Here is a 144,179-nt window from a genome sequence, read left to right on the forward strand (position 1 = left end):
CTAGCATTGGAGCATTTTGCTTTGCTGTTTGAAATTCTGCATAGCTAGGCAGTAATAGACAACTACTGTGAATGACCCCCAAAACAAGGATCCAGTGGCTGTCTGGTTTGCACTGTGGTGAAACCTGGTCTAGAAGCACTGTTGCCATCATTAGCACATTTGACAGGGAGATAATGCTGGGGAAGACTTTCCTCTCTCCTTGTGAGGAGTTTTGCTGTTATCCTCCAAGAGATTATGAATGGTCCAGTCTGTTAGTCTTTTAGTCCCTTCTGTGTCCTATGTTAAAGGGTATTTCCAGGGACCCCACAACTTCGGAAAGATGCTCTGTTCTCCTCTTTATAGGGAATGGAATGATTTTCCTTAATTGTTCCCAGTCAGTCCATCTCATTCTTCTTGGGGCTTCTGGATCTATTCCCTTGACAGCTTCTTGCCAGGCTGCTGTTTCTGAGAATGCTCCGCCTTCCTTGGGCTGTAGTCTTTTATTCCAACCACTGCTAATCAGTACATAGATAGCGGCAGAACATGAAGTAGCTGCTCAACACATTAACTCCCTGGTGGCTGGGTAAGTATGGGGCTTGAACACAGCATTCTGCTCCTCAAAGAATATGAAACTATGGAACTTCCTGTTTTCTTCTGGGTGGTCTCTCTGGAAAGGAAGCACTTTGGTAAAGACTAAAAGAAAACCTGATTTTAAGGAATTGCCTGAGGAATGTAAGTTCCCGTAGGAGAGAACAGAACACAGTTTCAGTCTCTAGTCTCAGCTATTGAGTTATTTCAGGGAGAAATTAGTTGACTACATGAATAAACATATATAGCATAATAGAGCAAAAATAGCAATCCTGCAAATGGCCATCCTTCATTCTGCATCATGTTTTTTCTTCTTTGTGCTTAACAGGAAAAGTTGAGCAAATCTCACAGGAGTGGCAGAGATTAGCTTCATCAGCTAGGGCATTTTCATGGAAAAGGTTTTAAGAAATGATCATGGAAAAGGATTTAGGAAATGCCTTATTTCCCAGGCAGGGATGTATGTAGCTGCGTGCTCTCCTCTATATTCCACTGGAACTAACCCATCCCAAATCCTAGAGCATCACCACAGTGGAGGAGGATCTTCAGCTACTTCACACTAGCATAGCTACATCAAGATTGATTCATGGCTGTTGAGGATAAGGGCCACGGTGCTTGGTAATCTGCATCTGACTTGGTTTATGCATTTAATTGTTATGAAGGCTTTTGGAAGCCATCCTTAGTTCCCTTAGGTATTTCAATGTGATCATGATTTTTTTTCCCCAGTGCAATTGTATATTCTCATGTTGTTTCTTTTCTGCTTGCCTTTTGGTTATCTAAGTGATCTAAAAGTTCCACTGCCAAGAAGAACAAGAAAGACGAGGCCTATTTTCCCCATTCTTTGATCTCTAATAAATTTGAGCCAGTAAATTATATCTGCTAGCAATTCTTGTGTGTATCATATCTCTCAGGAAACCACACTGAGACTTCTATAACAGTTTAAGGAGAAAAGTATGCTGAAATTAGCCTTACATTGTCTGTATTTGATCAGAGAATATATGGCCTAAAATTTATTTATATTTTAGTAAAAAAAATTCAGTGGCTTTTCAGATCCCAAAGCAAAAGAAAGATATAATAGAGAGAATAATCGGAAGAAAACATATGAGCTGGTTTTGTTGTCTCTGTGTGTGTGTATATGTTTATAGACAGAACCATCAAGGTGATGCTGATCCAGATTGACGTGTGGCTCTGTTAAGGAAGAAACCGAAGGCCTTCTTTCAATGAGGGGAAAAACAGACAAATTCCACAAAACCTGATACTGCGGGGGGAAGTCATTTTCAGGATACAGAGACTTTGGGGTGGTAATGTCTGGTGCTTAGGCAGGGTGAAAAACTTGCAAGGGATACTGCAGAAAGTCACATATAAATGCCTTTCTATATCTTTGGCCAGTTGTCTACAACTGACTTTGTAGCAATGTGTATATAGGGAAAATAAAAAGATTGGACCCTGGAGAGGATGCTCTGTTTGTGTGTATATATGTATTTATACACACACACGCATGCACGCTTACACATACGTACAGTTATCTACATACAACTGGACTGAGCACATACATGTTTATGAAAGAAAGTTTGCCTTATCAAAATGCTCGAACAATGTTGATGGAGATTGAGTGTCTTGGGCCAGGATTGGTAAAAGATGCCTAAAGAGCAATGAGAGTTGGATTTCAGAAGTGCCTGTATGTGGAATCCCCAAATTTTATTTGCCTACATATCTTGGTCATTTAAAAAAGTGCTGGGTACCTACATCTTTTGGGCTGTAGAAAATAACTGCATTTTTCCCCTGTCCCAGAAAATCTGCCATTGAATCCAGGTGCAATGAGTAGTAGAGGAGGCCTCGCAGTGTCCAGTACCTATGCTGGGATGTTTTGTTCTTCTTTGGGCTTAACACGAAAAGTTGAGCAACCCACACAGGAGTGACAGAGACCATCTGGCCACAACGCACTGTTGTGGTTGGTCTTGCCAACTCTTGGTGTGAATTAAGGAAAGGGAACCACTGTGTTGGCCCTGGAGCTGGAGGGTGGCACAAAAATGATACTGCAACAGCTACAACCTCTGTGAGCTTTCAGTTCCTTATCACCCTATTCGAGGAACTTGCTGTTTCTGCTTAACTTTAGGAGAAATAATCGTGTATATCTTGGCAACAGCTAAGACTTCCCCTGAGGTCTCAGTTATACAAGGCCCTGTTGCTTCATGCACAGCCTTGTGCTGGTGTTGGAGTGTTAGGGCTTGAGTATTCTCTAGGTTGCGGTCACTAGATGGCAACATGATCACACACAGAGGCAGGTTTCCTATTCCCTTCCTTGGAAGACGCACTCCCTGTGGACGGACTGAGAAGACCGGAAGACTGCATTCAACTTCCTTGATGCTTCGAAGCTTTCTAAGATGGCAGTCAGTGACTACAGCCTTATAGGACATGTGCTGTGTCAGACACAGCGTCTGCAAGTTACTTCATTTTGCCAAATTCTTACTGTGTTCGAAGGGTCCCATCATCTGCCTTTAGGGATTTGTAGTGAAAAGAAACTCAAGTCAAATAATTTTTTTCATGGTGGTTCTCAGCACAATATTGTTAAAACTTAATTTTCAACTTTCTGTTTAAATGTATGCATGTCTATGTGCACATGAGTGCATTTACACCACAATTTTTATCTTGTGCCCAGCTATTTAGAAGAGCAGTCCTTCTGGGCATCAAGACAAATAGGATTCAAGTCTTCCTGTAGGCTATTGATACTGCGTTGCCGAGTTCTAGCTTAGCTCAGTGGGAAGGTGGACAGCAACCCTGGCACATCTCATTTTCACTTGCAGGTCAGCATTTCTTCCAGAGTCGGGGCATCCTGTTTGCTGGAAGAGCTGCACAGTCTCAGATCCTGCTAAGTGAACATTATGGATTAGCAATGGCCATTGCTGATGGTGGAAATATGTAATCCACAGAGTGACACAAAACTGCCATCATGATTATGCAAAAGTTTCCATAACAACTAACAATTTTCATCTGCATTAGTCTTGTTCCCATCCTTCCCCAAGCAATGGGGTCAGAATATTTAACAACTGCAATGTTCAGTGATAATGAAATTAATACATTGAGGCTCCTAAAATAACTCATGTCTTTATGCAAGATTAGCATTATTCATTTGGCTGAAAGCATTGGTGCCTCTGTTTTAAGATGTGTCAGAGTATTTATCAATTTTTTTTGAGTACTACGTACCTCCTAAACACTTAGACGTGTCTCCACTTTCCAAAAGAATCATCAAGTGAATGAACATTCATTAGCTGTGTGTTTACAGTAAGTGCATCACAAAATATTGGCAGGGTCTGGACATTTGTGTGCCAGCTGACTTGGGAACCTTTGGTGGTTGAGTGTTTCAGAGTGATTGAGATTGATGGGAAATGATTTCAGGGGCAGGACTCCTGTCTGAGTCTGTTATCAGCTGTAGGAGAAATATCTTCCAAAGGTGAATTAGTCACTAAGTGCAGATAACTTCTCTGTGCTGATATCCTGCCATCAACCTGCAGTGTTTTTTAAAGAAAAATGTCATTCATATTGTGCAATGGAACACACTGTTTTCTCTCTGCTAAGTTGTTTGCCTGAGACGTTTCTGCAACTTCAGTGCAGACAAAAGACATACTTGGTTGCCTGGCCTTCAGTGGGTAGTGTAAGTACAAAACAGTTATTGCTCTCAAACTTAAGCAGATGTATTGTTCCAGGTATGTGAGAAATCTTACACTTAACAGGCCAACCTTTCTCTTACACAGCTGCACATTAGCTTCTCATTCAGCAAAGCACTTCTTTCTGCATCTAATTAAAAGCATCTGCATACATTCTCTTGAAATCATGTCCTTAAGCATTTGGTCCTTAAAGACCTGTGAAATTGAATCAGTTTGGTTGGGAGTAATTTTATATTGCAGATCATTTGTTTCATAGTTTACTGTGATGAGGTCACAAGAACCTGCTTAGGAGCTGAAGGGATCTGATGGAGGCAATATATCTGTTTTAATATGCTCCACCAGTGGGCCACAACGGAGAAAGGTCAGGAAAAAACAGCCACCTAAATGAAGACTCTGCTGCCTGAGCTAGTGGCAGTGAGTGAATTTCTGTTGTTTTTCCTGGTCACACCATTTTGAACTACTGATGTGCACAAACATGTCCTGGTGCACTGTCCCCAACCAACAGCATCATCTTCATGTGCAGCCTGACAGAAAGACCCTTTGCAGGGTATAGATCCCCAGCCATATCACTTGCTTACCTTCCAGCGATACATTCATCCTCAACTGACACTTACTTCTTCCACAGTGACTGTGAAACATGAGGGAGCATAAGGAGACATAAAGGCATGTGAAAATATAGTCTATCTTCCTGCTTCTAGGAGGATATCTTTAGGGTTGCTGCAATGGAGAATTCATTCAAGGACTATCTTCTCTTGCTTTCCTGAGCAGCATCCCATGTTTCACCCTGAAAATTGTTTCCTATGCCAGCCATTCTTTGGGAGGAAGAACTACCACCTGTAATACAGCTGCTGTAGTTAGTCAATGTGCTGTTATTGCCTGTTCAAGTTATTTGATCTTTTTTTCTGACATCTTCACTCTGAATCACCTTATTCTTGACTCCAGCTAACAATAATAGGAATTAGTAATGGAGAAATGAGCTCATTACCCCTCATACTTTCCTGTGCCTCCCAGGCACAATACTAACTTGGTAAATCAGTTGGAACCTTGTGCAGGAGGGCAGAGTTAAAACCTGAGCCAGAAGTCCCTATTTTTATTTTACTTTATTTAACATTTCATTATAGCCCTGTAGGGGTGTGTGCCTGATAGGAAGCGTAAATACACGGAGCCAGATTCTCCTTGGAGGGCTCAGTTCTGCACGAGGTGTTCAACAGCTGCATGACCACAATATCTGCCTGGAGTAATCCCACTGCAATAAATGGAATTACCTGGATGGTGTAAATAAGAGCAGATTCTAGCCCAGAGGCTACTTGCAGTTATTTTGATTTTTATTGCTGGCCAAGATACGAATCTTCTTTTTTTTTCCCCAATAGCCTGCCAATGAAATAGCACTGTTGTTATAGTTCTGATGTTTTCCTGTCTTAATTAATTGAAATTATTATTAACATTCAGTGGTCATCCAGACAATGCCAAGGTATTTGGGAAGCCTTTTTACCCATTTTAATTGTTGTCAGCGCTGTCCAAGGTATGCGCTATAAATGGGAAAAAGCGTGGTCTCTTTCGTATAAATCTCATACTGAAGAAGCTTGCCTGATGCTCCAAATAATAATAATAATAAAAAATCATGGCTATTTGTTTATATCATGTAAGGGTCTCAGAATTCATCATGTGTGCTGACCAGACCTCCTTTAAAAGGAAATAGTAATGCGTTGTCTGCATTTGCTAATGCATCTCTTTTTAGCTAGATTCAAAGCCTGAAAATGATTCTCAGCTGCAAGGATGTGTCTCTGTGACACGAACTCAATCTTTCTGGGTGTTGCATTTATTAGAGGAATTGCTCAGTAGACTGCAAGAATGACTGCAGGAGCTTTTCCAAAGTAACTTAGGGGAAAATCTTCAGTACATTCTGTATTTATTCAGAGAACACAAGTGAACACAGAAGAACATTTTATTTTGTCATTCTGTTGTGCTGTCAGGTACATGCAGTGTGAATGAGGAATATATGTATTTTAAAGCTGAATGTTCCAGAAGTATTTTACCATGGATAGTTTAAATTTTGCTCATGATTTTGGTGATATGAAAGCAAAGGAACATCCTGGCCCCAAATGGGCTTATTTCAGAAATGTGAACAGGAAGAAAACTGGGCCCTAGGTTTCAGCTAGCTGTTCTTAACCTGTACTTCAGTGTTTGCATGCTTATGTGTCTTTCCATTAAACTAGCAGGATGCTTCAAGGTAAGCTAAATTCAAAATGCTGAGGGGTTCTGTATTTTTTTGGTAAGTCTGCATTTCATGGGTAATAAGCTTTCCTCAGGCTTTCATTTTTGTCTGTGAAGGTGCTTCATCCAAAAGGGAGCCCTGCTAGTACTGTATGGAAATCAGCTTCACAGCTTGTCGGTGCTGGGCACTTCAGTCAGGCTTTTCGTGTGTGAGGAGCTGATCTGCTTATGGCCTATACAGCTACTCCTAACTTTCTGTGCTAACGTAAGAAAGGCACAGGTTTGGTGCTGCCAGTCAGCAAGGATGATGCTCAAGCTGCTTGCCTCGGTTTCCCCACTGGGGGCACAATTTCTTTGTCCTGCAGAGGCTTTGTGAAGTTGTTCAGTATTTGTAAAGCAGTGTGGGGAGGCACATGCCCACCCTCACCAGGCGTAGGAGCATTTAAAGGTGCTCAGTCTGCCTCGGAGTCCTATGCAGCATGAGGAGGCTGGGCTATAAAAAGATGCTCAGTTGGAGTGGAGTGGGAGAGCTGTGCCCTTGTGGGAAGGAGGGTTCTGGAGTATGGGCCCTGTGTTCGAAGTGCAGCAGGATCCTGAGGTTATGTCATCATTTAACCCCAGCCAGCAACCAGGCACCATGCAGCTACTTGCTCACTCCTCCCCCCTCCTAGTGGGATGGGGAGGAGAATAAAAAAAAAAGTAAAACTCATGGGTTGAGATAAGAACAATTTAATAACTAAAGTAAAATAAAATATAATGCTAACAATAATAATAATAGTAAAATATAATAATAATAATAATGAAAAGGATTATTTAAAAAACAAAAAGAAAGAAATAAAACCCAAGAAAAGACAAATGATGCACAATGCAATTGCTCACCACTTGCTGACCAATGCCTGAGCAGCGGTCCACGCCTCCCAGCCAACTCCCCCCAGTTTATCTACTGAGCATGATGTTCTATGATATGGAATATCCCTATGGCTAGTTCGGGTCAGCTGTCCTGGCTGGCCATGCTTCCTCCCAGCTTCTTGTGCACCTGCTTGCTGGCAGAGTACGGGAAACTGAAAAATGCTTAACTTAGGATAAGCGGTACTTAGCAACAACTAAAACATCAGTGTGTTATCAACATTATTCTCACACTAAATCCAAAACACACTGTACCAGCTACTAAGAAGAAAATTAACTCTATCCCAGCCAAAACCAGGACAGGTTACCAGGCAGCAGAAGCTGGTCTCTGAAGGGTGAGTGAGCTGTTGTTAACTCCACTGGCTGTGTTGGGAGCTGATGAGAATGGGCTTGGTGGTGGGCAGGGTGTGTGTGAGGAGGAAGCAGTGAGTGTTATCCCCGCAGGTGCTCCAGGTGAAGCTGTGGTGCTCCTTGAGCAGATGAAGCTATGTTCAGGATGTTGTCAGGGTTCTGTGAGTGGCTGTCTGGGTTGTGGGTTATACCTGGGCTATGGATGTGGGGTGTCCTGAGCTTGCTCTATGCAGAGACCTAGGGTGTGTTGGCTCAGATGCAGGAATAAGTGAGAATAGTTATATGTCTTTCAGGAGCAGCTTGATGCCAGAAGTGGTGGCATTGCTGTTAAGCAGCCCTTGAACAGTTAGCTGATAGATCTGGTGCCTCTAGAAGTGGGAGCACAGGCAGAGACAGCCTGCCCCTGTGTCAATGGGGCTGAAAGGTCTGATTCAGCATTGACTGTACTGGACCTGATCTATGTCTATGTACTGTCACTTTACTTGAGCTACTGTAGCCCCACTGGCACAGTGCATTGTCAATGGTTCCAGTAGCTGGCTTGGGACTGGTGCTGTTGTAGGGGTCAGGAGGCCTGATGGATCTGCACTGGATCTGTGTGGTCAGTTTGTCTGCTGTGTGCTCCCTGATGTACCCCTTATTTCTCATGTTATCTGGGATTCGCCATTGCTGGGTGTTTCTTAGGGGAGATATACTCATCCTTTGTTACTCTAGCTATGTAAATTTTATTGTATATTGCAATATGTAACTATAAAGATTACACAATCTTTCTTCCTACTTTAAAATAGTAACCCTCTACCATTAAGCTGCTTAGAAAAACCATAACTTTTCATGGCAGATCTTTTCCTAAAGAAACCGCAGTTATTTCTAAGACATGTTCTTTTAAAGTTGTCAAGATCTAGGGCAATATTAAATAAATACAAACAAATGTATACTGTATTTAATACTTGGGTGTCTGGTTGTATACTTAAGTAACCTTATGAAATATACATGTGGAAAGGCAAATTGACTTTGACATGTTAAACATGTTGGATAAAAGCTTATTGGGGGCTGTAAAGAGTTCTGGTAATAGCAGTGGGTAGTATTATGAATAATCAGTCTTGTTTCTAGATAGCAGCTTCATTGTTAGGCAGAATAAATGATTTTGCTCTGAAATTTAATACCGTTGCTGCACTTTCTTCATATGTCTCTCTATATATCTATATATATCTCACATTGATTGAAAGCTCTGATGAATTTTAGTTGATCCCCCCACATGGTAAAAATTTACAATGGTATGAAAGTTATGAGAGAACACTTTTACTTAAAGGAAAGGTCCGAATGATAAATTAATTAATTGACAGGCAGATGAAAATAAGTCTTCTGGTCATCTGAAAAATGATATGCTATAAACGCAACTGTAGTGGCTTTTAGCAAATGCCAAACTAATGTGAAAAAATGTCTTTGCGCTAACTTCTTGCAGCTCTACAAATACAGAATGCAGGCTCCAGCATTTTGCTTCCTCTTAGCTTAAGGATAGAATTTAATCCATCTAGAAAGAGGGTACCAGAGTTTGCAGTCCTTCTCTTGGTTTCCAGTGAAAGTTTAGGCTCTTGTCCTGCAATCCCACAGGAGCTTCCATGCTCTTGTGAACACACACAAAGTCATACATGCCTGTAGGAGACTCAGAAACCCATGAGTGCTTCTGTGTCATCCACTTCTTCCACTGCCTGTTGGTGGCAGTCACATTCTGGTCCCAGGCTCTGATTGCTTGAGCAAGGAAGGAATTTCCCAGATGTCATGACAAAGCTAGGAAAAGTAATTTAGCTTGCCTCTGTCACAAGTCCCAGCCTGTAACAGGAGTTGGGATGACTGAAGTCCATAGTCCATAGACCTGGAGATGGCAAAGCTGGAACAGCCTCAGGGAAGAAGGTTGGCAGACAGAAGGGAGGCAGGAAGGGGATTTATACTGCTGCCATTCCTGCCGCTAGCATTTTTTTAGAAGACAATGTTGTTTTACAGAAACCTTCTACCTCTGCCTTTCTTCCTGGAGACAGTATCCCACTCTTATTGCTCTGTATGATACTGTGATGCTGCCTCTACTATTGCTTTGTGCATATTTTTGATCATCTGCAGGTTTTTTTAACTCTTTGGACAGAAGGTGTTGAGAATATTGTCTCTTCCAGCTGAGAGGAAGAAGGTAGAAATTTCTTTCTTCCTTTCCATTATAACTCTTCCTTTCTTTCTGTCCACCAAGTTTCAAACATTTCTAGGTATTTTTTTTCTAGCTCCCCTCATGTCTGGTTTTTTGCCATCTGCAAACTCTGGCTTGTTTTTAATTCTATTTTTCTTATCATTTGAGGACAAGACTGGACACAACCAAAATTCCCTGTGGCATCCCCTGACACACATCCTCCCCACTCTCTGCTTGTAATCCTTTGTTTATTGTATTTCAGCCAATTCTCAATTAAAGATCATGTGACAGTGTTTATATTCAAACTGAATGCAATTAATAAGTGTCAAGACATCATGAAATGCTGTGTGAGTTGTGTGCTAAAAGACAAATGTTCTATATCTAGGCTTTTTCCTTCAGGCACTAATTAGATAATATATGTTTGAAAGGGTTGAATCTGTCAGTCAAGCCATAGCTCTGAAAATCCATGTTGAAATTCATATGGCAACACTCATCAAAACTCTTAAACATGTGCTTAAGTCCTTTCTGTGTTCAATCAAGTACATAAGCATGTGCTTAAGATTTGGGTCTCCAGGCAGACCCATTGAAATTAATGAGAGAAATGTTTTTCATCTCTATGCACCAGATCTCCATCTTGCTACCAGGAAAACTGAAGCCTTCATTTACCAAGAGCAGAGTCATTCTGAATCTGACACTTCAATAGATATTTAGTGCACTTATTTAAACCACTGGAGTTCTTTAAAATAATACTTAGGAATGAAGATTCTTTTCTCTCTTTTAGAAGTAGTTAAGCTCCTTTAGCGTGAGTAATAGGACTGATCTACAAACGCTTACCAGTGGCTCTGCTTCATATCCATGAATATTTGTGGGAGTCTTTTCCATTGGTCTCAAGTAGTTAATGGTGAGGTCTGTGTGGTGTCTACTAAAAGTACATGGCCTTTTGGATCTTATGAGCTGGAAAACAGGAAGCCCTGAGCAATAGTATGTCCTTTGTCACTCATACTTCTGACATTGCAAATTTGCAGAGGACTCCTTAATTCCCAGAAGTATTTGGGCACTTACCTGGGAGCAAAGTATCAAAGGACCTTTGGATGTTGCCTGTATTGCAAGCAAAGGGCAGCCTTGAGGCACTCAAGACCAAACCTATCATCTCCTCTAGGGGTAGTTAGGCTTGGTAGTGCACCTGGCCAAGACTACTGTGCTTGCTTAGATAGGCTGCCTCTGACACAGCTGTGTAGCTGGTGGGCAGTTTGGTGGCAGTGTCCAGAACATCCTGCACTTTTGTGGAGACTGCCCTTTCATTGTTCAGAGAAGAGCAATGGCTTCCTGGCTGTAACAGCTACAAACTGACTTACATGCTTTTCTTGGCCTGAAACGAATGTTTCTTTTCCTCCAAAAAACCTGCAGGCTAGAAACAGCCAGCACTTTTCTGGAAAAGAGTAATAAATACAATAGGTTAAAATAGGTAGAAATAAATTTATGTGTTCTAGATGGAAGAAATGGAAAAGGGAGCTTGACTGGGACAAAAGCTCAGGTTTCCAGTGAAGTCAACTAATCACAACTCTTGAAGACCAGCGGAGCTAGAAGTCCTGAGCAGTTCTGGGAACTGGTATTAAGAATACTGGTTTGAACATGGTGGCCCACATCTGGAACACCTGTAATTCTTTAAACTAAACTACTATTATAGGACAACTACTCTGAAATCTTAACTCCTGTTCTGCCAAGACTGACTTGCATGCTTCTCCAAACAGCAAAATTAATCCATTTAAAGGCAATTGGGCACTACTTGGCCAGCCAACACAGCCTTGACTACTATTAGAATGAAGCTGTAGGAATTTGCTTCTACTTTCCAGTAGTTCAGTATTTCTGCCAAAGGGTAGAGGGCACCAAAAATGTGTAACAGATAGAAATGAAAGCAAGTTCTAGATCCTCTTGCTAGTCCTTTCCAGGGACTGTCCGTATTGCCCCCAGGGTGCTGGCATTATAGTGCTGAAAGAATGGATGGTTTAAAGCCTGAGGGAGTGCAGGTTTGCATCCTGCAGAAGGCCTTTACTAAAACTCTGAGAGGAAAAGGTATTCATGTGCTACAGTGCTATGCTGTGACCAGATGGGAGTGAAAGTGCTCCATGAGAGTTCAGGAACCCATCAGTTGAGACGAAAATATGATTGTGAAACAGGAAGACAAAATCCAAAGCAACATTTCAGAATGAGATGACAGGGCTCAGTTAGTTTGGAGTGACCTTTAACATAATTAAGGGTAAACCAATTGTGATTGTTGGTGTAAAATCTAGTGGGTGAGTCCACATCTTGGTTCTTTGCCCCACTGCTGGCTGTTGTAGCCTGATATGAGGGAGTAGAGTTTGACCCAAGGCCTATGTTAGCCAAGGTAAGCCTTTCTGAGAGCTCTCAGCAGGGTCATTCCTGGCTTTGCAGTCTCTGCTACTGCCTCAGCATGCTCAGAAGAGATGTTGTTATGTTCAGTTGAGTGCTGTTAGCAGCAAGGCTGGAGGGCAAACTACCAACCCCCTTATGGCTGGGAAATAGGCAGTCAGTTGGCAAAGGCTCATGAATACGTGCAATTTTCAGCATTGGTTGAATCTGCACTGTTGGAGGCAGGCCCATCTCATGTGATGGTGAGTAACCCAATACGATTTTACTGGCAAGTGGTGACTCGATGCCAGCATTATGAATTACCCAGGGCAAAGCAAGGTCAAGTATTCGGGTAACACAAGTGTTCTTAAATAATCCATGGACCATGAGTAGCTTTTGTGATTTCTCACCTGCTTTCCCTCCCCCTTATTTTTCTGTTGTTTTCATACTTCGCACAAGATCTCCCAGCTTCCAGGCTTAGTTCTGGGAAACTAGAAACAGCCTTCTCTATCATGCACAAGTAGACTTGTCAGTGGAATGTCAAAATGGATCAGCAAGTTGTGTTCTCATCCTTCTTAATCACAAGAACCTACTGTATTTCACAGCTTTTCATTCTTGAACGTTTGTAGCCATCCTAACAGAAGGTACTATAATTAGCAAGCAACACATAGGTGGCTTCCTTTTTTTTTGGTGCAGCAGCAAATAATAAATGCAACCTAGTGTCTAAATCAGTACAACCTCCACCAAGAACAGGACACATGCAAGGAAACCCAGCCAAGTGGCATCATTCCTGAAGCAACCATGTTGCAACAAGTTGCACCTTACTTAATCTATCCCATTGGGCCAACTCTTTTGTTCTGAGGAGATGGCATGTTCTTGCATTCAGTTGTTGACCTGGCTGACTTTTATCAAACAGCTTCTCTTCAGACTCTGGAATGAACTCTATTCAAATCACTTGAAATCAATTTACTGTCAAGATAAGTGAAAAATAACTATGTTAATAAACGCATGGGGGATGTGAGGTGATCATCTTAAGGTCTGGATAAAATTCTGTCCATGCTTAGTTGCTGAGCTGAAGTTTTGTGGATGTCCTCACTCCTGAAAGGAGGGAAGGCATGTTGACATAATGCCTGACAGGAGGCATTTTGGAGGCCACCATTCTGTCCAAAACACACTGTGAAAGTTTATGGGTTCAGGGCCTAAGGCTTGATCTGACAAGGTGGACTGAATGTTGAGGCAATGCATACAAAGAAGAAATCCTTCTTCCATATCCCCACACTGAATTTCAAGATCAGTTGTAAGGTTAATCCTATGGGCCTTATGTTTTCCTATTGCAAAACCTCTGCTCCATGGTGGTCTACCTTGGTCTCCAGAGCCCTCCCGTATCTTCACATTCTTCTCTCAACATGTGTTTGGGCTAATTCCATCATTAAGCAAAAATCAGGATTTGGGCAGAGTGAAAGACTGTAAAATCATCTGTGGGAACATGGGGTGAAATGACAGCCAGAGAGATGCTTCCACTGCCTTCATGTTTTTTTTTTTTAATAATGTGTTGTTCAGCCTTTATAGAGTTCATCAGACCTAAAAGCAGTTACTGAGTTCTAAGAAGGAAATGTTGTTTTTTGTTGAATTGTAATGGGAAATGGAGCTGCTGTACAGCCTAGGAAGGGGAGCTGGGGCAGGTAGAGAAAGAGGGGTAACGTCTTAATTTGAATAATTTCTTGGAATCCTTTCTATTCCACAGGGAATAATGGAAAGTGTGAAACTTTCATCTGTTCCTTATATGAGTTAAGGACTTACCATGCTTATTCTTCCTGTTTCTCTTCATCTTCTTCCCCTTCCTCCCTCCCTTTCCTTCTGTGCTATCACATGAGTCAGAGTGGGTGTATCACATGTAATTAGTCCAGATTGCTGTTCATGTTGGAACAGCTACCTTGCAGAACTATCTTTCATCAAGAAAAATCTGTCAACTGAACGACCTGCAGCAGATAGCTGGGTGACCTATTCCACTTGAGAGACTACTGTGCAGTTTGATGCTTGTTGGATTAGGAAGTGTGACCACAGTAATTAGCAGGAAGTTTCTGGATCTGGATGCAGCACGTTAAATGCAGGCTGGCCCTTAGAAAAACCTGACCTTGGAAAATGAGAGTGGGCAGGCTGGGCTGGGGTGCAGAGGTGAGACAGGCAGGAGTGGATGTGAGAGAGATGGATTTGATGTCGCAGAGCTTGTCACAGGCTAAGGCTGGGCATGCTTTTTTCAGAGGCTGCAAAAAGAATTGCTTGCAGCTCTATGAGAGAGAAGGGTATGAGTTAAAACAGATTGACTTTCCTCCTCCAGCACACACGTGCTCCTTAAATACCAGGGGAGTACAAAGGGAGCAAGTCTTTAAAAAAAGATTTGTTCTATAGACTGCAAAGATGTGCGATTACTAGCAGTCACACAATTTATGGGAGGCAAATGTGCATGTGGGGCTTTTATGAAGTGCAAGTAAAGCAAAAAGATAGAGGGAAGGAAAAGGCATGCTCTCCAAATGCCCGTCTTTTCTATCAACAAATGTTGCCTTAGAGGCAAAAGCTTGGGTGTTTCTTTTTCCCTTGGTGTTCTGTGTGCTTGTATTAGTCACACCCATTTATTTTTGGCATAATTCACGCACTATTTGAAACTTGGCAAGAGTAGGGATGTTATGGCCAACAGTCAGTCTTGCTTCAGGAGTTTCTATGAATATGAATGCCTAAAGTTCACATAAGCTTACTCTGTTGCTATAGGAACAGATTTGTTGTGAAGTCCTTGTATTTTAAAGGCTAGATTCTGTAAATTAACTTCATCTTCAGTAGGATGTGTGATGCTAGTGATTTCTACATGTATTGTTTTCAGTGAAGTTGCAAATGTTAGGAGAATGGATAAATTTGAGGATTTGATGAAATTAGATTTAATCACAAACAATTCTAGCACTTAAGATCAAAGTAAACTAGTTTTATGTCCCATCAGGAGAGGGGCTGAGTGCCCTCAACTCTAGCAGGGTTCAGAAGGAGTTGAAGGTTCTGAGTAACACAGCTCAAGATGCTGCAGAATGGTGCCTTACACATAAACAGTGCAGACCCTGCAGAGCATCCAGCACCTACAGGGATGTGTTCAGTTGTAAAACAACAGGATAGGAAGTGTCTGATAGAAACAGAATATTCAAAATCTGCTAGACTTATTTTTTTTCTTTAAGGGAAATATTAAAATATGTTTTTGTTTTTCTGCTTGCTCAGGGATGTTTGAGTCTCAGTTGACAATGAGCCCTGTCCAGGCAAACCTCTGCACTGAAGTCCATATGTTCTGTGTGGAAACAGGGGTCATTGCAGGTTCAGGGTCTTACTGCCTTTTCGTGAAGGGCCATCAAATACACATAATAAACTAACTTGGGAGTGGAGAGGAAGTAGGAGCTATTTTTTTTTCTTCCTGCTGTTTTCTTTCAGTTGGACTAATCATGGTGTAATGTAACTGTAATCGGTTAACAACACCCTCAACCTCCCGCCGCCCCCCCCATGCAAATGAGCTTTCAGATAGATGAGATCCTTTTTAAAAACATAGCAGAGCCTGATTTCCAGTTTGTCTATAAGACCCTGGGCCTCTCAGTGCTTGCAATTGTTGAAGTAAATGGAACCCCATGCAGTGTGCAAAGCTAAACCTGTGTTTGAGCCTTTGCAGGATCCAGGTCCAGAAACAGCTCACACCAAGAATCTAAAAAGGGAAATGAACGCCAAATTAATGGCTTTTCTTATTCTTTGACTTGGGTGCCTCTGGTATTTCAAGGGCTTAGAGGTTTATGGGATGCTGGGTCATTCCCATTCTGCTAACGGGAGTGTAAGAGAGAAGGGGCAAGTCCCTGCGGGCCAAATGACCTTTTAGCAGTAGCTTAAGGGGATAGTTCTCTTTATGGAAGTGGGCTGACTTGCAAAACTGTATTTTTATACAAAGCTGTTTTCGGTTAGACCAGTACATAAAAGTATCTGAAACACAAAACTTTGATTTTGTGGTTGCAGTCTTTAAATATTTATAAATGACCAAGATCCTTTTAAGATTCGTTTTGCCTTTACTTAAAAACTGCTCCCCCAATTCCTGTCAGGTTTCACTTTTTATGCTGATTTTGCAGTCAGGGATAAAGTAAAGATGTGAGATTTTGGGGTGGGAAAAAAGAGGGTGCTGGGGGCAAGAGGATAGACTTAAGAGTCTCTGAAAACTTTTTTTTTTTAAATGTATCTTTGCTGGAGGTTTTGCAATAACCATGTACAATAAGGAGTGTGCAATCTTGCAGAAGCAATTATCTGATTTCCCTTTTAGAGTACAAAGTAAACCTATTGGCATATTCAACAATAGTCCAAATTACCAGTGACATTTTTTTCATTGCTATAGTCTAAAATAGGATGGTGGTTTGGAATAATCTTGTCTTTTGTAAGGATTGCTGCTTTTCTTATAGTAAAGGGTGGACATGAACTACATTTTAAGGGCAGTCAGAAGCTGTCTAACTACAAGATAGGCACCTGATAACTAAAGAAATATATGAATGAAGCAGAGTATGTGCATTTCCTAATTCATACAAAGAAAGACTGTTGAACAGTTTCACAGGGCACATTTGGAGCTAGAAAGGGAAATGATAGATGAATCAGAGTCACTGCTGGTGGTTTTGCTTGCCATCTCTGAGATCAGTGAATATGCATGTCTATACTGCAGAGCCACAGTGTGGTGCAGAGCTCAGAGCTGGCCTTAGGTACACACAACTTGCTGGAGCCACCCTAGGACTCTCCTCCTTTCCTTCTGTCCATCTACCTGCATCTAGTTAAGCTATGACCCATCAGCTGACACAGGCATACCTCCTGGGCTTAGCAAGTATCAGGTTCACTGGCCACTGCCTGTGGGGACAGTTCTTCTGTACTAGGTCCATACTGCTTTGTTACATCTTTCCCATGGAAAGATGTTTCCCTCCTTTTCCATTCACGTGCAGTGAATCTGTTCAGGAGACTGATCTGTCTGAAACTTAATCACTTCTTTTTTCTCTGTTTTGTGTAGGTTATTTTCAGCTGTGCTGGCTCCTTAAATGGGCCCACGTTGTATGACCTCTAATAACAGTGCAAGGAAGGAGACTGGATTATGTGACTTGTGTTACAGAGGTGAAGATGGGATCAAAACAGGCTCGAGCTTGAGCTACTGTAGAACCTTACCCTCAGGCTTGGATGCTTGAAAAGGGAGAGAACTTAGAAAAGGAAGGGTAGGGTTGCAAATAGAGTTGAGTTCTTCATGTAAAGGCATGGGGAATTTAAGTCATCGGGTAGAGAGACAGCCCACACATTGCTGGGGTCTTGGCTCAAGACAGGTAGGTTATGTTTTAGAAGCGGGAGGGGGTAGTGAGGGTTTGGGAGGGCAACCTTGTTTCAGGCCGGCTCTGGCTGAGTTACTGAGCTGGCTTCTCCTTAAAGTTAGATTAGCTTGCACAGAGACCTGAAGTATCATAGCAAGTATGCTTTGACACCCAACCTGTCTAAGTCACAGTTCCCAGCCAGAAATGTCCCTCAGAGTGCCAGAGAGATGGATAAAATGAAAGGATTTCAGCGTTGTTCTTTTTTAAGTGGTGTCCAATTGCTGTGTTCTTGGTGCACAAACAAAGTTGGAGGTCAAGATGAGTCTAATATAGAAGGTCTTGCACAAGGCTGTCTTTAGTCTGCTTGGTGTGTGGCTACCAGCCTCTGGGGGCAGGTAGAAGACAGGTACTGAAACTTGGAGAGGCATCCCAAGGCATCCTTTGCAGCTCTTACTGCTCGTGTGAGTTGGCTGAGAGCTATACCTCACTGTGCTTCCAGAGCAGGACCATTTGCTGCTTTTAGGCAGTACCAGAGAAGATTAGCAGTTCAGCCCTTTGCTGGGACAGGCTGTTCCACATTATGTTGTGTCCGTTAGGTTTCCACACAGACAGAGAAACTGTTGGCTTTCCGAGGTGCAGATCTTGGCTTTCCCTTGAAATGTCTTGATAGGCAGCCTGACTACATGCACTCAAAGATGGGGGGTGGCATATGAGACTTCTGGCTCCCTTAAAGGAAACAAATGCAATGAGGTTTCAGTATAATGACAAATTACTATCAGGATCAGGAGGTAGGTAATGCTCTGCATATTATAATGTGGTGTAAGTAGCTCTACTGGCTCCTATCTCTGGCTTATTTTGACATTTTCTGGCAAAGGAACACTGTGATTCCCCCGTCCTTCTTCCCCTTCCCCATTATTTGCTTTGTGTGTTTATTTGGCAAATTGGAGCAAGTGTGGAAGCTTGGAAGGTTGTTTTGCCCGAAGCTTGGCTTTCTAATAAACAGCTGGCCCCAGCTCCAGGTCCATATAGTTTGTTCTGGACACTTGAAGGAAATGCATACTTTGCAAGTGGTCCATTGAATGTCACTGTGATGCTCTGCAGAAATTCAGCTGTAATGAGGTTTGTCAGGTTGCAAACAAGATGAACAGAAAGCAGTTTGGAATTGTCAAATTTTTTCTTTCTTTCCAGTTTGGGATGCTGAGATCAACTCTTACTCTAACTTAATTTCTTAAGCACAGAGGTATCTTGTCCTCACTCACTCCTTGGATGACCAGGGAAATAATATCAGTTTAAGTGGCTTGCTAGATTTAGCTTATTGGTTTCTTTCTTTTTTTGGGGGACAGAGAAAGCTCCATGGAAAAATACTGCTGGCTCACCTGTTTTTGGATATGCTATGTCTGTAAAGAATGGTATTACACAGGACTTGCCGTCACTGGACTTCTAGTGTTATCCCTCATTATACCTAATTATCCTCTGGGAGAGAGGTGAAAAGGCTTCACTAAGGTTTTGCAAAAAAAAAAAAAGTAGCTGAGCAGTAAGAGGTACTGGATCCCCTTGTGCTGCTGTCCTACTCACTGAGCAAGATGAAGCAGCAGTATAAGGAGTAACTGAAAAGAAGTGGTGATCGAGAGCAAATGGACTGCAAACACAATGCCGTAATTAGTGAGACAAGTTTTTTTTCACATGACTGTTATTGCTAATGAGAAGAGTTATTTTTCTCCACTTCTTGAATTGTAAGTTTTAAGGGGGAGTAGAAGCAGCTAAAAAGTACTAATCAATGAGCAAAGGGAGAGAGATGTTGTCTCTTTTAGGTGGTACAGGCTTGTTTTGTTTCTGGGTTCAGACTTCCTGAATCAAATTCGGGGCTGATACAGCCGGGGCATAAGAGGCATGAAAACAAAAACAGAGCCAGCAACTGAAGTAGCACAGGGCAGGAACCAGTTACCCATACTTGGCCTCTAAACACTGCAGGGAGGTGGCTGCAGGAGTTGTGGGGCAGGGAGTGTGACCTCTGGAGATTCCAGGTAGAGCTACTGCTACTCTCAGTTAAGAAAGGTGCTATCCCACATGTGCCTTTCCAAGGTAGGTAGTTACGCTGGCTGAAGGAGTCTCTCCTCTTAGCTTCCCATCAATTTAATACCTGTGGGCCCAATGATAGGGGTCTAATTCCTTTCCTTCCCTTCCCATCTGCTGTCTGAACTGTATGCGTGGTCACTGCCTGAACTGATAAGTCCAAACAAGCCCACTTAACTTAAGTAGTCTTCACTGTTCAGTTAAGTGATAACAAGCCTTGCTCTTTTAACTTGCATCAGTTTTACTAGGACTTGCTGCTGGTTTATTTAGCCTGACTTGTTTAGACCAGAATTTAACAGTTGCATGACCTGCCCACTCTTACTGTCTTTTAGCAGAGGTGGAAGGGTGGGCAGTGACTGAGGTGGGTCCTCTGTGACCAGAAGAGAATATATGAAAGCAGTGGAAGTTACATTGCTCTTCCTAAAGTGTCGGCATTAAGGGCGTGTATGGATTTACTTTTTTTAGTTTACAAAATAAATACCACATCTAAAATAATTAAATCAGGAAAAAGAGTGCCAATCAGTTTTGGGAATAATATATTTAATCATGTTGTCTGACCTGTGGTAAATAGGCATGCACAAGCACTTAGTCCCTGAGCTGGTAATGTACTTTGAACATAGCTAAGTTCTGCTGTTGAAAGTTAAGCTAATACCCCCCCCCACCTTAGACCCTGCGTCCATGTGTGGGCAATTACCAGAGCTCAGAGCTCAGCTGATGCTCAATGTCTTGAAAGTGTGTCTGATGCCTGAAACTCTCTCATCATATGAAAATTGGGAAAAATCTGTGGCAGGCAAGCTGCCTTTTTGCTGTGCTTAATAGCAGACCTCAATCCTAATGGATACGGGTTGGTATCACTGGAGTATGGAGATAGTATGCTACATCCCTTGGAAGTTCCATTTACTGCCCTCCTGGAAGCATGGGGAACTGTGGCCATGAATAACATCTAGTCCATGGTGCATTTTGCAGAGCAAGGGTACATTTCTTCTTGTCCTTGTTGCAAGGAGACAAGAGTTCCTGGTGACTACCCTCCCCCAGCCTAACCAATAATAGAAACCTGTTTCTAACTTAAAAAGACTGCTGGAAGATTTTCTGTCATGGGATTTCAATTTTTCCATTTGCCCAAGAGCAGGATCCCTCCAAATTCTTCACTGGTGAAACCTGAGCCACAATATGAGCAGGGAACTGTAATCACTTGGAAATCTGACTCTGGAGAAGTCCATCTTGACCAGTAGACCTGGTAAGGAGTGGCCTGTGTTGTCATATTCTGCAGACAACTTTATAAAATAGCACTTAAAATTCTTTACAACCTCAAGAGCACTTTGCAAGCATCAACTAATCCTGGTAGTGACCCCCCCTGTTGTGAGATACTAAAATAAGTGGTATAGTTCTCAACTTAAAACTAAGATGACCTTAATGTAGTTAAGTGGGTTAACCCCAGGCCACCCAATGCATATACAAACCTTGGCTCCTGCCTCTGTATTTGACCACACCCTTAAAGCTGGCATTTCAGCCTGCAGCTTGGAGCATGTAAGTACGGCAGGTGAGGGACCATGACTGCAGGGAAAGTCAAAGCACTGCAGGGGCCATTTTGCAATACAAAAAGAGTCACAGTCCCATTAAATACCACTGTGTCCTGGTTAGGTCACAGAAAGCAAAGGTCTCCAGCCAAGCCTGTGTTCATGACTAACTGCTTTGAAGAAGTAAAAACTCACTGTATCCTGCTATACAATAAGCCTCCAGCTGGACTCTACGTAGGTAAATGCTATTCCACATCAGCCCAGAAATTTGGGCTCAGTATGGATTCAGTTCTTTCCCCATAGAAGCCAGATGAAATGAAATCTCTGGCTTCAGGTTGGCTCAAGGTCTGTGTCTTTTGGGGCTGAATCACAGCTTCAGTCATTAGAAAAACTCTTTTTGAATGAAGTGTTTCAGTGACACCATCTCTTTCTTGGAATCAGTGTAAAAATATAAACCAAACCAACTTCGACTCCTGATTCTGGTTGCATTTTTTTCCCCCAGAGGATGGAGGAATCTGGGCACATCAGCTGTCTGGCCTGGAAGCAACTGGCAATGTTTCAAATACATGGACATCTTTCCAGTTTTCGAAGAAGCTGTGTGTGGGTTGGAAAGAGAGCTGACTGCCTCCAACTGACAGATGAGCTTTGGAAATTCTGCCCTTGTTTTTAGATATTTTCAAATATTTGGAGAACAATATTAAAATTAATGACTGACAAAATGATGATTACACTTTCCAATATTTCCATGGTTGCACAATAAGGACAGCACATGAAGAGAGAGCTGAGAGTTACATTATCATTGTAGGAGCAGCAAAAGTGTCAACATTGATTTAAGAACAAAATCACACAGACGATTTTATTTGTTCCTGATCCTCCTCTGTGATACTTGTCTGTTTACACAGCGTTACCCAGACTGACATTTCCTATGTGTGTGTCCAAATTAGTTTAATTTAAAATTGCAATGCATATTGAAGACAGAGAATTACAGCTCATATGCAGTAATCTTCCAGAAATTCACCATTGCTAGTGATTAGCTTTTATTAACACCACTAACAACTGAATTCAAACAGAATGTTATTTCAGATCACATTAAACTGATGATGAGTGCAACATTTCTATTGTTTGGAGGTGACACAGATCCACTGGAAAAATGATTCCCTGCGAGGTACAGATGGATTTTTCAGCAAATCAGAACACAAAATGTGTTTGTTTTAGGCTCTATATTCTAGACCAAGAAAATACCCTGAACTGTGTCACATTGTCTTTTAAAAAGGTATGTTTCCAAAATCAGGGGGGAAAAGTATTCTGGATAATAAATAAATCCTTTCAGCTTCAAAGAGTCCACTGTGGTAAGGATGAATGAAAACACAGAGTTTAGGAATATGAGGAAAGTGGTTTAAGTAACAAGACTGAATAGCAAAGCCCATCAAAGCCATTAAGGCATAAACCAACAGATTTTAAAAAGTGAGAGTTGAAGATTATTTAGCATGGTGTGGAGGCTTTGCAGAACCCATTTCAAATGAGGATGGAACAAAAGAATGAGCAATTGCAGCTTTAGGGGAGATTTATTTCAGTGGAAGGGAAAACACTTGCTCTCTGATACCAATTAACCAACAAGAGGACAGCGTCACAAGCCCCCGATATTAAAAATGTAAATCCCAAGCCCAAGGGTGCCTGAAATGCAGGTCATACAATTTGAGGAGAGAATGCATAAAGAGATAACGAGACTTGTATTCAGACCACATCGGCTGCCTGATTATCTCCTTGCCTTCTGCCTATTCTGCTAACTTACAATAGGAGAGTGTCAGGAGAGAGGAGCAGGAGGCTCCACGGGTGAACAGGATCACCTTGGGAAGTGGGCAGAAGTTGATCAACTGTATGCCACAAAGGTTAGCAAAACAGAAGATTAAAACCTGATATGGTCCTAGGAGGCAAACAGGTGAGGGAGAAGCAACATAAAGGAATTGTAGCACAGTTTTTGTACCCTACGACCCTGGGGCTTTGTGTGGGGCTTTAAAACAGTGGTTCCCAACAGAGGGCATGACAGGAGTCTTTCGGAGCCTCTTGGAGAGTTAGGTTGCATTTGCTTACTCTCACAAGGGGTCATGACCTCAGCTGAGACCACGATATCCAGAAGGAGGGTTTCAGGGTGTCATGAGCAGCATGGGAATCCCATTGCAGATGTGTAGTTTGCAATTCAAAAGACAGCATGAGCCAGATGGAGCACAAGGATTCTGGCTGGGAAACTTTGGACCAGCTGCTTGCCATGTTCAAGGGGGCTGTGGACTTGAGTGGGACAGCTAAGCTAAGCATCTTTATTACCACTGATGCAATTAGGGCCCACGTTGTCCCCCTGAGGATCTGCCTGAACTGAAAAGCTGGATCTGGAATCTCTCAGGCCTTGGGCTTGAGTCCAAGTGAGGCAACATGGGCTATTTTGATAATACCAGCTCATTTCCATGATGTCAGGGCAAGAGGTGAATGGTGATGGGTAGATGAGCTGAGGTTCTAGCATTAGGAGAATCATATCCTTATTGACCACAGGTTACCTGGGTTTAGTGTTAAAGGTAAAAGGCTTTTAATGTAGTTTCTGTGTAATTGCTGTGGTTGATAGTAACAATCTGATGCTAGAGGAGAAGGGACTATGTTGCAAACTCCAGAATATAGCCTCAAACACAAGACTGTACTGCTATAAAAGAACCTTGGATCATGGAAATGCTATTTTTTATGACCGTAGGTGTTTCTTCATTATATTAAGTAGACATGTTGCCACAAGACAGGGCTGCCTTTGATTTATGGTAAAGAGATTGTGATTGGAATTAAATGAAAATTCATAGGAAAATGAATCTAAATAAGAATAATTGAAGAGATTCATGGTTCATTTGCGCTTATATTCATCATGCCTATTGTCTGAAGAAATACACTTATTTAAAGCAAAATGACAGATTACAATTTACTAACTTTGCGTTCATGACATCACTGTATTGTCTATTCCATAATCAGAAATGTTAAGCCTGAGCAGTAATTTTTGCAAAATACTGTTGTAGAGTTATAAATGTCATTAAACAATAGACTGAGGTAGTGCCTTGTAACTTCAATCTCTGTACTAAAAAAACTACATGGAATAAAAGTATTCTATTTAAAACCAAAGCCTTGGCACTGTCTTTTCCATTGCTGTTATGTAGTAAGTTGTTTAATTTACATCTGTTTTCCACTTGTTTTAGACTCTCATCTATAACTTTTATTTCTTCTTTATGTTTTAAAAGTCATCTTCTCCAGTTCTAGTAGAACATAATTCAAAGGTCCACAGCCCTTCCTTGGGAAATGTTAGAAGTGGATTTACACTGCTGCTGGGCAGTCTGAAGTTTGTAAGAGCACAAGCTGTAGCGGAAGAGGAAGCAGATACTTTGGTTCAGAAAGCTTGGCTGATAAGACTTTGTTAGGTTGTAATAATTGCATTTACCTTTCAAAAAAGAATTGGATATTTTTGAAGACCCCATAGCAATTTAATTTCTAGGAACATAATTTTTGCTGCTTTTGGACTTTGAGCAGATTCTATTCTGTATTATAACATACCATGTAAAAGCTAACCAGAACTGGGATCTTCACTGTTTGAATCATACCTCTCCCCCATCGAAAGTAATGCTGTGCATTAGCAGTGTGCCTCAAGGACACTTTGACCATGGCGAAAACTGAAGCAGGGAGTTCAGTTAGCAGCTCAAGGAGGTTTGTTAGAGGAAAATCAGATACTTCAGTCCTGTTTCCTACATTCTCCCGAGAGTGATGGTGAGATGACAAAGCTTTGAGTGGCAGATCAAGTGTTCAATGATCTCCGTTTAAAGCTTGTAGTTTGCCTTTCTTTTCTGAAAGTGCTTCTCCTTTAGAAACTTTTGAAACGTTGTACATGCTGTTGAAAGCTTAGGCTATTCTCCATACTGGCCACTAGAGAGAGCAAGTGGCCAGGGTAATGCTTTGCTTAAGTACTGTAAAATGTTTCTGAATTGAAAAGAATACAGTCGCCCCCCGTCCCCCGGACCAATCTATCAAATGCCGTTAGATGCCCTGTCCATTTTTTACATCTTTTCTCTTTCTTAATACAGAGGTGTGGCTTGGAGGCTTGATCCCAAATAATTAAATCTTCCTATCTCACCCATCAAAGCTGAGCAATTGATACCAATACGTACTTTCCCCTCTGACGGAACAGTAAATTTCAGTTGTTGCAATGCTCTTAGTACAGCCCATTGTTCCTGTGGGCAGAGCTCACGTTAGATCTTAGCAGTTTTGCTGGAGAGATGTGAGGATTTTGCTAGTGGTCTGCAGTATTTCCTAAAACGTGGTAGAAGGAATGCCTACATTTCTGCCAGTGCTGAGGTAACACACATAGGTTTTTAAAGATTTCTGCAGTAGTTGCACTTGCTCATGTTATTACATATGTGATAAGCTTCTGTTGTTCACACTCAATACCGGACGAGGGTTAAAGGGGACTTCTTTCAGTAGGGCTAATACGCTTCAGAGGTGGACGTTCTTGTTCTTACTGACAGGCCGCTAATCAAGAAGATGAAGAAATGGGGTGAGAAGTTTAAGGGAAACCTTCACTCATTGAAATCTCAACCCAGACTTTAATATCCAGCTGGGATCTCTTCTTATCACAGAAACCACATTTTACAAATTATTTACCCTAGCAAATAACCAGGCCGGCATGTTAAGAATGGCTGTAGCGCCACACAAGAGTGGGCTGTGAAACAAAGGAACTTGCCAGTGCCTGAGATCCTGTCTCAAAATTGTAATTGCTTAGGGAAAGTGATTCTCTACTTCATAAAATGTTATGTACTGCAAAGTGAGTGACTCATCAATATGGGGATATTACCACTAACTCTTAATGCAACTCTCCCCTCTAAGGGCAGAAAAGCTGGGGCCTGATTCTGTTCCCATTAAAAATTATGGGAGTTTTGTAGATTATTTCAATGGAGACTGGATCAGACCTTGGTTATTTTTATGGGCTAAATGTCCTATGCATTCAGGGCGTATGCCATTACAAAGACTTATGTTTGTAATAAGAGACATATTGCTTTGGATATAAATACAGCCACGAGTATCAAATTAAAAAAAAAAATTTAAGCACATTGAGCCAAATTTTTCCCTGCTGTAACTCCAAAAACTTAATAGAATTACACCAGGGATAGCGTAGGAGTAGCATAGCAATATAAGTAATTGGTAATGGAATAAGCTTTTAATTGTCCTAATCTCACCCTTTGTCCCTCACTTCCAAATTTACTGATAGCAAATATGAGTATTCAGAAAACCAGCCACCCCAGTTGCTGTAAAGGGAATACACTGGTATGACTATGACTAATACAATGTGACATGACAGAAGACTCATTATGGGTCCTCATGCATGGGAAACCCAAAAATCAGTTGTTATTAAATATGTGCATATGTTTTAGGAGATTTTCCTGTCATGTGTTTTGCAGTGTCCCGCTTTATGACTTCCATTCCTACAGTCTCTGAGCAGCCCTGTTTGCCCTCACAAATACCCTTTGAAGTTCTGTGTTTCTCATTGTGCAAGTGAGGAGTTTAAGCACAAAGAAAGATGAGGATGGGATTCACAGAGGACCTCACCCTAAAGGTGTAAGTCCAGGGAGGAGAAGTCCCAAAGCTTACATGAGCTGCTGAGTGGAAAGTCTCTTAGAGCCCTTGTGCAGGAAAAGCAAGGCATGGAGATGTAGTAGAATCCAGGTCAGCTGAATATGGTCTGTGTAAGTCCAGGCAGAGAGCTGAGGGAACAGGGGGGACTGGTCCTACCTGATGTTTTACAGACTCCAGAGCACCGGTCTCCCAAGTCCAACAGTAAAACGGTCTCAAATATTTTGTCCTTAAACGTGAGCAGCCCATGGATTTGAGAATACAGGTGAGTCTCTGTTCATCTACTTCAATTCTGAACAGACCTCAGCATTGTCTGTGTGGAGGAATTGTTTTTAAAGCCAACTGCCTGTGTTTTTTGCTTATCTATAAAGACAGTTTGTGCCAGGAATTTAAAGCTATAAATACAGAAATGGTAAAATCCTCATGTGGGTCATAAAAGTTAAGGTGCAGAGGGCAGTTCTGAAATTTTAAAAAAGCCAGTCTGTCTTATTTTGAGGGCTCAGTGGAGTTTGAGTATGACATCAACTTTGTTAAGCTGCTGTCTCCTCTCCCTGGAGGAGAATGTTATGTCTCCATCCAGATACTGGCATATCCCTATATTTATGCCAGCTATGCCAGAGTTACAAATTTTTAGTCAAGCATGATGAGACATGACAGGGCACACTATTGAATAATAATGCCTGCCTAAGTGCATTTTCCATCTGCATTTAAATTGAATGCATTTGAAGTAAAGCAGCAATTCCAAAATATGTTTTTGTGTGTCTACAGCAATGGGTACCTCATTACTGTTTACATGTTATGCAGATTAAGGAACAAGGACCAAAAGTATTAATATTAGAAAAATACCTAACTGCTGCAGAAATCAGTGTTCAGCAGAAACTATGATAACTTTATATTTGGAGGGAATTTTTTCTTAGCGTTTTCCCTCCCTTCTTTATTTTTAAAGCATTTATATTATTTAAAATGGTTCTTTATATACTAGAGGTCTTTAGGAACCTGCAGGAGACGAAAGCCTGTAGCAGCCCTTCCGATGCTGACAGTTTAAACCTAAGAAGCTCTGACATTACTGGGAATCCTTTTGAAGTGGCTGCAGCTTGAGGAAAATCCAGCTGTTCCAGAAAAGGAGACTTTTCAATTAAACAACATCTTCCTTTCGATCAAAGATAGATTTTTAAAGACTTTTGAATTGGCTTTATGCTGTTGGTATTAAGCAAGGACTGGATTTCACCTCTTGCCTTTCAGGGCTGGAGAGCCGAGCCCCACTTGGGCTTTATGCCAGGTGGTTAGCAGACTGGAACCAGAGGGATGGGTTATTTCTTTTAATGGAGGAAAAGGAATTGGCAGCAGGAGTGAGCTTATTAAATTGTCTCGGTCTGCTTTTATTAATGCATTTGCAGAGTCGGCAGGTAGACTCACAACTGAGAGAATTTCACCAGCAAAACAGCCTGTTTCTAGCGTGGGCTCTCTCATGGTGTTTCCAAGCTCCTGACTGAGCTTAATGTTCCCTTCTTCCTGCCAGGTACAGAGGCCCTTTTATTTTCTGACCCCAAATTTGGTTTCTGTCTTCCAACTCACTTGCAGCTCCATGTGTGTTTTACTATGTTGCAAAACCATTAACGTTTCTACTGTAGGCAACTGAGCCAACTCCTCTCTTTACACATCCACTGTCTATTAAGGAACCATTTAAAAAGAGGTAGCGCACCTCTGAGCCACCTTTTTGTTGATATTTCCTTATCTGCCTTGAAGGTATCTGCATAAATGTTATCATAGAGCAGCATTGATATTGAGCTGTTTCTTCCTTGTAACCAAACGACAGAAAGATTTTTCCTTGCATTTTCTCCCTACTCCTTACCCCCTATTTTGCTTATACCCATTTGTCTCCTTCCTTTTCTGCTGTGATACTCTGTATTATATTTTCCACCAAGCCTCCGAAGGAGACAATACCAGCAGTCCTTTTCTTTAGCCTCTGTTCCAAAAAACAGAGTTCATGTGTAATATACAGCCAGAAAGGGAGGGTATATGAGAAAGATGGGTTGCCCGTACAGCTTAGGACATTGAAATTAATAAACATCTTTTTTCTTTGCTGTTGTCCCTCTCTGTGGTAGCTTGAGGGTATTTCACTTTGGATGTGCTATGCAATGTTTTAGAGGCTACTTGTTGAATTGGATGTAGTGAGATTTAACAGTGACTGAGTGAGTAGTAGTAGTGACTAAATGATGCATTGAGCTTGAGTACTGACATAGGGTACCAAAAAGGTCAGCTCTTTGTCTGAAGCCTCTTCTAACAGCAATGCATAACAGGATTTTCTGGGAAGATCAGATTCTGTTTCTCCTGTGCTTGGTGTTGGGCTTCTTATCTCTGTGTGTTCTCAGGGAGAGCTGATCCCACAAATGCTTTACAACTAAAGAATTGCTCCTGAACTGAATATGGAAGGTTGTTTCCTGCCAGAGGAACAGAGGAACAGGATCCTCCATCCCTTCTGCCTTGCAGACCTCTAAACCCAACAAAGGAGAAGCTATCACTTTACAAGCAGGTAAAGCGTCTTCCTTTTCAGACAGTGGCACAACCCATTGGGTCCTTTTTATAGCTGAATCTGGGCTACTGGCCCTTTTAATTTGCAATGAAGTTTACTGAACAGTTTGCGTAGGTACTGAGTTCCATCTCAAACTGAGACTTCAGCCTTGTTATTCTTTCACTTAGGTTTTTGGCAAGAAAGTTTGTCAGAAGACTGGTCATCTCAGAGAAGTTTGTTATGTGCCATGCATTTTTGACTTTTTGGTAGCTCCAATTTACTACAGAGTCTGGAGTGGGGAAAGCCAATCTGAATTTGCCTGGATCCACAGGAATGCTCATGGGGATGCTTATCTGCTGTGGTCCAAGATGGTACAAGCAGTTCCTTCAGCATTATGGATACTTCTGTAGTCTTATGGATAGTTTTGTGATCCTTGTATGACAGCCATCAATAAATCATCTCAGCTGCAGGGTTCTTGGGAGCCTTACATTAGCATGTATCCACCGTAGTTTCCCAATTGTCCTTTGTGTTTTGCCTTCCTTCCTATTGAATGACCATTTTCCTAGCCCTCACCTATGAGGACCTCACCTTCATAAGCTTTGGTTCCCACAAAGCAGGAGACACAGGAGAAAAAGATCTTGGGGAAATTCTGGAAAGTTACCTGTCCAGAACTGAGTCAGGGTCTTTTTGATTTGAGAAGGACTTTTTTCCTCCTGTTAGAGGGAGATCAGGATCTCAGTTTTACACCAGATCTCAGTTTGCACCGATGGAAGGATCTGGTAGCACTGCTGTATGCCCAGGGTACATCAGCAATGGATCAGGACAGTCCACAATGCTCTTGCAGAAATTAAGAATGCGCTGAATTAAGAAGGTACTTTAATCCCTGTTTTGCCTTAGCTGCAGACGTTGGCAGGATGGATTGTCAGTGCACAGTTGCTGATGATATTTATTGCATCTGACTGCACTTCAATGAGCAGAGAACTTCCTGCTGTCCCCCTACCCCCACACACTTCTCCCCATCCTCTGACTTGATGATCCCATGGGTTTGAAGCTCATCTGTGGAAGTAATTTTTTTCTAGTGGGATGCTTGTCAGATCCTGTCAGCTACAAATTGCTCTACTGAAGGTGCAGAAATAGAAATCCTTACCTGTTACTTGTGGTAGTGGGCTTTTTTCCTCTCTGAATCTCAGGACAATCATTTGCAGCAATTCTGCCAATGACTCTCAGTGTGATTTAACATACTGGCTATTTTTTAGGTCTTTTATCTGCACCATCAACTGGCACCAGCTGATTTGGAAGATGTGTTATACTGCCCAGTGCATTGGTAGTAATGAAGTGTGCTGTTTAAGGTGAAAGTCATCAGAGTGAATTGAGGAGAAAGACACAGAAGCTTTATTACCATGGTAAGAGGGTTAATATATTAAACAGGTTTCCACTTAATTTTTCTGCTTATTCTGTGTCCCAAACTGTGATATCTAGTAATTTATTTTTCCTTGGGGTGATTTTCAGCAGAGATATAACCTGGTGCAGCATATGCATGAAAGCCCGTTTGGTCAGCTTGCATACCAAAGTGAGTGGCAGAAGGTCTCCATGAACATGGAGGAATCCAGAAGAAATGTGTTTGCTTATGGCCAATATACACAAGTTCAAAGCCTTCACTGGGGGTTTGCAGCACTCCATGAAGTGTCTGACGCACCAAATGCATGTGCTAGAAATCACCAAACTTTTGTTCTTGCACACAATTCTGGCAGCATAGCTGGCAATGCAGCTGGTATTTTTCTTACATGTGCAGAAGTGTGAGGAGGTAGAGAGAGAAGACTCCGCTGAGGGCAAAAAAAAGGCTTTGGAAAAAAGTTACGATTATCCTTGTGTTGGATATTTAAAAAGGCAAAAAATGGCTTCAGTTAGACTTATTCACAAGGGCATATTCCTTTTTGTAGGCTCTTATGATAAGTAGGAAATATAAAAAAAAGATGTGAAAACCACCCTAAAGCCTTATATTGCTTTCAGGTACTTCTGTAGGTCTTCCTGCGAACAGGTCTGCTCTGTATTTGGCTTTGCTTCTTTTCAGTTCTCAGGTAACAGAGGCACATCCGATTCAGATGTTAAGGCCTGGAAACCCATTCATAGGTAAAAAAGCGTGCTTATTGCAAAGAGACCAACACCAGCCCTTGTAGTGAGAGTGTTGCTCACTTAATACTGCTGCTGTTGTATCCAAGGCTTTGCAAGCAGCTGCGAGAGCTGAAAACAATCCAGATGTTTTTTTTCCCAGTGTTATAACTCTGCCTGCAAAAGGGATCATATGCATTGTCCCTAATGCATTAAAGGTAAAGCCAGATGGGTAGATTTAACCTGGGATTGTTAACCAATGACCAGTTTATTGATTATTGGGTTAGCAAATGATAGTTGAAAATGAATCAAACTTCTCTAGAAGTGTGTCAGGGGGCCACTTTCAGGCGAGGTGATGTCATCCCTTGAGGACACACAGAAAATACCCTGGGGAATGAGTTTGCGGTTAATGTCTTTCCTCCTTTCCTGCCCAGGAGAGTTTCATGGCTGTTTGTACCCAGGAGCTCCTTGGATGGCAAAGGGCTAGTGAGGTGAATGTTTGAAGCTTGCTTCACCAAGGTGTTTTCAGGCTTGGAGTGCTGCTGAATTGAGATAGCTGGTGAGTAGGGTAGGCTGAATATATATGTGTTTATGTGCTAATACTGGGGGTGGGGCTTGGAGGCAAGGTGGGTGTGGCAGCAGATATAAAAAATTGCATATTGTATTAAAGAATGAGAGAAGGAGAGTAGAGATGGATCTAGTTGTTTCAAGATCACAATGGAACAGGAAGGCAAGGCTCAAACACAGCCACTGGTAGTTACTGGAAGACAAAATGAACAATGCTAGCTTAAACAGATGATTTGAGCTGAGCAATTTGTCTTTGCTGGATGCAGATTTGGGGAGAGCTTTCATGATGAGCCTTTTTGCCAGTGGTTGTATACAGGTTGGACTCACTTCAGACAAGTGAGTAACAGACACTCTGTGATGAGAATGTCCCCAGATGGCACAGCCAGCTCTGGAAGAGGGTGCTTGCTGCAAACTGGTGAGTTTGTACTGGATTGTGCTGTCATGAAAAATCTGCTGATCCCTGTGCTTCCCACCCCCAGCAATCTGAAGTGAGGCATGTTGGAAGAATATAGCAATGTGGACCTGACTGTAACAGACAGAGACCCAGGTTACAGAGAGATCAAGTGCCTGGCCCAAGACTGCAGGGAGCAGTCTGACTTGGGAACTTGCGTGTAACAATGGCATGTTGCATTCTGTTCCCATTTCCAAATGAGTTTAAGTATAGCCTGGGGTTGGTGCATGCTCCATACACATAAAGCAAGTTTATAGTGACATGACAGAGGCAGGAATAATGGCAGTGAGGCTCATAGGTAGTGAAACACTTAAAATTTTTCAGCCGTACATAATGAGGGAAAAAAGGGAATCCTTGTTACCGGTCTTGGAATAGCTGAAGAACCATCACAGCCCCAAGCTGCAAAGTATGAAGTACAGGAAAGATGAAGATACAGCCCTTGCTGTATTTCTTAGTTTGCTTTGCTTCTGCTAACCATATGGGCTGTGTGCTGGAAGAGTTATTCACCCTGAATAAGTGGGAGGGATGAGTGGGGTTTTGGAGAACTACGAACTAAGGATGAGGAGGAGGGATTTGCTCTCTATACCCCAGTCAGCCTGAGGGGCTGACCTAGGGCTCTGTCCTAGAGGTAGGCATTATCTGTACAAGTGGAAGTGCCCCCAGAAGGTTGGACCACAGATTTCTTGGAAGATGGGCCCTTCTCCTTGATTTCTTACTATACTCTTGTGCTTGTGGAAGTGCAGAACTATACTGGAGGGCCTCTGAGAAGCTGAAAATGTTTCCCTACCCATGAACTTGATCTACAAACCATCTGTATATCTTTACCAATGGATATCAGGTGAGTCAGGTGTCCAAGGCCCACCTCTGAACTGAATTCCTTTAGACTTCATCTGTACTACTGAGGTAAATATGGAAACACTAAGAGGAATGAAGCACAATACTCTTAAATGCACTAGTAATGGAATAAAATAATGTGTGTGTATGAAATATTTTAGAAGGCACAATATCATGGCTTTTATCCTTTCCCTTGTTGTATAATGATGTTTGTGGTTACTTGTTCAGCCATCACTGCAGTTTTTGCTTTGGGAGTATAATCACCTACTAATGCAATTTATTGCCTCATATATTTCTCTGCCAAGAACATTATCCCTTAAATAGAGGCTTTGTAATAATAACCTCTAATTTCCACAACTTCGTTGTTAATTTCCACAATTTCTACCTCACAAGTATTGAAACTCTAAGCTCTCTATGAGTCCCGAGATTGTTCCAGCTTAATGACAGTAAATACAGTATTTTCTTCCTGGAGATTTTAGTCCTTCAAAGGACATGAGTCCTTGTGTCTCTGCTCAGTACCATTTGAGGTAGTAACTGGGATCCCAGTAAATGGGATCTCTGTGAGGTCAAGTCTTCATTAGGTGTCACATAGCAGAACAGGAGCGAGACAACTCAGCATGTGTTTATGTAGACACCAGAGGGCTGAAGCAACCTGAGTGGTACTGGTATCTGTATGTGCTGGGGGGCTGACCCTGTGCAGTGGCAGATCCTCTGCCTTTTTCTAGTTCATTTCCTCAATTTATTTCTTCACCAGTCTTTGAGGATAAAGGTAAATAGGGAGACTTTGTGGAGCTGGTTTTTTATGTCCTAGAGGAAATACAACACTTCTTCATGTGGCTTTTTCACATCTTGTCTCTATGATTGTTTTACCCTAGAATCCATTTATTTATTATCACTTTTCATGCCAGAGCCAGAAAGGATGCCAGCCCAACACTGTCATCAGCTGTACAGCCAGCCTTGTTTTCCTGAATCACTCATAGGATGTTGTTCTGTCCATCTCTAAATATTGCCAAGATAGTGTCTGTCTTGTTTGTTCTGAGAAACCCCAGGAGGTTCCCTTACAGGGTGAGGTACACGAAATGCCTGCAGGATCCCCAAAACTTCCAGTAATTTTCTGCAATATTTTGACATTTCAGTTACTGCAACAGAAATGTTTTGCTCTTTGTCACAGCAGGCAGCTTGCATAAACAGGTTGGGATGCAGTCACACCCTCCATGGTAGAAAAGCCATGTGACAGGGAGTTAAAGGGATGTATGCCTCTCTTTCTGAGTCAGTGTCTCACACAGACCTGCTGAAGGCCTATTATTGTGAAGATTAGAAAATGGAGATTCATCTTTTCCACTTCATTGCAGGTCTTGCTATTTCCAGAGAGAGAAGAACGGGTGTTTGGTCTCCCAAAGAAATTCCAGCATGGATTATTGCATTCTGCCTGACTATTGAAACCACAAAAATTTATGACCAGGGGAGAAAAATTGCCAGTCCAGTCCCAAGAGACCCTGGACATGAGTCATATCTCTCATTGCTAACATTTTTAAGCCCTTCTGGTTCCTGGGACAGGTGCCAGGTCCCTGCTCCTGCCTTCTTTTCTCTGCTTTATACACCTGACCCTTGTGAGTGAGACATTAACTCCTTGCTTTCTGAAAGGGAAATTGGTTCACTGGATGTTGTCACACCTCCCAGTACTATGTGGGCAAATGGGCAGAAACAGCTGGTATTGGCAGAATATGGGACTAATGTGCTTTCTTTTTTCTGCTTAATTATCTTATTTAGTTTTACAGATGCCATTTGATAGCCTCATTCTGTCCTGAACTGGCCTTGTTTCAGTGGGTGGGCTTCTGACCTGTCTATAGTGTGTGCAGCTTGTAAACCATTTGGAGATCCTTCACTGTGAAAGGCACTTTATGATACAAGCCAGGGTTTTCCAAGCTGTGGCATGCATATCACAAGCCACTTCAAAGTCATTTGCGCAGAGCAGTGACTGCCAATACCAAATTTGTTACTTGCCACCACTGATGGTCATGGTATGTAGCAACTCTTGTACTGCTCCCCAGAAAAGAGCTCCCTAAAAAGAACAAAAATCCCACATCCGAATCTTTTTGTAAGCCACTGATGTTTTCCTAGATTATAGTTCAGTTAAATATGGTATGAAATGAAAAACACAGTGTAATAATTTGTTTCTTCAGTGCATCTCTCCAAGATCTGTGTTCTTTGTGACTGCTCAAAAAATTTGATTTTGTCCCAGTTTTGTATATTGGTTATAATGGTCAAAATTCTGTCTTTCTTTTAAAGTAGCACAATCTACTGATTCAGGGCAACTGCATGGATGAAGATGAGGTTAGTTTTTCCCCAGTGAGATTATAATTTGTTTCTCTAAGTCATGAGTTATTAATTGTCCTAAAAATTATTCCTTCTACTGTGCAAAAGGAAAAATAAAATGGAGCTGAAATATGCTGGATCATAGCAAAATTCATTGGAAATAATTTTCTTTTAAATAAGTTGCATATGTGCTTCCCTGTTTAGTATTCACAATGTACGGCAGAGACGCTTTCAGAAATGAACTCATTTTAAAAAGAGATAGATTTACACACACTACAATGAAAGCCGTCACTGGCAGTATTGTATACCATATCAAATCAGTGACTGTTGTTACATATTTGAAGTTAATTTGACACTGAAGTAAACAAATCAAAGTGTGTTTATAGAATAATTAGACCATATTCTTAGTATTGTGGCTACGAAACTTTGTCACTGCTGTTGAAGTACTCTGTGGTTTTATTTGGTTTGTTTACAGAATTCCCTAGCAACACAAAGAAAACTGTCAGAATTACATAATTGTAATGGTAAAACCTGTCTTTGCATAATAATCACAGACCAGCAATATAAATCATAACCAGTGGTGTTGCTTGGATTCATATTTATGATTCTGGAAGCATAGGCAGATACATTTGTGAGTTAAAGAGTTTGAAAAAAATTGAAAGGATTTATTTTATCCAGCTGAAAATTAAAAAAACAGCAACAGGCTCAAACTTTTTGTCAATATTCTATGTATTTTTCTACAACATAGAAACACAATACTTTTGTATGAATAACCATTAATTCATGGACATATTACCACATACATTTTCTCACCTGATGTTTTCCAGTCGTATTATCTGATAGCAATGTAAAGTTCTTTTTACATCCAACCTCTTCCTGAAAATGTGCATATAACTATGCTTGAAGAAATGATAAAGAGTCTAGACTGTCGCAAAGCTGAGGATATACCTTTTTTAGGCTTCTAAGTCAGGTGAAGAGACCATCCATTGTTTTCATTCTTCTCTTTTATGGTTCATGATATCATTTCGTCACTTTTGCTGCCTCTCTTGAATGCAAGGCAGCTGCTTTTGGTTAATTTGGGCCTAATCCTGCAAAATGTATGGGTTAGTTCAGTTTGACTTGGGAGTGCTTAGCTCTTCTCAGAAGCAGTTCTCAGAATTATAAAGCTTTCTTCTTCTTTTTATGCATGCACAATAAAATAACAGTGCGTGCAAGTCTGGATCTGAAAGTATGTGTTCCTTACCTGTATGGAAAGAGCAACTGTTAAGAGAAACAGAAGTAACAAAAAGAGGCAGAAGAGTAAAGAGTTAGCGGTGAAGACCCAGTCTTTTTGAAATCAGTGAGAAGTTTGCCACTAGCTTGAGTGGATTCATCCCCCCACCACAGAGTCTGCTCTGTGAATGGCTGCCTACATTTACTGTATCCTTTGATCTCTTCAGGATACATTTTTCCCCTTTATTTTAGTGAAAGGATACTCGTGGTAAATATTTACTGATGGGAGTTACTCCCCTAAAAAGACATAATTCTCCAGTAAATTACTTCAGAATCACATTCTTGGGTGCCTCAAGTGAAAAAAAATGTTTGGATGTTTTGTGTGCTTGAGCGCGGAAGCTTTATTTGGAATACAAATTCACTATATGTGAGTTTTTCCCCCTCTGTGCCTGCATTCTGCGGATCTGGGATCTCTATGTCCCGAGAGTCTATTTTTTTTTCAACACTGGACTTTCTACTCCAGAAAATGATGTGCCCAGCTGTTTGCTCAGATTGTAGGGCTTCATATGTTGACAGTCCGTGGCACAACTTGGTGTTAGCCTGGACTGGACTTTCTGCAAAGAGCCAGAAGCTTTCCCATTCCTTCATAGAGTATCCTTCTCACCATGGGTCGGAACTCCAGGAGGTATCCCAGCACACAGCAAGGGACACAATGCCACTCTTTAAACATTATAGGTCTGATTCTCATTTACCCCAAAGCCATTTCCCAGTTGTAGTCAGATGAGGATCCAGGTATCCAGGTGGCTAGTTTTGTTTTAGAGTTTCTTCTGTCTGGATTCCTAGTAATGTAGCATCTGGAGCCTAGCTTTGCTTCAGTTCCTCCCTTGCTAGGAGTTTTGGAAAGCGCATGTCATGTAGTCTTCTCCTAGAGGTGGCAAGTTGCTAGGGTTACAGAGTGATAGCCGAAGACAGTAATTAACAAGTGACTTAACTGTCTCTTAACCCTTTCCCTTTTTGGAGAAGAGATGCTATAAAAACAGAACTGGAATCTCCTGTGTTGTTTACTTTGTTTATCAAGATTATATAAAAAAATCAATATCTAATTTTTCTATTACACTTTAGCACTACATCTTCCCAGCCCTTCAGAATCATATCCTATTGATTCTACCTTTAATGACTTTGAAATTTTCAGTGATTTGTTTGTGGAGAATACTGTGCCTGATATAGATTTCCCCATGTTAGTTTAAACGCTGATAGTATACTTGGTGAATTAATGAAATAAAAATAGCTTTGTCAATAAGCAAAAGTGAAGCCACTTCCAACGTTTGTTCTGTAACCACTGCTTTCTGCAACTGCTGCCTACACAAAATTAGTTGGTGGGATTAAAGAATATATTCCTCTTTTATCCCATGTTTGAGTACTTGATCACAGAGGCATAGTTTAATCCAAACATCAATAGCACCTCATCAATTCAGTCAGATGCAGCTGTCAAAGTGGACTTTTGGTTTGTTTAGAGCTTTGCGATTTATCCTTTTTTAAGGTCATAGAATATTTTCTTTGATTTTTGATGCTGAAATCTTTCTTAATCTTCTAAACTTGAGAAACATCTGTTAAGATTTAATGGGGTGACTTTTGTCTTAAAATTGGAGTTCATCTTGCAAGTCTTTGGTTTTGAAAAATAGGAGAAAAGTACAAACATGTATTCCTTAACAGTTATAAGCCCTGCTTGGTCAGCAAGCGATTAAACTAGTTAAAATGGAGCAGCAGGCAGTGCAGTTGTATTCAAGCAGTGTTTCTGTGGACTGTGATTTTAAATTTGTTTTGTTTCACGTTGGCATTAGCCATTTCCCTTTACCATAGCACTTAGCTGAGGATCTGACTGGCAGATTTATAAGAGCTTTCAAATAATGAGACAGAGTGATGTAACTGAGTGATGCAGAAGCAGAAAGAAATTTAACCTGTGATCTTAAGCTTTGGAGGTTTGGAGCACTTTGTAAGAATGTAGTAGTTAATATGTTTGGAGGTAAATGGCATCTAAAAATACATGCCCCTAACAACATACAGACAGCTGTCACGTCTACTGCCTGAATATATTAGTCATTATCCTCATTAACAGATGCAAAATCATCCCTGTTTTCATAATGTAAGCATTTCATATCAGGTAATTTGTAGTAATTTTTAATGGGGCTGGATTCTTCAGCTCCCATGTGAGCTGTTGTTTTGAAGCAGGATTCAACTGAGAACTGCAGGATCAGGTCCAGACATCTTCCTTGTGCCCTCTTTCACTTTCTTACCTACTACAGCCTAAGATCATCTTTGCCAGGAATCTAGCACGTGGATTTTTTTTTCAAAGAGTAACACTGCCTCATCAGCTTTTTCTGTAGCTGATAGCCATGCATGTCTAATATGTTTGAGGTGAGGCCTTGTCTTCCATCTTCTTCACTTTCACTTCAGTGGCAGCATTACCTGGATGAAAAACACAGGATGTGGCTTTCTGGATATAAATGCTCTTTTCTTTTTTTTTCAGCTTATAGAGAACAACATGTTGTTCTATAATTGCAGAGACAGCACTGGCACAACTTGCAAACCTCTGCAAAGTACTGCAGAGCTGCCATTCATAAGTACCCAGAGCTAAGTACAGCATGAAAAGCATCAGGGCCTGCCAAGTTTCTTGCCACTTCCTCCTACTTCTGACAAGGTTTTCAATTAGCAGCTTGTAGAGGCCCAGCCTCTGGTCCTATTTTCATGCAGTATGTATAACTTAATTCCCCAGAAGAGGCTGGAACTGCAGAGGGAAGGAAAATACCCATAGGTTTGTAATGTTATATATTGGAAGCAAACAGTTTACCAACAGTGTGATTCTGGGAAGCGGAAAGAAAGGGGGGCACTGGGAATAGGAAGAAACAGCTAGAGTGGGTCTTGAAAGTGACAGGATCTCACTGAATCTTATTTTGTTAAAAAGCATAGGAGCCAAACACTTTTTCTGCCTGCAGTCCTTGTGTAGTCCTTGTGTAAGGTTAACCTTAAACAGCAGTACCTTGAAGAAGATAGATGCACGTTCCAAATTAAGCCCTATGTGTGCCTGAGTGCTCCACACAGCAGATATGCTAAATTATCACTGCTTTATTACACTTGGCAATGTTTCCCAGTGTCTCCATTTAATGCAGTCACTGCAAACAGAAGAATCCTAACCTATCGGGCCAGATAATTCATTGGCATAAGTCCTTGTTGTACAGTCCTGTCCCACCAGTGTCTCATAGCAGAGGAGGTCAGGTGAAAGAAATTGCATAATATGAGTACCAAATACAGCCCTTGAAAAGTGGTACAAAAAAGTGGGGCTGCTGTACTTTTTTTTGGATTTTGGTTCTAGTAATCCAGGATGTGTCTGTGCATGGAGTACACTGTAGCAACACATCAGCGATCTGATAAAAGCACAGGTAATGTTAGGGAGGTCCCCAATGGACATCAGAAATCTCATGGCCAGGCAGAGAGGAAAAAAGCCCTCCTGAGTCCTTGTGGTCATGTCTTAAAACAGATGTCCATCTGTGAGTTCTTGTAAAAACTGAGTGAGGGAGTATGGCCATGGCATGCTGCCCTTTGGGAGCTGCTACTCAGCATGACTAGAGTGGGTGGTTTCCTCAAAGCCCAGGGTGGAATCACAAGCAGGTTCCTCTGTGTTATGCCAGGATGATCCTGGTCCTTTACTAGCCAAGTGTACATAGAAATACAAAGGCTTGTGGACGATGCATTTACCTTTCCCTCCCTGTCTCTTTTCCTCTGCTAAGAGCTCTAGTGGGAACAGATAAGCTGATTTATGGCAAATGTATACACAGCTGCAGTGGAAGCCTTGAAGCAAAACTGGAATAACACAGCTACAGCACTGAAAGTGCCAGGAAAGATATGAGCTGTGTGGACAAGAAGTTACATCTGTGACATGTAGGTGCGGCTGCCGCTGTGAAAATTGGCCTAATGCTCAGTGATGGAGCAACCAAAGCTAAGCCTTCACCCATTGCACTGGCATGAGACCCGCTAGACAGCTTCACTCACGCTGAACTGTCTGTATCACTGCATATATTCTATTAGGATTCCCATTGACTGATTTTAAGGACTCAACCATAGCCAGTTTCCTCGCACCCTGTATAAATGTTGGAGAGGGAGAATGGATTCTCCACAGGGCAATTCAGAGCATCTCCCCTCGTCTCCTGCCTGAAGCTGATCTCTGGAGGAGAATGCTTCACACAGATAGCTCAGTGAGGTGCTGAGCATGTTTTCTGAGGTGTGGAAACTAGACTCAGCATACTGGGCTCACTCTGTGTACAGGGTAAACATGCCCACTCCACTTACGGAGGGAGAGTTTTGGAGAGGTGCTGCTACAGGGAACAGTACGGCTTGGCAATAAGTTTGTCAGCGCTTTGCCTGTAGTCTTCTAGTAAAAGGACGAGATGTTGTGAATTTCATACATAAAAGGAAAAGTATCACATTTTCCCCAAATTCTTCAGGAAATTACTCTCATATACAACCCCAGAATTTGGCTGCCTTACAGAGACAGAGTGTCATTTGCATGCCATTACCAGGCTGTAAAAGTCTCATGGTGACTGCCTACTATACATTTGCAATCTTTAGGGATCCTGTGAGGGTCACCCCTGAGGTCAGGTTTGTTTAGTCTGTTCCATAACGGTGTAAAGTGGACTTGAATGTGTACTCTGCTCAAATAATACACAATCTGATTGATACTTAAACATCAGTAAGTGTTGTATATATGTTGCAGTTTCTAATGTTCTGGGCAGAAGAGAACCATCTATTTGCTAACAAATTGTTTCTGCAAACAACTTGATGTTGCTTTGAAAAGTGAGTCAAAATAGGGAATGAAATGTACCCTCAAAATTATGATAAGAAAATCTTCATTTTTTTTTTCCTTGAGAAAACTTACTTTTTTTTTTCCTAAATCCCTTCTGATCCCTCCCTGTATTTAGAATTCTTCCTCCTGTTTACTTTTAATTCACTCACCACCCATTTGCTGATTGCCTTGCAGTTCAAAAGCCAGGTTCCTTATGTTACATTGTTCAAAGATGGCTTAATTAAAAATAGATCACGTCTTCTGTGTTGTGCTTAATAAGCATTGTGCTGATTGGCTTCATAGAGGCCTGGATGATATTTCAGCCCTTTACAGATCTTTCAAAAGGAATAATAAAAAGAAAGGGAGGGGAAAAAAACAATGTGAAGTCTTTTTCATCCTTAATATGTCATGATTTAGAAGGCAAGAATTATTACTCAACACAGGCTTAGGTGAATAAAGAGACAGTGGAGAAGAGCTGATATATGAATGACTTTGCTCTATCTCTTCATTTTTAAAATACCGTAAAAATACTGTTGTGAAGACTAGCCTCACCATATTTTTCTAGGGCTTCTCTTTCAACAGAACTTCCATGATGAAAATATAAATAAAAAGTGTCATAAAATTATACAGCTCAGCACAAAACTGGTTGAGGCAAAATGTCCTTATTGCCATTTTTATGGCAGCACCATAAAGTTATAACCAATTAGTTATTAAATTTTCTCCTTTTCTAATTCTGTGTCATGCACATGGGCTCAGAGAGGTATTCCCTCTCTTTCATCCTTTGTTCATTTCTGGATCAATTATTATTGTCTGTGATGCAATTTTTCATTTGATTCTTTCTTGCATTAAGAAGTTTAATTGTTTTGCTTTACTTAGTGAAGAAATTGTTACTAGAGAACAAATACAAGAGTATGACTCTTCAGAAGTAAATTGTAATTCTGGGTTAAACCTGGCTGCTGCTGAGGTGGGAATACAATGGAAAAAAAGAAGAAAGAGCAGAATATTTTTCCTTCCATTCCAGTAGCCCACAAGGACTCCAAACTTCTCTGCTTACTCACTGTGACACAGAAGCTCACAGGTACCTGGGGATGGGGTTTGTCAGCTCAGAGGCAGCATCAGCATCCACCAACACATCTGGCTTTTTTTGTTCATTTGGTTTTCTTTTTTTTTGAGCCACAGTAGCACAAAATTAGCTGTGTTGTAGTCTAGCAGAGCTGCCTGCTGTGCCTTTGGAAGTGCTATGCACAGGTGCACCAGAAGACGTGATGATGCTTCCTCTAATATGAGCAGTATGACTAGCTCTGCCTAACAGGAGCCAGCTAAGTACCTTCCTTTATGGTGCAAAAAGGAGTCCAATGCTCTGCTGTTAATTGGCTGCTCCTGGCCAGTTCCAGCTGGCCAGGGTCCACCCTGCAGGGGATAAAAACCCTCAGGAGGAGCATCTCTGTTTTGGAGAGAAGGTTTTTTGGGTTGTTGTGGAAATTTGTGCTGCTGATCTAGGCTCGCTTTGGTGTTGATGGATGCTTCCTGAGATTGGTGCTCTGTGATTTGTTCTCAATAATGAAGCTGCTTTCTGTAAAGGTAGCTCAGGTGTCTCTGGGCTGTGTGTTGTCCTGCAGTGTAGACATGCTCCCTGGAAGAGGCTCTAATGGATTAGAAGGTGAGCAGAATTATGGTCTAGGCCTGCTTTGAGAAAATCTAAGTGTGATAGTTTTCTTGTCCCCTGTGCCTCCTTGTTGTCCTCTCTTCCACCTAAAAATTTTGTCATTCAAACAGGCAGAGACCCCTTTCATCAGCCCTAGCTAGGTTTATCTCTGGTTAGCACTGCCTCTGCTTGGGACTCTTGGTGTCTTTTTTGCCTTTCTGTCTATTTCTGGACACAGGCCTTTATAGTCTTTATTCCTTCTAGGATCTGGTTCAGGAGGAGGAGGTTGGATTTGACTCTGAGCTGGCAAATTCTGACTTTTCAGTAACTTTCAAAGCATTCCTGCAGAGAGAGATGACATAGGGAGTCCCCCTGCCAAAAAGTAATCATGCAGAAAATGCAAAATTGAGATCACCATATAGATTATTTTATAATGTGGTCACATGAGAGCAGATGGCATAGAAGCCAGAAACTGAACAGTCAGTGCAACAAACTCTAGATTGTTGCAATTTGATTCACCTAAAGGAGTTGTGTTAGCTTTTTGGCTGTGGTCTTGATGTTCTATTTGAAAATGTATGATGTCATTGTACCAAGCAAATCACAGCAAAAGGCCGCTTGTATTTATGTTGGCTAAAGGTTTAACCAAGTGTACATGGCAGGCTTAATTTATTGCTACTTTAACTTTGTTTAGTCACTCAAGGGCTTTATTTATGCTGGTAAATTCAATTAGTGGCTAACAGTGACCACACAGCTAAAGAAATGGCAAGAGTCATTATCACTAAATCACTTTGTTGCTGAGTTCCCTTAATTAAGCAGGGGAAAAAAAAATTTAATCCCTGGACATTCAATAGAGAATAGGATGGTAAGAGAGTGATTAATTGAGATATCAGTTGCTTTCATTAGAAAGCTAGATTTCTGTAACCTACTATGGCAAAGCAAGAATGAAAATAAAACTCAAGCATCGTCTAAACTGCTGAATTAATTGAAGGCATATTAAAAAGTTTTATAGAGTCTCTATAAAGTAAAATAAATAGCAAGGAAGTTATATTCTTTATGCAAACATTTTTCATTACAGTACGTGTTGGTCCCTTAGTGAGAGCTCATTAACTTTTTAAAAATTACCTTTAATGGGCTACTCATTACCATCACCATCAAATGCTTCACTTGTCCGACATTCTAGCGTTTAGAGCAGATTAAAGCCAAAATTACCCTCTAGATACAGGGCATATTCAGCTACACAGGAAAAAAAAAATTCTGTTAAGTCATGGCTTATAAACAGTGAAAATTAGGAATGTTGAAAGCACCCTTTTTTTTTTAAAGCTCAGAAATGTGTCTCAGTGTGGTAGCTGTGGTTTTGAGCAATAAAAAAAAATGAAAAGTTTCCTCATTTTAAAGTACCTCATTGAAAATATATTTGGTTAAACATAATTGTGAAATGTGCACCCTGAAACCTGGTCTCCAGGGCTTGGGCATATACTTGTTTGGCTGTCGTTTAGCTAAGAGACTTGGACAAGTCACTTCTTTTGCCTGAACTAAAACTTGTGGGTAATGAGATCTCCTCTGTCAAGGACTGCAAACCTTTGCATGAAAGGTGCTTTAGAAGATAACTGTTTTATTGTTACTCATCCTGCAAGAACTCTGTGGGATCTAAAAACCACTCTAAGCAGGAGCAGAAACAGCACCAGATCCAAATTTTTTAGCCTGTTTAAATTGGCTGAAGCTTCTCAATTTCAGTGGAAGTACGCTCATTTGCACCAGCAGAGAAATTGGCATCCACTCTGTTTTTTTTTTCTGAGGGTGGTGTTTGGGGGGAGTGGAAACTCAAAAATGTTGATTAAGAATTACAGGCATCCTGGCATATTTCAATCTATTGGGGGTTGCAGTGCTCAAATGTGCTGCTGTGATGAGTAACGAGGTTCATCAAGGTTGCTTTAGCAAGGCAACCCCAAAAGCATTTCTATTATGGCAGCTTTACTTAATCTTCTGAGAAGGAAAACAATATATAAACAGGGCTCAGTCTTCAGCTGCATGAACTCCACTAACTCTGAGGGAGCTGGCTGATTCATGTCAGCCATGGTTTTGGACCTCATTTTGCCTTTCTTTTCCCTGGGTTATCTGAACAAAACAGCAGTTTGCCTGCGTCACCAATATTCAAAGGTGATCTTGGACCGTGGTACCAAGAAGGCTGAGAAGACGACACCACCCTTATGCAGATGAGACAAGGTTCTTTGGTTTAAGCATGATATGATGCCTTGCTATTATTCTTCCTGGTTGTGGGGAGACATCCCAAGACTGCTCCCTCTGTCAGTAAAAAGATCCTGGAACTGTTAAAATCCTCCACCTCTGCACCTTTTAATCTATTTCCTCCAAGAATCTTAGTTTATTTTTCAAAGCTATTGAACTGCAAATTATGGTGCTGCAACATACATCCAGGCTGGGATCAATTCTCCCTGGTGATGGGTTTTGGTTAGAGTCCTGTATCAACAGTCTTTTGTTTAAAAGAAAGGTGTTCTGAAATTGTCTTGTCTACTCAAAATGCTCTTTTAATCCCTTCAGCTGAGAAGATTCTCCAGATATTTCTCTTCTGGCACTGTATGTCTGATGAAGGAAGTATCTGAAGATGGGTGAAAAGCTGTGTCCTGGTTTCAGCTGGGATAGAGTTAATTGTCTTCCTAGTAGCTGGTATGGTGCTATGTTTTGAGTTCAGTATGCAAAGAATGTTGATAACACACTGATGTTTTCAGTTGTTGCTCAGTAGTGTTTAGTCTAAAGTCAAGGATTTTTCAGCTTCTCAAGCCCAGCCAGCGAGAAAGCTGGAGGGGCACAAGAAGTTGGCACAGGACAGAGCCAGGGCAGCTGACCCAAACTGGCCAACAGGGTATTCCATGCCACAGGACGTCCCATCTAGTATAGGAACTGGGGGCAGTGGGGGTGGGGAATCACCGCTTGGGGACTAGCGGGGTGTCAGTTGGCAGGTGGTGAGCAATTGCACTGCGCATCATTTGTACATTCCAATCCTTTCATTATTGCTGTTGTCATTTTATTAGTGTTATCATTATTAGTTTCTTCTTTTCTGTTCTATTAAACCGTTCTTATCTCAACCCATGGGTTTTGCTTCTTTTCCTGATTTTCTCCCCCATCCCACTGGGTAGGTGGAGAGTGAGTGAGCAGCTGCGTGGTGCTTAGTTGCTGGCTGGGGTTAAACCATGACAAGCTGCAGACATCCTTGTGCAAAATAAAAGAAGCTTCAGCTCATCTCAAATGATGGAGCTGGAGTGTTGCCCAGATATCGCTGACATGTTGCTGGTAAGGTTCATAAGCTAAGACTATTTAAAGCTTGCCCCAAAGAATGGCATATATGCCCCTGTTATTTCTCATGTATTTAAGCCTGTAAGTTGTAGCATTGCATATACATTGGTAGGTCCTCATGGCATCCAGATTCAGACGCTCTCCAAAAAAAAAAAAAATTAAAGCTATTCAATTGGGTGTACTGATGTGGTGCCTTCATTTCTAGAGAGAGTTGGCTTGCAGGAAAGCTGAAAGATGGCCTAGACCTACTATATGTGTACCTCTGTGGTGGCTACCAAAGCTGAGGCAAATAAATTTCTTTGAATTAAAAAAGAAAATTAAAAAAGCATACCTGTTTACTTGGTATGCAAGTCTGCCAAATGAATATTCTGCCGTGAGCACCAGAGTGCCTCTTTGTGGTCCTGGTGGAGAACCTAGGGCTCCAAACTTGAGTAAAAAAAATCAGGTGCTGAAGGCTAGGCAGGACAGAGATCCTCCTTTTTGTTACAGCCTGCAGCAGTGTTATCACTGGGAACTTTGACTTCCACTGGGTTATACACAGCACGAGTCAGCCCAGCCTTCTACAGAAGAAAGGACTTTATTTTTTAACAGAAAGACAGTAGAGAATTTGGTGCATGGGCTGACTGATTTGTCTCAAGCTGCACAAGCTTTCTGGGATGATCTGGTTTTCAGGCTGGTTCCCTTGCAAGAAGCATGTCCTTTTTTCCTCCCCCAGTCAAGATGGTATAGACCCTCCTGTAACTAATAGCTTTTCATAGCTTCCAATACCTACTATTTTAATGCTGAGATTAGCCTCAATAAATACTTCCTATAGTTCCCTAGACTTTTTGAACAGCAAGCAGTACGGTTCAGGTCCTAGCTGTGACCTTAGGAGTATAGTCATTAAGGGTTTCCCACTGAACTACCAATTGTCAAGCCAGTGTGTCTTGGTGGGAATGCTCCTGAAGGAATACAGCCAGGATTCCTGGGAAAGGTACCTGATATCCCATCCAGGGAAAGGGAAAGTGCAGGAAACTAGGGGAACAGCTGAGGTGCATTCCATCAACTCAGAATATCTTAGGGCTTCTAGGCTTCTTGCTGGGGAACCAGTACAATGACTCCACCCAAATCAAGAAGCACGTACTGAAAAGTATATCTCCTTTTGGAAAGACTATAGAATCCATTTCTCTGACTATTTTCAGGGCTTTTGTTGTTTTCTTGTACGCTTCTGATCTTATTTAGGTCCCCCACATACTGACTTGGGAAAAAAAGAATGTTGTAGATTGCATGTGTAGTTTCTTGGGTAGCTAGAGCTACTTGAGACATTTATTTACCATGTCCTGCAATCCACCTCCTGAGTGAGTTGACTCAAGTCACTTTGCTTAGGAAATTTCTCTGTATCACATTCTGTTAAGCTTCAGTGATGGCATAGGAAACCAAGGCTCCCATTTTTAAGCCTGAGTTTTAGACCTGAAATTATATATTGTGATTTCTCTTGCCTGACTTTGTCAAGAATAGTACTGCTGCATCTCTCAGGAATGCTGAGATGATAAATACAATGATGATTTTGAGATGTTTAGGCCAAGATTCATCTTGCTTAGTTTGGACATTTCCAGTGTCTACAGCTATACTTGTCACCTGTGGCCCTGCATATTCACCGAGAGGAAATAGATGCCATTGGAGAGTGATTTAAATGACCTATTTTGAATGTCTACTTGAACTGAATCTAGGTCATTATTCCAATGATTGTACTGAGCAGATTTCCTAACAGGCCTAGCTCAGGTGGAAACAGACTTTCAGTGAGAAGGAATACCACTGCTTGCAATTGCAGCCAGTGGCTTGAAATTCTTCCTCTCTACCAGCCCATTCCCATCTATACTCTTCCATTCGTCCCCCCTTCCTAGTAATACAGCACTCCTCAGGTCTCCCATCTGTAGTATCAAAATCCATTCCTGGTACTCAGACAAATGTGAGAATTGTGATGTGAAATTATTTTGTGAAACGGGGAGCACGAGATCAAACCCTCTACTGCCTGAGTGCTTTCTCTACCCTACCTGTGCTCCCAGGAATAACTTTTGAGTCCCTCAAGGAGAGGAGAAAGACATGGTCAAACCAATGATTAGTAAAAGCAATCATCAGCTACTAGCCCTAGCTGAAAATTCTAGTAACTGAAATATGCAGGAATAATCCAGGAAAAAAGTTTGCATTGGGTCGCTTTAGAGTGCTTTAGGATATGGTCCCCATTAATTAAGGACTTCCTCCTTCAATATGCTGGGCAGAGGTGGATAGGAAATCTAAAACTATTTCCTGTTTCAGATTCAGGCAAGTCCCTCATGAAAGCTGAGGGATGGGGAAGAGGAGCGGAGAGGCACACAGGTTAACAAAGATTCAGGGTTTCTAAGACTAAATAGCCTTGTAGTGCACCACTGCTCTTGAATAAGCAAAACTTAGGGTCCCTGCCCTGAACACCTCCCTCCACCGTGAAGTAAAAATTCACTTCAGAGAGTAAAAATGTTCCTGGCTAAGATTTCATTGAAAGTGGCACACTTTGAAAAATGTGGATGTCAGTAAGCAAAAGTAAGCTTCCTCATAAAAAGCAAAAGAAGCCCTCAAATCATCTGTTGCAGGTAATTCAGGACCTGCTGCACTGCTGTGCACTACCAAGTCCCTGTGGCATCAGCAGCCGTGGATGCCTTGTGACATCAAGCTCTGAAACTAAACAGTGTGATGTAACTGTGCTTAGCACTTGGTAATACATCAGATCAAATGCTAAGGTGTTACAGTTCTGGGCTTCAGGGTGCTTTACAGCTTGAGAGGAAACTCTCATGACCAAATAAGATACACAGCAATCACTTTATTATTATATGATAGTGTGGAATTTTATAGGGAATACAGACAGACCCAGGAGTCTCAGGCCTGTCTGTGCCTTCCTCTGTGACTGTTCATATTTTCACTAAACAGTCACAAACCAGACAATGAATTACACAGATTGGTGGAAGTCCTGGGGATTTGTCCATTGGATAACATTCTTCTCATATGAGGTCTTTGGGAGGGAAAATGAAATTTCCACATAAGTTTTTTGAAGATGAAAAATAAAATTTTTGTTTCAAATGGAAACATTTTTTATATCTTTGAACCAGATAAAAATTCTGCTTCTAGTCAGTCTGATTTTATGCCATGTCTACCTGAGCAGCTGTAGTGCCTGGATGCAGCTAAAACTGTGCTCTTTCATGGAATAGGCTTTGTGGTGAGTTGGTATCTCCTGCTGAATTGGCACAGTGCCTCATGGGAACAATAAAACCGTGGCTTATGGTAAACAGCAGGGAAGGCTTAACTTCTGTTGTCATGGGCTAGATTTTAATGTATCTATTTCCTTCCTAACTGCTGAAATCTTGACCAGGAATGGGACTTACTGGTTCATCTTGCAGTTTGTTGAGTACAAACAGCAGCTACAGGGATGAAATACCCACTCTGTGCTACTGTTATGATAGTGATCCTGGAAACACCTTAGTGCAAGAACAGCTTTTCTCCTAGAGCATCTCTGCTCATGTGGACACACCACAACTAGTGTCAAACTGGCTCACTTGAATGCTAGCAGAGGAGAGCTGCAACAGCTTGGCCAGCTTTTCTCAGCAGGATTTTTGCAGGCCACATCATTCTTCCTGGGCATAGTTTGGACTCCGGTGTTGAGTTGCTTTTAAAGTTGATTCAGGTAGATCTACCTGGGCTGCAATAACTGTAGCATAGAAATACACCAAAAACAGCTGAAGTTACCATATTGCTGTGAGACTTTTGGCTGACAAAGGTCTGGTGATATCTCCCAAGATCTCTTACCTCTCTTTTGCACCCATTGTGCCTCTTGTACCAGTGGCGGCAGCACGTGTCACATCTGGGGTACCCCAACATTGCTATGCGAGGGAAGCAGTGGTGCAGAGAGAGCTACCATTTATTGTTACCCTATATTATTCTAGCTGCAAGTGCCAATAACATCAACAAGAGCAGCAAACGGAGCTCTGAAGCATTCTCCAGCCATCATTTCCTTTCAGCCCACTACTTATTTGGTAATATACAGGCCAGCTGGGTAATTTTTGAAAAGCAGACAAACATGTAATTTTTATCATGCTAGTACATTCTCTTGCTGCTGCATCTTTGCTGCACTTGGAAATGAAGACAGTGTAATTACCTAACAATTATCTTGTCAGCTTGTAGCAGAATGTGGAATTCGGATTGAGGTAGGGAATGAGAGTGCATTTAAACACTAGGCTCTTGTGGTATGGCGTTTATTTATTTTCCATGCTAATTTGGGGGCAGGGTAATGAGATAGATGTGTGTGGTTAAGCTAAAAGGCCCGGAGTAGCTGTCCAGAACACAGGAGACTAGTTGGCCATGTAAAACCTCCATGTACCTAGGCACGCCACAGGAGTGGGGACAGACTTCCTGCATTTCATTGCTGTATTTCCCTGGTGCCCAGGAATGGAGTTGCCACTGCAAGCATTTTCAGGTAGTTTGACGGCTATGGAAGGCAGGGTGGGAGCATGTTTTTGCCTGGTGGAGGAAGAGGCATTCTCTTTTCCATGGGGCCACTGATGCAGCGTGCCTCCAAGTATATGCTCAGACTGTCTAGCCATCTTCTCTGTCAATCCTGGTTACATTTTAACATGAACAGTAGACAGTAGTACACAAAGAATGGTTCCCATTCTCCAGCCCTTCATTTTTGGTTCTTTTACTTGCCTGTGTAAACGCTTGCTGGAGGCTCCCTTAGACAGGAGGATGCCAGCTGAGGTAAATTATGATTATCTGCCATTGCAGACAGCCATGTTAAACTATTATGTACAAATTTGGAGAGGAAACAGTGCTCACAGGGTTTAAATCTCAGCAACACGAGACATCATTCCTCTGTTTCAGAACATGCTTTTGGGCAAGCCTTTGGCTGGTGCTGTTGTGTGGGGTAGATGTTCTCCTCCTGTCTGTCAGGAAATACTTGACCCTTTCCTGACTGAGAGGGCTCTGGGAGTCTGACAGTTCTAAGCTCCCACTGAAACAGTACTTTTACAACCAGTATTGCCGCAGATTCCAGCTGTTCTGCACTGGTAAGACATAGCCACAGAGTACATTTATTTTTCACTCTGATCAGTTTACAGCTTTTTCCCTCCTGACTTGCATAGCTTGAGAGACATCTTAGCAGGTATACCAGTCAACACAGAGAGGAACATGGGAAGTGAATTTCAGCTGACGGACTCTGATGGGCCCTGATCTGGTATCAATACACTTGAAGAGTTTTCAAAACAAATGCTGTTTCTGTCAATGCAGCTCTGTTAACACTTAGGCGTTTCAAGGCCTAAGCCTCCTGCCTTTAGTAGGTAGTGTGGGATTTTAGAGATTAGAAAGCATCATATTATGGGTTGCTAAGTGGTTTGCATTTCAAAGTCAGCTGCAAGTTAAGATGTATCTTGGCAGAAACGTGCAGTAAATGGGGCAGGCTCCCAAATACAGTCCAGGCTGCCTGTTCCAAAGGAGTTATTTTTCTGGTATACGCAGTCGTGTTGCACTGCTGAACGCTTTGCATGGCTAGAATGGTATGAGAGTAGTCCAGGAGGTACTGAGATGTGCTTGACAATCTAAATCCTCTGGGTTTTTTTTCCACACAATGTGGTGAATAATACACTGAACCAATTTTTCTTTTTGCACTGTTGCGTACAGATAAAACATTATTCTTCAGCATTGCGCATGTTGTCGAGGCCTTATGGCCTGATGTTTTATATTGCTGTGAATGCTGTGAACATTTACGAGGCTTTCTGAATAATTGTGAAGAAAAGAGATAGTGAAGAATGTTAAGTGCAGTTTTCACTGACTGAAAAAGTTGCTTTGCTGTGTCTTGAGAACAGGAATGATATGTCACCCTTCATCCAGTCCATGCCAGGGCAGAAAGACTGATGTTCAAAAGGAGTGGAAGAAACCCAATGAAAAGCAGAGAGCAGCACCAAACTGCTATGCACACAGCCCCCACCCTCCTGCACTGCCCATTGCCTCACCAAAGGGGTTGGGATGGACTCTGTGTAACCTGTGGTGAAAGCAAAGGCAGCTTAAACTGGGAAAGGAGGAGGAAAGGTGTTTACTTAAGTGTTTGATTGCTTGCTTTCTTCTTTCTCATTATCCAAATCAGTGATTAGAGGTTTGTGTTAATTTGCAATAACTTAAGTAAAAATTCCCCCAGTGGAGGCTGTATTGCTAGCAACAGTAAGTGTGCCCAGGACAGTAGTTGGTGGAAAATGCAGGCCTGGTATGGTCTGGGGTTAGAATAATCTGAGTGACTCTGAGGCTCAGCAAGGAGCCTTTGTTCTGTTATTGGGAATTTGGGGTGTAAGTGGTTCTGCTGTTATGTCTTGGAGGGGGGAGTAGGTGTCAACAATGTGTAAGCAGGTGGGAAACAGAGTTTGAAGCTACCTGAGCAAGGTCCTGAGGTTTGGGAAGATGAACAGGAGGAGGTGCAGGTCAACCTTATCACAGTCTGAATATATATACTCTTCACATTCAACTCTTATCCCAGTGGACTAGACTGTATGGGTTAATATTATAACAATCTGAATGCATGCTTATTACAATCTTCACTCCTTGCTCCTGCAAGAAATGTAACTAAGTCACAACAGTTTGAATATATATGCTTTATAAATGCCACCCCTTGCCCCTGTGGACTGCATTACTGGTGTTAACATAATCTGAGCACTTACTGGAAATTTCATACCTTGTTCCTGCAAAACACAAAACCAAGAATACAACAGAATTTTTCATTTATTTAGTATACTTTAGCATACGAAGTAGATGATGAAGATAGTACAAGCAAAGATTAAAACCACTGTTGGAGGTACCAATAGGTTAATGAGTCAAATAGTTGTAGGGCTTTGTCCAGACCTAAAATAGGTGGTGAATAGTGCTCTCTTGATGCAACACGGGCATTTTCCAACCTGGGGAGTAAAATAGTGCAGGAAATGGCTCAGCTGTTCAGGACCTTGCTCCACATCCCGAACAATGTTAACTGAACCTTCTGTTTTCCCCTGCATCTGCAATTCCTTAACTCGCAGCTCTCATCTCTGAAGGGCTTTCTGCCCTGCTTCATCCTGTTCTGTCCCTGTTCTTTCAGGAACAGTCCCAATATGTAGGATGGCAGCAAGAAGAATTTTCAGACCTTTTTGACACTATTTCCCAAGTCAACCATACTACTGACCTTCCAGCATTACCCTTGTGGCTAATCTCACACCCGTCTTCTGGCATGCTCCCCTCACATGATGGTGCATATAGGTCACTGCTAGATCAATAGGACTTCCCACCAGCTCACAGCAGATGGGAATTAGTAACTATGAATAGCAGTGGGAACTTTCAGGCAGGGGGTTGCCTGCAGGCCACAGTCCTTCAAGGGTGTCCCTGCTTTGGTGTGGGTTGCCCATGGGCCACAGTCCCTCAGGGGCAACCTGTCAGGCATGGAGTGCCTCCTTCCATGAGCAGGTCCCCCCCCGGACATCATCAATGACATCTCTCCCTCCATGCGTATCCTCTACAATCTCCCCATGTGTCTCTTCCCCTTGTGCCTGCTGCCCTTTCTTAAATATCTCTGTGATGGGGCACTGTGGGCTCCTTTGAGGGCCTGGCATTTTGGGATGCCATGGGCAGTTACATTGGCTTCAGAGCCAGCTGCTGCCTGCACAGGCCAGTTCATGGCTGCCTCCCACACTGACCCTGCTGTAGCCCCTGGATGCTGAAGCATGCGATGTGTGTTCAGTGTGGCACTCATGAGATCAGCAGGTGCTCATGCATGTACTAATTGAGTGTTCATGCATGAATAAATCGGGTGCTCGTCTCAAGTCAACTGTGTGATCATGCATGAAATGGTCAGGTTCTCATGCATGAATTCAGTGATCATGTGTGACCTGATTGTGCAGTCATGCGTGAGCTAATGGGGCATCTTGAACCAATTGGATGCCCATGTGTGAGCTAATTGGGTGCTCAAGCATGAATTAATTGTGCCTCCATGCATGGAGTAATTGGATAATCAAATGTAAGTTCGCAGGACACTCATGCATGAACTAACTGGGCACTCATGCATGAACTACTTGGGCAATCTGGCACAAATTAATTTGGCACTTGGATGTGAATTAATTGTGTGCCTATGTTTGAATTCAGTGGGCACTCAAGGATGAACTGATTGGACCCTCATGCATGAACTGATAGGCCGCTCAGGTGTGAATTATTTGTATGCCCATGCATAAACTAATTGGGCACTCATGCATGTATTTATTGGGTGCTCATGCATGAATTTATTGAACATTTAAGCATGAACTAGTTGCGCATCCCTGTGTGACTTTATTGGACACTCATGCATGAATGCAGTAAGCCCTGCAATTTATGCCCTGAGGGGCATAATAATACGTATGCATTCAGATTGCTACAATATTAACCCCTACAGTCTGATCCATGGGGATGAAGGTTGAAGTTTGTGAAGAATATGTGTAGTCAGACTGTGGTAAGGTTGGCCCCAATAATCTAGTCCACAAGGTCAAGGGGTGGAGCTTGTAACAGATAAAAGTTCAGGCTGTGATGATGATGATAACCCCTGTAATCTGGCTCCCTCGGGGTGGAGGTAGAATTTTAGTAAGTGCATGTGCAATTTGTTATATTAACCCCATACAGTCTGGTCTACCAGGACAAAGGGTAGAATTTGTGATGGGTAGGATGTTCTGACTGAGTAGGCATGGCGCTTCGGGACATGGTTTAGTGGTGGACCTGGGTTAGGTTAATGGTTGGACTCAATGATTTTAAGGGTCTTTTCCAATCTAAATGATTATATGATGTTAGCCACTGTAATGTGGTTTGTGGGGCAAGGAATGAAATTTTAGAGAGTATGTGTACATATTGCTACGATGTTAATCTCTATTGTCTGTTCTGCAGGGAGGAAGCATGAAGTTTATAATTGCTGCATATCAGGATTGTTGAAGATGTTGAAAGTACAGTTTGCAATGTATTTATGTTGAAACAGCTCTTAAATATGTGTTTTGCAGAGGTAAAGGGTGGAAGGTTTTGAAATTAAATTGCAGGGTTTACTACATTCATGCATGGGCACCTAATTAGCTCATGCATGAGTGCCAATTTAGCCCATGCATGGGATGGGTGCCCAATTAGCTCATGCATGATCGCCCTATTAGTTCATGCCCGATCACCCAATTTCTTCACGCATGGGTGCCCAATTAGTGCACGCTTTATTGCTCAAATAGTTACTGCATGAGCGCCCAATTAGTTCATGCTTGAGAACCCAATCAATTCATGCTTGAGAGTCCAATTAGTTCCGGATGAGCACCCAATTTACTCGTGCATGAATGCTCAATTAGTACATGCATGAGCACCTGATGAGTTCACCCCCCAAGTGCACCATGAGTTCACATCAGAGCCACACTGGCCACACGTGGCAGGGTTTGGCATCCAGGGGCTGCAGGGATATCGGTGTGGGAGGTGGCCATGAACTGCCCCGTGCAGGTGACAGCTCGCTCCGAAGTTGATATGGTGTCCCAAAATGCCAGGCCCTCAGACAAACCCGCAGTGCCCCAGCACAGACAGCATGGGGAGATGCTGGAGGAGACGTGGACAGGAAGATGGCAGAGAAGACTTGCATGGAAGAGGATGCTCCATGTCCAAGGGATGCATGCCTGAATCACTGCAGCTTATGGACACACCACACCAGGGCAGGGACACTTTGACTGACTGTGGCCATGGGTGACCTATGCCAGCACAGTGACACTGGGAAGCCAGGGGGGAGTGGAAGAGACCTAGTAAGACACATGAAGCAGTGACAGACGGAAGAAACACAGCCCCAGCCTCCTGCATTGCCCATTGATTCACTGAGATGACTGAAAAGAACCAAGTGTAACCTGTGGTGCAAACAAGAGAAGCTGAGATTAGGAACGTATACTGGGCTTAAGTTGAGCCGAGGAAAGGGGCAGAAAAGGTGCTTTCTTAAGTGCTTAATTGCTTGTGTTTTCTTTCTCGATACCTGAACCAGTGATTAGAAGTTTGTGTTAATTGGCAATAACTTAAGTAAAAGTTTCCCCCAGTGGAGGCTGTTTTGTGCACTACAGTAATTATTGGAGAATGCAGGCAGCAACCAGGCCTGGCATGGCCTGGGACTGCAATAATTTGAGTGACTTTGAGGCTCAGGAAGGGGTATTGATTCTGATACTGGGAATTTGGGGTGTTGTGGTCTGTCCATCATGTCTGGAGGGGGTAGGTGCAAACAGTGTGTACGTAGGAGGGAAATGGAGAGTTCGAGGCTACCGGAGCAAGGTCCTGAGGGATGGGAAAGTGACTGGGAAGAGATGGCATGGGTTCTGCATCAAGCCCCTGCCTCAGTGGCCTACAGCCAGGGCTGTGTCCACACAAGGGATCCAAGAGCACCTTCCATGGAGGGTCAGTGTGGCTGGGAGAGTCCAGGAGAGCTGTGTGCTGCTGTGCTGTGGGGTGCAGAGGGGCTAATTGTGTCCTCCAAGCAGGTCTCCAGAGAGCCCAGGAGCACTTGGCAGAGCTGAGGAGTCGAGCTGAGGGTCTCTGTTTTAGAGTAAGGGCCTGCTAAAAGAAGTGTTAACGAGCGCTCAGTACAAAAGGGAGGCTCTTGGTCAGAATGAGCAACTTGTGGTGCTGTGCTGGTCAAAGTGTGCACAGTACAGTGCTTATCCCTACTGCCTGCTCCATGGGGGTAAGAGTGGAGTTTATAGTTGGTGTATATTAAGATTGCGATGATGTTGAAAGTAGAGTTTATAATGGATTGATGTTGAAACAGTTCCTATATGTTTTTCACAGAGCTGAAGGGTAGAATGTATTGGGCATAAATTGCAGGATTTACTGCATTCACACATGAGTGCCCAACTTGTTCATGCTTGAGTGCCCAATCAGTTCACGCCTGAGCACATAATTAGCTCATGCTTGCATGCCCAGTTAATTCATGCATGGGTGCCCAATCGATTCATGCATGAGAACCCAATTGCTTCATGCTTACATGCCCAATTAATTTATGCATGAGTGCCCAATTGAGTTATGCATGAGTGCTCAATTAATTTGATAAGAGTTCAGGGAAGTGCCACTGCTAGGAACCCTGAAACTGAAGCCGGATGCAAATTAAAGCCACACCCCTTAAAGGCCCTCTGGACAAATTAACCTAGGCTGAAAAGCAGTCTTTTGGTTTAGATTGAAAAGAAATGAAAACCAGCTCTCATTCTACAACTGGGTATAATTAGTACAACTTTAACTTGGATCCTTTTTTAGGACCCAGAAAGCAGCTGTGTGGGATGTTGGCTTTCTCCACTCAGAGTTCTAGCTAGTCCAGCCTTTACATTGCCATGTGGGGTTTTTGTTTTGTTTTGTGCGCTAATCATTAAAATATAACTTCCCATCATATAGCTTCCTCAGCCAGCATGAAATGTCTATACCTAATGCCCATGGAAACCAAGATATTTGAAATGAAAGAGCAAAGTTAAACCAGCAGAAAAATTCAAGAATATAGGGCACTTCCCAGCCTGTTTCAGTAGGAAGCAGTAGTGCTATATTCTTACCTCCAGTGAATGCTGTAAAAGATTGTGCATTAGCAATGCCCAGGCATGGTCTTCAGAAAACAGAATTATTTTTATTAGTGAAGACCTGGAGGACGAAGATACAAAAATCTTTCGTATTTTTACTTAGGCTGCATTTTCCTTTTGCTTCTCGTCTTTCATGTCTTTCATGATGATGGCAGTTCCATCATCTAATTTCCATTCTGGAGGAGGTCTCCAGCCTCCCAGCATTGGCTCTTCGCTGCTGGCCAGTATAGTTCCTCAGCTACCGTCAGAGCACTGAAATTGCCTTTAGAGGTCAAAGTAGCAGCTGATAACAGTGCTTGTCCCCTCAGCCAGCAGATGTTTACTTCAGGAGTCAGGAGGCACTCAAGAGGGTGTTTTTTGTGTTTTTAAACTCAACCTGTTGATGCTTCTAAACTGACCTTTCTTATCTCTGTAGTGTCCTTCTGGAAGTTTTAACTAATGTCTGCAGGTTACTTGTAGCAGGAACATGAAATTGTGTTTCACCAGCTCACACCACCTTTAGTATCTGTCCTTCCTTAGAAATGGGCAAAAGCTTGTTGTGTCATATATGGCCACACTGTAGCTTGTCACTCCAAAAGCTGCCAGTCTGGGAGGGAAACAAAGCAGCTATCTTTATAACTTGACTGGAAAATGAACAGGAGACCACAAGCTTGTCCATCTGCCACTTTTTTACTTGCTCTCAGCTATATAATACCTGATGCATACAGAGAGTTATATATCTGGGCTGCATAATTCAGTGGCTTTGTTACTGATTTTAAGTCATTCATATTTGAAGTGGAAACCACTCTCTATTCCACCTGTGGTACCTGCTTTAGTAAAACAAAATCCCTGATGTGGCTCAGTTGTCTCTGGTTTCAACATTTGGATCGTATCAGTTTTTTCTTTTCCCCAACCATGGAGAAACTGTGATTTTTTTTTTTTTTTTACAGTACGCTAAGGGGAAAAAACCAGCTACAGTATCGGACACGCTTGGGCATCTCCTGATGGGATTTAATATTCTGTTTTCTCCACCTCAAAATGAAAGAATGACAAGTCAGAGCTGTTCAGGCTTGAAGATGTGGAGAGTAAATCTCCCTTGGGGCCTAAGTTCTGCTGTTCCTATTTAGCTTGAACAGTACTTTACTCTCTGGGTGGTGTTCCTGAGTTAGAGCATACTTAGCAGGTGCAACCCTCCTGGAATGAGGCAACATAACAACAAGCTATGTAGAAGTACAGAGGAGTCAGTGTATTAAAAAGCAGGCACAAAATAAGTTACTGCACACAGAACAAAGTAGAGGCATTTGCAGACCGCATCTCTTTTGGAAAGTGTTTCTGGTATCACTTCTATTTCATTTTAAGCTGGAAGCAGAGGGTTATATTTGTGCACTCGTGCTCCTTCCCGAGTGGAAGGTCCTCACTTAAGTTGTCTTAGGTTTCTTTTGAAATATTTACTCACAACATGACCTAATTGTACCTCTGGTGATGCAAGCTTAGGGACAGTGTTGGATTTCATGCTCTCCAGCATTGTGCAGGCTAGCAGCTCAGAACAGGGAGGAAAAGCTCTTACTCTTTTTCAGGCACATGAGGACTCTGTGCGCTGTTCATGCTGCGTCCGGCAGCTAGCCAAGAAGCTGCATTAGCACCATCTTCCCGTCAGACTACCAGAGCTGCACTTCCCTTTTGGGCATTGAGTTAGTGCCAATGTAACTACATGGAAGAAAAAGATACTAATGATGAAGGACTCAAAAAGCCTTCTTTTCATCTTGGGCTGGTAGGCCTTTGCTGCCTAGTATTAATGTTGCAACGTAGCAAGTGGATGGCAAAAGGCTGCGCTGCCCGCACCCTGAACTGTGAGGTCTTAGGAGAGAGTGTGGGAAGAAAAACCAAAGGGGAAAAGTCTATTATAATTTCAGCTAGTAAAAATTTTATTGCACCTTTTACACATTCCAGGGGGTACAAGGCATTTTAAATTGGGCTGTGTAAACTGCTGCAGCCTGAAGGCAAAGAGTGCAGCTTTGGTGTGATGTTTGGATATACCTTTTCCACGAAGGATGAAAGAACAAAGTGATGTTCAGTTTGGGTCCATAGTTCTCTCCCTTCCTTCCTGCCCCCCAAGTTAAACAAGGTGGAGGATGTGTAGGTGTTAGAAGTCCTCCCTCTCTGCCTTTTGCTTTAGCTCCTCTCCCTGCACGGGCTTAGGATGTAGATAAGCTGGCTTCTGAACACGAAAGAAAATAAAAAAATATTTGCAATCTGTGGTCACAGAAGAGACTGAATTTCAGAGGGTTGAGAACTTACTTTCCTCAGCTGACAGGTGGCCTTTGAACCGTGCTATAACAGGCACTGGTTTTGCCTTCTGCAGTTTTTCATTTCTTCTACCTCAGTCTTGCTAGCATTTACAATGAGTAGTAATGGAGCAGACAAGCTGGTCCATCAAACCCTCTTTTCTATCTCATGTTCTTTCCTGTGAATAGCAGTGAGAGACAACTGATGCAGGGCCTGAGGAATCAGAGCTGTCAGGCCTGGGGCAAAGCCCCCTTCTAGGACTTTAGCTGGCTGGGTTAGAGAGTTTATCTGGCAGAGTCCAAGGTCAGCTCCTTTAGTGATAAGAGCTGTTGTGAAGAAAGATAGGAGTGATGGCCTGCCCTTCCTTTCCTTTGGGAACTGCTTTTAAGCTGGGGCTTTACTGCTGGCCACCACCCATGCTCCATAGCAGCCTTGCAGCAGCTGTATCTGTGACAGTCTCGTACTGCCACAACTCTGACCCTGACCTGGACCTGCTGACTGGGCTTCCTGGCTTGACATCAGACCTGCCCCATCATTGCAGACTCACTGGGTGATCACTGGACTGTGTCTGACTCTGATGACTGTCTTTCGCCCTGATCCTGACCCGGACCTGCTGATTTCTGTCCCAACTCTGTGTTGGTGAGGTCAGTGCTTGCGCCTGCTTTATTATCCTGCTCAGTTCCCAGCTGCCTGTCCTTTGCAGACCAGCCAGCCCTCACTGCTCCCTGACAGTTAGCAAAGGTAGGGGCCAGTGGTAAAGCCTCAGCTTAAAAGCAGTTCCCAAGGGAAATGAGGGGCATGTCCGTGCTCTGGCTTTCTTCACAACAGCTCTCATCAGTGAAGGAGCTGACCTTGGAGTCAACTAAACTCTTTAGCTTAGCCAACTAAATCCTAGAAGGGGGATGTACTCTTGGCCCTGAGAAGAGTATCATACCTGGCTGAGCACCAGTGCTCCCCCCTGTCTTCTCCCAGCACTTTCTGGCTGGATGGCTCTGATCCACTTGCAAGTCTGCATGCTCAATAATCCTCCTCCTGCTCCCTTTGTCTTTCACAGCTGCATGTCCCTTGCTCCATGTCCAGCATTGTACACAGCTCTTCCCATTACTAGGATTTTTTGTGGTCCCAGAGCCCCTTTTGCTCTTGTTTCAGTCCTTATTGAAAAGTTTAACAACCAATATAACACACTTTTAACTTTAATAACCCAGAGTTGTCATGTGCTGCCAGAGAGATCCCACTGAATTCCAACTCCTCAGGCCTGTAAAATGCCCCCCCCGCCCCCAGCCTGTGCCCCATTTGTGTGTGAGGGGTGGGGAAATTTGGTGAGCATGTCCCTGCTGAACTGGAAGGTGCTGTGTCCTGAATCTCCCTAAGGCATGAAGCATCATCTCTTGCAGGAGGCTTGTGGCTGAAATGTTTATGTTCTGCTTCATTGCTGAAGTTGTACTGAAGCCAGTGTTTGTTTTGATCACTGGTTTTGGGGGGTAGAAGGGAGAGTCAGATAGCTACCAGCTTTTTGATGTAATCTGTGACTGGACCAGGTGCAGCACTGTCTGGGGATGGGGAGTTCCTCTGACAAGTAAGGAGATCATCTCAGTCTGGTTTTTATTTGATGTTGCAAACCTGACACTATTCTCTTGAGACATCCTGTCAGGCCAGCAAGATAGTAACTGTTCTTATTTTTTTAGTGGATACTCCGTCAAATGTGGGTTGTGCATGTTGATAGAATTACTTGGTTCCAGTATCAATGGTATCTCATTTCTCCTTTCTTGCTTTGTTGATGTATTTACCTGACAGCTCAAACTTTTGATCTTTTGTGGGGAAGAGTGCAAGTCCAAATGGTGGGGGAGGGGGGAGGGGAGTAAGTCCAAACAGTATATGTGAGGAAAGTAGGTTTGGTCTCACTTTTGTTGATGGGACATCTACAGCACATATGAAGAGGATGCCTTCATCTCTCTTCTTCCTCCCTTTCCACCACATCTCCCTAATACTGCTCCTACTCTAGGTTATGTTCCCAAGTACCTCATTTTTTCATCATCGTAACAGTTGTTTTATCATATCCTAAGGTACCTATTGATGCTGTGCAAGACAAGGAGGTGACATTTTTCTTCTGAGACTTTGCTATTTGCATTTTTAGGCATTCAGGACTGGGGGAAAATGGAAATTGTGAGCCCTGTAGTTAAGGCACAGTTTTGAGATAAATCTCAGAATGCAAAAGGATTGTTGAATTAGTACCAACAGGGTTTTGGGGGGAGGAAAATGGACTAATTTAGAAGTGAACCAGCTCATTGAAAAGACTGGTGATGAAATATGGAGTATTTGCAAGTGAAGGGGTGAGGATGGGGACGTGGTGGTAAGGATGAATGTGGGGAGTGAGTCTGTCAGGTAGATACAGTTAAATGTCTTTAGCTTTAAATGAATTAGTGACAGCAGGGGTAAATTAGTCTGCACTGAACTCCACACAACCCCATCTACAGCAGCACCTGAGCTGGCGAGTTTTATAGCTAACTCAGGTACCTCTGCACTACAGACATACCCTGAGGTAAAGAGAATACAAATAGGGTTGGAAGGTGAGGAATGGAGAGAGCAGCCAATCTGCAGAGGGCAGAGGAGCTAGGATCAAAACTACTGCCAGTTCTTTGAAAGTCATGAAAAGCCAGAGCCTTAGTTTGCTTACACAGGCACAACTCCTCTGGGCTTCGGGGAGCAAGTGTCTGAGAGGCTCTCGGAGTACGTGTGCAGAGCCAGCCTTGTTGTGCTAAAAAACAAGTTCTGATTAACTGTGCACGTGGCAGGAATTTTGCTTTGCTGCTAAAGCACTAAAAAGTCCTGAAAGGTTTCCATGACATTAATTTTAGTTCATTTGAGATAATCCATGTAGGGCTTAAATAATACATGAGATTTATGCCATCAAAGATACGCAGTGTATCTCAGCCTTAGTGAAAAGAAATCTGCCTTGTTGACACCAACCAGCCAAAACAGGAGACAGGACAGAACTAGTTTTTCATCGGAGTATTTCTGCCTGTTTCTTCTCCTGGCTTTCATCTCTCTCCCTCTCTTTCCTGCCTCCCCCCCCTTTTTTTTTGTTGATTGGTGTCACCTCACATGCTTAGGATGTCTGCCTGTCTGCTCGGAGTGTGAACACGTTCCTCAGAATGCTGATTTGCTCGTTTCACACCAGTGTCAAAATGACTTATTAAATTCGGCACCTCCTGATACCCGATGCCTGATGTGTTGCTATCCAAACATTAAATGACAATAAGCATATGCAGCCACTGGGCCTAGCAAACTCATTTAGTTTGATAAAAATGTCATGGCAATATGCTTTAAATCACTGGCCTTTTCATCATTGTTAATTGCTAGCTGTAGACCTCTTTCCTGTGCTTAGTGCAAGTGTTAGGATGCTGCTCCTTCTAGCCTGATTAAGCATTTTTTCTAACTGTAGAAATCTTTTTTCAGTGGCAGTGTTATTTCATCAAGAGATGGATTTTGCTTTTAATTAGCCAACATGCCACCAGGGATACTTCAGAGTCATGGGTGTGAAAAAGCCTCCAGCAGAAGATCATTCTCTGGGATTAAAAAAAAATAATATATCAGTGACTTGGGAATAATTGGCAGCTTCGGTGACAATAGCAGTGACAATATGTTCTGGTGTAATATCAGTACCTGCTTCTGTCTGCTTTCCAGTTGGCTCACTTCAGACTCAACAAGAGCAGTTCTGTATATAACAATGTACAAAATACAATGATGGGAGTGAGGAACCATTCCCCACCTTTTCTGCTGTTACTGGTGAGCTGCATAGATTTTACAAGGCATTGTAACCACAGATTTTGTGTTCTCTTCAGCAGAAATGCACCTTCTTAGGCCATATTTACTCATCAATAGAAAGTTTACAAAAAGAAAGACATCCTTATGCATTTAAAATCAATAGCAAAAATCTGTGGCAGGTGGGATCCTGCTCCCACCTTAACCTTAGTTAGGAAGAATCCAGACGTCATATATACTGTTCTCCTGTGAGGCAGGATCAGCTCTGCTGGTGCTGCTCTGGAGAAAGCAGTGTCCTTGAATGCCACCACTGGTGGAACCTCTGCTGTTTCAGGCTACAGCAATCTGTTCCCAAGCTACAGTTTCCTAACCACTAGAAGGCTTCAGGTTCTCTATCCTTACTGTCTTCCCCTGAATCTTCTCTGTGGCAAGCTAAACATATAACTTCTTGACCTATCTGCCACCAAGCAGGAGGACAGATTACTCCCTTCCTGTTTGCAACAGTCTTGTTTGCATTGGCAGACTATTATCCCATCCACTTCAGTCTGCTCTTCAGACTTGCTTGTCCATGGGTTTTTCTGCCTTTTATTGAAGCTTCTTTTCTGTAGACTGTGAGCTTGAATGTGAATGTATCTGTTCATTTCTTGTTACTAGTCATATACTTAATTTGGGCTTTTGCTTTACTTTTGTCTTTAAGAGACAGATGCTTTTGTGGTCAGAAAGGTTTGACCTACTGAATCCATGTCAGTATTTTGCATGCCTAAAGTGACATTAATTAAGCTGGCTTAATTTTCAGTGCATGAAAGGAATTTCTGCCCAAAATAAGAGAAAAAGGACTTAAAAAAAAAAAAAAAAAAAAAAAAAAAGACAAGTTCATTGACGCCTCCTGTTCCTAGGGAATAAAAGGTTATTTGTTGGGATACACACGCTGTGAGAGAATAGAATTTCAGAAATCACTGTGAAGATACCTATTTCACACTCCTGGGATGACTAAAATAAACTGTTTCAGAGCTTGACCAGGAGTAGTATCTGGGACAATAGTGCAGGCTAGTGGAATTAAAAAAATCTGTCTTGTGTAGAAATAAGAAATTTATTAATAAAATATTTTTGTGTGAGGTAATCAGGTTTTAAAAAGGGGGAAATTATATGTGTGTGGGGAAGCCCATTCTGCTTACTGTGTGAAAGTATGAGAGTCTGTATGTCATGTTGTGCTGCTACCTGAGACTACTGTAGCAGTTACAGACTCAACCTAAATTCCTTGAGGAAATCAAACCCAAACAGTCTCATTTGGTAAATGTGTGCTTGATCTAAGTCTCACTGAATTCAATGGCAAGTCTTGGGATGTGATTCTAATTGCCAAGAAGAACTTTCAATTACTTAGCACGTCTTCTAGAGAGAGATGCGATTTCAGCAGTTAAAGATGTTCTTTTCCAAATGGAATGAACTCTAACACATCCTTCACACTGTGAGCCTGTCAAGTTGTAGTAGAAAGATATGTGATCAGGCATTCAGAGGTGCCTGTCTTGTAACAGCAGAGCAGAGGCTGTTGTACTGGTGTCAAATGAAAGGAAGAGATGGTTGGACTTTGCAGGGGCTATCTTCTCCAGATAAAAGGCCAGTGACCTTTTCACATCAAGCCTAGAGAGAAGGGTCTGGTTAATGATGGTATGCAAAAGTGTTGGCAAGCGGGCTGGTTCATTAAGGCTGAACTCCTTTCTCTCACCTTAGGGAAGTAATTTAAGATGTGTCTATCACATTGCTGTATCCTCCCAGGGATGGTGGATTGTTCTTTAAAAGCAGAAACACAAGGAAGAGCATTCTGAAATGTTGAAGTAATACCGTTCGTTTATGGAAAGTAAGAGTATTTTTCCTTTGAGCTTTTGAATCTTTTGAAAAAGTGTTTTAATTTCACAATTAGCTGCCCATAAGAAGGAGTTAATAAAAAAATCAAATTGAATAGTTTCAGTGGACTATAAACTCTTGTACTGAGCAGAAATGCTGGAAGCTATATTTTGGTCTTTGTTTTGCTTTGGTTAGCTGAAAGCCAAAGAATTAAAAAAAGTATTGTCATTTCCCTCCCCATCCTTAATTCAGTCACAAGAGAAAAGACCTTGTTTACATAACTGCTAGCAGGAAACCACTTTTTATAAACTTCTTTTTTTGTGTGGTACCCCACCAGGCAGTGCTGGTTATAGGCCAATCTTGTAGACCCTTCCTGATGTGTTAGAAGAGCTTGAATTACTTGCTTACGAAGAGAGTGCTTCTTGTCAACCATTTCAAACACCTTTCCTTTAACTCTCTTTCCACAGGTAGCTTGTCCATACCAACAGGTATTTATCAATAAATCTTTCCACTTGTGTGTGCTAAATTTGGTTTGTAGTATGAATAAAGCATTGGGTGTTATAATGCAAAATAACTTTGTTCATTCTTTTCCCCAGTCAGTGTCAGCCTTGATTACCTCACTAGACTTGCATGGTGTGTGGGCAGGAGATTAGAATTTGCTAAGAGGTTGCATCTGTGTGCCTGATAGAGTAGTATTACTTACACCTGAAGTGGCACAAAAGAACCACTCAGCATCAGTTTCTCTCATGCTCTAGAAACTGGGGATTACTATCAAGATCAGCTTGGGAAGGTAATACTATCTTAACACTCCAACAAATGGTAGGAAAGAGAGGGAAAGGAAAAAGGAAATGGCTTCAGGCAACTGTTGACATCTATCGTGTGAAGTGAACAGTGTATATTTTCCAGACTTATGAAAAATCTTGTAAAAGGGAAGAACAACCATAACAAAGGTCAGAAAAAGAATAATAAAATCGAGCTTTGCAGAAGATACATTAGTGTTTCTGATGACAAGGGAGAAGATTTTTGGTGCTATTTTTGTGTGTGTCATTCAAGTAGCATATTAATGCAAGCAATACTTTATTTTCAGTATTTTACAGGGCAGCCAGGGAAGTAACCGAATATACTCACTTGGAGAAATAATAGAAGGCTCAGAGAAGACATCAAAGTCTGGTAGGAGACTGGGATGTGAGTGCTTTTGGAAAGCCTACAGCAATAAGAGCGCTTGAGTTAAACCAGTGCTGACTGTTGACTAAAAGACCCTGCCTTGTTTATAGGGAAAACTTAAGATTATCTTGTGTGTGTTTCTTCCCTAGTGTGCAATGGCAAGACAAAGTGTTGAAAGTCTTTTGTGATGATGTAGAAATACACAAGAGGCTGATCACTTTTAAATTCCCCTACTACTTCCATATTTTTTTGGTTTAATTCTTCTCATTCATCAAACTGTTTGGATGTGATATTTGAGTTGATGAAGGCGAGTAGTAAAGCAGAGTGAAAGTACTTGTATCAAAGAAGACACTGAAAAGATGTGGAAATTGGGCCGAGTCAGGTTTCCATAGTTAGAATAAGAATACCTCAAATAAACAAGCAGAAAATTGTTCTCATCTCCGGTGCCTGTGAGTCTGTTAAAGTAAAGTAGAACTGTCAGAGCTACTCAGAGTCTGTATGTTTGAGGTAACAGTGGTGCCATTCAGACAACAGACAGAAACTCTTCTGCATACACACACATATTTTTGGAAAGAATTCCTCACTTTTGCAGAGCCATTATTAGAAAAATACCCCTAAATACCAGTTTGTTAATGATGTTGAAAATAACATGACCGTAGTAATTTGTACTGATGTTGTGGTTTAACCCCAGCCAGCAACTAAGCACCACGCAGCTGCTTGCTCACTCTCCCCCCAGCCAGTGGGATGGGGGAGAAAATTGGGAAAAGAAGCAAAACCCATGGGTTGAGATAAGAACGGTTTAATAGAACAGAAAAGAAGAAACTAATAATGATAACACTAATAAAATGACAACAGCAATAATGAAAGGATTGGAATGTACAAATGATGCGCAGTGCAATTGCTCACCACCTGCCAACTGACACCCCGCTAGTCCCCAAGCGGTGATTCCCCACCCCCACTGCCCCCAGTTCCTATACTAGATGGGACGTCCTGTGGCATGGAATACCCTGTTGGCCAGTTTGGGTCAGCTGCCCTGGCTCTGTCCTGTGCCAACTTCTTGTGCCCCTCCAGCTTTCTCGCTGGCTGGGCTTGAGAAGCTGAAAAATCCTTGACTTTAGACTAAACACTACTGAGCAACAACTGAAAACATCAGTGTGTTATCAACATTCTTTGCATACTGAACTCAAAACATAGCACCATACCAGCTACTAGGAAGACAGTTAACTCTATCCCAGCTGAAACCAGGACAACTGAATATTGCATCAGCTCAAAACACTTCAGAATGGAAAGGGATCTCAGGAAATCTCTGCCTTCCAAAGATGGTGGGGTGGGAGTTGGTGGGCACCAGTAAGAACAATTTGCTGGTTTGTTTGTGACGAGTGGTAAAGAGTTAAGTGGAACTTGAAAACTGTTAGTTTGTGCCACTGCTGCTGTGCACTGTATTCTGGTTAAAATCTGTTGTCACAGCTTTATCATCTGTGTAATCAGGTGTGATATTGGCTCTGTGTAGCCCTTCCTGCCTGCTTTCTCCTAGTTTACGCTGGGAGGAAGCAGAGTAGTAGGAGAATGAAAGGGAACAGAAGCATTTACTTGGTCTGAAGTGCTGTTAAAGGGACGTCTATGGGCCTCTTGCTTCATACCATTTCATTCTGTAAATGCCACTTGAACTAAAATATTCCCTTTCATCTTTCTGACAGAAATATGACACAGTAATTCTTTGTGAAAATGTAGATGATACGCTGCAGTAGTTACAGTGAGTTAGGATTAAGTGGCAAATGCCTACTTTTAAAGACTTAATTAAAGACACAATAGCTCTGGGAGGTCATTATTGTAATTACAGTGCTGCCTATATTGTTGTAGTCAAGTATATGGTTGTAGTATCATGTTATCTCTACATAGTGTCCCGGTTTGATGAGGCAGCTATTGCATACATTCCATATACTATCATTTGCACAAGCCTTTTGCTAGTCCGTTTAAGCTTGAAAGTCTCATTCAGGGATCGGTTTACCGTTACCAGTTTTATATGGGTACAATTCCATTAACATAAGTGTGACCACTTCAGGTTTTTTACCCCCATGTGCTGGAGGAAAATTAGCCCTTCTGGCTTTGGTTAAAATCTGTAGAAATTAAGGAAAGGGCTGAAACATGACATTTCTTGTAATGCTCTGTGTGTATGTAAATAGATTAAAAAGAAATCATAGTTCTCATGTTGGCTTTATCAACAGGTAATTTGAAGAGTAGATCCACAACTGAGGAAACCAGAAGATCTGTATAAAATTCATTCTTGAAAATAAAGAATGTTAAGGTCTCACAACAACCATTTTCATCAGTGTATTTAAGGGATGTTCAACATACTTACCTTTCCTAGAGGCAAGATTTTTCCCTACAGTAGCTTTCCAGTGTTTTGTCCTGTCTTATATTAAAATCTTCAAGCAATATGACTGTTGCTGCTTACTGTGAGAGGGAACTCGACAGCTGACTAATCTCATGCCTGGAAGTATTTTAATCTGAGTATTTGGGAAGGGCATTACAGTACTAGTAAACAAAGCAAGGTTAAAGGTAGTGTGGGTACCAGTCAGAGTATAGTTAGGGCAAGATAGATCTCAGGGAGGTCTATCTGCCAACAGCAGGCCTGCATGGACTGCTGAAATGATAGTTTTGTTACCCATGTTTGCAGGATGAAATCCAAGTGAGCTTGGGCTGTGGGAGAAAGGAGTTGGAATTCCTTCACTGAGATGTCCTCTCTGAGAGGACTGAAAGAAAGATGAAACCAGGTACCCAGGGTTTTAGTAGTCTTCTATAAATGCTGGTGTTTAAAGTAATTTTTTTCTGATCTTTGAGTATTCAAGCTATTTGGACACTTCCAGCATGTGGCAGTATCCCATCGTCATGGTTATTGTTTAAGAATTGGTCACAACTCTTTCCTTGGCTTGTATTGCAAGTGCCCAATGACAAAAACAAAAGCTCTTTTTGCATTTTAAACTTGGGGTAGAATTTGCCTCATTTCAGCTATATTAAAAATGTGGTTTATTGTTGAGAATAAATCAGACATGGATTTATTTTTATCCATTTTATCCATTCGTAGCCTGTGCAGGTTGTAGTGTTGTTGTTATAACTTCAGTGTAGATGTGGCTTTCAATTTTTGTTAATTCTCCCTGAGCGCATCCTAAATGCTATGTTGCAGCACACTGAGTCTAGCCTCCATGTGCTCCATTGACACAACCCTCTCTGACCAGTTCAGAGAAGTGCAGCGAGCTCCAGTTTGCTTGATACTTGTTAACACTGTTCCTCTCAGCTGTCTGTGGTTGTGTACCTCTTCTTGCTGGGTAACAGTAATAACAAGTTTTCTGTCTCTGGGATTTCTAGCCTTTAAAGTTAAATGGCTTGTTAGGAGTTTCTCAGTCATTGCCTATCCAAGCTGAAGGCATGCCATTTTCCATCTTTCTTGAAGACAGCCTCCTTAGTTCCCTGACCACTTCTCTGTTCCTCCTTTTAATTAATAACTATCCTTATAATATCATACCCACAAATTAATGTAATGATTCTGGATCTGAGCTATGTAGTGCGAGGATTATCAGCTTTGTGCTCTCTGCTGGGATATTGTCTGCTACAAAATACTGGCTTGGCTTATGTGCATGCCATAATATTGCCTTTCAAATTCTGCTATGTATTGCTTTTGCTCAGGTGGTCTTCTTCAAATTAGTCTTTCTTGGGTTTCTTCTCTCCACAGTGCAGGTCATTTTTAGATTATGTTCTCTCCAAAGTCATCAAGTCATCACCAAGCCTTACCTTGTCAAAGGGGTAACAAGGTGTGATGGGTCAGCTGGACAGGGGAGAGAAAAATATAACAAAAAGCTTGCGGGTCGAGATAAGGACAGGAGAGATCATTCACTAATTACCATCACGGGCAAAACAGACTCAGCTTAGGGAAAATTAGCTCACTTTTTATTACAAATCAGCCAGAGTAAGGTAAATGAGAAATAAAACGGAATCTCAGAACACCTTCCCTCCACCCCTCCCTTCTTCCCGGGCACAACTTCACTCCCGGATTTCTCCACCAAGCCCCCCCAGCGGCACAAGGGGGACAGGGATGGGGTTTACGGTCATCACATGTTATTTTCTGCCGCTTCACCTCCTCAGGGGGAGGGCTCATCACACTCTTCCCCTGCTCCAACGTGGGGTCCCCCCCACGGGAGACAGTCCTCCACGAACTTTCTCCAACGTGGGCCATTCCCACGGGCTGCAGTTCTTCACGAACTGCTCCAGCATGGGTCCATGGGTCCTTTCCACGGTGTGCAGTCCTTCAGGCACAGACTGCTCCAGCGTGGGTCCCCCACGGGGTCACAAGTCCTGCCAGAAAACCTGCTCCGTGGGCTCCTCTCTCCACAGATCCGCAGGTCCTGCCAGGAGCCTGCTCCAGCGCAGGGTTCCCACGGGGTCACAGCCTCCTTCAGGAACCCACCTGCTCCGGCGTGGGGTCCTCCACGGGCTGCAGGTGGATATCTGCCCCACCATGGACCTCCCTGGACTGCAGGGGGACAGCCTGCCTCACCAGGGTCTTCACCACGGGCTGCAGCGGAATCTTCGCTCTGGCGCCTGGAGCATCTCCTCCCCCTCCTTCTGCACTGACCTTGGTGTCCGCAGGCTTGTTTCTCTTACATGTTCTCACTCCTCTCTCCGGTGGCTGTTTTCCGCGTCCCAACTTTTTTTTCTTTCTTAAAAATGTTATCACAGAGGCGTTACCACTATCACTGATTGGCTCGGCCTTGGCCGGCGGTGGGTCCGTCTTAGAGCTAGCTGGTATAGGCTCGCTCTCTCTCGAACACAGGGGAAGCTTCCAGCAGCTTCTTACAGGAGCCACCCCTGTAACCCCCCCCGCTACCAAAACCTTGCCACATAAAACCAATACACAAGGTTTCTGACAAAGATCCACAGTGAGGAAGACATAAAATAAACATTTGCATTTTTAAGAGATTTTGAATTTAGTGGACTATGTTCCTATACGGGAAATAACTCTTTCTATAACAACATTTTTTCTGTGTTTCTTTCAGGGGTAAATCTGTTCCTCAGTAAAAGTGGGGAGGTACTAAATTCTTGTGGAAGACAGGTTTGTTGGGGCTTGAAATAACAGCATCCATTGAATGAGGGGCGCTGAGAGAATTTCTAGCTGTGGTGTCCACTCAGGGCATATCCATTTTAATGAGGCTGCCCTGCAATGAATTAAAGTTACGTGCCAGTGCTGGTAGGAAAGCTGTCCCTGCATGCTGTGGTAGAAGGCTGGCAGAGAAAATTTGGATGTTGCTTTCCCAGTTTTTTTTTTCTTTCTCCCTCCTTATTTTTTCTCCTGTCTTCTGTGTGATGAGAAGGTGAAAAGTCAGGAACGCTGAGCTTAAATGAAAACTGATGAGGTCTTTCTCATGCCTTTAGTTTATTATTAACCCTGACAATTAGACTGTTAATATTATTGGGCTATAATAAAATTAAGTGATGTGCTTTAAGAGTACAATTTATTCACTCAGAGAACAGCCAAAGCAAGGGAAGCAGCAGTTGCATCCCTCTATTAAGTTTCTACTTTTATGTGGCATGATCATTTTTAAAGAAATGCCTGAGCTATATGGGCTTTCAGATCACAATATCTCTTGCCAGTGCTGTCAGGATGTCTAAGGCTGATCTGGCTGCAAGCTGGCGAGGAGATCAATGTGAGAGGAGGTGACCACTGGCAATGGTGTTTAATTTGAGCCTGGGAAATACTGCTTGCTCTGGCAACGCTTGGAGCTTGGAAACTTGGGAAAAAGATCTGATCTGTTCCGCAAGTTATTTTTATTTTAAATCTCTCTCCCTCTCCCTCCTTTCTCTTTTTCTTTTTTTTCTTTAATGAAACTCTTCCAAGGCTTTCCAGTTTCTGAAAACAGTGGACGATGGGACTCCTTTACTTTCCCTATCAGTTTTTAGAGGCAAAAGAGATGGAGGAGAAAAAAAAAAAGAGGAACACAGGCTAAAAGATTAAAATAATAGCTTTTTTTTAATAAGGGAAATGCTGTCCCAAATCCCCATTAAACATATGTTTTTCATGGGTAGGTATTTCTTTAAATAAACAAAAGATTATTAATTGAAAAAAAGATTAAGTTGGGAGAGCACTGAACAGCTATAATTGAGTGGTCCACTTGATCACTGCCACATGTTTGGGAGAATGAAGTACACTCTCCTTGTTGGCCAGGACAGCCTCTCTGATGCTAGCCGAAATCTAATGGGGCTACTGTTGTCTCTTGCTATTTTCATAGCTAGAGAATGGGAATAGACCAAAAGAGCACACTTGAGTTCCAAATAACTGTATTTACTAAATATATACAAACATATGAACCCTAATGACATAGATACGGCTATCATAATTGGCTTCTGGCAGTTTTTTGAAATGTAGAGCGAGCACTAGTAGATGATCTAAAAGCTGTGGCAGAGGATGCTCCATTTCTGTTCTTTATAATGACTCCGGTTGTAAGTATATGGTAGGTATTTCTGATTTCTGCCAGAAGTCATTCTGTTGGACATAGTGCTTTTACACTCTTACAAAACTTAAAGCATGCTCAGTTCTTACGATAGCACCGTATAAAAGTCAGGACAGACCTTATCACTTTCTATGCTCTGTGATGCTTTGTAGATTGCATTGCATTATTCCACTTGGCAGAAAAGGCAAGTTCATTAGGAAGCAAGAATGAATATTTAGCTGGTGGTATGCCTACGCTAGAATTTTTTTATTATTTAAATATTGTCCTGAAATGTAGTCTTTGCAGACTGTCTAGATCTAAATTCTGCTTGTGGCTATTCAACCTGTTTGAATTCAGAGTTTGCCATATTCTGGCTTGGTTTACGAGTTGCATAACACATAAAACACAGGTTGCATTGAGGAAACATATTTGGGTCTTTGATATTTGTAAAGCAGAAAATGTATCTGGGTGTTAGCTTTGGAAATATTTTTTTCCTCTTTTTAGAAATATGCCCATTTTACAGAATCATTTCCAAGTAAACAGACTGGAAATTCACAGTGGCTTGAATGCATCCAAGATCCAGCTTTCTCTGAGACCACAGGGAGACTGATTAAAAGATTTTTTTGGTGGTAAAAGTATAGGCATTGTTGCCTGAACTCAATGAACAAAGCTAATTGAGAAGTCAGCTGTTGCTTCAACCTCATATGTGCATCAGACGCTAGAGGAGAACAAAACTGATATTCCCACAGAAGAGAACTCCAGGGAGATCTTGAGGAAGCATTGCCAAATACCAGGCTCCTTTGCTGAAAGCTTCCACTCTGCCTCATGAATCTAGAGTATAAAATTTGGATACAGAAACACTTGTCTCATTCTGTGACAAGAATCCCAAGTTTCTTGTGGAGTATTTACTCAAGTCAATGGCCTTTGAATTCAAAGTGCCATTGTGTGTTTGTATTCATGCTGTATACTGTGGCTCTCCAGCTGCATGTAAAGACTTCCACAGAAAGTGAGAATCTGAATTTCTGGAGAAATTAATCCCAGGGGGAGTTAGTCATCTCTTCCAAGTCCCTCACCAGTGTCTGCTCTCCCTTAATGCAACTCAGTTGCTCAAATTGTTCAAATCTAAATACAATTTTTAAAAGAATTTATTAAAAACAATTAATATAAAGTATAATGTTAATACCACATATCACTATTGTTAATGCCATTAGTGCACATTAGAGTGCTATGAAATTCCAGATATGCAAAATGAGGAACTTCCTATGCAAATAAAGAAAGGCAATTGGAGCTGGACCATGTGTTACTAAAGCCAGAGATGCAAAACAGATATCATTAGATTGATCTTCACTTGCTTCTTATATTAGGTGTTGTGGGTTTTTTTCCTTGTCTTCCTCATCTGAGAGCTCATATAAGCATGTTCCTTGAATAAGTAGGTTTATCTTGCCAAACCACTCCACGGTGGTCCAGATGGGGCTGTGTCAGCTGCTTCGCTCTCTCATTCAAACTCTCCTCCTTCTATACTGCTATTGCCACTGCCTTTTCTGTGGCCCGGCGTTACAGGACCTCGGTGCTCTGGTGACAAAATGAGTTGTTCTGTCTGTAGAAGCACTAGCAGGTTCAGTTTATCCCTTCCTGCCTCTGGCTCCACAGTGTTTCAGGACTTAGTACAAATTGTTTTGCTTTTAACTTGTTTCATTGCTTCTCCTCACGTCACCTCCTTATTTAATTATTTCTCCAGTGCCTGTCATGCCATTTTCATCAGCAGGGTGTTTCTTTCAGCCAGGCTAGCCTTTGGACTCCTCAGTATTATGTCTAGGTCAGCACTCATGACTGTACCAGGCAGCAGGTTTGGGTTAAAGAAAGGATTTTCCATCAGTTCAAATTCATTGGGATTTCTCTGCATATTTGGGTTTTTTTCACTCTTTTTCTCCCTTTTTCGCTCTCTTTCTTTTTCTTTTTCCTCTCAGTTATTCCTATGCAAACACATCCTTATGTTTGCCTAACATTCAAAGTAGTGGTATCTTAAACTTCATAATTTAACCTGCTATTTCCAGGTAGCAAATTTCATACTACTGCACTCATCTGGGGATGTAGGCTACTCTTGATCCCTCCTGCACTCTTTCTATGGCTCACTGTAGATCTAGGCTTTCTCTGGTAAAGGGTGAAAGTGCTCTAGTGTTGGGGAATGCTTTGTTGGGGTGTGCAGCTGTGGGCAAATATCTGTTATGTGACTATGCAGGACTCTCTGACCCAGTTATATATTTTTTAGTACTATCTTCCTATGGAAACAGAGAATTTTTAAACACAGAATCTTTGGAGAAAAGCTACTCTGTGCTTGATATATCTTGTCTCCCCTTTATTATTTGCTGTCAAAATAAGTACAAAGACTATTGGGCAGTCAATTTTCACAGAGTATGCCATATAAAATAAAATTGTATTATGTGGTAAAATAAAAGATAATGCCCAGATTTTGCTGATCCCACCATTCTGCCCAAATGCTCATTATCAGACTTTTTCAACTATTCCAAAAATTGCCCTGTGTATGAAGAGTCATGTCTAAAAACTCGGGATATCACAATTTACCCATCAGTGCTAAATGAGGGGGCTTAATGAATTCCAACACAAAAATTCCTAGGGTAGTTGTACTAACAGCAAGTTGCATTAAAAGGACTATTTTCCTCTACAGGGATTTCAGTAAAGAGACAATGTTTATTTTTTCAGTGGAAAATCGATTGTAACTAAGAGGATACTTGGCTTGAAAGTGGGGAATTATCATATCATATGATTAAATGAAAGCTTACCTTGTTATAAGGTAACTAGACATATCCCAATAGAATTGAGACAATGTTTGATTAAGCCAGATTTTCCTACTTTATATTCAAGGAACAAATTAAAGAATAATTGAGATCCTTTTCAGATCTTTTATAAGCTGAATATATAAAGCTGCAGCTCCAGGTGGCAAAGCAATTAGCTGATGAATAAAATCAACCGCACTGTCATTCGTCAGATGTTTAAATTCTATAAGCCCGATAAATTAATGTGTTCCTTAAGCCAAATAAATGGTCACGCTCTTCATGTTACCACTGAATTCCCCTGGGAATGGGCCTGGGAACATGTTGATAGAAAACCTACGAACTGTCTCATCAGAAGGGTCATAATTAAGTTGCCTGTTTTTGCATGTCTAAAATAAATGTTCCTTTTCATTGAAAAGATGGCTGTAATGATGTGCTATGCTTTATCAAATGGGAGGATAAGAGTTTGAATCTGAAGCGGTTACATGCCTCTCTCTTGCTAGGTATGGGATTTTGGCCTCTGAGCTTCTGGTTAAGACCTGGTAATGGTGTGATCCATAGCACAGTTTTGTTTGCTTGTGCAAGTGCTCAGTTTGGCTTTATAACTAATATTGGAGCAATCGAGTGAGACTTATTAACCTGAAAGGACCTATTTATCTATTGGCAGCTGAACTGGAATTGTGTTTAACTTTAGCCTTTTTGTGGTTGAGTTAGAAAGTGGGATTATACTGTAAAATGTATTTCTCCTTCTACTGATGACAGTCTATCTGAAATAGTAATGTGGCTGCTCAGGCTATCTGATAGTCAAAGTCTAGCCAACAGAGGCATGGCCTGAGCCCAGTTTAAAGTTCTTAATACTTTTAATGAGTTGGCTGGCAGAAATTATCTCTTTCCATACAGACCTACTGTCATAAGTGATTTTGCAAGTGTTTAGCTCTTTACAACTTTGGTAACAGGAAGGAGATGAACTTTACTATTTGTGATGAGCCCACAGACAGAAAATGTAAACTCTGGATTATTTTGGTGTTTGTTTGCTGAGGGAAGAAGGATATGATCAAACAGCAGCATTTTCTTACAACTTGGTGGCCCAATATTTGGCTGGGTCTTTGGGATGGAGTCTGCCGGCTGGACCCATGTGTATTAATCCTCTTCGAAGAGATCTTTACCCTTTTCTTTTTTTCTTTGCTAAATGTTGTGTTAATCTCATTTTGGGTGCTTAATGCACTTCATTAAAAACCTTGGGGTAAGTTCTTCAGGTGATAAGTAACAGAAGTACCATTAAATGTGTGATAGTTGGGTAAAAGTAGTCTTGCACTGCAGAGTTACTCACCTCTAGTGAAATATTACTCCTTGTAGTGATAACTCAGTATTGGTGTATCTGTCAGTAACTTAGTGCCAGAATGCTTGACATCTGGTTTGAGACATGAACTGATGTTTGGGGGTGTATGTTTTCTTTCCTCTAGTATTTTACAACCTGCTAGCTGGTTTATAACTAACAGTGAACACTGCTGTTCATTAAAACTCTTGCTTATTTTCTTTTAAAAAAACCCCAAAACTGTAAAGAAAGAATGCTCTGAAATGGGATATAAATATTCTGTTCTAGATGCTTGATTTTTGCTCAAGCAGTGATTTTTACAACTGAATGTGTTCCTCCTTTTATGCATGATTACTTGAATTAGTTTTTGAATGCTTCTGATTTTCAGACATTTAGAAAAAAGATATAATGAAATAATGGAAGAGATATCCTCTGCCCAGGATTTAAGAAAAGCTGGAAGTGCACTCCTGACTACTGTGTGCAAAACTGGATGATGAAGCAGCTGTCATAAATCACTTGAGGCAGAATGGGTGGGCATTTGAAGTCCATTGAAGCCCAGCAGTTCTATGTACAGATAGCAGCTGACTTTGATTTGATCTTTCAGATCTGTCTGATGGACTTCAGCTCTTTAACAGTGAGCAAAGTTCATTCATCCACATTGGAAACTGTATTTTTTAACTAATATTTAAAGATGTAGTACTCCAGGCAACTAAAAGTAGCTGTAGGAGGTATTTATTTTGAGAATAGTGAGATGTTGGCAATCAGTGTAGAACAGCAAGTGTTGACAGACTTTATTTATGGGCATGTTTCACAGAAATTTGGTAGAAATTTCAGTGAGCTTGTCAGCTCAGCATCTGCTTTGTGCGGCTCAGTGTAGCTCAGAGTGAGACTCAAGTCTCAGAACTTGCAGTGGAAACCTTTTTGTGCTGTGATAGGGAGAAAAGGGAGATTAAAACCACTTGGGCTGGTCTGCAAAAGGGGTGAGAAGAAGCTGTTGTGCTTGATGATCTTCATGCAGAAAATGTCTTGATGCAGTGATTACTTCAGTAGTCTATTTTCTTCTTTGTGGGCCTTTTATAAAGAAACATTTATTCTAAGGCCTTCCACTCACAATGCTTTGTACACAGTGGTTTTCTGTGCAGGCTTTTTGCATGTAGCAGAAGTCTTTCTATGGAATTACTTTCTAGAGCCACAGTTCAGTTTCTGCTTTCTTGGCAAATTGTTCTTTTTTGGGACTCCTTGAAGACTTAAAAGGAAGATGAAGTAGGTTATTAGAGCAGCATGCGTTGTTTCAAATTCCTGATCAGCTAAGAAAGCAGAGAAGGCTCTCAAATCGAGTTATTTGATGCTCACCCCAGAGAAGTGAGTGCCCTCAGGGGACAGTTTCACCAGCCTGCCCATAACATCTTACAAAACTAAAGAGACTTCTTGTGTTATAGAAGCTCTGAAGAGGGGAGTCTTGCAACTTCTGTATTGTTGTGGCAGCAGTTTAGTGTGTCCTACACTGAACAGGAATGAGATGAGCAGGAATGAAGATGTATAATGCTGGTGATGAGGTTATTTGTTAGTGTCTGAAAAAGGAACTTACTGTCCAGCATTTTCTAATCAATAAACACCCAATAGTTAATTTCAGTGACCAACAGCATTAAACTAGCTATATCATAATAAAGGTTCATGACAAGGAAACAGTTATGTAGATGAGAGCAGTGAGAAACTCTTTCTAGTAATGAAAAGTGACTGAAAGATATCAGGGATCCTTTACAGTAGTAAAGTAATTTTTATATATATGTGTCAGAGTTTTACCTGTATCCTGAAAAGACCTATGGCCCTCATAGCCCTGTTCCATCAGACCTCTTCCCCTTGAAGTAAAGGGGGCTACTGATATGCTTTAAGTTCTACATTTTCTGAAGTACCTGCTGCCCTGGCGCCTTTATAACTGCTAGGGTACTTCAGCTGTTGTAGTTGGTATTAACAGTGATGCTAAGATGAGATCTGGGCATCAGTGTGAATCAGCCCGTGTTCCAGAACCTGAAATAGTTAGAAAGTGGAGAGAAGGGAAAAATGGGGCCACGGTTCAAGGTTACCCGAGAGGAAATATGGAATGGAAGGCATACAGAAGCCCTTTCGGCTAGTCCTGTCCCTATTGTAATTCCTCCAACTAAAAATGCATCTGAAGTTCTGGGCCAAATCTTTGTCGTCTTCTGGTTTTATAAAATATGCCTCTTTTGTACTGGTGTAAATGGCAGCAAATCATGTCCATAGTCTTGATCTTTATTGAGCATTTCCAACAGCATATACCTGGGACTGATATTCACAATAAATTATGAATAGTGACATGAGATTCTGACTAGCTTGTGAAAATACAGATGTGATTTTTTAATTTTTATTTTTGACATCTAGGGTAAACTGAAAACATTTATTGTGAATAATGGTAGCCACAAAGTAAGGCCTTTAGCAAGTACCTTTGTTTATGTTCAGTTTGGGTTGTATGTGAAAGATGTTGTCTTACTTGCAGGTTTAAAAGGAAATTTTTTGGTAGAAAACAGCTATACTTGTAAGTAGATGAGAAAACACAGAACGTGGTCATCATCTCAGCATCGATAATCACTGCAAAGAACAAATCTGTGGTTTTAAAATTGGCACAAATGTGAAAACATTTGGCCAAGTGTAAACAATCACCTCTCACAGGACTTACTGAATTCAAGATAAAAGCATAACAAGAGTTTTCCTCCCATCACAGGAGAGCAGTTATAAGAAAAAGATTACTTTGAATTTCTTGTTCATAAAAATAAGCAAGTGGAAAATCTTTGTTTGCCCAACATGGTCGAGTACAGTTGTGGATTTGTGGGTTTTAGGAAAGAGGGAAAATGGATGATAGCCCCCATATTAGTATTTACTCATTTTTCACATCTGCTTTCAGTCAGATGAGTGATACCAATTCAACAAATATTTTTAAGGCGTGCCTAGCTTGAATCTTCTGACTTCTTGCATACATGTTAGTTGAGATAACACTCTTGCTTAACATTTAAGAACCTGTTCAAGTACTTTGCTGAATCTGGACTTCATTGCCTTTACAAAAAGAACTGAAAGCAGAGAATCCAGTTTCTCCACTTACACTATTTAGGAGCTGTGAAATGCTTTGGTGCCACTATAAAATTTGACTTTGCAGGTCAGAAATCCTGCTTACAAGCTTGCAGTGCTCACTTGCTGTAGTTTTGCATATCTCTAAGGGAAGAGCAAATGTAAAATTTTGTGTGGTGTGTGCTAAAATTATTGTCTTCCTGTATTTCTCTCTTCATTTGCCTCTCATCTCCCTCCCAATCTCTGTAACGTTCAGATATCTATAAAGGAAGTTATATGTGCTTGGCTTGCGTGCAATTTGAGGTGTGCGCATAGCCAAAATCTGCTTTCTTCCCCTCAAGTGAATAACCCAAACATCACTGAAGAGTTTTCCCACACTTTGCAAAAATGCATCTTTTAAGCAATATTTTGATGACATTTTGGAGGCCAATTAAAGCCCCAAATGAAGATACTTTTTTTCTTCTCCAGCTCCCCTGAAAGTTTTCTGCTACTGAAAAACAGTTTAACAGAAGCTGCAGTGCAGCTGTTACCCATTCAGTATTAAAAAATTGCAAGAAAATGAGGCCCTGGGTTACCATATTAATAATATATTAGCATATATGTGTATATCTTACAGGACAGAGAGTAATGTACAGTGTGAGTGGAGGCAACAGAAATAGCATTGCCATGGGACAAGCAATTATATAGCTTACAAGTAGCAGAGCAAAGCAGGAACTGCAGGGTAGTCTTCTGTAGTGAGAGATGCAGTAAATGGTTTATATGCATCCTTGTGTTGTGCCCGATTTTTATGTACATCCTCTTTGCTTTTTCCATGATTAAAAGTGTATCTGTGTGCCACAGGAATGACGCAGGAGACTGCAGTCATGATAGGGTGAGTTATGTGGTGTTTTGGAGTGATTTTAGGCAAATTGTTACGGTGTTAAAGGTTCATTTCTTTTACTGACTCAAATATTTTGCATATTGTATCCAATGGCAGTCATTCCACAGCTGGTGGATTGTGGGGTTAGGCGCAGTTCCCATTTACCTCCACCGAGGAGATGACCTGCTTCATAGTTCATTTTGTGCCATTGTTTTCAGGAAGGATATCATGGCAAGTTCAGTCAAAAATCACCAGCCCAATGTAGCCTAAAGTTGTTTAGTTTCAGCTTAGCTTTTCAGCAGATTATTTATTGTTGGTGAAATCATGAGACCTAAAGAATAGTTTTAAATTATTTTTAGGCATTCCAAGTAATTCTTACCTTGGCTATCTTTGCTCTCCTTTTTTTTTAGAGAAGGCAAAGAATTCCCCTGTTGAGATTAAATAAGTTTGAATGGACTAGTTATGTCAATTTTAGCATAGGGTAGAAAGGAGTAACTTCAGAAATGCTGATTTCTCTTGATCTGTGTCACAGCTGTTACACGTCAACAGTTTTTCACCAGAGAAAGGTTGATGAAGGCTTGATTTCTTCACTGTGGGTTTTGCTCTTTGAGCTGGGACAAGCTGCTTCCTTAAGGTGCTGCCCACAAAAGAGGGTGCAAGTGTGTGTCTTGAGGAAAAATGTACACAAAGCTGTTTGGAGTAGGCAGCTAGGAGATTTGTGTGTTCATCCGAGAGGTCTGAGAGGCCCACGGAAATGTCTTGCAGTTATATGCTAGCTCTTGTGGATTTGGCTACTTGATAGTGCTGTAATAAGGGTTGCAGAGCATGCCAGGGGAGTTGTCTTCCCCTAGCTGGTACAGCTGGCAGGTTTATCTCTGCTTAAGCCTCTGCTTGCCACTGGCTTTTGCAGATGTAGAAGGATACAGAAACACTTCCCTGTATTCAGGTGGAAAGTTTGGTGACAGTGATTCCCTGTACCAGGGGGAATGAAGGGGTGCAGCTGTTCCTATGTGCTTGATGAGCATATTGCACTTAGAAGGAAAATGACTCTTCTCCACCTCCGTGCGGGTTAGTGCATAGCTGAACCAGGGGAGGAGAGCAGCTGTGTTGTCCCAACAGGAGACGTTGCCTACTGGTGGCTCCATACCTCTCCCTGCTGCTCTGACTCCCTGCTCCAGCCCTCACTGTGTCTTATCACTAGTGTAAGCCCCTGGGTATCAAGACTGAAATTTGACGCAAAGAAGAGAGGTCGTCTCCATATGATGAGTGTGTGCGGTTCTCATATAACATCCTCCTTATCCTACTCACTAAACTGTATAACAAATAATCTGTGCTGGCAATGGGATTAACACATTTGACCCTTAATGGCTCTGAAGGAATAATTGTGATGTCTCGGGTCAATAATTGTGTGAACTAAGGAGGATTTGCTTGATGCACCATAACGTCTCCTTCAGAGCCATTCATCCCCTTTGAGGGCCTATGAACCATTTGAACTTTTAAGTCTGTGTTCATTATGCTCTGTCCTCTGTGTGCGTGTGGTTAAGACCTGGTACGCGTTAAAAGTAAACTCTCCAGTACGTTGACAGATCCTCTGATTCAGTTCTAAGATACCACGTTTCTGTCTGATTCACAAATACCTTTTTTAATTGAAACAAGGCCTGCAAGCAATCTGAGATGATACAGTAACAGGCTCTGAGATAGCTATTGGTTCCACAATCCAGTAGGAATTTCTGTTCCCTCTCACCTTCTCCGTGCTGAACTCGTCTGCTCTATTTATATGAGCTGTCAGTCTGCTGGTTTTCCATAGAAAGGGGAAGGGGGAGAGTTGGGTAGAGTTAGCTTTTGGGGTTTTGTTTGAGGTCTCTTCTGTAAAGCTTGTTTCTATATGGAAATATTTCTCTTTTAGATCTCTTTTACTCCCCTTCTCCCTGCTGTCTGCATGTCCCCCAGATAAGGGCAAATAGCTTTTGAGTTTGACTTTAAGGCAAGCAGGCCTTTCTGATGGAATATGTTAAAAAATACTCTTACTCTGAAAAATAACAGCTATTTTCACCATCTGTTTGCAGATATAGTTTGAGTATGAGAGAACAGTTTAGATCACTGGGAAAAGCATCCATTGAATTAATATAAAATTATCTGTGTAAAACTCAAAGGAATTAAATGCCATATATTTACAGAAAATGCTATTGGTCTTAACAAATACTCAAAGAACAAGTATATCCAGCATTCAATTATTTTTCCAGTCATTTTTCTATTGTAGTTGGAATTAATGGTTCTGTTTCCATAATACCTGTGTCTGTCACCTCAGTTGATGTAAGTGTGTATTACGGATTAAATACTTTGCAAATTAAGGACCTGATCCTGGAAGTGCTTTCTGCTGGAGTGGTATTTGGTCATCAATAGCCTTTGACTTTTCAGACTTTTCTCTCAAGAGGGAAATATTTGCACTCTTACTAAAAATGTTTGCAGCATTTGGGATTGAATCCTTGCAGGAATCGTGCCCACTGTCTGTGATGTGCAAGAACAGCAGCAAAATGTCAAACTGCCTGACACAGACTACAGCTCTGGGTACTGATGTGTAGCATTTCTTGTGGAAACTGGTGCTGCCTCACTGCAGCAGGTGTAATGTGGATCTCTATCCTGTGTGTGAAGCAGACCAGCCTTCTGATTTTAGTGTCTGAGGAGATGATCTCAGCAGGTGCAGGATTCTTTCTTTACTTCTGGTGTGAAATGGCTAGCCATGTACTAATTGTCAAGCATTGAGCGGTTGAATGCCTTACCAGTCGAGGGAATTTTGTACTGGCACTGATATTACAGTGGATTAAAAAAAGTCTCTGCTTGAAATTTGCTGCTGTCATTTTTATTTTGTCAAGTGTCAAGAGAATGCATAGTGCCATCTAAGAAACACATGAAGTTCCTGATTTATACAAGCGCGGAACCAAGAGTTTCTCTGTCGAACAGTGTTGTTTCGGCCCATTCTCTGTTTTCCACAGAAACCACACGGGAGCAGTGTGGTCTTGCCTTTGAGAAAGGCATTGCTAGTCTTCCCTCTGATGACTGAACTTATCTGTCAGAGGATGTCTCAGTCTGAGATATAAGAACACAAAACTGATGACAAGTAAAATATTTCACAGAATATCTATCTATCACCTGCAAATATTCCTTTGTGAGAAATCAGATTGTTGGTAAGGGCTACTCAGAATACTTACTATATTGAATGAAATAAAGAATAAAGACTGTATTTTGTGCTGCTACATTCCATGATTGGATAATATGAACTAAAAAAAAAGAAGAAAAAAATCCTACGATTATGAGGAGTCCATTAGCTATAATCAACTCACAAATGGAAGACACCAATATTTCATTTCATATCTCTGACAAGATGTAGTTACCAAGAAAAGGAAAAAAAAACCCCTATGTTGGGAAAATGCTTCAAGAGCCTTCTGGGTGAAGATATGGGTGCGAATGTTTAAATGTTGCAAGCTTTGTGTGTACTTACAATTTTGAAATTATTTCAGATTGAGAATCTCTGTGCAGGCTTTGCATTATAATTAATAACTTTGCTTGTCAAACGTATGCACTGGATCCTTTTTGAAAGGTCAGGTATAAGTACAGTACAGAGGAAAAGGTCTTTGTAGTATTTAGTACTCCTAGGAGAAGAGAAGCAAAAGGTTGCTGTTGCATTTGGTCCCATCATATGGGGCCGTAAGATGGGAGCACCATAGTGTGCTGTAAGGGAAGACTCCATTGCTAGATCCAGAAGCACAGATTGTTTGCCTGGGGCTTGTTACAGAAAAAGAAAGATCTCTCCTGTCCAGCCAGCCCTGGGGCTAATCCTTTTCTTTTCTGTCTCTGTAGGCATTGGCCTAGAGGGACCCAAAGCTCAAACTCCTGGCAACACCTACACAGGCCTGCCAGAAGAAACTGCCTACAAGCCAAAAATAAAGCGTAGAAAATGGATTCGGGGGATGGTTGCTGCTATTTTCTCCCTGGCTGGAGGAAGACAGACTAGAGCATTGGTCAGGAAGGCTTTCATTGGGAGAACTCAGGACCAAATGACAGGTCTGAGGAGGTGCAGGACACTTGCTGGTTTAGAGCCTTAGGGAACATTATGAAGAGAATAGTGTAGGCATCATAAATTTTACTTCCACCTGGACTGAAACTTCAGAATCCTAGAGTACTTTTTCGGTTTTATACTCAAAACCTTTTGTCTTGTTACTTGCTGTTCCTCAAAGCCTGAAACAATGGCATAGAGTGAAAAATTAATGTTTAGCTACTCTAATCTGTGCCTCGTCTTGACCACCTGATCCCGAGTGCTTGCCAAATACCAGAATCAACATAACTGGACACTTTGTTCTTGCTGTATTTCCCTCCTCCCAAAAGCAATGAACAGGGTCAATGACTCTTTACTGAGATGAGGGATTTTATTTCAATGGTCCCTAGTCCCTCTTTGTTTATGTGTAGAAAGGAGGACCTCCTGTTGTTTTGATATGACTGCTAAGGTCACTTTTTAGGCTGGCTGTATTTGGCTAACGATGAAAAGGGACTGCAAAATCTGCTGTTTGATATTTTCCATAAAGCCCTAGCTCCTGGAGTCAAGTATGATGTTGTTTTGTTTTGAATACCCCCTTTACTCAAAAAAAAAGGGGGAGGATTTTGGTTTCCATTGATTTAGGGGTGAAGTGCAGGAACCTTGTAGGAGACTGACTGTTTACTAGTAAGCATAAAAAAAAAAAAAGGAAAGCAAATAAAAAACTCAAAACAAATACAGTGATGATTTTAAGTTAGTCTCACAGCTCTTGGGGCAGAATGAAGGCTGGAGCGAGCAGCACTGGCTGAATGAAGGCTCTCCCTCTCTTGTACCCTGAAAAACAAATCAGGACCATTATTTCTTTGGCCAGATGATAGTGCTGAGTTGGGTACTAAAAGATGCACCCAGCCAGCTGTCTAAGATCATCATTTATATAAACATAATGACATGTAGATGTTTGCAGTAATGTTGACTTTAACAGAAACCTTTGTGTTTTCAGTCTGCTGTCAAACATAGGTAGGGTGGAACCAGAAATCTGGGGCCTTTCTGTCTCCACAGCCATGACTAAGGCATAGCTCACTCCTGGAGGCTGATCAGTGTAAAGAAAGGAAGAAGGAAAGAGTGAGTCAGACCTGTACAGGGGAGACCAGTGAAAACTCAAAAAGGAGGAAAGATTTGAGGAAGTTCAGAAAAGACTGTAGGTGATGTCTGGTACTTTTCTGAGCTGAGACAGTCTGATTCCTTAGGTAGTGAAATGAATGATACCACCAAACCAGTTTCACTCAACAGATGCAAAATGGCAATATCCACTGGATACTGTGGGGTTGCCCTAACGAAGTGCAGTTTATCAGTGCTCTTAGAACCTGCCCCTCTCTCAGGATAACGTTGCAAACATCATGTCCTCAGACCAGAGCATTAAATAACACTTGTCAAAGCACTCGATCCCAATTCAGCAGTTTCACTGGGGTTAGTTAGATTCTGACATGCAAAGTACATTAGGGAATTTGCAGCATCTGTCCTGTTTCCAAAACCTTGAAGAAATATCAATATATTTCTGAAACAAGCAATCAAATACAATTATTGTATTTGCGAAAGGAGCAGTGGTGGTATACAAAAGAGTTATGTCAACAGTTCTAATTCAGGAGATTCTGAATTCAGAATCAGGATTCTAAATCAGAAGATTCAGAATTTGGGATTCTCCTGATTCAGGAGAATGTTCCTACTAAAGAACAAGGCTTCAGGACATCCTAGTGCTGCCCCTGTTCAGAAGAGGACTTGGGCAAAAGCCTGGCTTGAATTGAGATCCTGTGATCCAATTTGGAATACCTGCTTGCAATAAATATACTTGCATTACTTGGGAGTGCTACCTGGGGTGGTTCAGCTTGACTGCAATTCCAGCCAATTTTTGTCAGGTTCTCACAAAGCTTATTCTTTCAGTAACCCCCCTGCTCCCCCACATCTTTTTAAAAAGAAATAATTCATTTTATTAATTTTTTCCTTACTGTTCTCAGAGTGAATCACCAGTGAAACACCGATCCCATCAGTCTGACACTTACAAAGAAAGCAGTGCAAGGTGCATTGTGTTGACTAAATTTTGCTGCTGGACAGCTATTTTGTGGTTCAAGAAGTCCCTGATAGTTTGACTCTAATTACAAATGGAGCAGACTCTCAAAGCATATAACAAGAAGATCACTGGCAGACAGCAAGAGTTTCTTCAAGGAAAGGAGCTTCTGTCATTTCAAAAGCACAATATTCTCTTAAAAATGATAAGAAAAGATATGATCAATGAGAATACACAGGAGATATGATGTTTCATTAAATGTAGATTACAGTGATCTTTGCCACCTTACATTTAAAAAGCAAGGCAGGGAATCAGCACATAGTAATTTAATAAAGATAGCGTGAAATCCTTAGCATGTGGCCTCATCTACCCATTTTTGGGGTAAAGCTGAGTTTGGTGAGGCAGATACTTGAATGGGACCATACTATTTTTCCACTCTAATTTTCAAGTATTGCACCAGTGTCAAATGCAAAAAAACCTTGTCCAAGATCAGTAAGACCTCCATTAATTTCTTTCCATATAAAAATACCTTGTTGCTCAAGTTTTAGTGAAATGAAAATAATGTTAAATAATTTATTAGGAGTATGGAAGATGTGCAAAATATATGACTTGATATTTTAAGCGTTGAATCTTCATTTTGTTGAAATTGTCATAAATCCACCAAAATCAATGGAGGTATCTAGATTTACACCAGCTGAAAGGATCTGTTCTCAATTTTTGTCACAGTTTTTATGGCATTTTTCCAGCCTGAAAACAAATAGTGAAAAATAATATACTGCAGTGTTATTAGACTGTGTATATCTCAGTTGGCATCAAGAAAATAGCTGCATAAACACACATAATATAGGTGTGATGAGCAAAGGTGAGAAGGGAGAAGGTGTCCCTATGTCCCTTATTAATTCTGACTGTGACTCTGAAGTCTCGGTGTGTGGCTGAATGTCGCACTTTGAGCAAAACGCATAGGCCTAACAGCATATGGCTAATACAGCTCCCTAAGCAGGGGTTCTGGATTTCATTCAAGTGGGATCCCTTGTGGACAGTGGGAGAGTTGAAGGCAAGGGAAATCAATCCAGCTGAGTCTGCTGGCGGAGAAGGTGTTTGGAGCCATGGAACTTCCCCAGAGGCAGAGCAAAGACACTGAGTGCTAATGGTGCTTTTTAGGCTTCAGAGGTTATGGGAGAAGTGGAAGGGGTCTCAGAGGCACTTGCAGAGATGAAGAGGTTGTGGGCAGGAAGGAGGAATGGAGGGATACACTTTGGTAACAGGTTTGGTGTTAACTGTAACACTGGCTAAGCAACAAGGGAACAGGCTGGACAGAGGGAGACGGAGAGAGACTGAGCCAGAGAAAACAACATATATAAAGGAAGAAGGTTCTTGAACTACTAAGATGACTTTGACGTATGCCTGAAAAGTGGTAGAGGCACAGGAATATGTATGAGTGTGAATTGTTTTGCCCAAGTCTCTAGATAAAGTGAAGAGGCACGTGGCTTTTGCAGCCATTACAAATGAGAGTGTCTGACTTGCTTCGACTGCACATTCCTTGGGAGGACAGCTGTTCAGCCAGAGCATCCGTGAGGTTGGGAAAGAGCATTTCTTCACTAATGGGACATCAGGGGTGTCAGCATTGGTGTGGGGAGCAGAAAGTAGCTGGACTTCAGGGCCCTATTTCTTTGACAGGATAACAGATGCCTATCCACAGAGTGCTTCAGAGAGGCCACGGGAAGAGCATTTGTTACAGCCATCTCAGATGAAAGGAAGTGAAAAGCACACAGGGCCATGTGGGATGGGGCCAAAGTGCAGCAACCTCAGAGGACCGTAGTAGTGAAAATCTTCCAAGGCTGTGTGGGAAACAATCAGCTATGGTTCAGGGGATGGACTAAGATGTGAGAAATCTGTGTTCAGTTCCTGGTTTAGTTCCTCTTCAACAAGTCACTTCATTCTGGCTGTGGTGTACTTCTCCATCTGCAGCGTGAAGGTAAATCCTTTTCTCCTGCTGTTACTTAGATGGCAAGCTCTTTTTTTCCTTTACAACGGGTGTCAGGCCCCATGACTCTCCAGCTGATCCCTCAGTCTTACTGTCATATGAATCATTAATGTCAATTATTGAGGGTCAGTTATAATGTGAACTGCAGGAAATAAGCCTATGGAACTTTTCTAATCCTGAACTGGTTTGTGGCCCCCTTGATGCTGGTCCAATGCAGTGGAAAAGGTGAAGGGGTCATCATGTTTGTGGGTCACCTGCTTTTCTTGCATATGGGTAGATTCTTGACAGGAAAGGATATGACAATGAATGGGTAGAGTAATGAAGACCTTTGAAATGCTTTACTTCTTGGTTTGTTTCACCTCAACAGCAGGTGTCTTCCTAAATATAAATTCCGGCTGAAACCTGGTCTCCTTCCCTCTTTTCAAATCTGTCCTTTCAGATCACACAGTTTCACTTAACAGCAGATGAGTTTTGCTGTGTTAGATACTGGAGAAATGTTTTCAAAGCACAGTGGCAAGACAGACTGGAATGTCTTGCCATAGGGAAAATTCTTCACATAATTTCATTTTAGAGGTAAAATAAGACTCATGAGAGGATCATGAGGATCCATGGGATGTAACACCATTGACTTCCCACACTTTAATTAAAGCTTATTTCCAAAACAAGGTAGGAAGCCTAGTTGGAAATGACCAATTGCACACAGTTGTGTTGCTGGCCTTCCTGAAGTCTGCTGAGATGGGAGAAAAAAACCTTTCTCAGTAGTGTGTCATCTACTTACTCAGTCTTTTTCCTCCTCTTACTCTTCTATGGCTGGAGTTAATTTTATTCCTGTATCTCATGCTGAACTCTCTTCCCCACTGGGAGATAATTGCACAATTCCTTGCCTGTCCATTCCTGACCTGACCCTGTGGAGCATCGGTGCTTTTAGAGCACCCACCCACCCAGGTCCTTGGACAGTGGGCTTACTACTGATGTGCTCCTGCATGCCTTTAGGGGGAGTGAATTGGAATTATCAAGTCTTAGGTTTGCGCTAGCTTGTGGCTTGGTGGAGGGTTGACAATGACTTGGAAGTTTTGCCCTGTGACCCTGAGGATCTCTGACCCGTCTTTCATGTTTTTTTTCCAAAAAGTGAACTGAAGCACAGACTATAAGTTTAACTTGTTTTTCTCTCAAGGAGCTCTGAAGGGGGGGGAAGATAGTTGTTGGCTGGTTTTATTGCTTTCTCTACTCCAAAGCACATCTGTGGCTTTTTTTTCCCTCTGTAGCATACCACAGTCTGTTTCAGCAAGTATTTTCTTCTGTTAGATACCTATATTAAGCTACTTCAAAAGTAATCCTCTTGGTGTAGAAATTAGTATAATTCCTTGGTATGACTAAGTGAAATCTGGTAGCACAAGATTTTAGTGACTTTAAATGGATCTCTTTACATAGATTTGTCTGCGTGCATGCAAGTGCATACATGTAAAATCACACTTTTACATGGCTGACATCTTAAATGTGCTTAAATAAATCTAGAAAAATATTTAATGCTTTATTTTCATCACTGGCTTCATCTGAAACAGATCATCATTAGTTTTATGATTTTAATTGTATGGAGACCCCTATTGAAACCTATTGTTTTATTGTATTAGTCCATTAATCTGTGGGTCATGGAGCAGGAATGGAAAGCCTGTTCTTCCTTCTATCCCAAGTAATTTAAAAATGGTATTTATTGTAGATTTAGGGTTTTTCAAATCATTGCAGTCTAAGGTGAATCTTTTGTCTCCTAAACTTCAGGGGCTATGAGAACGTGACTCACAAACTTCCTGTTAGCCTGAAATCGTTTTTGGTTTGAAACACTCAGGGTGGCAAAAGAGCTTCAGAAACTACATTTGGTGCTGAGTATCTGTGGCCACATGGCTTTGATCTGGTAGAACAGTTGTGAGGGGCTGTGGTTTTTGCTTAGGATTTCCAGCACGTCACTGTTAATCAAATGTTCTGACAGGGCTCTATGAGGAGGCTGATACATGCTCTGCTTTCTAAAATGTACATCTGGTACACTCCTATCACAGTCCAAAATGCAGAGATGGTTCACCAGTGGCTTTTCTGCTGGTATTATATGGAAGGCCCTTATCACCAGTAACAATGGCAATATAACCTCAAAGATAAGTGTCAGGCCAGCTGAACAGAGGTGTTTGTCAGCTTCTTAGAGATACTGCAACATTTACAAAAAGAGCTAGGGATTCCTGATTCTTATTTTTCACTTGGGGTAAACTGGAGTTTAGAGACTCCAAATTCCTATTGGGATTGTAAGGAGTTAGGATCTTAAAAACGAGGGGAGCAGACAGGGACGGTCTTTCACACTTGACTTCCTTCTGCGTGTTGCAAGTGTCTTCTTTTTATTGAGCTCCAGGAAGCATATCATGAGAGACTACACCACCCTGAGCAGATGCAAGCAGGTAGGTCAGGGTGGAAGTGGACAAGCAGTCCTGCTCTGTCCTCACTGATGATCAGGAGTAGGGTCTGTTGTGCATGCTGATTCTGAGGGAGATGGTTCCTGCATCAGTGGTGGGGAAGGACCTCAGTGTCAAATGCCATGCAGCAAGCCAGTGGAGAAGGGGTGAGAGGGCATGTGAGTCAACAAAACGAATACAGCTGAGCAGAGAAGTGGAAGTCTCACCTCCTTTTTTGCTTAATCAACTGCAGATGGTAGCAACTTGCAGTTATAACTAGTGTAGTAGGGTACAGCACAGCATGGACAACTTGACAGGACTCTAGCATTTCAAATGATTTGATTACTCTCCCCGCTTCTCTGTCATGCACCTCTTAAATGTTAATAAAAAGAAATGCATGCTGTGCTGTGAATACCTGGAGGCTACAAGGGCTGGCCATCGGTTTGCAGTGGTTCTGTGGTGGGTATCTGAAGGGGGAAATACAGCCTGGGGCATTGTCACGTCTGGTCATACAAGAGCATCTCCCATCTTTGTAATATGGCTGTGAAAAGGCTGAGCGGGCTTTGTGACTATGGTAAGCAAATGATAATGCAGCTACTGCAAACTATGCTGTGTAGTTGGAGGGAAAGAGCACTCCCCAGCTGGGAAGCTGTTGGAATCTTATAAGCATGGGGTGGTTTGCTGCAAGTTAGCAGTGGTGCTGCGGAGGAGGCTTGGGGTTAGGAATGCAGTGTTAAAGGTCTGAGGAAGGAAGGTGGCATACGTAGCTGTGATCTGTCTTTGCCCTGTTTCATTCCTGACAGCTGCCTGGAGATTGTGTCAGCCCCCTACAACAGGGTGGAGCAGCTCGAACAATTCCAGCTTGTTCTTTGCCTTCACAATTGTCCTTTTTCATGAAGGAGCACTTTTGACCCTTTTATATCCCAGAGCTGTACAAAAGGGCTGTCTCCAGTACTAGGTTTTGCCCTGCTGGTTCAATCCTTCCAAAATGTTTCATTTCCTTGTCTTGCACTAGAATATTTGATAGCAATGATGACTTTTAAAAAAGTTTTTAGAGGCTTCATCTTGACCAGGAAGGTCATCTGAATCTTGCACCCTGACCCAAACCTAGCTCCTTTCTTGGTGTCCCTATAAATCTGTTTTTACTTTGTTTCCTCGGGTATCCAGCAAAGCTATAACTGAATAAGCTTAAAGCAAACTAAGGCTGTTCCTAAGTAGAAGTACTACAATAAGGTCATATTTATACTGAGGTTTGTTTGGACCTGATGAGTTAACCCCATCAAACTTGGCTGCCATTCTAATCGGGATGAAGCCAGAAATGGCTATCATCATAGTGTCTGACCATCCTCCTTGAAATTTGCTAAAGCTCTGCTCGAAACTTATAGGAAAGGGAATATTGAGAGGCTGCCTAAGAAGATTTATAAACCCTCCTGAGCCTGTTCTTTCTTTTTGCTCTTTTATTTCAAAGCCATGGCATTTGCCTTTCTTGTTTTTCCAGGTCAGAATAAGTATTTCTTTCTCTTTAGCAGACACCTTAGCACAGCTTCAGCATTTAGAGGCTGGTCCTGTATCTGCTGAAGCCACTGATTTCTAGGTGTGTAGAAGGGAGCCCTTCATGCCTGCCTTTGCCTTCTCTGCTCTGAACTTAACTCTTTAAACACAGTGCTCAAACTTCAGTCTGAATTATCCAGCCACTATTTGCTCAAGGCACTTACCTCATCATCAAGAGATTTTACACCTCTCAGTCTAAGAATTTTTATGCCTCCAGCACTTTGAAGGGAGGAAGCACTGTTATCTCCGTATTACAGAGGGATAGCCAGTGTACAGAGAGAGTAAGTGACTTGCCCAAGGTTCCTCATGTGCTCAGTGACTGGGAAGACTGGAGCCTCTGGTATCTCAGTGTGACTGTTCCCATCCTTGTCTGCTGCTCCACTCTGTGCCCTGTACTTGTGGGAATAAATACTGTGAGGGGTGCGCTTTGTATCTTGGTAGAAGTGAGCTGTTGTTTCAAGCAATATGAGGAATGAGTCTTCCAATGTACCCTTGTAAAGTACCACCATTCTAGCATATTGAATAATTTGGATAATTTGCATTGAATGCTACTACTGAGAAAAGAAAGGCAATCCATTGTCATTGAGGATATTACAGTATTGCACACATGATGAGGGAAAAAAGACTAGTGGTAAATAATGAAGCCACCTGGTAGGAAAAGTATGAAACAGAATATTCATTTTTCTTTGATGGGAATAACAGATGACAAAAGTAAGGCTTTCTTCAGATTGTTTGTTTACAGAAAATTCATATCCACTGAGACTGTATGTTAAATTCGCTCTCTGATGTTAGTGTTTGCAGGATGCATGTGGCCACTAGAGTATGTTCTTATGATCTTACCATTTATTTACCTTGATACAAAACTCAATTACTGTCAGAGATGCTTCTTGTTAAATATGGTAAGATCTCTAGCTTCTGAGAGAGTGAATATGTGTTCTTTACTCTGGGGCCACACTGAGCAGGATGCTAAGGAATGAAAATACTGGGGACTTTGGTGCAAATTAATTAAATATCTGAAGTTAACAGTGTAATGAAAATAGTTTGAAGAAGTTTGGGCTTTAGAGACAGATGAAATTTGGAAGAGAAAATAGTACAGTTCAGTGTTTGTCTTTCTGTTTATGAAGCTTTTCCAAAGCTTTGGCTTTTCTTTTACATAGCTGTAAAGTCTCGTGCTTCCAAAAGCTGAGGACCCATCATTTTAATAAAAGTGAATTCTTGGTAATTTAACAAATCTTCAGGATGGTTGTTGCTATGATCCCTGTAGACATGCAGAGTGCTTGGAAGCTTTGTATTCTAAAAGTTCCCAGCTTTCAGTTGTCATTGTGCTCTGAGGGCAGATGAGAAAAAAAAGATAAGAGAAACTGAAACATGAGAGGTGAAGAAACATGATCAGAAAGGTTTTGGTGCAAAAGTCATATAAGCCCACTTGGGGGCTGGACCTGAACACTTTGCATCATTGACCTGGTATGAGCCACTAAATCACATCTCTCAATGGTAGCTTGAGCTGTAAATCTTGCTGGCAACCCAAAATGCCTTCCTTCAAATCCTGACTGCTCAGTAATGGCAAATTATTTCTATGGGACGACCTTGTACTTTTGAAGCATGTTCTAGACTCCAGGAATTTCATAGTGTCATGCTGTCTCAAAAAACTCTTTGTTGGCTGAAGATGAGCAACTCATAATTAAATATTGAGATGAGCAGGAGTTGGGGACATACAAATATCTACATAGTTGGTTTTTTGTTTAACAAGAGATGGTTCTGAGTATCCCAAATTCCAAACTCAATAATAAGAAAAGAAAGGATATGTAGTTAAGAAGGAAGATTGGGAAAAGAAATATAACTTTACCAAAAGGACTTCATGTAAGTCTCTTTTGATCAATTCATCTTTAAACTATTTTTTCAAACAAAAGAAATTGGTTAGATCTGCTATATTGCATCGTTAGAGGTCTCTACCGTGTTACATAGGCAATTCTTAATTTAAATTGTTAAGGAGGGAGCTAATAGAACCATAATGTGGGTCAGAACTGGTAAAAGAGAAAGCAGTTATACTAAAAGAGATACTACCATGCTGAAAGCAAGTGACTAGAGGAAGGTCTCATGAGTGAGTTTTGGCACTGGATTTGGTTGAAAATTTTTCTTTAATGATGCTGGCATGAAAATTGGAGCATGCTTGTATTGATAGGGAAAAATGAGGTGCACTGACAATAAGGAGAAGGCCTTAAATCTCCCATGGGAAAATTAAGATAACTGTGAGAAAGTAAGTGAAAGAAAAGGAATTAAAAGTACTAATGAAAATTGTAAAGTTACACTCATAAATATCCTATTTCCATTGTAAACTCATTATTTAGAAGTAGATAAGTAGGAGGGAGACTGGAATGTAGTATTTGCTGTGGGATGATTGAAGAAAGTGAAGTATCTCTGTAAAGTGTTCTCCGATGAGAGAAAGGAGATCTACCCTCTGTAGATACCCCCATGCACTAATTCTAGCCAGCCGTGTTCAAGAAGATGAATTTGGAGAAGGGTTCCTAGGACACTTGAGGTTTATCTCCTGTGGGAGTATAGTTTGTTTAGCATAGTGAAAGCAAGGCTGAAAGGGAATAAGGGAATAAAATTGTGCTAAAATCATGAGTAAAAGGTAGGAAAATGCTATGTATGAAGTGAGAGCTAAAAAACCACCACCATGAAACAAACCTGAAAGAACTTCAAAATATGGGTTTAAATGCCCAAAGGAAGGTGAACAGACATATAATTTATTTAGTCTGGAAGCTAGACGGTGGTTAATAGTTATGAAAAAGGTTAGTCCCTGAAACAGATTTAATAAGAGCAGGATGTGCTTTCTGGGCTCTATGCCTACTTCAAGGCCTCCAATACCATCTTTAAGGATGAAATTCCTATGTCCTTGTAGCCTACTCCTTGAAAATAGTGTAGTGCTTTTACCTTTTTTAGCTGAAAAGCTAATAAATAGCTAACTCCGACTTCATCTGGTTATTGTAGGTATCTTGAATCCTGCTTCTGCCATGATGTAATCAAAAATTATGGAATTTATAGTCATGAGTGGTCTAGTCTTTTTTGGATATTGGCTAACATTTATGGTCCTGTGGCTGGGTCAACTCCTGTTATTATTACCACTGCTCGTTTTGAAGCTCCCTTTTTACTGTAGAGCTGTAAAAAGGTTTTGAGATGGTGCTTTTCATTCCTTTCAGAAAAAAGAACAATTCCTCTGGAACGGTTGTAATGGGTAATTTTATTTGTCTTTCCAACAGTGCTCTTTTTTTTTTTTTTTTGGTCTCATGTCATCTTACTCGGCATCTTTCTTAAACAGCTGGTAGAGTTTGTGTGACAACTGGGACTCTAGCAACATGGTGTTGCACATCGCCTTTATATCAGAGGCAATTGACTCTGTCTGCAGCTTTCTGCCTTGTGTGGGAAAGATCAGCACCTGGATGAAGGCCAGTTGACTGTAACTGAACCCCTTCCACAAGAGATAAAAATGCCCAGGAATTTGTCCATCCACAGAGCAAAAAAGCAAGATTTGCTGGCTTTCCCACAATCAGCCAAACTGCCATTAGTGAGTGGACAGAGAGAAACTCTTACGCTTAGTGCAAGAGTGATATTTTCCTGGATAACGTGGTGACAAACACAGCATTGATACCTAGAGCTGGAGTTTTTATAAAGCAAGTCATTCTGGCTTCTACCTATCCAAGCAATGGGAGAAGCTGTGCAGATTTCAGTGAAAGCAGACATTGAGTATATTCTGAGTTATTTTGAAAAATTCCAGCCCAGGTTGAAAGAAAAACTGAGCTTTTTTCAAAATTGTTTTCTTAGATATTCAAAGAGTAGGAAAAGCTTTGCTTTCCATGGTGAGTAAAATATTTCTGTAAGGTGACAGATAAGAAAAATGCCAAAGTGCTTCTAATAATAATTAAAACAGTTGCTAAGCTTTACTGATTTATTTTGTTAGCCTGAGCTGTATTTGTGCATTTGTTTTATTTATCACAGAATATTGTAATAACAATATCAAAAGAATTTACGGTGGGGTATGCTACTTTACTTTCATCAAAAAAAGTTATAGCAGATGCTTTGAATTTACTGCAGATGGTGGCAAGTATTTGCCTTATTATAAGGTTACACTACTAGAATGTCATGACTGTTATTTAGTAAATCAGTTCATGATTCAGGTGGTAATATCTATTAGCTGTGGCTGGCAAAGCTCTAGTGAAATAGCAAATAAGCCAAATACTCAGCCAGTTCTTGCTCTTGAAGCAAATGAGTTGTTTTTTCTTTGGAGAAACAAGATTTTTGTTGTTAACTCTCTCATGCCCCTGTTCTGTACTTGTCTGTGAAAACTACATTAGCCCTGCAGGACTCCCACCTCCCCAGCAGCAATGTCTCAGCATGAGCAGGACCACTGACGTATGCTCATTGGGATCCCTCTGATGAGGGATCTAAGGCATGCCATTTAACAAGAGCCTCACTGAATCAAGTGCTGCCTTCTGCACCTGACTGGCTGCCCATATGGGTTTGCCCAGCACGGGAGCACTCAGCATGCTTGTGAGGCTGGGCAGCACGAGACCTTTTTTTCTCAGGAGCTCGATAGAGCTGAGCTTTCTTCTTGAACAGTGGTGTGAGGTAGGGGATGTGTAAACCTGCACACAAGAGGTTTAAATGAATTTGAAATGAATAGAAATGAATTCTATTTAAATGAATTTGAGATGGAAGTGGCTTCCTCCCCTGGGACTGAGTAAATGATTGTTTTGCGGGACACTCATCGCTATTGTCTCAGAAGAAATTGCATTTTGGTTGCCAGGGCCCTGAGTGCACTAGTAGGCCTTAATGGCCCTGATCAGCTTCACCTGAGGCCTCCACCACACCCCTATCCAGGTGTGTTAATTTAAGCTCAGTCCCTGTCTGAGCTTTGTTGGAGGAGTGTTGGTCTTCAGCTCAGCTGCAGTTGTGCCCCTCTCTGGCTGTGGATAGCCTTGATCTAGATCCTGACCTAGGGGCTGACTTGCTACCTTGGACTTGGACCTGTCTTGTCACCATGGACCTCCCTGGTGATCGCTGGGCTGTGTCTGACCTCGTTACCCTCAGCGGGTCTGATGCTGATGCTGACTTGTGTTCCCAGCCTGACCTTGGACCTGCCTCATCACCACAAGCTCTTGGATGATCCTGGCTGCCATCCTGGGACTGCCCTGCTCACCTCGCTCAGGAATGGTGGGGCTGGGCCTTTGCTGGTAAGGCCTCAGCCATGGGATCCCCCTCAGATCCTGGCTCCCTGTACTTCAGGAGAAGCTGGCCCATGTGGTGTTCTGAGGTCGGTCTAACTAGTCCTGCTTATTAAAGATAAAATGTGTATCTGAGCCTTTCTGCATCCATGGAGTGAATATAAAATAAGCAAACAGGAATGGGGTAGATTCACATGTTTTCCTCTCCCTTCCCCCCTGCCCCACCCCATGAAATGTGGGAGGAAGCCAAGTGTGAAGAAAGTTGCCTTTATTCCCTGTTATCAGCAGTGATGTAGCACCTGGTGTTGAGCTTAACATATGAAAGGACATTGCTGCATCCTGTCTGAAATTACGTGGGAGCCTGTTCATGAGGTAATTCTGGGCTGATTGGGAGCAGGAAGCACAGGCCCAGATATCTCACTCCCTCGGTAGGCTTAAGAGGTTTGAACAGCTCAGATAAGTTGCTAAACTTTTTCATGCTTTTATCCCAGCTGATTGGAAGGTATAAATCTCTTGGGAGTACAGAAGGCATAAAAGATCCACTTGAGGTCATCAAGCTTGTCCCCTGAAAGGTGTGATGGTTTCCCCAGGTGGGAGGTGCATCCACACAGCCTGAGGATGACCAAAATATTTGCTTATCGTGGAGCTTGATGACATAACTGTTGAAAATCACGAAGTCTTTTCATTCAGACACTGCAATAGGGTAGGAATTGTCCTATTTTGCCAGTTTGATCTTATGTGCGAGATAACTCTGATGATTTTTCGTGTCCCAGAATAGGTGTTAGAAAATGGAGGGAATAAGAGGGAACTAGAATACTTTTGGGATAAGATCAGAGAAAATACTCCTACTTTAAATTAATAACTGCATAATTTGAGGTATTGGAGCACTTGCAGCCATTTACTGAGCTCCTTTTGGGGGTAAGGGATTGTGTAAAAGTTAATCCAGTTCCACAAAAAGTAATCTTGTTATGAGTTAATGCTAGCAATTTCTAGGTTAGTGGATATCCATGAGGAATTGTCCAATGTTTATGCTATCTAATGCATGTCTACATTATGAGGGGAGTGGGATTTTTGATTCACTCCTCTTGCATATTTTTTTAACAGAACAATTGCCATTAAAAAATGTATACTTTAGAGAGTTTTAATTATGTTAATTATCACATATTTTGTTAATAACATTTTCTTTTGAAGATGCCCATTAGAGGTTTTAAAGTGTTAATTTACTAGAAAATCAAATGGGAATGCTGTTTGAAATTTTCTTTTAAATTAACTTTACTTACTTTTATGTCCTAATTAAATGGAGATAATAGTATTGGTGGAAATATTACAGAAATAGAAATTAGTGCTTAGATATTTTACTTAATACCAAGACTTTAATCCTAATGTAATGTATCTTTTGTTCTCAACATATAGCCTTTGCATTTAATTTAGTGATGTGTTTTGATCAAAACATTTAAATAGGAACATTGATGCAAAGTGAAGCTATCTTTGCAAGTTAGCCCTCTGATACTGTTGAGCTCCTTCTGGGTAATAGGTTCCCCCCCATAGAATCTGTAATCTCTACTGGAAAAAGTGTTGAGGGTTTTTTTAGTATTTTAGCATTACCTCATCATGTATTAGGTAATACACAGTGATCCTACTTAAAACAAACTTTCCGTAGTGTTTGCACATCAGTCTAGGATGTGTAACTCCCGTCAAGTTTGACTTCTCTTATGCCTGGTACCAAAAAACTCACATAATTTGCCTACTGCATAGGATCTTTACACTGGTGCACAGATACATTGTATTGATATGGCTATTTCTCTGCAGTAAAAGGGATGACATTTCTATGTATCATGTTTTTTATATCAATAGAACTGCATTAATAGTAGGGGACATGCTGCAAGAGTAAGTAAAAAGCTTACTAGCTAAGCAGTTATATTCCTGCAGTGTCGGTGTGTGGATCAGACCTCAGGATACCTTTAACCCAGCTGAATGAAACGGGAGTTCTGCCCCGATACAATGGAGTCAGGCTTTCACTGTATACCCTAACCCGCCATGACCAGCGTCTTCTGCTGTGTTTTTCACATGGCTCGGTGCAAAATGGAGAGGTGGATGTGGAGGACTCCCTGGTTAGCACAGGGACACTCATGTTTGCAGGATGCCCAGCAGGAGAACTCGATAGGCTTTCGTGCAGTTTGCGCTTGCCCTAGCATGGCTGGTGATGGCATCTGTTCTTTGATTTCTACCTCCATGTTCACGTAGGTGAAGGAAGAGGCATTCTGCAATACTTGGTCTTCATGTAACTTTAGTACCTGACTTTAAGACTAATTAAACTCCTTATACAGAAATAGACTTAGTCCAAACGCTTCTGAAAAACCTGTTCTGTATTTCCTGTTCTGCAGGTATCACTTCATTTTTGCCATTGCAGGAAATGTTGTGTACGGCTGGTTGGGCTTGTGGCTTGCAAGGCTGATGCACCATGTGATGTCTATGACAGGCTGAAGAAGACTCAAGCAGAGCAATGTGATGGGCTGGTGACCGAAGGGGGGCACTTGTCGTAAAAGCAGTGCAAGCTGTGTAAACCAAATGTCCAATTTACTCAGAAAGGGTAATTTGAGTTACTTTTAAATAGTTAGCTTTTATGGTCAATTGGGTACTGCCACATTACTAGTAATAAGCCGTAAATCTATTTGGTATAATATGAGATCATTTTTTAAGACTCTCAGACTAAATTTTCAGGTAAAGATGAGAAATTTAAATTTATAATCCATACCATTTTTTGTGTAATTGTTATTAATAAATTAGCAAGAAAGAGGCAGCAGATGGGATGAATTGTTGTAGTTCATTAATTTTATGATGCCTTTCTTTGCATGAGCCAATTACGTCTGTCATTGTATCTCTAAGCTGCAGTGGTGTCCAAAGGAAAGGGCACACAGACAGGGACAAATGATCTTGGGGTTTTCTTGCTTTCTGACGTGGCTAGAGAAAATTCAGTCTCAGTTCTCACTAATAGCTTTGGTGAAGGTATTGGGTCCCAAAAGTTGTTGCAAATGCAGTTCTTAATCCTAGCTCCAAAGACTGGGGTGGAGAGATGATTAGTCTTGTTGAGTGTGCACAAAACTGAGATCTTGTCTGAAATAATTACCAACTCTTGATGATGATGACAGTTTCTGGAATGCTTTCCAAAGATGCCATGCTGCAAGTTGCAGAAGAAAGTGCTTATGTGGTTAAGGACAATAGGAAACAAAATTATACTTGTGGTTGTGATGCCTGTGGCTCAGGAAAGCTCCCTTTATATATGGCACAGTGACTTCTTTGATTGGAAGACACTCTGCCACTTCCTGAGCCCCTCTGTGATAATATGCTGATAAAGTTTCTTGTGGAATATGGGTTGGTTTGCTTTACCTTTAGACCTTGTATTCTCAACCTGGAGATAGCGCTTGTTTTTCTATCAGATGTATGCTTCACTTAATGATTGTAGTTTGTTACCCAGTAGGTCGTATCCTATGTATTTTAAGAACAAACACCTCTGAGATTGTGACTTGGTGGAAGGAGGTGACGTGTCATTGCTGTTGTTTTCACTACAGCCTTGTGGAAAAACTAATTACCTTTTCATCTTGGTAAATTCAGAGGTCAGTTTACCACTACTATATCACAACATGACAGGGAACATGGGTAATTAGGTAGGCTGTGTAACCTGGATATTCCATGGATCTCATTACATCTTATTTAGAAAGGCTATAATTTGATTGGTGGAAAATTAAGGCATCTCCTCATGGGTCATTTTATCTTTCTGCAATAATAATTCTTGGCTTGATTAAAAATTGATCCAGTGTCTTAAAGTGAATTTATTATTGCTGCAATCTATCACCCACAGACAGATAATCTGGTTCCCATCTTTATCTGATTTGAAAAATCTGTCACTTATTATGTGTTGTTTTTTTCCCAATCATTTAAATTGATGGTTTGCTGAGGCAAGGCGTGCTACCATAGGCTTCTTGGAGAAAGCATGTACGAGACGTTAAGCCAGTACTTTTTTACTGCAAGGAGTCTGATACTATGTCAAGTATCGATTGGAACTGTGTTGTGGCATCATTTTCTCTGGAAAAAAGGAAAAAAAAAAACAAGCAGAAATTTTAGATGCAGAGCAATAAGAAGGACAGACAAGTCATATCGTTGGAGAAAATGGTCCGTGCGTGCCTAGCGCCTGGATGAATTCCTGCCTTGTGTGTTGCAGCTTCTGCTGAGCGCAGATCTTAAATTGGTCAACCTGTGTAGAGGGCTGTCTCAACCCACTGGCTTTAGGCAGTACTGAAACCACTTTAGCCATGGAGCTGTGCACCAAAAAACTGACCCGTTCAGGTCAAATAAGCAGAAGGAAGCAAAGGTTAGATGGATGAACAGCTTCACCAGAATCACAGTTTTGGGAAGTATTTTTCCATCTATTGTCTGCTTAAGCTTTGGTGAATCTTCTGCAGGCTTCAGTTTTCATCTGACTTGTCCATGTAAAAGCAGAGTGTACAATTCTGATCGGGGAAGAGGGATCTGCAAAATCATTTTAAAAACATCTTTGTTAAAGAAATTTTGCAGTAAACATTGCTTTAAGAATATTAAAAGGATTTGACAGATGCCCATCTTTAACAACAACATTTATAAACAAGAGGTAGCTACTTGAAAACCATCGTATTTATGGTATAAGCATTAAAGAATCAAAATGATTCGTTGGCATGTAACACGCTTTCTTTCAAATTGTCCAAAATATTTTAAAAAACAAGGTCATATTCATTCCTGTCTAGGAACCTAGCAGATCCAGTTGTATCTATACCTAGCTGAACACTGGTAGTGAACACTGGCAACTATTACATATGGTCTGATTCGTGCAGCTACCCTGGAGAAAAAAGAGGATGAAAGAAGATTGTGCAGCCAGCCTGTCAAGGCGTGTGTGTGTGAGAGAAGGAATGGTTATTAACAGTCCTGTTGTATGGCTTTAGACTGAGGCAACAAGGGAAAAAAAACAGAGGCACATGACTTTTGGTTGAGTTTCTTGACGCAGAGTAAAGCCTGAGGCAGCTGTTTCTCTCAGCAAATTTCCTATCACTTAAATATGGTAGCTCTTATCAGATAAACAGGCGTAGTTCAGCTCTGGAAGTTTGCATAGTTTGGTATAGAAGGTCATCTATAAATTTAGACTGAAAAAAACCAGTAGAAAATAATTGATGCAATAAACCTTTGGTTGTGGAATAGAAGATGGCTGACATTCTAGCCTCGGTGTAGTTGATGGGAATTTTGCTGCTGACTTTTGTAAGGCTGGAATTTCACTGTGTCTATGCACATTTTACAACCTAGCATAGGCTGACTCCTGCCAGCCCCATCCAAAGCAGTGCCCTGCTAACTAAGGACTGAAATTCCAAAATGTCTTCTGGTTGGTTGGTTTGTTTTTTTCTTTTTCAAAACAAAGGACTAAATGATTGCCAAATTAGCATAATCAAAAAGAAAATCACTCTGTTCCTTCAAACCAGGCTGCAGGGCACTCCTGCCTTTTTTGGAGGGAACAGGCTGCTTTTTATTTTTATGAAGGATTTTAAATGTGGGCTGCAAAATTGAATTGGTTCTGTTTATGTTGAGCAAGCATGGTTGGCTCCCTTTCCAGGCCTGTGAAGGATGCATGTAACCTGTGATGCTGGATACTAATCAGAACAAGAGGTGGAACTCTCAGAAGTGGGGGAAATAGCCTCGATAAATGAAATTTTCCTGCTTATCCTGTCTGGGTCACTCACTGTCTTTGTTCAGTCTTCAGATCTCGATGTCCTGTTTCAGTTTGGGAAAGGGACTGCTCAGAAATGTATTCTTTATAACTTGTACAGATGTGTTGTAGTGAGGTCCCATAGTCCAGAGACATGTCATAATGCCCTTTTCTCTGTTTTGAGTTGAAGCCTGCAGCTGGGACCTCAGGGCAGGCCTGGAGACGGTGCTTCACTGAGAGGTGTGTTGCTGTGAGTGGCACCTTGGGCCTCAATGCAGTATCTTGCCTTTGCGGAAAGCAGCAGCTCCCTGGAGTTCAGAAGCAGGAGCCTTGGGGTGGCAGGAGCTGCCTTTCCACAGTGTCCATTTCACATTAATCCTGCTCCCAGCTCTGGGCCTTTTCATGAGGTGTTTGCAGTCTGCCTCAAGTGATGAGCTGCTGACCTTTGGCTTGGGTAATGACTCATGGCAGGGGAGAAGGTTGCTTGAAGAAGAGGCTTCCAGATGCATGGTCCCTCATTGATTTGCTCTCCTTGTGCCTTCCAAGTTACTGTTGATACGATCTTGCTGCTGTTAATACTTTCCCCAGAGAGCACGTGTTCATTGCTTATTGCTTGTCCATTTTCCCTCTAATTAGACCTGGCTACAGGACTGGAACACAGATAAAAGCATAAGGTGTTACTTTCTATGCAACGCATTCCTACCAATATGTGAAAAAACATCCAGATAGGTAAAGCTGTGTGTTGTCTTAAAACAGAAGAGATCAAGCTAATAGATACGGGGTAGGTTTCCCCTGTTTTGTTTCACTGAGGGTAGCAATAATTGATGCTGTTTGTTTGGTCTCTTTAAAAAACAAATTTCAATCTAAGCTAGGCTTGAATTTCATAATTAAACAAGATGTTTCTGAATGTAGAGGATGTTTATATACACTAGCAGATTTGTATTTGGAATAAATGTCCCTAGTGCCTAAAAGGCCTTGAACATATATAGTAAGTGGAATAGTTACCCTACTATTTTAATATGAACTTGGTGTTTCCACCCGGGAAGTAACACCAGCAGAAAATAGGGCCAACAGCATGGTAGGGGTAAGAATAAATAAATAAAACAAAACTGTATAAAAAAACCCCTGCACTGGATTTTAGTGTCCAAATTAGCATTACAGTCTGTGATATGTGTTGCAAGATCAGGCCATAGTTCTGCATCTCCTTTTTAATTATTAATGAATTTTTTTGCTGCCATTTTATTATGGAAGGATTTTTTGTACTTCATACCATTTGGGCTGAATCTGGATTTTTCTGACACTTAATATACATGCAAGCATATGTCTAGAGCTAAGAATTCTTGTGCCAACACCTGAGATTCCCAAGGCAGAGCTGACATGCTTAATCGCTCTTCTCAGTTACCTCTTGCCCTGTAGACTGCTTAGGGCCTTGTTCCCATGGACCAGCAGCCTGGGTTAAGGGTGCTGCAGTGGAGTTCTGCTTGTGGGGTTTGAAAACACGTTTACTTTAGAAATAATAAAATCACATTTTGTTAAATACAGGTTTTATATGAGATAGTGGGGTTTTTTTCTCAGCAAAGCTAATGCTGGCTTTAATCTTCTGGTGCTGTAAACATGCTTGTGCTCATTCCTAGCAAATCTATAGCACTTTGTGTAGTGGGTAAGTTTTCCAAAGTGTGCAGGCTTGCCTTGTGAGTCTGGGCACTCAGAAGAAGTCAGGGGGCTTCAGTGGGAGATCGCTGTGCCCATGCTCTCCTAAACATGGCATCAGTTACTTGGCTTCCTAAACTCTCCTTCAGGCTGTTAGGAAATTGCTTTAGAAGGTGTTGGTCTGCATTTTTGCTTTTCTCCTCTGTATCTGTGACTTCCTCACTAAAGAAATACCCAAGAACATCCATGTCCTGTCTTGTCTAATTAGATGAGCCTTCTCAATCATTATGGGGTCATTTATCCCATCCATTTCTTCTTGCAAGCAACAAATCATAGAATCATTTAGGTTGGAAAAGACCCTCAAGATCATTGAGTCCAATCATCAGCCATGCCCACTAAACCATGTCCTGAAGTGCCTTGTCTACGCGCTTTTTGAATACCTCCAGGGATGGTGACTTAACCACTTCCCTGGGCAGCCTCTTCCAATACCTGACAACTCTTTCAGTAAAGATATTTTTCTAATGTCCAATCTAAACCTCCCCTGCCGCAATTTGAGGCCATTTCCTCTCGTCCTATCTCCAGACACCTGACGGAAGAGACCAGCACCCACCTCACTACAACCTCCTTTCAGGTAGTTGTAGAGAGTGATAAGGTCTCCCCTCAGCCTTCTCTTCTCTAGACTAAACAGCCCCAGCTCCCTCAGTCGCTCCTCATAAGACTTGTGCTCCAGGCCCCTCACCAACTTGGTTGCCCTTCTCTGAACATGCTCCAGCAACTCAATGTCTTTCCTGTAGGGAGGGGCCCCAAACTGAACACAGTACTCGAGGTGCGGCCTCGCTAGTGCCGAGTACAGGGGAACAATCACCTCCCTTCCCCTGCTGGCCACTCTATTTCTGATGCAGGCCAGGATGCCGTTGGCCTTCTTGGCCGCCTGGGCACACTGCCGGCTCATATTCAGCCGGCTGTCAACCAGCACCCCCAGGTCTTTCTCTGCCAGGCAGCTTTCTAGCCACTCTTCCCCAAGCCTGTAGCGCTGCATGGGGTTGCCGTGACCGAAGTGCAGGACCCGGCACTTGGCCTTGTTGAACCTCATACAATTGGCCTCAGCCCATCGATCCAGCCTGTCCAGATCTCTTTGTAGAGCCTTCCTACCCTCAAGCAGATCAACCCTGCCTCCCAACTTGGTGTTGTCTGCAAACTTGCTGCAGGTGCATTTGATCCCCTCATCCAGATCATTGATAAAGATATTAAACAGAACTGGCCCCATTACTAAGCCCTGGGGAACACCACTTGTGACCCACCACCAACTGGATTTCACCCCATTCACCACAACCCTCTGGGCTCGTCCATCCAGCCAGTTTTTTACCCAGCAAAGAGTACACTTGTCTAAGCCATGAGACGCCAGCTTCTCAAGGAGTATGCCATGAGAGACAGTGTCAAAGGCCTTTACTGATGTCCAGGTAGACAACATCCACAGCCTTTCCCTCATCCATTAGGCGGGTCACCTGGTCATAGAAGGAGATCAGGTTGGTCAAGCAGGATCTGCCTTTCATGAACTCATGCTGACTGGGCCTGATCCCCTGGTTGTCCTGCACATGCCGTGTGAGCACACTCAAGATGAACTGTTCCATAATCTTCCCCAGTACTGAGGTCAAGCTGACAGGCCTGTAGTTCCCCGGATCCTCCCTCTGACCCTTCTTGTAAATGGGCATCACGTTGGCAAGCCTCCAGTTGTCTGGGACCTCCCCCGTTGACCAGGATTGCTGATAAATGATGGAGAGTGGCTTGGCAAGCACCTCCGCCAGCTCCCTCAGTACCCTTGGATGGACCCCTTCTGGTCCCATACATTTGTGAGTGTCCAGATGGCGTAGTAGGTCACTAACTATTTCCTCCTGGATTATGGGGGGTATATTCTGCCCTTCATCCTTGCCTTCCAGCTCAGGGGGCAGAGTACCCTGAGGATAACTGGTCTCATTATTAAAGACTGAGGCAAAGAAGGCATTAAGTACCTCAGCCTTTTCCCCATCTCTGGTGGCAATGTTCCCTTCTGTATCCATTAAAGGATAGATATTCTCCTTGGCTCTCTTTTTATTGTTAACATATTTGTAAAAAGATTTTTTGTTGTCTCTTACAGTAGTGGCCAGATTGAGTTCTAGCTAAGCTTTTGCCTTTCTAATTTCCTCTCTGCATGACCTAACAAGATCCCTGTACTCCTCCTGAGCTTCCTGCCATTTCTTCCAGAGGTGATAAACTCTCCTTTTTTTCTTGAGTCCTAGCAAAAGATCCCTGTTCAGCCAGGCCAGTCGTCTTCCTCAGCAGTTCATCTTGCGGCGGCGCATGGGAATAGCCTGGTCCTGAGCCATTAAGATTTCCTTCTTAAAGAATGTCCATCCTTCCTGGACCCCTTTGCCCTTCAGGACTGTCTCTCAAGGGACTCTCTCAACTAGTGTCCTGAAAAGGCCAAAGTTTGCCCTCCAGAAGTCCACAGTGGTGATTTTGCTGACCGCCTTCCTTGCCATACCAAAAATTGAGAATTCTGTCATTTCATGGTCACTAAACCAGAGATGGCCTCCGACCAGGAAGGTTCTTGCTATATTCACTGCCAGCAGTGATACCCATGAAGAAGGGAGAGGGGAAAATGGTTCACAGGGTATTGATGCAGGTGTTAGGACTGAACACTGTGCCATATCTGAAATCAAATGGTTTTTTTTTCCCTACCCTTCCCTTTATTTATAAATTTCCCTTCTCCTTCCCTTTATTTATAACTCTGCTTTCAAAGTGTGAGAGCTAATTACCACGTTGTGTAGCTTCACTTACTCATCCCTCACATATAAAGTATTTTCTGTGCTCAGAAAGTACCCAACTGCAGTAAAATCCAGTGATCTGTGTACAAACAAAAAAAGTGATCCAAGCACATATATATAGTGTGTCAGAGGTTGGTGTATGCTATGAACACTCTTGTCTGAGCAGAGGCAATTGCATTGGGGCAGCAAAGCTAAGTGTTTTTCCATACAATGTTGAATATTGGGAGAGGTACCAACTGATTCAAGTTTTGTAACTGCAATGTTAGATACAGAGGTGATCTCAAGTTATTTAATGTATCAGATGTAAGGTTTTTTGGGGAGGCAGGGAGGAGAGAAAAGAAAGGGAAGAATTCGTTAATTAGAAAATTAAGCATGGGAATTTGTAACCTGTAATTTCATGTGAGCATATAGTGCTGCTTTTGAGGAACAACTATTATAAAACCCATGTAACCAATCTGAAATACCAAAATAAGTGTTCTGCTTGATCAACAGATGTTCTGAGGGGTCTGATACACACAAGGAAAAACTCTGCATCTCCAGCCCCCTTGGAAGCATCTCTTTGGCACAGTACACCACCTGATGTGTCTTGCTATGATCCTTTGAAGCCTTTGTAGGAGTTCTCTGGGATCCTTCTGGGATGCATATAAACTAATAAACAGTGATTTTGTGTAAATACAACATTTTTCCAAGTGTTATATGGGACAGAGAAGATATTCTTGTTGGAGAGACATCTAACCTGTGCATATTTGTTGTGGGGTTTTCCCTTTCCCAGATGGCACTTCAAAAATAATTTTGTTATGGAAGTACACAGTCAAAGACCAGTGCAGTGTGTTACGACGTAGCAGACAGCTAGGCTGTACAGGAGGCATGAATGATGGTTCAGAGCTGGATACTGCCATCCGTAGGTCTTTCTCCTTGTCAGTTTAAACCCTGCCTCTTCTGTGATATTTGGCTTTAATAACTTAGTGCCATTTTGTGTGTACCTCAGAAAGCGTGCTGCAACTCCATAGCAGAAGTGAAATACGTATGACAAAGATGTTGAAAGGGAATTCTGTTGATCATCTGGCCTGACCTCCTGTTGAAAGCCTTGGATTAGCTTTTCCCGGGCCCTGTCAAACTGAGTCTTGACTGTTTCCAGCAAGGGAGATTCCACCACCTCTCTGGGCAACCTATTTCAATGTGTAATTGTTCTCATGGTGAAGAATATATATATATGTAGTTATTTGTACAGAATTTGCTCTGAAGCAACTTAGTTCTCTGCATAATATTTGGTGTGCTCTTTGCCACTGTGATTGAAGGGCCGTTTTACAAACTACTTGGATCTATTTAAGAAAAGCATGTATATTATAAATGAACACATGAATTGGAAATACATATTTTAAATGAACATGCAAGAAATCTTTGAGAATGAAAATAGGCTTGACCATGATTTGAAATTATATCCAGGCCAGCAAAAAAATGCTCATTCCTGAAGCATCCAAGTTCAGTTTCATTTACTAACCATGGCAATGATGGAATGATACTGCCCTGTATGTTACAAAGCTTTAACTCACCTGTTGGTACCAATAGAAATATTAACACTGTTTTGTGGATCTTCCTTCCTTAGCACAATGCAGGCTCATTTTGTGTACATGCTCTCCTATCAAAGGCATCCTGACAGTTGTTAAATCTCAAATCTGTTCTTCTTTATTGCTCTGAGTTGAGACGTAGGCAAAGATGAAAAGAATAGAAGGGAAAGTTGAGCATTCAGGGAGAGAAATGAAAGCCATTCTGGGGAATGGAGGCTGCAGAATGGAAGACTCACAGCAGCGGGGAAGAGATTTGTCTAAAGGGACAGGCAATAAAACCGCATCAGAAAAGTGTGGGGAGTGGGGCAGAAGAAGAAATGGACAAAGGCAACCGTAAATTGATTCCTTGGCTTCCTGGAGATGTGCAATCCAAATGATTAACTGCAAAATCTGTGATTTGATAGATCAGGTACGATAAAAGAAAGATCACGTCCTACTAATGAAGCAATGCATGGTTTGATTAACGGTTGAACTTGATTTTTAAATATATCAAGAAGGAGTATTTGTTTAGAATTAGATGATGTGATCAAAATACTGCAGGAATAGCAAGGATGAACTGTTTATGTTCTAGGCCTTTATAACGAGCATATGCTCCATCATATTGTAGAAGTGGAGCACACTAGGGTATTTTCGAACCTTGCAACAGCAGCCAGGATTTCTTCCTTCCCTGGGAAGTGAGTAGAAAATGTATTTCTGTTCTCCCTGGGGAGAAATGGGTGGCTATTCAGTTGGAGAAGTGCTATTACCTTCCTCCTGTTTTTCCCAAGGAAACTGAGTATTTAATAATTGTCTTCATACAAACACTGACTCTGGTAGGAGGAAACAAATGGTTACTACTTCACATGAGCCCTGCCTCAGCATGCTGCTTAAACCCAAGACAATTTCTGGGTTGGGTTTCACATGAGTTTCCATTTGGTGCTCAGCACCAGCATAATTGAGCACCTCCCAGCAATGTACTAAGCAACATGTTCAGCATTTCTTCCTCAGGGAGAGAACAGATGATATGAAAAATAGTCACAGAGTCACAATAGTGTGGTTCACTTCTGGTTTGGGTTTTTCTTTTTTTGTTTGTTTGAGGAAATCAGCGAAATTTGCTCTCGCTTTTTGAGGGTGCTCATTCCCTGAGGAGCACCAGGGAATGAGAGCCTTGTATTTATCGTGGAAGGTCTTGCTTGCACCAGAGAAGATCTTAACTGAAGAAGGCATCCTTGATATTTTGTCCTACATAAATATTTTGTCCTGTCCTATGCCTTTGGTGCCCTGTGCTCAGGGCAGCAAGTGCCTTGGTGATAAGCACCGTGACCTGTAAAACCCAGTGGTCCATGAGAGTAGCAAGAAACAAGGCCGCTTGGGTGGACTCTCCAAATCAGCATTTCTGACTTCGTGTTGTGGTTTATTGCACTGACTGGCCTTTCCAGAGTGTTTAAGGCATCTTGTCTTTGTGTTACTGTGAAATCAGTGTCTCAACTATTTATAAATTTGCCCTAATTCCTCCTACCTCTGTCCTGCCCAAAGGATATAAGGAAGCTTTACATTTTCTGTTTTGCAGAAGAGAACTTCATGGGGATAAATTTACCTGAATTGCTGGAGTGACACAGTAGCTTGTATCCATAATGGAAATACAAAACAATTTTTGGCAGTCTGATGCTTAACTTCCTGACCTTCAGCTTCAAATTAATTTGTACTCAGCTTGTCATACAGTTGTGGTTTTCAGTTCAAACTATGATTTGAGTGACTCCCCTCCCCCAGCCTTTACTGAAGATGTTTACCTGAGTTACATCTGTGTGGTGTGACTTGCAGTCTTGGCTTAGTGGAGGAAGGCCCAAGGCTGGCCTGCCAGAGGTGAGATAAATTGGGACTGAAATCCCCCAGGAGAGCCTGAGGTGTGAAAGCTGTTTTGCTGTGACTAGCTCTCATCAGTAATGATAACCCCTCAATTTTGTGCCACCTAAATTCACCCAAAATTATATGCTAAATATAAATATTCATTTTATAAATATGCATGTTAATTAAATATACATTTATTTTAAATGCATGTGTTAATTATACATGTTACATCAGATCACAATTAAGTCAATAGAAATTGGAGATTTGCATATAATCATGCTTGTATACTAATCAGTTGTCAGTCTAGAAAGCCATTTTCTGCATCTAGACAGAATATAGACCTTGGTCCAGTGATCAGTTCAAAGATTGAGTAGCAGCATCAGTTCTTTTGTTTTTATGATTTTCTTCCTAGAAAAGAAAAGGAAGAAATGCTATGACTCCTTTTCAGTGCATAAAGGATGCCCAATAGTTCCTTCATGTTTTATTCTACTTCTTCCAGGAGCCCTGTAAAATCCAGATTTTGGCCAAATGAGGTTACTTCTCTATGTCAAAACTGTGGTAAACCTGCCTTAGCAATTTCATCTGATGTGGGATTCAAATTCTCTTTGAGCGACGCATGTTGCTCTTCTGGTGTGCTGCTTAAATGTAGCTTTGCCTGACCCCAGATCTGCTGGGAAAAATATGAGCAATTCCATGTGATGTACTGGATAGTTATGGTTATATTGCCTTGTCTGTCTGTTGATTTCTGTAAGTTGTGAGAGTTCGGGGTGCTTATTGTAGTTTTGTTCTGGGTTCAATTTAAATACAGGGTTGGAGCCTGTATTTACTGTATTAAAAGCCATTTGAAATGACCATGACTTTGGTTCTGTATCAGTGTAGGTGAAATTGTGTTTTTGCTCTGTTCTGATACAAATATACAAGCGTCCCTGAGAAAATACTTGAGGGCTGAACTGTTCAGAAAGCAGTGTTACTTGGAGAGTTTTGTTTATCTGAAGTGTTTCTCTAATGGAAGCAGGTGACCTTTAGGGCTCGGTTTTGCTCAGATGTATGCACTGGTGCTGAGACTTAACCACAGCAGTTAGTGTGTAACCAAGGCCATCCTTGTTTGGCAGTGCACTTCAGCATGCTGTAAAGTGCCATCCAAGCCCAAGGAATCAAGTGCACATGTAAGCGCTCTGGTGAAGGAGATTCCTTCCTGAGCTGGGATCCAGGGATCAAAGAGGAGATGAGCATTTGGCTCCTGTTGCCTTTGGCAGTGGGATGCTATGTTATTTGGGAGCAAGGACCCCATCCAGAGAAGCAGTTAAAGACTTGTTATGAGCACTGCCAAGGAACTTGATTCATGGAAAGGAGAGTATCCTTAAGTTAAGGCTGCTTTTGTGTCAGAACAGTCTTGTAATTCCTTTTTGGGGGGAATATGAGAAAGTGTTGGGGTGCTTGTTCCCCCAACATTCTTCCTACGTGCTCAAAACCTTGGTTCAGTGTCACAAACAGCACTGTAGTCAGTGCAGTGTCTCTCAGCGCGCTTTTGCTATTTCTTGTTGACTTTTCCTCTGCAGCTTTAAAATAACTTTTCCTCAGAATCATTATCATTACAGAGTGCTATTCACCCTGAATAGTTTGCAGGTTAAAACCCATAAGGTATTAAAACAAACCCTGTGAAAAGTACCTATTTCATCAGTCATTTTAATCTTTAAAATATTTGCTTCAGGTATCCAGGACACCATTGATTGCCTGCTGTATTATGTAAATCTACAGAAGAAAATAGGTCACTCTTCAAATTGTCTTCTTGTAAAGATGTAATTAAGCTGCATTAAGACAATTACTGTATTTTAAGTATCTACTGATTTTTAAAAAACAATGTAGTTTTAGGTTTTGACAGTGATATAATTTCCTATTTATTATGTTTTAATTAAAAACACCAGTAAATAGAATTAAAGCCAATTGTATGGTAATTTGACATAACTGTTGCAACTCTGAAGTGATATAGTTAGTCTACAGTACATTAGTAATAGAGGGGGGATGGGGAAAGAAAAACCCTGCTGATTATTCAAATCAAGAGTTCTGGTAAATAGGAACCCTGAACCAGACCTCTGGATTTTGCTCATGTTTGGGTCTGTGTCTCTTACCCATTAAAGCAACGGTGTGTTTGGTCTTAACTGTAAGCATCCCAGAGGTTTTGTAGATGCTGGGAAGATTGACTGTAGTTTTGATGCCAGTGTTGTGATTTTGGCTCAGTGTGTCCTAAAAGTCTGTATTTTTGATTTTTGCAAATATAAGAAGTGAGGTGAACTGAAAAGCTCAAGGACTAGGGGATGAAATGGATTTCAAGAAGATTCCAAAAGGTTCAAAAAGCATCTGGAATTTATACCCATCTCTCAAAAAGGGAGAGAGCTTGTAGAAAGTGTCTACCTTGCCATGTCCAAAAGGTTAGCAAGAATAAGAGGAAAATCAAGAAAGCATGCATGTGTGTGGGAAACATTGTTCAGCATAGACATCAGCACTGTGTCAATAGAAGGTTTAGGAACAAATAGAAAATTTGCAAAAAATCAAATCAATTTTGGTCTTTCAAGAGTCTGTCAAAGCTATGGTCTTCTGCTGTATGATGACAGGAAAATGAAGTTCCCAGTCAGTCTGATCCACTCTCAGATTCTCAATACCATTATAAGGTTTTTTTATGTCTAATTTAAGACCACTGTTTCTCTGTCCCAAGACCAGCAGCTGTGGAGAATAGATGATTCCTTCAGAATCAGCTCTTCAATCATAGGAATTGCTTGTGAGGCCTGAGATTATCCTCCCTTTGGATTTATGGATTATATAATCCCTTACAGATTATAACCATGAATATTGCTCATGTTTGCACAAGACTAACCTCATATCTTGGGTTGGTAACTTTTATTTCAAAGAAGGAAATGCAGTAGGCCTATTTCCAAGTTCCATCAAAGCTCATGGTGTTATGGCTGCAAGGGAATTTACTGAAGTAAAGTGAGAGGAGATTAGAACAACTGTAACCTGGCCAAAGAGAAGGCTGAAAAGGCCAGGTTGAAAGGGAGATGTTTGGCTGGAGGGAGCTTGTGAGAGGTAGTCCTCAGGGATGGAATTTTGGAGTTGGTCATGTTTAATGTTTTCTTCAGAAATTATGGGGCACAAACTGCTGAAACTCACTTTTGAAATTCACAAATGATGCAAAGATAGAAGATGTACACCTTATCATAAAGAGCTGGACAACCTTGTCATTGAGGAGGGAGAGAAATGGGATAATATTGTTGCACTAAATTTTAAGTCACAAGTGTAAGAAGTAATAAGAATTTCTGCCACAAGCACGAAATGATGCAGTTGGACATAATGGTGGAATCAGACCTACATGTGTTAAGTGTTCTCCTGATCACAAATGTATGGCCATTGTTAATGACCGGCGTTAACACAAGCCTGGGATGTGTCATGTGAAATTTTTGCAGTGGGAGAAACATGGGTGAAAACTGTTCACTATTTTGGTCATCCATGTTCCAAGAAGGAAGAATTCACAGAGGAACACATGCATAAAGGTGAAGGAGTAGAAACTTCCTTTTACAAAGGGAAGGCTACAACAGTCCAGGTAAAATCAAGAACATCTGGCCTTTTCATAACAAATAAGGAAAAGATTCAGGATAGGGAAAGAACTGTTTATGATAAAGGATAATAAGTATTAAAAATAAATAGCTGTTAATAGGCCAGGAGTATGGTTTTTGCCTCCATAATCCTCCATGAATTCTTCATGACACATTTGCTTGCCATGGGGCTCCGATAGGTGAAATGTCTTCTGAAATTTCCCAGCTCCTCAGGGCTGCTCTGAGGAGTCAGCACAGTCCTCTGCATCCACTTCTAGGGACTAGGCTTGTGGATTGGGGAGGGTCCACTTGGAGTCCATTACCCTCTACAGAAACACCTGCAAAGGGATTAAGGGATTAATTCACACATATAACTGAAAGCAGCACCTGGAATGGAATCTGGCATTACAACAGGGAAGCCCCCCCCCCCCAATCTGCCGCCTAGCAGGAGGACAGGCATAGTCTAACCTAACCAGGTCACTGTAGTGACCACTAGAACAGCACCTGAATTCCTCTTCTGAGAAAGGCACCACCTAAAGCATTTGCAGGATGAACAGTCAAGATGGAATTTAAGGGAAGCAAAAGGAGTGTTTCAAATTACAGGTTTGTAGCTGACTACTGCTAGTCAGTCAATTTTACCCAATTTGCGCTCATGAATACAGATTTTTTTTCCCCCTTTTCTTCTTGAGGCACAGGTGCACCCCTGCTGCACCAGGCATATTATTTCAGGCTGCTGTGAAGATGTGGCTGCCAGGATAAGTTGTTACAGTTACATTGTATATCTATATTATAGAAGTTACATAATACTTATATCTGCAAATATTCACTTATAATAATTGTATGCATAATTACCCATATGTATGTACATTTAAAAAAAAAATCATGCTAACCAACTGCCCACTACATGTTTTGCCATTTCTATCCTCTCCTCTTCCTCATTCCAAACATCCTCAGGAGTCCAAGATAACATTTTTACATAAACACTTGGGCATTTAAGTAAAACTCTTCTCTGTGCAAGAATATTGTGACTCTTACAGCCTTAACAGTAATCACTCATTGGTCCTTCCTGGAATAGAAACTAAATCTGTTTCTTAATCTCAAACAAACAGCAGTAGCATCTCTGGCACCATTGAAAAAAAATGAACGTTGCACACTTTATTTTAAATGTAGGTAGTGGAAATGTTACTGTTGATGCTTACCTAAACCCAAATCAGGTGAATAATTAAGGCATGAAGATGTGTTAATTGGTGGGGTTTTTTCCCATCTTGATTTTACTTAATGGATATGGCTCATAAATTTGTATCCAGATATGGAGTGAGCTACATTTTGTTTAAACTTGTATTCCGGGCATGTCCTTGGAGGTACTGAACACCCCAAAATCATCTGACATCTGTGGGAGCTGCAAGAGTTCAGTGCTGAGCAGAAAATCAGGCCCTTTATGTTTTGAGAATGCTAATCCATTGTTATGGTTTCCTTTTAAACTGAAAATAAACACAATGTGTGTGCTGTTAACTTAGACAGGTGTTAGAGCCGACAGCTCGAGGTTTAAGGGCAGGGGTCAAGCAATCAAAAGTGGTCCTCTCTTGCATAGATCATCAAACAGGGAGTGCATCAATGGGCTCAGTGGTGAAGGCTGGAAATTAATCAGCTCAGCCGTCGGTGTTTAGCCATGCTCATTATATACTGGTAAAGTGAGCATGAGATGACAGGCCAGAGGAGCTAACGTAATAGGAGTTCATTCCCAACAAAGGCAAGGAAGAAAGATCAATTTGCAATATTCTTTTCTGTACCCATGCAACAAAGCAGAAACATGAAAGCAGAACATTAAGGGATGCTCCCTATGAACTGGACAAATCAATAAACATCAGTGGTAAGGGGAAAAAAAAAGTTTCTCATTCTGTTGTGTACCCTGAGGCCTTTTCTGTCTTTGTGAAGTGCTGAGTAGCAGTGGCCTCTGTCATGTTTCCTTTCACCTACATGGTGTCATCTGCTTCAGTCTCAAGGTGAATGCTGGTTTGCACCATCTGAGCAAGTGTTTAAGGAAATTATTCCATGTCTTTAGGAAGAGAAGGTAGGAAATGACAGGCTCTATAGAAGCTGCAGTGGCAGCTCAATGCATAGCTCCATTTCTGCATCAGAGTTGGGGCTAGAAACTGGGATTTGGCACTTGCATCAGCTGAAAGGTTTCAATGATTTCAAAGATTTTAGCGCAGAACTCTTGAATAAGTGCCAGTTGCTTTCATAGGGAACACCAGATACAAAGCCTGATTTGATGTATAGGAGTTTAACTTTTCTTGGAAAATTAATTCCCACAAGCAGTAGTTGGGATAATGTTAGAAATCCAGTGAAGAAATAGAGATGGATCCAGTTTGGGGAGACTAATATTGAGTTCTAGCAGCATTTGGGAAAGGGGACTACAGCTGAAAAGAGAAATGTTTTGTGCAGCCACAGCCAAATCTGCTTGGTCTCAGGCCAGTTATTTTATCATCTTAAATATTTAGCTGTGAGAGCCAGGCCTGTAAATGAAAGTATTTCCAGCAGCGTTACAGCTTTGCACTGACCATTTTCACCTGTATGTGAAATATCTTCTAGATGCATATTCAGTGTGTTCTGTTGGTGAAAGAATAGTTTTCTTTTGGCTTTCTAGTGGCTTTGGTGGAGGAGTCCTCTCTGTCTTGGCACTTTTTTTAGAAATCAAATTGTGTAGAGTGCTAAAGCATGCATTCAAGCATGTGATTACTCTCTTTGCGACAAAGCGTGTGCTTTACAAGGCACATTGTATGAACAGGCTGTTACCTGCTGGCAGGGAACCGGTGATGACTGTGGGGCAGGTGGGGACTTTGTCAACCTGGGCACAGTCTCCCTGCACCCAAGCAGGGTGGCAGAGCTGGTCTGAGGATAGCACCCATCATGGGATGCAGTCTGGGCCTCAGTGCTGGTGATGGCAGTGGTAGCTGCAAAGTACTTCTCTGGTGAATGAAAATACACGATGAGACACTTTGGACTTGAAAAGATATTTGTGTTTGTCGGCAATTTTATTAAGTTATTCTGTTATTTAGGAACTGTTTTCCCCAGTTGCCAAATAGGGTAAGTAAGTTGGCCTGGCAGGTCCAGCCAGGAGGAATGCAGAACATGCTAAAAAGAAACAAAACTTAGCAGATGCTAAAACGGAACATTGACACCTCCTGCAAACAGGCTGTTTACCTGCAGAGCCAAAACAGGTCATCACCAAGTTATATGTGATATATGTGATGTTATATATCATGGCTAAGGTATGGGTGGGAAGGAGATGGTTTTTGGCTGACTACTTTCTGGCAGATTCACAGGGTGAATAAATTCAGAAAAGGTTATGAGAAACGAGTAATTTCTTTCTCTTACTCATGATCAAGAAGCCCAGCAAAGGGGATGAGGGAGGAGTGAGAACAGTTGCAGAAGCCAAACTTGTGCCTTGGATTAGTGTCTGGTGAAGTACTAGAGAGTCAGGGAGAGATGCCTGTTACTTGGGAAAAGTAAATTGATGCAAGTTTTGTAGAATAGATCATCGTCATGTAAGCAATGCAGCCATGTACCAAACTCAAATCTCTGGTATCCTGGTAAACAAGACAAAAGTTGTCTACTTGCTGTGTTAGCAAAGAGCTAAACCGCTCCCTCAGGGGAGCCCTAGGCTGCATGGGCTTCCTGGATGTTATTGGGGAAGACTGAGAAGAAACCATGAACTAGGAAGTGTAGTGAGTCTGGAAAATGATAAGTAAATTAATATATGTTGGGGAAGGGGTTACTGAGAGAGGTGCAGGGGTTGGTGTTGTCCCTTTGTCATGCTGCTTATCTGTTTATCATCAACAACGCTTAATCACAATGCTCCAGGGCTTGTTAGTCTTTTAAAAGATTTGAGCTAAACAAGTTACTTTTGCACTATTCACCGACTACACTGCGGTTCACATGGACTTCATACACAGAAAAATCCTTGTTTTGTAACCTTTTCTGTTTCTCTGTGATAAGATTGCATGAACCTGAGGGTTCTGAAGCAATCAGAGGACTAGTGACCACTTAAAATATTTAAATCTTTCTAACTGCAAAATTTGTTTTAAAAATATTGTATTATATTAGGGTGTAAGAAATCACACAAAATATGCATTTCCCAGGGAAAAAATCTGCCGTGGGAACTAATTCTGGTTAGAGAATTGAAGAGTGGAATTTGTTATTTATTTCACTTTAGCATTCCATTTTGTGGCACCTCACTTAGTGCGTGTGCTGATTATTTTTGTCTGGATAGCATGCAGCTATAGTTTTTTGGCAATTGTTAAGGGAGCATGTGAAGTGTTTAACCTAGGTTAGATGGGACAGCTGATGTCCCACCTATGTGAGCAGGAAGCTTGCTTGAGGCTTATGGTAGAAGGATATTCCTGCTAAAATAACCAGCAATGGAATAGTTAAAATTGAGATTTTTAAAATATATTGTCATCTTCAAGGTTTTAAGTTTTAAGTGAGGGAAAAGGGACCAAAAATCAGGTCTCTTCTACCTGAGGTCATGGTGCCTAATCCTTCCTTCCTTTCCCAGATTAGCATCCTTCCTGCTTAATTTCTCCTAAATTAAGATACGGAAAATAAATAATTGCAGGAGGAAATGCCTCAAAGGGCATGGAGGGCCATCTGCCTCCTCCAAAGGTCAGAGCTGGTGCTGGGGATTCTGCCCCCTCTGTACACAGATGCTGCTCCTCACTTTTTTTGGGTGGTCACACTAACAAGCCGTAGAAGACCTGGTCTGGTATTTCTGCTGGGTTTTTTCTCCTTTTTGTTCTCTAGTGTAGACTTAAAATGTGCCATGTGTTTTGAAAATCCTATGGAACATCAGAAACTTCCTGCTGAACACCCCTGATTTTTTTAAGTTGTGTTTGGGGTTTGTTGTTGTTGTGGGTGTGGTGTGTTGGGGTTTTTTTTGTTGAGTTTTTTAGCCTCTTGGAGTTAAAGTTGGATATATCTTGGTCTTTGGGTTCTGAAGAACACTGCAAGGTTGGCATTTGGTCATCAGGAAATGCTTTGTTCCTGTTTTGTTAAGTCTTCGTTCCAGGTCTTCTGAATTAAACCAATGCTAAATGCTGAAATACCAAAAAAGGTTGGAAAGCAAACCTGGTCTAGCTGATGTTAAATGACAGGCCCTTTGTTCTTCAGATTGTCTTAATTGCTTGTAGTTGATCTTATAGGTATCCTGTCTTTTATGACTGTTAGTTCTGAGGGTTGTTGCAACTGCCTTTCAGCATTGCATCCCACTGTTAGGACTATCTAATTTTGACACTGTTCCAGTCAGTACTCCGTCTCTGAAATGCTTGGAACAGACTTTGTCTTTATGTGAGCATTCCCCAGAAGTTGTTCTAGTTTTCAGAATCCCTTGTTGTCTAATGTTTCAGGAGGTACTTTGTGGTATATCTGAGATCTGCTTGCGTTCTGCTCCTCTCTGCTATTATATCTGGTTAGGATTTTTAAGGAAAGTTGCGGCTAGTTTGTGGTATGATAGGCACAGTTTACATATGATTATAATGGCTTTTCTAACCTCAGGAATGTGAGGACTCTGGACAGTCGGGTCTGATGATTTTTCTGTTTAGTTTGTAGTAAGCAAAGCTGTGACTTAGAGCTCATTAAAAAAAAATTAAATTCTTAGAAATTATCATTTTTGTTCTGCATGTGAATGAAAACACAGTTGGAAAGAGAAAGGAGATTTATTGGAAAAACTTGAATTATTTCTTAAAATGGAAAGTTGAATCAAAACATTTTTGGACTAGTAAAATCCAGCATTTTGACATCGCAGAAAAATTTTAAAAGAATTACAGATTCCCGCCCCCCCCCCCGGCACTGAAAACGTAATCAAAGTCAACAGCTTTGCATGGTAGTGTTTAAAAGCTGACAAAATTGCATTTTGTCAGTGGGTGCTGGACTTTGGGATTTGGTTTTCTTGCGGCTGCTTTGTGGTGTGGCTCCTCCTGCCCTTGTTATTCCGATCTCTGCCCTTGGAAATTGCTCAGAGGTAGTAGTTACTTGCCCTGTCACTATTGCCAGACCTTATCAGTCCTGTTAGCTAGCAGCTTATCACTGAAATAAGCAGAAGTTTGTTCTGTCATCTACTAGCTGCCAAGTATTCACAAGCATTTTTCCTATTGCAAGATGGACATGAAACACCTGCTAATGTCAGACTGGTTAGTAAATCCTTTTGGACCCTTTACAGGAGGCTACACACAGGCTGTTCCTTCAGTCCCCAGTAAAAATGTGTGAGTGTTTTCAAAAGTTGATGTTGATTTTTCTGTGACCTGCATCCAAACTTAGTTGCCCAACTTAGGGGACTGCAAAGGGAACCTCACTTTCAGGGATCTCTTTGGATCCCTCTCTGAAACTCATCTCTGTTATCGTGTCATGTCCTACACTGTGTTTAAAAATAATTATATATTAAGCAATGAATATCCTAGGTTGGCACACTTTTAAAAATAAAAGCAGACCGTTTTTTAAGTAGCATGGCAATTACTGTGCAGTTGTTGCTGATGGTTCAAAATCTCTCCCTCCAAGTTTGAGGGAGTCTTGTCTGTTGTTAATGCTCCTGATGAGGCTACAGTGCCTATCTGCTCTGATTCACTGGTACAACCAATATCTGTGAACTCTCTGAGGACGTTCTTGGCAGCTGCAGGACATAATTACCACATTTAAGAATATCTTTTAGGCATTTGGATCTATGGCTGGCTTTTTAGATTGCTCCCCTGCTAACTAATACGTTACTGGTTTGACGCAATTGACAGCTGGCTGTGTTGGTGGCTAAAGAACTGCCTCTGGGGCTGCCTCAGAATGAGGTTAATGATGGTCTAGATGAGTTCCCTTCTTTCCTATACATCATTTACCTGGAATTGTGCTCTCTGCTAGTCTCTTCCATGATGACAAGGGATCTGACCAAATGGCCATAGGTACTAAATGGTGCAGCTACTCCACTGGGCCAAATTTGGGCTTATTTAGTGTTTTCCTTGAAGTAGCGACAACAGGAGCAAAAAATGTCTGCTCTGAAAATGCACCATTTTAATAAAGGGAAGGTCTGTTGAACATCCATTTTGGGCTGGATTCGTACTTGTTAACTGTCCGAGAGTCCCTTATCTCTCTCACATTGTTATGATCCGCAAAGGAGTGTTTGCACTTAGCTGTGCTGTTGGTTTTCTTGCTTCTTCCCTACAGGACTTCTGGAGACCATGACTAATGATGAATTTGTGAAGCTTCTATGTAGATCCCATGTCTATAAGTGCCTCGCACATGGAAGTTTAATAGCTATTTTTGTTGTGAAACTTCATTTGTGGTCAGCTGTGCAAGGTGAAGAGCAATCATAATGTTGATATGCAGTGCTGATGTTTCAAATAGAGCCACAGGAAAACAGGAAAATAATTATCGTATTTGGGGAGGGCAGCACTAAAGGGATTTTTTTTCCCTTAAAGCTTTTCCTTCTTTCTGAGATGGATGAAACAGTTAAGTCATTTTAAAAACAAATTCCCATCGTCCCTGATTTAAGATCTATTCCTGCAGTATGTATGGCGCAGGGGAGATACTGTAGCATTTTTATGAGGAGATAAAATATTGGCTTAATGATAATTTGGCAAAGTTTCAAGATATCTGAGAAGACTTCCTGGAAATTAAAAACAACTCAGATGTAAGAGAAAATTAAGCTATTGACCCCAAGTACAAAAGGGGAAGAGCTCAGACATCCATTCTTCCCTGCTCCTTGCTTTATTGTGTCTGTCTCTCTCTCTTTTTTTTAATCCCCTCTTGTTAATCATCTCTCCTTGGCCCTGGCTGCTCTCATTACAAGGTGGAAGAACAGTTTGGTGTAAATTTGCTATTGCTATAGGTGTACATGTATAATTTACCAGGGATTTTATTTTTTGAGGATGACAAAACTTAATGTGAAACTTTCCAAACCGAGTACATGTATCTGATTGGGCTCACTGAGGCCAAACCGCCTTTCTGCTTGCAGTCTGAGGGCTGAGGAGAGACACTTGGTTCTTTGGAGAAATTAAATTCTTCCCTGTGCTTGAGCCATTTACACCATTTTTCTACAGGAAAATGTGTAAATATCTGGAGACATGTGCAGGATGTCCTAGAGGCTATTTTGGTCTTCCTATTGCTACTGCCTGTATGACTGCGTCTGAGCAGACTTCCTCATGCTACTCCCTCTTAGAGACCGGGGCTGGTCCTTCTGGCCATCCTCAGATGAAGACCTTGTTTTTGTGGTCTGTATGAGCTTTTACTCAGATGGAAAATACAGAATCAGACCCACTAGACCTCTTGTAGCATGAGGAGTAATACCTTTTTATCTATTGAGCTTTTGACTTGATTGCTGGGAAGAGTGGAAGGTGTGTTAATTAGAGACAAGTTTCTTGGTTTGTTTTTTTCAGGAGGGTGGAAAGAGGTTTTGACATTTGCACATGCAGAGCCAGACACACCATCAACATGTTTCATTTAATCACTTCACATCAGTCAGACAGTGATAACATTTGATACCTGAACAGCAGACATACCATGAGAACTGGTTGTGCAGAGGCTGCACATCTTATTTTAATCCCTTGTGTGATTTAGCCTTTCAAAAAATTGCCACTTTTTAAACTTCTGTTAACACCTCCTTTCTGTTCTCTTCCCCATATTTCTGGGAAAGGCTGGATTGGGCTGGAGCATATGAAACAGAAGTTTGTAAAAGCTGAGAAAGCAAGGGAAGGGATATCAAGAAGTGGGAATCAGAGTAGTATTTGGTGGTGGTGTTGCAAAATGTGTATGGGAAAAGCTTCCAGCCTTTATAGCTACAGGACACTGGATGTCACCTAAATGTAATGGATGCCTGAGTCTGCGGGCAACCTGAAACAGTAGCTGTTAGGGGTCTGACCCACTGCTTTTGTTTTAACTCTGAAACCCACTGTTGCTCATTCAAGTGATTTGCTGAGGTATGGAGCATGGACAGGGCTCGTGGACCATGCTTGGAGCCTAGAATGGTTCTAATTTTGTCTTGGGAAAGGCCAACTGGTCCTAAGAAAAGCTCTGGAAATGCTAGTCCCTGCAGATCAGAGCTGTGTTGCTGCAATATATTAGCCTGGGGTCTACTGCCATCATTTCTCAGTCCCACAGATGTCAGCGGTTCAAGTACTGATGGAGTCCAGCCTTTTAGAGCTGTCATTCACAGCCTTGACCCTGGTCCCTGATAAAAGTCAGCACTGGCTTTCAGGTTTCTTTCATTTATTTATTTATTTAATTTACACTCTAACCCCTTAAAAGCAGAGGTCCAAGCCTTGCACTCTGACCTGTTGTTACTTGCCGTCCCCATTCCTAGCCTCTTAGCTCATGTTCTGCCTGTCATCTGGTGTGCTCCAGAACCTCTTTTGGAAACTGCTGTAATTACCTCACAGAGCCTGTGGAGTTGGTTTCTTATCAAAGCTCAAGTAGTGAAACTCTTTTCCTTTTTTTAGACACAATTTAGAGAAACTTATATTTGAAACTGCTCTTAGTCCTCCTCCCTTCTTCATTCCTTTCTTTGCCTTGGACACTTCCTCTTATGGCGCGCCTTTTAAAACAAACAATTACATGTTCAACTGTCTGCTCAGGGTATGTCTGCTACTCTGGCTTAAAGAACCAGAGTCACTGAGAAGAAGCTTAGGGAAGATCTTGCCAGCTGCTTTGACCCTATGCCAAAATGTTTCTGAGTAGGCCACCTGTGTATGCTCCAAGACTCTTTGAGTTGTTTCTGGAGGGCAATGGTAGGATAATGTTACTGGAAATCATCAGGAATAAATAGGCTTTGGTCCAAGCTAGTTGAAATGTAAAGGAAGGTCAAGAAAATCTAGACTAGAGTTGGGCAAGAAAGATAAGATTTCATGGTGCATCTCCATAGATATCTGGGCATTAGCTTTGTCTAATGTTAGGAGAGAAGTCAAGAATTGGATGTGTCTGGACTCTCCCACTCAGTTGTTGGCATCAGCAAGATCCATGCAGAGGCTGTTTGAGAACTTCCCCCAGTAACTACTGTACTTGTTTTAGGGAGAAACTAAGCTGATGGTTCAGGTGCTAAGATAAGCCACCTAACTTGGATTTTGTGCCTGATTTCTTACCACAAGTCCAACTCTGGGATCTTAAGATCTCTGTAAAGCTTTTTTGCTCCCTTTAAAATAAGGATACCAGCATGCCCAGCCTCAAAAAGAGAATTTACGTTCTGCCTTTGCATTCTCATGTTTAGAATTAATTAAAAATGGGGTGAACTGAGGAAGAGGAAGAAACTACAAAGACATGAGTGCAATTTCAAAGTCTGGTTGGCTGCCTGCTTTTTTTTTTTCTCTTGCTCGAGGAAATTGTTCAGGGAACCAACTATATGTCTGTGAATTGGCAAGGTCTGTGAAATTTTGGATAAACTCTAAAAATATGTCAGCTACATAAAAAGATCTTGCTTGTGGGAGTCAAGTAATTAGGATATAAGTAATTAGTAATTAAGGAATTAAATAATATTGTGAGATTTCAGAAACTCTTTTGGGAGGTTGAATGAATGTTTCTCTGTGTATTTTGTTTGCTTCTACTCCTGTTTTACAGCATGTAGGTCAAACATTACTTGTGCCTGTTCAGGCATGAACTTGGGGTGGGGGACAGAGGGCTTCTCCTAGGTGTGCTGAACACGTTCCCCATCAGCACTGGCTGGTGGATCTGTGTGCTTGTTTCACATGATGTGTTTCCCCCTTGCAACACACAATCCTTTTAAGGCCGTTCTCTCCTTTAGGGGCAAGGGTAAAGCATTCGTACATTCTTTTCCTGCCCTTCACCTCATATTGCAAAAGGACAATTTCTTTAAAAATCAAAAAGACTCAACTTCCTTGACCTGAGGAATCCTGTTGAGGTGTCAGGGAACCTCAAATGCCTAGCAACTTCTGAAAAATTGACTTTGTGTTTGCGTTGTTCTCTCTGAGTTGTGGGTCTTCAGGGAGCTGCTGTGCTGGTCCTGCTATGGATGTGAGCAGGCTGCCCCTGAAAGGTGACCAGAACTTCTTCTTGAAAAGGAGCGGGGAGGTGTGGGCATATACAGCCTTACAGACCTGAGCATCACCTGCTGACACTATTTAATTAAAAGGGAAAGGCATATGACTGGGTGGTTGTTTTTTTTTTTAATTGCAGCACTGTAGAAATTCAAGATATCTGTCAGGGATTTCATCAAAGGGCCAATGACTGGAAGAAAAAAAAAAAAGCTAGAAGAAGGAGGTAGTCTTTTTTTTTTTTCGCTAGACGCCTTGTCAATTATTTTCTTGAGAGGAATGTGTATTACAGATACATACAGTATAGTTTTGCATCTAGAAAATGACACCAGGGACTTGAGATAAATGTCCAAAGTCTTTGAAATCTTTTGTAAATGTAATTGTATCTAGAAGTAAATAAGACTCTGCAATTTATAGGCACTTTAATCTTGCACTATTTATGGACATAGAATTGCTTAGAATAATGCTGCCTTATTTTATAGTGATGGCATTGTATTTTTACCACTGTAGTAAGGGTTATTTCAGCTGTGAACCTTTATCAGAGTCTGCTTGTTTCTAGAGGGTTATAAACTGGCTCATGTTGTCTCTGAAGCAACATGAACTCTTGAGCTTGGAGGAACATAGTTAAAAAACTAAGATCCATCAGTGTACCAAATGTTTATGCTTATGGATAAAAATAGAGGACTCATCCCAAACGCGGATGGGGTGTGCTTGTGTGAATGTTCTGAAGAGAGAGTTAAAATTAACAGCAGTTTATCTGATTATGCTTTTTGTTATGTAAGGAGAGAGAGTGTGCAGACAACTAAACAGAAGTACTTCTACATTCAGAGAAAGTTACCTTAAACAGACAAAATCCTCTTCCTTCTTCTGGGAACTGGTCCATACTGAGTGCTATTCTCTCTCACCAGGGCAAGGTGGATGTGTTATTGCCCAGCTGGACAAATTTCTGAATTTCTGGCATGCTGTGGGACTGCAGGAGAGCACCTGCAGGTGTAATATTTTAGTAAAAAGGAAGATTTAAATTTCTAGCACAGAACTGGGCTGGTAGAAGCTATGTTAACACAAGACAGAGTGTACCTCCTTTCTAATTCTAATATGCTCGCTTTTAATCAGCAATGCTTTGACGTCTCCTGATGAATAACACTGAAAGAAGAGAGTTGCAGAATCAGGGCCTGAGTTTCTTAGCTATTGTATCCTGGGACAAAAGAGACACATCAGGTCACTTTAGAGTAAACAGGGGGGGTGGAAAGTGAGTTGAAATGGAGAAAATGTTTTGGATCGTCATCAACCCACAGAAATATCTGAGCTGTTGAGTCAGCAGTAGAGATGTTTGTACCTAACTTTAGCCCTTTTATTACCCTTCCTGCTGTGCTGGCACAGCTGCATTTGGATGTACTATGGAGGCTTTTCTCAAATGCATGGTTTGTGCAAGTCTCTCATGTTTTTTTTACCTACTTTCTTCTATTGCTGCCTCTGATTCCCTTAAACAATAACCTTCCTAAACTAACCACGTATATATTACACAAACCAGCCCCCTATTTGTAAAGACAACACTCTGGTGTGCTGGTGTCTAGGCAGGTCAATTTATAATTGTCTCTAAGTGCTTACTTCTGCAAACAGGAACACTGTTTATCTGCTGCTTGGTGACAGTTGGAGATTCTTTCGAAGCATCATAGAAAATCAAATAAATTACTTCAAATTTTATCCTTACTGGAAGAATGTACATTGATCAGTGTAAGTGAGGAGCCAACACATCCCTATCAGCAAGTAATAGCCTCTGGGAAGTAACTTTTTGAACCAAATAGGTGAACAAACCCTATAAAGGGTGATCAGTAAACAACCAAATTCCACTGTACCTGAATGTCAACAAGGATACCATCAATTCTCCTGCTGTTCATTTTTACCATCTCTATTATTCTGTGTTGTGCTGTCCTTGCCTGAGATGGTGGTAGTTCATTGTGTCAGATATTCTTGCTTTTCAGTAAAAGTAAATAGATTTTTGATTTAGGATGATTTTTGTTTAGCGATAGAAGGGAGTGTTTTATTTTCTCCTTCCCATTAGTTACAGTTTGTTAAGATATTTGCATTTGAACAAGAACTTTTTCCTCTCTTTTCACCTCCTCCTGCCTGTTCAGGCAATGAAGTTGCATCCTTCTCATTTGAAATAGCTTTTTTAAAAAGAAAAAAAGGCTTAAAGGCTAATAATCCCCCAAATTACAATTATCAGTATTTATCAAAGTAAAACACGGTGTCATGCTGCATTTGATACAAAAGCATCCAGCTAAATATTCTATTAGACAGGTCCTGTGAAGTTAAAAAGAGGACTGGGTTAAGTTATCTCACCATGGGAGGAAAAAAGCATGCACAATCAGATATTTAACACTCCTTTGCAATTATGGGAATTTTTATTCTCTCCCTAGTAGGGAACATAGCATTTTACTGCAGTGTTTCAAGTTTGCCTCCAATGGTATCTGATAGAAGTGCTTTTATCCCCTGAAGATACAGTACAAAATACAAATCATCATTGGTTTTATCTCAGCTGGAGCTGCCTATTTTCTAAATGAGTTTACTCTGTGCTACTGCCCATCAGGCACATTTTTCATCCTTCATCCCCACTCTTTTACTATAGCTGGGTTTAAGTCCTTTCTTCTGTCCTTTGTTCCTTCAGCTCAGCGAAGTAAACAGCAGGATTGATCTTACACTGCATTTTGGTATTGTTCCAACTGCTCATCAATAGACATGGGCTGGGAATGCACTGACTGGAAAAGAAGGGCAAGATTGAAATTCACTTTTTGTTCTTTGTGCCTTTTAGTGTGCAGCGGAATGTCCCTAATCTGAAAGCTGCTACACTGACTGCCTATCAACATGCAAATTAATCATCAAGTGACGAGTCCCATATTTGCTCTAAGTAAAAGTCTTTAAAGGTATCTGCGCAAAAAAAAAGAGGGGGAGGGGGCGGGGGCAGAGGGGGGCAAAAAGCTTTTTTTTTTTTTTTAAATGCGGTTGCTGATAACTGGTATAGGGACCAAATACCACTGGGTTTGCATCTATTCCCTTGTTTAGTGATCAGCCTAATTCTTTGGAAGCACTGAGGTAGAGAGGGAATCTTTTGGTAACCTTGTAAACAGGACAACTTAAACTGAAGATTAACTGCACTTAGCAAAGCAAAGGAGGCATTGCAAACAAAAGCAACATCATGACTGCAAAGTACTTGTACCTGCTTTCCTGAGGAAAGGCATTAGAAATAAACTTACAGATGCCAAATGCGATCATTTCTCATTTTTTTTGAGCACACAATGTTTCCACTTGTAACTTTTCCCTGGGGTCTTGAAGGATTATAATTGAATTTGGGGCTGTAGCAAGAATATACAGTACTACTCTTGTTTTAATACCCATTGACTTTTATATGGCAGTTTGATAAAATGTTTGAATGCAGCAAAAATGTATGTATTCTTTATGGAAGACCAAACAAGTGGCAGAGAGTAACTGACGGCTGGAGAAGAGCTGGCTTTACATGTATGAGAGCTTTTATGGCACGCTCGTCTGGCTGTTAAGAGCAGTATTTCAGACCAGGTTCCACTTTGCATCACTGTTGAACTGATACGCCTGTAAATACATTCCACAAGAAATGGCACCAACCTATGTACCTAACTGAAGTAGTTTAATTTGTTATCATAGCACTGAATTAATTTAGTCTTCCTGTTCTTACTAGCTCGGCAGGACTTATTCTTCATCATTGCCTGTGTGATGAGACTCCCCACCACAGGGCTTGTATGTATTCTGAAATCTTGAAAACTTTATTTATTTATCTGTCTTGCCCACTATATGATCTGAATATCTATCTGCATCTTAGAAATAGAAAGGAGGAAGAAATAAGAAAGGATTGCATCCCGGTCTCACACCAGAGACCTACACACATCCAAAGTTGCTCATAATTTTTGTGTTAGCTTACATTTCTTTCAGCCTTCTTGTTATACACCCAGGGGTAAAGTATCCTTTGCTATGTAGATAGGGTTGTAATTTTCCTTCTTTCTTGGAGGCAAAAATGCTTCCTCCTTGTCTATCTCTGGAGGAATCTTTCAGAAAAGGGGAAAAAAAACCCCAAACCAGAGAGAGAGAAAAGCAGAGTGTTCTATGCTGAGCTGGGCCTGAGCTGTGAAGTACATGTACGGACCCAAACCTCCCCCAATTTGAGGGGTGAATGCTCTGCTTTGCACTGGGGTGCCTGGTGTCTGGCCTCGTGGGGAGCCCCAAGGGAGGGAGGAAGGAGCAGTGTGGTGTGTGAGATGGAGGTATGAGCAGGGAGGCCTCACCCAGCAAGGGGAATTGAGGTCCCAGCGTGGACATGGGTGTGAATGAAGGTGTGCATACGTCCCTATAATCTGTTAATAGCTGGAGCTGTGCCTGCAGGCTCTCAACTCATCTTTGGCTTCCCATGGTTGCCTGGGCTTGCTGTAACCTTGCTGCATCGAAGCAGCTAGCGATGCAATTGTGGAAGGGGTGGTGTCAGTGTAGAAATGCCTTTACACTTGGGCAGCAGGAAGAGCCACACGGTCAGCGTTCCCATAACTAACCTACTCTTGGCACCTAATGAGAGTGACTTCAAAGCCAGCTGAGAGGCTGGCTGCAGGTGCTGGTGCTCTGCCTCTTAGCCCACTGCAGAGGCATCCTCGGCTTGGGGAGTGGATATCTGAGCATACCAAGGAGGGTCTTTGTGAGTCTTTTGGGCCAAAAGGATTAGTGCTTTTTAAAAATAAAAAAAGAGATTTTTTCTTAGGACAAGAATAAGGGCTCCGTAAGTTTTTTCCACGGGAACAAATTCTAGTATTTTTAGTTTGGAAAGCAGTGGCATGTTATGCCTTTGTTCAATTTTAGGGCTTTTTGGGGGTTGGGGTTTTTTTCTTAAGCAAAGGGGAGTGGCCAGCTTTCTCTGACCAACCACTGGCTAAAGCCAGCAAAGTTTGCACAGTGTCTATTTTAAGCTGGAAGTGGCTATCTTCATTCTCCATATCCCAGTGTTGTCCTTTGGCTGGGCTGCAGCTAAGCTGGGATCCCAGCCTTCTTACCAGCTGTTAGCAGGTGCTACAGGATCCATGATCCAATTACGAGCGCTCCTGTCCATACGTTGGTGCGCGTGTGACACATGGGCAGACCATCGCAGTGGAGTTGCAGTCCTGGCCCACCGTGATTCACAGCCAGCATACCGCTGCGAAAGAGCAGCGGTCGCTGCCCAGGGAAACTGAAGCCACGCTAAGTTTTTCTCACCTGAAAGTCACCTTGTAGGCAAGACACTAGGGTCTTGACTCTCAGTATGAAAGGGCACAGGGTTTGTTTGCAAGCAGCCACCCCAGTTAATATCTCTACAGGGACAAACACAGGCATGTGCTGATTTTCATCTCGGGGCAGGAGGGTTGGGGTGGTGGTGGGGTGGCGTTTCAGGGGAGGCTCTGACTGTAGCAGCACATCTGTAAACTGCTGACATGCCAGTGAAGAATGTGTAAGCAGTAGCATAACCAAGATCTGCATCTAGCCTTGTTGGAGTCAAACACTGCTTATAGCAAGACTTAAGGTTTGAAATGGACCTTAGTCAAGGCTCTGACTAGTGCCTCCCAATGAGGACAGTTGTCACAAGGAAATTGTCTCCTTCTTTTGAGAGAAAGATTATTAAACCAGGTTGGCAGGATAAGAGTGCTGACGTTTCCATTAAAATTAGTGAGATATCCTTCCCTCTGCTTTTGCTGCTGGCCTGATCCTTGTGCACTGTCTTCATCACGAGTACCATAGGGATAGGCAAATCTGTGCTGCGTATCAAGAAGGATGTCACATAAAGCCAGAAACTTTATCGGGTCATTGCCTCTGTGCCATTTCCTTTAAGCATTTGTTGGACTAGGAGAGAGGCAGGCATTACTAAATACATCCCCAGATAAAAGAGTGCTGGGAGAAATTAGCAGTAACTTTACTGTCTACCAGTCTTTCCTTCATGTTTAAGTGGAACGATGAAGCTAAACGGCTTGTGGTATCTGGCCTCAGTGCACTGCCTCTAAGCCTGCCTGGATATATAATTTCTTAAACAACTACAGGCATTTTCCATTTATTTGTGCATGGTCCCTGTTTCTGTAACCTCTGCATTTTGTGCATGCAAGTGGCATGGAGCTTCTTGGCTTCTCTCTGAGGTGCATTAACCCAGGACTGCTCTCAGTTGTTACAGCTCAGCATGTGGGTATTGATTGCTGCCTCCTGTACCTGAGCTAGTGTGGATGAAAGCTGGTTGAAGAGGGTGGTATTGGTCTGCAAACAAGTGTGGGTCATAGTCCTGGCTCTGTGGCAGTAGGTGATGTCTAGGACGTAAAGCTTGTCTTGTAAGAAGTCATCTTCTCTCTAGCATGACTTCGTGAGTGTTGCCACACTACTTTTATGCAGAAAAATGGTGACTACCGGTATCTCTTCGCATGTTCCCTTCTCCCTGTGGTTGATTATGTGCTGAAGTACCATCACTTGCAAAGATGTGTATGTGTATGCATATGTGTATACACAGACATATAGGGGTAAGTGTGTTTCCTGGCCTGCAAAAGAGCTGAACTTCTGTGTGCTGGTGTATGGGTCCTGTGACTTTTCTTTTGCAATTCCACAGGTGAACAAGAAGTTTTTTCCCTATTATCTGCCTGTGGTGCCCATCCCTTTTCCAGGGGAGTTCAGTGGTGATGGTGAGGGTTCAGCACCTCTGGATATAAGGTTGAAACCAGAATCTTCCCTGATTGCTGGCTGGCTCAAGCTGGTCACATGCTGAGTCAATAAGTTTTGCTGCTCACCTTGACTGACTTCAAAGGTCAGTAACTTGGGGCTGTGCAATTGCCTGGGATGTCACATGCTGTTCCTCTAGCTCATGGAAAACTTAATTTGACAGTGGAAGCATTTCACTGATAATAGTACAACTTTTTTCAGTTAAACAGGGTGCTTTTACAAGAGAAGGGCTTTTTAAAGCAATGTAGCATTTTTTCCTTTGATTTTTAACAAGTGCCCACTGTGCAGGCTCAGTGTTCATGAAGCAGGTTGGCCTGTTAAGTGAATGCAGTGTTTCAGGAGGTTGGGTGCTAATGGGGCCAGCTGGAGCTGCATGTGGGTCCACTGTGGCAAGTGGTGCAGCTGATCTTTGAGAGGTATGTTGGAAGACCTTGTAGCAAGTGAGAATGATAACTGTGCTTAGACAGTGCAGGCAGATGAGCCCAGTGTCTGCAGTTTATGAGCAGTTGGGGGTTTTCCAGCAGAACAGTGTGTCAGGTCAAACAGCCTGCTGACATCAAAACGTTTCTGCAAAAATATGGCACTTTTTTGATGACCTTCCAAAGCTACAAGGGCTGTGAGGCCTCCTCGGTTGTCCTGCCTGGTTCCCAGCTTGGTCTCGTGCCAGCGCTAGGCTGCATTCACAGAGTCCAGGGTGGGAGCTGAGCTGCCCTGGGAGCTTGGAAATTAGGCATACAGTCTCTGTTTTTAACTGATGTTTTAAAAATGTGAGGGTTTTCTTTTTTTTTTTTTGTTTCCCCTAAATTAAGTTTTTTCAGATCATGAAAAGCATTGGAAGGAACCTATATTTTGTCTAGAAGTGGCAGTAAAATTACTCCAGCTGTTGGTATATCCCTAAGGAGCAGGAAATCATGGCTTAGGAAGGAAAATGATACTGCCTTGTTCTTAAAGAGTCTTCATCCTCTCACCTGAGAACTGCTGTCCCAATCAGTCTGCATGGCAGACAGATGGTCTAATGCTTGTTAGTGCTACTGTCGCTGGTCCCTGTGAAGAAGATGCCACCATCATTCAAGGGACTGTAGATGATTTTTCCTGAGTTAGGTGTCCATTGCTTGCCTGATTTTTGTTTCAGATGAAATTAGGGACAAAGCGCTCGCTGGCATCCATGTGAGCAGAGGTAGACTGGGATTATTCTGCATGACCACTACCAAGCTCCAGTGTCTACTGCTCCCTTATTAGTGGTGGGGCAATCCTACAGCTCAGTGCAAATTAAAGCTGAAGGAATCTAGACAGAGGTCCTCTGACTCCTTTCTTCCATATTAGTATGAAAACTTTGGTTATATTTGACTTCTGCTCATGGAAGTTATCCCTGGAGAAGGCAGGAATAGGCCTGACCTTTATGGAGATCAGCCATTTAAAGGTCACTGTCTTCTGCAGCCTGTCACCTTTTCTGGTCCTCTAAGGCTGCTAGTTGTGTTGGAGCTTTGCAGCATGTCTGGGATGAGATGATCACCAGCCCACCTTACAACCTTAAAGATGAGGACCAAACATTCAGCTACAGTGGTCTGCAATGGTGAATTTAAAAGGCAGAAAAAAGAAATCTTTTGGCAAAACTAATTTTCTTCTAAAAGTGTCCATTACACTTACCCCCCCCCCTCGTTTTTATAATGGAATGCACACAACAGTACGCATATTGACTTATGTTTTCAGTCAATATCAAGATTTATTGTCCCTTGAGTTAAATGAATCACAATATTGACCTCATTGTAAGCCAATACCTGCTTAATGTATTTTTTTAAAGTATTTTGTATTCATTTTTAGTAATAGGGCCCATACGGTAGTCTATAATATTCATTTGTATTCCCCTTCTTGCGCTTTCCCCCTTTTTTATTTCCTCGTCTGTCTTTGTTGATGGCTATCATAGCAGTAGACATTGGATTCATTTAATGAATGAGAAATAAAGATGTCCAATAGCTGGTATATCTCCATTATAGAGACTGAATGAGTCATTTCCACAATCAGCTCACCTTCTCTAGCTTGGGCCGGGGAAAACAAGGTGTAGCGCTTCTAGCACGCACTGCAATAGAAACAATAGCCAAGGGTTGCTCCTGTGTTTTCATGCCACTTCTTTTTTTTCTCTTCTTTTTCTTTCCTTTTCTTTCTGCATTTAAATTTTCCACAGGAGGGGAAAAAAACCCAGTATTTCTTTAATATTGAATTCCATTTATCTCCATAAATTGGTTATGGTATACGATCTAAAGGACTCAGCTGTTTTTAAAATAGGTTTATTCCTTTTCCTTTAAGATTATTTCAGATTATTTCCACACAGTATAGGCGAGTTATAAGAAGACTCATTTTGCAGACTTCAGTGAGAGCTGCACATTTGCAGTGCATCGTTTCAGATGTGGAATGTTGAACAAAGAAATTAAATTTATATGTATCACCTAAATTATTTCAGATTCATGGTTCAGCAAAGAGTTCAGATCCTAATCAAATATGTAGTTTGCATGGGCACTACACCTTTTCTCAATAATAATATGGCAGTTCTATTTACAATGCTTGACTAGATTTTGTAATAATGCTTTTACTGAAATTTACCTTTTGTTTTTTCTGCTGCAGTCTTGGCTACCCATCAGATGTGTGCACCCTTAGAGCTAAGATAACGATTGCAAGTAACTTATAGAGAGAAAGGGTGAGAGAGAGAGAGAGAGAAATTGGGGGTCCTGTAAAATGTTCCTACCCCTCAGACTTTTCCAGGGCCTATCAAAGTACCTGCTGATATATGGGCATCTAGATCTGTATTCTGTGATGAAAGGAACAGTTTGGATATGGAGGTCATGAGAAATTATCTGAAAAGCTGCCTTGCTAGAATCGCACCCACTATTGCCTCATCAACATTCACTGCCTCTACTGTAGCATGAAGGAGAAAACCACCAACAGAAGATGTAGAGGAGAAGAAAGGAAAGAAGTGAGAAGAATAACATGTTATTGGAGCTGACCCCAGGGGAGGAAAAGGTGGAGGAGCAGCCTTCCCTCACCTGCTGCTCCTGCTCCCCAAGGAGGGAGGAAGTCCTGAAGTGCTTTTTGCTCTCACCTGTGCATCAGTCCATCAACAGATTTTAGGATATTCTACAAAGACTTAAAAGGCAATACCCTATAAATTAAAAACGTAATTAAGCAGCCTTTCCCTGCTCTGTTTCACAGTGGACCCCAGCTTCCCCACTTGCCCCTAAGCAGAGTACCGAGCAGAGCCTCAATCTGTGAGAATTTGGGTGACTGTCATGACTAGTGGAATATAAGCAGCCCTGCTGCAGTGGTACTGCACTGGAGCTGGGCCACAGAAGACTGCAATTCAGTCTTGTCTGAGCATTACAGGCCACCCTTAACTGACACGCAATACATTTTCTAGAACTGAGATTTTTGGACAGCAAGGGAAAATCAGTTCCCATATTCTTGAGGTGTTGCTATGGATGGATGCAGGCTTGGGCTTTTTCCTGTGTCCCAATATAAAATACATTTACAGCTGGGCCTGTAAACATTTCAGCCTGTATGAAGAAATCAGCCAAGTTTGTTCAGGAGGATCACTGATGGGTGATGTGTATTCACAGATGTGCCATCTGATGCAACCCCAACTGGAGTTCCTCCATGGGCTTTGAAAGAGACCCAGATCTTCACTCGGTCCGTATTCAATACATGAGCCAAGGCTACCAGGATGGTATCTGAAGCATCCTTAGGATGGGGGTTATGAAGGTGCATTGTTGGAATAGCCAGATCAAGAGCGTGGATGTGTGAGTGCGTATGTTTGTGAGTGAAGAGGAGGTCTGAGATTTTGGAGAAACTCTAGGCAACATAAGAATTACTTTTGGTTTTGTTTTTCTGCATTGGGGATCACTGCTGAATGGTTCTGTGCTGAACCCTGAAGCCAAATCCTGTAACTGATGTTTTTTTGTTGTTTTTTTTTGTGTTTGTTTTTTTAAAAGACAAAAGAAAAATTCCTGCTTACACCACTTTGAAAGGAGTGTTGTGCCTTATCTTGGTCCTTTACTTGGAATAGGTTCTGTGTTGTCCTGCTCAGTGATTTCCATCTGGTATTGCATACCTCCAAGCCTCCTTCATGCCCCGATGATTTTTTTTTTTTTTTTTTTAAATGTGCTCTAATTTTGATTGTTATTTGGAACACACTCTCTATGCCTGTAGATCTGAAAAAAAAAAAAGACAAAGTTGTTTCCTAATATAGGAGTTTCCTCCTTTTTCAGTCCTTGTTGGGAGGAAATGGCAAACCCAGAGGGGAAAACATTCTCCCCCAAAGCAGTTTTTACATTTCTCTCAGACTTTTATGCCTTGAACTTTTCCTTTTTTTCTGTAGAGTCACTTGTCTAAAATTCTTGTTCTGACACTGTGGGTACTGTAACACCATTGCTCCTGGGGAAATTTGATGCTGAAAATAGGAGGCTAGGGAACACATGAAAAATTGTTATTTGGAAGGCTAACTTCTTCCTTGTTGAAAAAGTCTTGCCATCTCGCTGTTTCAATATCTTTTCCGTTTGGAGAGCTCCGACTTCCTGGGCAGTTACTTTCTTTGGCACACATTCTTATTGGGAACCAAGTAATACAGAAAGCTGAAGGATGATGTTTTTCCTTCTAAATCATTCCTCTCTTCCTTAAATACAGCTTCTCCATGGCTTCGTTTCTCCTTGGTTGAGTAAGTGACGACTGAGAGGAAGTAGGTGCAAATGAGACATGAAGTTCCTCTGTTTATTTCTAGTGTTTTCTTTTTTTCAGGAAAGAAAACCCAAACTCAATGTCTCATGAAAGAAGAAAATGGAATAGAGCAAGTTACATAGGAAGGGAAGAAAAGGAGTTGCTTAGAGATGGCTGTCCTCCACCTGACATATTGGGGATGAGATGCCAGCCGTGTCATTTTTTTGGCTGAACCTCCTCATTTCAAAGATAGCAAGGAATTCTTCCTCTCTGTCACAGTTAACGTAAAAAGTGCAAGGTGAAAATACACATAAAAGTTTAGATTCCCCCCCGCCCCAAATTTCCTTCTGAATCCTGAAATTCCTCAGATTGTGTTTTCAGGCAGCAGTTGAGCAGTGAAGGGTTTCCTTAAAGCAAATTAAAAAACCCCAACAAACAGGTGAGAAGCTGGAGTACTTCAAAGTGCAGGGGCTTGTGGTATGAAGAAATCTGTCCTATTTCCTAAAACTTCCAGTCCCATCCTGGTAAGGTCTTAATACCTAGATATATTTTTATATCACTGTAGGACATTCATCCTGGTGGACTTTCAGTATCAGCTTTGCAGGTCTGTGCAGTCTGGGTCTTGGCCTACATTTCTCTAGTTCTGTTTGTCTCTCCCGTCTTGCCTCTGCCATGTATCCTGTGCCAGGAGATGGAGTGCTTTGTGCTGAGAGCTGTTGTGATGGGTATCAAAAGGAGACCAGTGACTCATCACTGACAGCAAGATGGATGGCTCAGCTGGATGAGCTCTTCTGTGCTGTCTGAGCCCCTTTCTGGTAACATTCCCTCTTGATTTCTCACAGCTCTTGTGTCCTTTTCAAATTTTGCTGAAATTGGTAATAATCAAAGGGCTTGAATAACCTTTGTGGAGGAACTCCCTCAATTCACATGAACACATCTGGTGTTGCTATAGATATGTATATATTTCTACTGATAAGTTTAGACATGCTTTAATCCATAGGTGTCTTGGGCCTGATTCAGCAGGCCAATCCAGTTAAGCACTTTATTAACACTTGCCTTATTTGTATGCCTGCATCCCACCTTGCCCAGGGAACCGAAATGTTTGGCTGTTGGAAGATCTGAGATCCCAGGTGGCAGAGAGCGAGCTGTGATGATGCTAACAGAGATGCTGTGAAGAAGCATACCATGGAGGGCATAGAGAATTTGGATCGTGTATCCTACAGCAAAAAGAGTAGAGATATCTGTTAGCTATACATCGATTGGTACAGGAATGCAATTAGACACCAAAAAAGGCAAAATGCTGGGCTTGTAAATGGAGTGTTTTCAGTCCAGAGGTGCGTCTTTGAAAAATCCCTGGCTTGTTCAAACTTTGATCTCATTGATCAGATGTTAGCATCAGGTAATTAAATGATGAAATAGAAAGGGAAAGTCCAATAAAAGCTCCTTTTTTGTTAATGATGATGAACTTAACTTTCTCAGTGGCTGTTTTCAGGGAGAAGAATTACATTTGGTATCTGGTCAATAGTGCATTTGCTTATTAATAGAACGAATGATTTAAAATTAAACAAATGACCCCTCATGTTTATTAGTAGGCATGAAAATGTCTGTAGTTCTAATATGATGCTTCACTTCTTTTGAAAAGTAACTTTCTCCTACTTTGTGATGGTTCCTGGCAGTTGGGAGGAGGAATGGCAAGGGAAGTAAAGGGGTCACAGCCTCATCCCCCTTATGCATTGCCTTCTTGGTTTGGCACAAAATGCCCTTTTCTTCATATACCATACCACTATCCCTGTATTGAGGGAAAAGAGCCCATTTTGAATCTTGGGAAGGAGTTTGCAGAGAGGAAGCCAGTAGGAGGCAAAACCAGCCAAAGTTCTTCTAGCTGTGGGGTTCAGAAGAAGAAAAATTCGCATGTCTTCTGGGAATGCTGAACTGAAGTGAGTTCAGAAAGATAAATACCAGTCACCCACAGACTGACATAAGCTTTGGGGGGTTAATGGCACAGCTGATGGCAAGCTGAGAGCTCAGGGCTGAGAGGGGAGGGGGCCCAAGGTGCTGGGCAGTGCTGCAAGGGCATACAAAGCTGTTTTACAATTCTGAGAACCTTTAAACTCTTTTGCTCTTGCATAGGTGCTCAGGGCAGTGCTGTATCATCACTGTTTCACTGGAGTTGGGAGGCTTGCTGGAAACATGCTCAGAAAGCACTTAGGAGTGTCCTGTGCCAGCGGAGGTAGGAGTGCAAAGCAGTAGAAGTAATACAGGGAAGTTAAGTGAAAAGCTTTCTAAGTGGAGATGCTAGCCTGAACGAACCTCTGACAGAAGGTGGTGTGATTCTGTTAAAGGAGATAGTGCCACAGGAGCTGGGTTATACCAAAAAGCATGATTCTCTCCTTTGCGTCCCCTGGTTGTGCCCTGGTTCCCCTTGGTGTTTCTGCTCTGACCCTTGGAAGCCCCAGGATGGGCTTTCTCCTCCTGCGGAATGGGATCAACCCTTTCAGTGAGTGCCGTGGAAGGAGTTAAGGATGCAAGTTCAGCCTGAAGCTCAGTTTCCTGGCTTATGTTGGTTGTTGCCAAAATCTTAATGTTGTTTTAATGCATTTTTGTGTGTGTGAATCCATTTTCCAGAGCTGCCGATTGCACACACTAACCCTTTTTATGTGACTAAAAGCCAGCTGTAGTATCCTTGAAGAATCAAATGCTCTCATAGTTCTGGAAATTGCTCTGGGTGTGCATGCGTGTTTATTTGTGCGTCAGCTCTTTTAATCTTTCTACTGAAAACCTAATATACTGTAACTGGGACATTTTCAAAAACGAGAACACTTCAAAACAATTCTAAATATAAATGAAATCCATTTCCAAATGGCTTGTTAAAAAAATGCAGATGGTTTATATTTATTATATAATTTTTTTGTTTTATCACCTTGCAAAATTTTACAGCATAGAATCTTATTTAATGCGGGGGCATTTTAAGCAGCAATATTAGACAGCTGTATGTGCGTCATACTAAGATTTTTACAGGATATTAAAATTGGTTCTGATGTAACCTGGTGTTTTGAGAAGCATAGATTAGGCATTTTGCACGTTTGTAATTTTTTTGTTAAAAGTAGGCACTTTTTTCTCTCTCTCTTTTTTTTTTTTCCCCTAAATAGCCTTTTAATGTTTGATTCCAATTGTTCTCAAGGTGTAAGGAAATTCAGGCCAGACAATTGAGAAACTGCTCTCTGAGAATACATGAATAACAAAGCATGGCCCAGATACTATCTTGGCTGAAATTAGGTATAATTAGACTCTATAGTAAATTATATATACATAGTTCAAATAAATAACAAAGCACAATGTTCATATTCTGGTGATTAATTCCCCCCCCCCAGTTCTGTTTGCCTTTACAATTTTCCATTGCAATCAACATGAGAATATGCTGGGTAGCAGCAGCTGAGTAAGTGCCAGCTTGATTTCTTTTTTCTCAGCCTCCAACAGGCACGGACAGGTTTAATGTTAACCTAACTCAACTACAGCTCCTCTGCTGGTTCTCACACCCTCCAGGTCAGAGCTAAATCCCCTATTAATTAAACAGAAATTATATCCGAAATAAATCACTTGGCACAAGAAACCCACTGTGGAATTTTTTTCAAAGATGTTTGCAATAATTAAACATTCTGTGACTGGTGACATTTTAAATAACTCTTAAAATGCCAACCTGTGTTGATATTTAAAATAGACTCTTCAGTGGAAAGGCAGTGATCCCATTGAGCAAATAATATAAACCATGTCATCAAACAAAAAGGGGGGCCCCCCCCCCCCCCAAACGTTCAACAGCAACAAAAAGCTCTGCTCCTGACTTTTCATATGGCAAGAGTCTTGAAAGTGCTTTGAAGGTACAGGTTGGGGGGTAGTTCTGCAGATGCTTGTGAAGGAAGAGCTGATAAACTTGCAATATCTGCTAACTCCGTCCCAGGCTGTTGGGAGGGTGTGAAGCAGTCTCACTGGATCACAGGCATGGGAGTAGGAACAGAAAGGATCGTGAATTTTGGCTAGTCTTTTAGGGTTTTGCTGTCTGTTTGTTGTATGCCACCTCCTGCACTGCACCTTTCCTCCTGACCCGGCAATTTCAAGGGCATTTTGCGCAGTCGAGTGGAAGCCCGACTATTTCGTCAGTGTCCCCAGGCAACGTGCCACTTGGGCTGACGGGAGCTCACAGCAGTATTGCTGCATGCTTACATGGGCTTGCCTCATCCTGTGCCCACTGCTTTGTAAAAAATACTCCACCACTGTCACCAAAAAAAAAAAAAGAAACCCCCCATGGTTCCTTTATCCCAGCGTATGTGGGAGAAATAAATATTTAGTCTTGCCTGTGTGCAGGAGGAGTGGATGTGGGGGAACGGTGGTGTAGGAGGAAAAGAAACTGTGTATCTTGTGGGTGATGGATGGTCTTTTTGGGCAGGTGGGAACACCTCAGTGCTGTGCCTCTTGCAGGCTGAAGAGCAGGAGAGATTTGGGCATCTTGCAACAGCCAAGTTGGGGATCAGTGCACGTGAACTGGCTTTTGCACTTCTCTTTTGCGACCCTGTTAACACTGACGGCCTAAGTGACCATGACCGCAACTGGGAGGAGGCAGAGGAGAGCAGCCATGCCCTCTGCCCTGAGAAGGCATTTTCTGCTGAGAGCTCACCCAGAGCTGGGCAGACCTAGGGACCCCTCTGGGCCTGTCCTTCCCCTGCCTCGGTCTTGTGGGAGCTCCTGCAGTGTTACAGCTGGCAGGGGTGCCTTGAGGTTAAGGTGCAAAACCAGGATGGGAATGAGAACCCTCTTCATGTGGGAAGTGCAGTCATCTCATGTGGGTGTACTTTTATACTTTCATTAAAGATGTAACGAATTATGGAAGTGGGTTGTATCTACACAGTGACTGAAGACTCACATAGCATAGCTATGCTCCGCTTTCTGCACAATGTCTCGTGTCTGGCCTCTTTTCCAAGCAAAATGGCACCGTTGGGTGGTCTCTTAGCTCAGCTGCCATTGCGCCCCATCTAGGTGGACCATGCCCCTCACCTGCAATCTCTGCTTCACAAGGACCCTGTGTGCAGCCTAACCCAGCACTGGCCAGGTTACTCAAGGAAAAGTCGGGAAATCCTGTTTGTCTTGGTTTAGTCTTTTTTTTAAACTGCGTTTTACGTTCCACCTGGATTTTATAGCAGGCAATTTCAGTGAGAGGCACAGGGAACCAGGAGACTTGGCATGTCTTTACTTGACGAAAAATTGTCTTTTGTACTGCTGCAGCAGTCTGCTGGCTCCATGTCTGGAGCCTCCTTGCTTTTCGCTGGAGCTTCTCTCCTGGCTGGTCACACTGAGTGCAGCCGGGGAGGGTGCATGGCCAAGTAACATGGGCAGCGTGGTGCTCATTTGGAACAGTCGGGTGGCAGCTCAGATGAGTGGTTCATACCTATGGGTTGGATTTATATGTGTTTGGGAAACCACAGCTATTCTACTTCTACCAAACCCAGGGCTTTGCCAGACTAA

This window comes from Haliaeetus leucocephalus, unplaced genomic scaffold (assembly GCF_000737465.1).
Source record: "Haliaeetus leucocephalus isolate CR32 unplaced genomic scaffold, Haliaeetus_leucocephalus-4.0 Scaffold450, whole genome shotgun sequence".
Classification (NCBI taxonomy): Eukaryota; Metazoa; Chordata; class Aves; order Accipitriformes; family Accipitridae; genus Haliaeetus; species Haliaeetus leucocephalus.